A 128,921-nucleotide genomic window follows, 5' to 3' on the forward strand; every position below is an offset into this window, starting at 1 on the left:
AGGAGCCAGCCTGTTGCACATCATCATCAGCTCGTTCACCTCACAGTCATTTCCCTCACCATTGTTGGTCTACGTGTGGGAACTCCTTATCCGGCAGCATTGTGTACTTTCACCCCAAAGTGTTCCATTCTTATCAGCTATGCCCACACCCTGCAAAATACATTGTGGTTACCTCATTGTAGAAAGTGTAAAGAGGCACTGGAAAGGGTTTTGTAGAGATTTCCAAAGGTGATACCACAACCGAGTAGTTAAAAATACAATGATTACATCGCAAGTCAAGAAAAGGGAAGTTAGAATTGTAGTTTCATTTAGTTTAGTTTCATTTAGTATAGTAGTTTTGTCACATGTACCAAGCTACAGTGAAAAGCTTTTTGTTGCGTGCTATCCAGTCAGCGTAAAGACTATATATGATTACAATCAACCCATCCACAGTGTACAGATGTAGGATAAAGGGAATAACGTTTAGCGCAAGATAAAGTCCGATTAAAGATAGTTCGAAGGTGTCCAATGAGGTAGATGGGAGATCAGGACTGTACTCTATGGAGAAATAAAGAACTGATGATGCTGGTTAATACACAAAAGGATACAAAGTGCTGGAGTAACTCTGCAGGTCTGGCAGCATCTCTGGAGAACATGGATAGGTTAATTTTCAGGTCAAGACCCTTCCTCAACGTGATCTCTACAAAACGTGAGAGGGGTGAAAGTATTATAGCATGAGTTGTTCTCATGTTCTTTATTAATGTCCTGTCAATTCTAAGTGGAAGTGTTAGATAATTCTAACAGGATGTATTAGCCTACCCAGCTCATAATCCAACATTTCTTAAGGATGACATATTTTTCCTCGTACTTCCTTAAAGTTTTGATACATTGTAAAAAAATATTTCCTCCTGTGGGGAGTCCGAAACTACAGGCTACTAATATGAAAGACTAATTTAATAACCTACCAGGAAATTCAGCAAGGGCTTTTTTAGCACGGGAGTTATGAGTACATGATATGCACAGGCACAGGAGTGGTTTAGGCCAAATGCATAAGGGTACAGTGTGTGTAAATAGGTGTGGCAGCAGCTCTTAATGTATTTGATCCAATCACACCTAAACCAATCCCACAGTGCTGTCTTGTTCAGAAACTGAATGCTTTTCACAAGGGTAAGCGGAAAACTGTATCCGTTGTTCAAATTGTGGACTCTTATACATCGGCGAGACCAAACGCAGACTGGGCGATCGTTTCGCTGAACACCTTCCCTCAATCTGCCTGGACATACCTGATCTCCTGGTTGCTAAACACTTTAATCCTCCTTCCCATTCCCACACTGACCTTTCTGCCCTCTGTCTCCTCCATTGTCAGAGTGAAGCTAAACACAAATTGGAGGAACAGCATCTCATATTTCGCTTGGGCAGTTTACAATCCCATGGTATGAATATTGATTTCTCTCACTTCAGGTAGCCCCGGCATTCCCTCTCTCTCTATCCCTCCCCCACCCAAGTCGCACCCAACAAACAGCCTATTTACTTTATCATTGTTACATTTTTTGCATATCTTTCACTCATTGCTCTTTATCTCTCTACACCATTGTCTATATCCCTCATTTCCCTTTCCTGTGGCTTTCCGTCTGAAGAAGGGTCTCGACTTGAAACGTTACCCGTTCCTTCTCTCCAAAGGTGCTACCTGTCCTGCCGAGTTACTCCAGAATTTTGTGTCGATGAACTTGAATGAAAAGCAGTTTGGAAGTTTCCCAATTAATAGATGACTTCGGAATTGAATTGAAGATACGCGAATGAACTCAAGAGTGAGAGAAATGCAACATAATCGCAAGAAGAATGCAGTCTCTCCCTTTCAACCCGTTGGATTTAGCTTCAAACTTAGGCACAGGAATGGAGTGAAAGTTTCACATTTTTGGGAGAGTACAATTTGATGACTCCATCCATCTGAAGGAAACTGGCTCAATAAAAAGTTACAAGTGAACAGCGCAAGAATTTCCATGTTCATTACGAACATCCTGCCAATTCTAGCTGGACGTTTTAGTTTGCCAGGGTCATGACCTGACACATCCTGCAGATTACACATTTCTCCCAATATTTCCTTAATGATTTTCCTGTAGGTTATTCTGCCAACACACAAAGCTGAAAACTGAGCTGAAACGTGCTAAAAGGTGGCGATATTTTCTCGTTGATTGTTAAATAGAAAAGTAGTATAATTATCACACACAATTGTGATTGATCGATGTGACTCATTAACCCTATAATGCCGCCTGTTCTGTAGGATGTCTATTAATCTAGCGATGTTCTTCAATGAAATTTGTTCATACTTGGGAACATATTTGAAACTATTATTAAAGATGTTGCAGCAGGGTATTTAGAACAAGTCAAGGTATGCCAGCAAAGTCAACATACCTTTGTGGAGGGAAGGTGTAGGAAGGAACTGCAGGTGCTGGTTTAAACCGAAGATAGGCACAAAATGCTGGAGCAACTCAGCGGGACAGGCAGCATGTCTGGATAGAAGGAGTGGGTGACCTTTTGGGCTGAGACCCTTCTTCAGACTGAGGTGCTGCCTGGTCCGCTGAGTTACTCCAGCATTTTGTGGAGTGAAGTCTTGTCTGACCAACTCCAGGAATTCTTTGAAGAAGTAACATGCGTTGTGCATAAAGATTGAGCCAGAGAATGCATTCTGCTTAAAGTATAATTCGTGTCAAGAAAACACCATGGAACAGACATTCAGAAGTGCACCTTGTTTAACAGCAAGAGAGTTTGAAGGTTAGGAGTCCAAAAGGATTGGAGTATAGGAGCAGGGAGGTTCTACTGCAGTTGTACAGGGTCTTGGTGAGACCACACCTGGAGTATTGCATACAGTTTTGGTCTCCTAATCTGAGGAAAGACATTCTTGTACTCCCATAGAGGGAGTACAGAGAAGGTTCACCAGACTGATTCCTGGGATGTCAGGACTTTCATATGAAGAAAGACTGGATAGACTCGGCTTGTACTCGCTAGAATTTAGAAGATTGAGGGGGTATCTTATAGAAACTTACAAAATTCTTAAGGGGTTGGACAGGCTAGATGCAGGAAGATTGTACCCGATGTTGGGGAAGTCCAGAACAAGGGGTCACAGTTTAAGGATAAAGGGGAAATCTTTTAGGACCGAGATGAAGAAAACATTTTTCACACAGAGAGTGGTGAATCTCTGGAATTCTCTGCCACAGAAGGTAGTTGAGGCCAGTTGATTGGCTATATTTAAGAGGGAGTTAGATGTGGCCCTTGTGGCTAAAGGGATCAGGGGGTATGGAGAGAAGGCAGGTACAGGATACTGAGTTGGATGATCAGCCATGATCATATTGAATGGCGGTGCAGGCTCGAAGGGCCGAATGGCCTACTCCTGCACCTATTTTCTATGTTTCTACGTTACAACGAAAGACATCATACTGAGCAAAGACCTTACCAGTAATCCTATGGACACAATTCTGGAGACTGGACCTTCTGTGCTACATGAACCATGCATGAACTGTACATGAACCCTGACAAGGAAGATGAAGCTACCTTTCTCACTGAGGGGAAACCACATCTAGTCCTAGATGTAACCCCAACACAATTGGCAAACAATAGAACATAGAACAGTACAGCACAGGAACAGTCCCATCGGCCCACTATGTCCATGCTGAACATGATGTTGTTGAAATAATCTTCTCTGCCTGTACGTGGTCCATATCCCGCTATTCCTGCATATACTTCTGCCTACCTAAAAGCTCTTTAAACTCCCATATCATATCTGACTCCACCACCATTCCTAGCAGTATGTTCCAAATGCCCACTCTCAGTGTTAACTTTGCTTGATTACCTTACTCGCTACATTAAAAAAAACATGCCCTGCACCTCATCTTTAAAATTTGCCCCTCTCACCTTAAAGCTACGCCCTCTAGTCCTTGACATTTTCATCCTGTGGAAAAAAAAGGAGTGCATGGTCCAAGACTGCGTGGTCTAATATTTCCCAGTGTCTGCAGTCAATGCTTATGTGGCCATTCCAAACAATGGCTCCAAAATCTAGACATCGATGTACAGGATGTTCTCACTGCTAAACAATTAGAGTGACAATAGACAATAGACAATGGACAATAGGTGCAGGAGTAGGACATTCGGCCCTTAGAGCCAGCACCGCCATTCAATGTGATCATAGCTGATCATCCCCAATCAGTACCCCGTTCCTGCCGTCTCCCCATTTCCCCGGACTCCGCTATTTTTAAGAGCCCTATCTAGCTTGAAAGCATCCAGAGAACCTGCCTCCACCGCCCTCTGAGGCAGAGAATTCCACAGACTCACCACTCTCTGTGAGAAAAAGTGTTTCCTCATCTCCGTTCTAAATGGCTTACTCCTTATTCTTAAACTGTGGCCCCTGGTTCTGGACTCCCCCAACATCGGGAACATGTTTCCTGCCTCTAGCGTGTCCAAACCCTTAACAATCTTATATGTTTCAATGAGATACCCTCTCATCCTTCTAAACTCGAGTGTACAGACCCAGCTGCTCCATTCTCTCAGCATATGACAGTCCCGCCATCCCAGGAATTAACCTTGTAAACCTACGCTGCACTCCCTCAATAGCAAGAATGTCCTTCCTCAAATTAGGGGACCAAAACTGCACACAATACTCTAGGTGTGGTCTCACTAGGGCTCTGCACAACTGCAGAAGGACCTCTTTGCTCCTATATTCGATTCCTCTTGTTATGAAGGCCAACATGCCATTCGCTTTCTTCACTGCCTGCTGTACCTGCATGCTTACTTTCATAGACTGATGAACAAGGACCCCCAGATCCTGTGTTACTTCCCCTTTTCCCAACTTGACATCATTTAGATAATAATCTGCCTTCCTGTTTTTGCTACCAAAGTGGTTGGATTGTGCTCTGTGGCAGGCAGTGATTCCACTAGGAAACATCTGCTGGCCAGCATGGACCATCAGAGACACACTGCCAATGACATCCTTAATCACCATCTCTGAGTCTTGAGGCATCTTTGAATCATTCTCAGCTGAGTGACCACATCAGTCACGACCTGCTGATTGGAATGGGAGTAGCCAAGCATTATAAAAGTGTGGTTAAACAAGTCTTTCGACTCATTGCACCTCAAGGTTAATTTCTATTTTTAATGAATATTATTGCAATTCGTTTTAAGTAAATTTTTCTTCAATTTTGAATTTAAAAAAAAATCTTTCTTTATTTGTTTTTTTTTTAATGAAGAGATCATCGTAGGTACCAATAAGAAATGCCCGCAAGATATAATGTATTGGCAACAAATGCACTTCACCAGAGATTACAGACAATTTATACTGGATGACAGGAATTTATATTGTCCACATTTTAGAATTTTAAGGCTTCTTGGTTAAGACATTCAGAAATTTTACATTCTCTTCTGATCACACATTGATATACATATTGGTCTTGAAAAAAAAAAAATTCACTCCATGTTGACAGTTCAGTTTCCCCTGACTTGCTTTCTGGCATTCGTACCACCATGATATCTTTAGTCACAGACTTTAAGCTGTCAAGATAAATCAATCAGTTGAAGGCAGACAGGTTGAGTTAATTAATTGAAGACATACGGGCTGAGTTAATCAATTGAAGACAATTGGTTCCATCTGGTCTGGGCTCCAAATAAACCGATTATTTGCAACTAAAGACATTCACTTAAGCTGGATATCACAACGGGTTAGAACATTATCCTTCAACATCCTGAACAGTGTTAGGACACAGCCCAGACAAACAGTTGGGAAGTCTCCTTTGTCTTTTGCAAGAGTCCACTGTGAAATTTCAGAATGGGCATAGGTCCACACCACACAGCTAGTAACAGCCCCTCACAATAACTCTAGTTTCCCTCTCTCCTGACTCGCAGTCCGAAGAAGGGTCTCGATCTGCAACGTCACCTATTCCTTCTCTCCAGAAAAGCTGCCTGGCCCACTGAGCTACCCAGCGTCCTGTGTCTATCCGTGGTATGATCCAGCATCTGCAGTGCCTATGTGTTCAAAAGGGAACTGCAGATGCTGGAATATCGAAGGTACACAAAATTGCTGGGGAAACTCAGCGGGTGCAGCAGCATCTATGGAGCGACATCAGCTTTAGATGTCAGCTGATTTACATCGGTGAGACCAAGCGTAGGTTGGGCGATCGTTTCGCCGAACACCTCCGCTCAGTCCGCAATAACCTACCTGACCTCCCGGTGGCTCAGCACTTCAACTCCCCCTCCCATTCCCAATCCGACCTCTCTGTCCTGGGTCTCCTCCATTGCCAGAGTGAGCAACAGCGGAAATTGGAGGAACAGCACCTCATATTCCGTCTGGGGTCCTTGCGTCCTTAAGGCATTAACATTGAATTCTCCCAATTTGGCTAGCCCGTGCTGTCTCCTCCCCTTCCTTAACCCTCTAGCTGTCTCCTCCCACCCTCCCATCCGCCCGCCCTCGGGCTCCTCCTCCTCCTCCCCTTTTCCTTCTTTCTTTCCCCACCCCCCATCAGTCTGAAGAAGGGTTTCGGCCCGAAACGTCGCCTATTTCCTTCGCTCCATAGATGCTGCTGCACCCGCTGAGTTTCCCCAGCAATTTTGTGTACCTTCTGCAGTGCCTATGTTGCTCAACCCAAAAAGTCACCTATTCCTTTGTTCTTGAGATGTTGCCTGACCTGCTGAGTTACTCCAGCATCCTGTGTCTATCCATGGCGTAAACCAGCATCTGCAGTTCCTTCCTGCACAACACACTAACTTTGTTTGGTTACTAGAATGGTTGTACAATAAAAACTAAATATCACATCGAAGAGTTACAGTTCCTAAAGCTGCAATAAGGTACATTAGTTCGGTAGTGGAGCAATCACTTTTCACAAAAGCTTTTCACTGTGCCTCAGTGCAGGTGACAATAAATTAAATGGAACTGAATTGATTTTCCACCATATATCTCTGTTCAGATTTTTTTTTCATATTGGCTGAATTGGTAAAGAAGTCAATGGAAGATCGTGAATCTCTAGAGCAGTAATCCTTGCCAATGAAATTGAACGACAATGAACAAAAAAATACACAGTCATGCCAGAGAAGAAAATAAAGGTGATTTAGAATCAGATTAGAAATTGAGGGAAGAGTGGTTTAGAGGAAAACTTATAAAACATTTTAAATTTAATAAATCTCTGGGGAACAAATTACTCACTATGGGAATGAGCAACTTAACTTGAAGCGCCAAGTCTGAATCCTAAAGGGCCTTACTTCTGCAGGTCGCCGAAAATTTTCAGCATGTTGAAAATCCAGTGGCGACCAGAAAAAGGTACCTCTCTTTGGGCGACTATTCACGACCATACAGGCGTCACCCCACGACATTGCTGGATTTGCAACATGTTGAAAATTTTCAGTGACCTGCTGTGACTATGACGGGTGCCAACAGTCGCCAAAAAAATCGCGTAAGGGGGACAGGCCCTTTTAATCACATTTTTACTAGGATCCTTCCACGACACATTATACTGGCACAAGTATCTACAATGAGATTCATTTATGTTCACATTGTAAATCTGGCCATTGAGAGAGTTAGATATAGCTCAGGGCTAACGGAATCAAGGGATATGGGGAACAAGCAGGAACGGGGGTACACAAAAATGCTGGAGAAACTCAGCGGGTGCAGCAGCATCTATGGAGCGAAGGAAATAGGTAACGTTTCGGGCCAAAACCCTTCTTCAGACTGATAGGGGGTGGCAGGGAGAAGGAACATGGTACTGATTTTGGATGATCGGCCTTGATCATATTGAATGGCGGTGCAGGCTGAAAGGCCTACTCCTGCACCTATTGTCTATATTTTCTATGTTTCTATGAGAGCGGTCTGTGACCTGGTCATGCGTTGCGTTTAGTTAAGACTAACAACAGGGCAATACAAACTGTCCAGCAATATACGGCAGACTAAACTGCATTGCTGCAATTATTTTCCTATAAACATGCACTAATGCATGAGCTACAAATCGACCGTTGTTTTTCCACAATTTTCTAGACCATTACCAAGAAGTGCAGTAAAACATTCTGCTAACCACAAGGACCTCCAGGTGCTGGAAACTTGAGCAAAGCACAAAGTGCTGAATGAGCTCAGTGGCCCAGGCAGCATCTATAATGGCAGTAAGATATTTAATATCTGTATATGATCATAATGGAAGCTGTGCGCTCAGAAAATGGTGTCTACAAACCAAAGTGTGCACTTAGCAATTAATGCTTTTGGACTTCTTTTCTAAAACTTAAATGCTTATTCGTTTTTGCACTAAAAATATAATAATTCTAATCCCATTCTAACCAAATCTTTGCTAGTCCAGGACCTAAGATCTGGGATAACCGCTCTGATTCTCTGATGTGACTCTAATATCTGATAACTTGATGTTATCAATAGATGTTCCATATGGCTGAAAAATCCCACATTGCCAGCCGTCTACCTCCAAATTATTTCACATCTGTGGTCAGAGGATTTAAAATTCAAAATGATTTGCAGGTTTACAATAAATAAAAAGAGGATTTTTCCCTCCAAATCTAATTTGCTTGTTTTCTACATCTGTTTTTCTCAGGACGTTGTTGCATATCTTGTAACATGCTTTACCCAGGCAATAATTCTCTCCTGCTTCTCTGTAGAATATAACTCTGGTAGTTTATCATTCCGGACTTGGCATTAGTCTAGTGTCAATGGGTGGGTGTCTGTGCTTATGGTCTAAAAACTGATCATAGTCATGTACTCGCATAAATATATATAAAGCCCATGACTGCTCAGCCCATCAATCTCAGTCACCCAGTCCAAGATAGGCAATTATAACCATATGCTCTATCTCTATGATAATTAAGACAGTTTAATTGGGACAGATGGGATGCTTTAGAAACATTAAGATATGTTTTCACAAGCCTTAGTTATTTTTTGCACAAATAGTGAAATGAAGCCATCAGTAAAGAACAACTTTGAGCGTTTAGCTCTTTTCCAACTCAGAGATACCTACGTAATTTTGAGAATACGTTTTAAAAATATAGAAATGTATTTGACGTTTTTGCAATTTTGTTCATGATTGCCTGGGTGGAGTTGAGGGGGTCAAGGAGCAGTATTCTCTCAAAATATGTTGAACTTTTTAAGCATCGGGGAAATAATTTCAATTCCGTTCCAAATCTGAAATGTAGAGTTGAATTCCTTTGGGAGTTGGGATTTGGGTATGGTTGGGGAAGTTGAGGGGGTGGTGGTTTTCTCAGAACCTTAGATGGGAAATGGCAATCCTTCAACATTGTATCTTCAGTCAACCAAGCGATTTGGCAATTGTACGTCTACTGAGTACCTTTCAATTCTTGTGGGAGTTCCTGATTATAACTCTGAACATCTCAACATATATATTTTGCTGCTTTATTATACAATACAATACAATACAATACAATACAATACAATACAATTTATTTGTCATTTGAACCTCATTGAGGTTCAAACGAAATGTTGTTTCTGCAGTCATACACACAAGAAAAAGAACCAAGACACAACACGATTCACACAAACATCCATCACAGCGCATCACCTCCTCGCTGTGATGGAAGGCAAAGTCCTTATCTCTCCCCTGCACTCCTCATTCTCCTCCCGATGTCAGAGTTAAAGCCCCCGGCGGGCGATGGTAAGTGTCCCGCGGGCGATGATGTAAGGCCCCGCTCCAGGTACTCTTCAACCCCGCAACTCGGGCGGGAGAAGTCGCCGTTGCGGAAGCCCCGAAAAGCGGTCTCCCAGCAGGGACCCGCGGGCTCCCGGTGTTACCGTCCACCAGAACTGCGGTAAGCCTCCGAATCTCCGGGGTCGGGTCGCAGCAGCGCGCCACCACAGCTCCACCCGCTCCGAACTCGGCCAGCTCCGCGATGGTGGGTAAGTCCTCAGCTCCGCGACTGGAGCCCCAGGTCGTTCCAGTTGGAGGCCGCTCCACGGTGCTCGGCCCCAACGACAACGGAGACCCGACAGAGGAAAGGTCGGGTTCTCCGTGCAGGGGAAAGATTTTAAAAGTTTCCCCCACCCCCGCCCCCCCCCCCCACACACACATACCCACACACATACACAAAAAAAAAAATAATAATAATAAAAACTACATTCAAACGAGACAAAAAATAAATAAAAAGACAGACGGACTGCAGAGGCCGCTGCGACGTGAGTCGCTCCACCCACAAAACCAATTATAGGAACCTGGTATTTATCAGACCAGTGCAGCCACAGTGTAGTCGATGCAAAACCAGGTTTAATGGCGGCCCGTACTTTGTTGAATTGCCTTCAGTTGTCATTGTAAATGCAGTTAAGTTTCAGTGTTCAAGCTGGATCTTACTGAGATTCCTCGGCATATCAGCTGTCGAGTCTTCCCTTGGCTCCAGTATAGGATCCATAAGCCCATTGATTTCAAGGGGATTAATGACCTTCGAGGAAAGGACTAGGGGGAGTGTGGGGGAACTGCATGGAAAAAAACATAGGAAAGTGGAAATATAGAAAATTAGAAGCAGCCCAGTCAGACCTTCGAGGTCACTCCACTGTTCAATGTGATCATGGCTGATCATTTGTCTAAACACCATATTCCCACTCTCTCCGCATTTTATGTCTCAGAATCGTTCTATCTCTCTAAATGTGTTCAGAGGTTTGGCCAGGGTATTAAAGAATTCCACAGGCTCAGCACACCCCGAGTGAAGTAATTTCCTGACATCTCAGTCCTAACTGTCTGAGAATGTGACACCTGGATCGAGATGTCCCAGTGAGGAGAAGAATCTTCTGCCTATTGAACCTTGTCTAAATTTTATAAGCATTAGTGAAACGTGTAAACTCCAGTGAATACAGGCCTAGTCAACGTAATCTATCCTCAGTCCCACCATTCCAGCAATCAGTGGTCAGCCTTTTGTATCTTGCTCCGTTTTCACAATAATTTGTTAATTTCCTTCAAAAATTCTCTGCAGTGTAGCCACCTGTCAAATTCTTGGCCAAAAGTAAACTATTTTCCTTAATTATAAATGGCTTGTTCGTTGCTTTTAGTTATTTGAATCACTGATAATCCCTTTATTCATTTGAAAAACGTTAAATTATTTCATTTTTAAGAGTTTTTTTTTTCGTGTGCCTGAATGACAAACCAGTGGACTAGATTCCTAAGGCTTTCAGGTAAAGGTCCTCCCTATTGATTTGCTCTGGGTCCTTGCCCTGCCATGCGATTCTCAAGTGTTTTAGGTCAGTAGGACAGCTCCTGTTCATCAGCACAAGCAGGGTCAAGAGGGCAGTACTGAGCAGCCATGGCTCCATGCCAGAAAGAATACCCAAGGAACCCACTGATTGACTTTAGACTTTGGACTTTAGAGATACAGCGCAGAAACAGACCCTTCGGCCCACTGAGAACACGCACTATGCCACACACTAGGGACAATTTACAGAAGCCAATTAACCTACAAACCCATACGTCTTTGGAGTGTGGGAGAAACCCTAGCACCCGGAGACAACCCACGCGATCACCAGGGAGAACGTACAAACTCTCTACAGACAGCACCCGTAGTCAGGATCCCGGGTCTCTGGTGCTGTAAGGCAGCAGCTCTACCGCTGCGCGACTATGCCGCCCAAATTAAATCACCACCCAATAACATGCCAGTTTATCTGATTTAGTCTACACTTTGCATCAATTGAAAGGAAAATGCCAGAGTGTATTATCAAGTCTGGGAGGCTGGTGACTAAAATTAGAGCACATGGTATTGGGCGTAGGGTGTTGACATGGATAGAAAATTGGTTGGCAGACAGGAAGCAAAGAGTAGGAGTGAACGGGGCCTTTTCAGAATGGCAGGCAGTGGCGAGTGGAGTGCCGCAAGGCTCGGTGTTATGGCCGCAACTGTTTACCATATATATTAATGATTTGGAAGAGGGAATTAGGAGCAACTGATTGGGGATGATCAGCCATGATCACATTGAATGGCGGTGCTGGCTCGAAGGGCCGAATGGCCTACTCCTGCACCTATTGTCTATTGTCAACCAATTTTCCAATTAAACAGATTATTGGAAGACTAGGCAAGGCCAGCAGCATAATTAAGGACGAGTCGCACCCTGGCCACTCCGTCTTCTGCCCTCTCCCATCAGGCAAAAGGCATAGAAGTGTGAAAATAAACACCACCAGAATCAGGGACAGTTTCTTCCCAGCTGTTATCAGGCAACTGAATCATCCTACCACACCCAGAGAGCAGTGCTGAACTACTATCGGCCTCTGGTGACCCTCGGACTATCCTTGATCGGACTTTGCTGGCTTTACCTTGCACTAAACGTTATTCCTTTATCATGTAATCATGTATTGTCTTTCTGCTGACTGGTTAGCACGCAAAAAAAGCTTTTCACTGTACCTCGGTACGCGTGACAATAATCTAAACTGAACTGAGATCTTTTATGGGTCGCAGCTTTTATGGGTTAGAAAAGGCAAAGTGGAGCAGCGCCAGAGACCCGGGATCAATCCAGGTTATGGGTGCTGTCTGTACGGAGATTGTATGTTCTCCCTATGACCACGTGGGTTTTCTCTGGGTGTTCCAGTTCCCTCTTACACTCCAAAGACATACAGGTTTGTAGGTTAATTGGCTTCGATATTTAAAAAATGTCCCTAGCGTGTAGGATAGTGCTAGTGTACAGGGTGATCACTGGTCAGCGTGGATACAGTGGGCAAAAAGGGACTGTTTCTGCACTGTATCTCTAAAGTAAAGTCTAAAGCTCTCATCTTGGTGAAAGGTTGTATGTGGTCATCATTCAAACTTAGATTGATTTGTTACATATATATGCTGTAATGATACCAAAACAATCACAGTGGGTCCATGAAGAAAGGCTTAATAATGATGAATGATAATAATGGATGGGATTTATATAGCGCCTTTCTAATACTCAAGGCGCTTTACATCGCATTATTCATTCACTCCTCAGTCACACTCGGTGGTGGTAAGCTACTTCTGTAGCCACAGCTGCCCTGGGGCAGACTGACGGAAGCGTGGCTGCCAATCTGCGCCTACGGCCCCTCCGACCACCACCAATCACTCACACACATTCACACACATTCACACACAGGCAAAGGTGGGTGAAGTGTCTTGCCCAAGGACACAACGACAGTATGCACTCCAAGCGGGATTCGAACCGGCTACCTTCCGATCGCCAGCCGAACACTTAGCCCATTGTGCCATCTGTCGTCCCTGTCGTCGACTTGCACTTGTATAGAGGCCTCCACTAGTTTTATGAAAATTGAACCAGAATTTGTGTAAGTAGTTTGTTTTGCTTCATTTTGATTGCGGTCACGTTATTTATAATAATCACTGTAACGTCGCCAAATTGGGTTGAATGTGAAAATGTATTTCTCTTCCTTTGCGAATGATTGCAGAAAATTGCAACAAATCTATAAATGGGTTTGTAGTTTGGATGAAACCATCTGCCACCTGTGGCTACTGCCTCTCCTCCCTCTTAAGTATGATTGATGCAGCTATTGTATCTGAATACGATTTAATTATATCAGCCAGATCCTCCATCAAGAATACTGACAGAAAACTCCACCAAAACCATTAATCCCATTGTTTTTAAGGAATATGAAATATCCTGACAGTCTAATCAGGATTTCCTGCAAGGCAAAACAAACTGTGAGCAAACATTACTGACCTGGTTTTGGGGATTTAAGAAGGAGAAAGATTAACACATTCGCCACCAATAGTAATATGTCCTTGTAATAAACATAAGCGAGCACAGTTGTCGCTGGAGTCTTAAAAGGTGAACTGGATATTGTTGTGAGACAAAGGTTTACGAGTGCTTGAAATGTTGGTATAAGCAAATGCAGCAACTTACAGAGACACTGCATCCAACATCCCAGCCATGGTTAGAGATTTTAAAAGATGCACAAAATGCTCCAGTAACAAAATGAGTTGGAGAGCTTCTCCAGAGAACATGGATATCCACGTTCTCCAGATATGCTGCCCGACTTGCTAAGTTTAGTTTAGTTTAGTTTACTTTAGAGATACAATGTGGAAACAGGCCCTACGGCACACCGAGACCGCACCGACCAGCTATCCCCGAACATTAACGCTATTCTACACACACTAGGGACAATTTACATTTATACCAAGCCAATTAACCTACAAACCTGTACGCCTTTGGAGTGTGGGAGGAAACCGGAGATCTCGCAGAACACACGGTCACGGGGAGAACGTACAAACTCCGTACAGACAGCACCCGTGGTCGGGATCGAACCCAGGTCTCTGGCACTGTAAGTTGCTACAGCAACTCCACCGCTGCACCACCGTGCTGCCCAGTTTTTTTGTGTAAACTAGCGTCTGCTGTTCCTTGGGTCAGAGATCTTAATGTGGAATTTGTCACATTTTGTACAATACCATGTTTATTATCAAATAACGTGAAGAATATATACTGCTATCACATTCCACCCATTGTACAAAACACAATAGCGCACCATGCAACTATTCACAGTACAGTAGATAGTGGGCAGTTTGTACAAAGTAAACCCGTCACTTTATTGGCCACTTATAAATGGATGGTAGACACAAACAGCTGGGGTAACTCAGCAGGTCAGGCAGCATCTCTGGGTTTTTCACCCACATTCCAAAGACGTGCAGGTTTGTAGTTTAATTGGCTTCAAGTGAAATTGTAAATTGTCCCCAGTGTGTGTAGGATAGTGTTAGTGTTCGGGGGTCGCTGGTCGCTTTTCTATACAAAAAAAAGATGCTCCTTCAAAAAACGGACTCAATCTTACAGTATGTTTAGAACCATCCATTTTGCCTTCTAATTCTTCAGAATTTTGTACAAGTTTGAGGATCCCGACTACGGGTGCTGTCTGTACAGAGTTTGTACGTTCTCCCCATGTGTGTTTTCCCCGAGATCTTCGGTTTCCTCCCCCGCTCCAAAGCCGTACCGGTTTGTAGGTTAATTGGCTTAGTAAATGTAAAAATAATTTTCTCTGGCGGGTGCAGGATAGTGTTAATGTGCGGGGATCGCTGGTCGGCATGGACCCGGTGGGCCAAAGGGCCTGTTTCCGTGCTGTATCTCTAAACTAAACTAAACTAAACTAAAACGTGTCATCAAGTTAATAATCCACCACAAGACACACACCACAAAATCAACAAACAGTTTCTACACCAAGGCCATCACCACTCTGAACTCTGCATTGAATACACAACCCCCATTGCCAATATTTTGTAATCCAATAACAATATATTGCGAATATATTGTCTAACTTGACGAAGTTTTTCTTGCCGTTTTTGCTGTTTACATTGTCGTTATTATTTATCTGATACGTTGGAGCTCCGCTTGGGAATTGCCCCTGAAATTTTGTTGTATGCATTTACGATGACAATAAAATGTATTATTATTATTAATATTGCAGAATTTCAATTAATGAAAATTCCACGATGCCATGAGGGTATTTCTTCAGATCTGAAGCATACACAGTGAAGGGAGAGAATGTCCTGAAGTGGAATAGGTTTCCTTTAGGTGCCATGCATGATATTACGTTACACAGTACATGTAATATTACGTCACGTAGTACATTAGTTGTGTGATATGGAGAAGGAGTGCAGAAATGTAATAACTCTCCTTTGCACAAGGAAATCATTTTGTCCAGAAGCAGATATTTGCAAGCATGGGCCATTATGATTCTTTATTGTTAAAGCAAAAGTTCGCAGGTCAAAAGTAAGTGCTGTAAAATGAATGATAAAATTGGCGTAATTAAATGAGACAGAATGTAATCATCAACAATCATCAATCATCTGATGCATTAACTGGTAGAATCGAAAGTTGCCTCTGATGTTTGACATTGATCAATACATTCAATAAGAAAAAGAGAATGTCTATAATTGCTGTTGGCATATGACCGCAAGGGGTAAGAATCAGGAGCCAAAGATCAAAGTTTATTGCAGGACTAAAACATCTACTTCCATCCTATTGAAGTACTTTCTCCTCTCTTGCTTAATTTGTTTATTAAACTATACAAGTTAATAATACTTCACATAGGGGTTCATAATCATTTTTCACAGTATTATTCATTTGCCAAATGAAGTTATGGTAGATTCAACAACGATAACACCTCGTCTTTCACACTGCAGTGAATTTCAATTATCGTTCAAAGTCACATATGTAGAAATACGAATATATATTCTACCTCAATTCCATAAATGCCCAATAGTTTATTTTTATTTTTAATTTTTTTAAATTTCAAAATAGACTTTATTCAAGTAATAAATATATATTCAATACAGGAACCAAACAAAAAATTCATTCTGAAATTCTCGGAGGCTATACAAACATTTAATACTGTTTACACAAATTACACTAATTTATCTCCCCACCCTTGCCACTCACATGGCCAACCGGCGTGGCATACCTTCCCTTATTTTTGAAGGGCGTCTCCACCATCCCGCGCCCTCCATGTCCAGCAGCGGAAGGATCCTAGACTGTGGTCCTCCCCCACCGAGCTTTGGCGTTGGCTGCACCGAGCTTCAGTGCGTCCTTCAGCACATACTCCTGCAGTCTGCAGCGGGCCAGTTGGCAACATTCCTGGAGAGACATCCCTCTCCGTTGGGAGGTCAACAACGCTCGGGCAGACCAAAGAGCCTCTTTCACCGAGTTGATGACCTTCCGGCAGCACTCCATGTCAGTCTCTGAATGCGACCCTGGGAACAGTCCGTAAATCGCAGAATCCTCTGTGACAGAGTTGTTCGGAATAAATCGTGACAGGGACCCTTGCAAACCTCTCCAGACTAGCTTCGCAAATCCACACTCTGCAAAGACGTGGGCAGCCGTCTCCTCTCCATAACAGCCGTCCAGAGGGCAGCGTGCGCTGGTAGTGTGCTTCCGACGGTGCAGGAAGGATCTGACTGGGAGGGCCCCCCTCACCGCCAGCCAAGCCAGGTCTTGGGGCTTGTTGGCAAGTTCTGGCAATGAGGCATTTCGTCAGACAAGCTGGGCAGTCTGCTCTGGGAACAATGGAGCTACAGGATCTGTGGAATCATTTCCCTGCAGGACGTTCCATGCTGACCACTGCCCAATGGACTTGTGGTCAAAGGTGGTGGTCTAGAAGAACCTTTCCACAAGTGACAGATGGCGCGGCAATGTCCAGCTGACTGGCACATTTCGTGGTCCAACAGTTTATTGAGCTCAGTAGTGTTTTGAGTACGTGTTTTTATTGTCCAAGTGATCCAGTGCAGAGTGGAGAGCCAGTGAGATCGCATCCCTCCTTGATCTGTAGTGGCAGTAGGCAAATTGTAGTGAGTCCAGGTTCATGCTGAGGTAGGAGATGATATGCGCCATAATCAACCTTTTAAAGCACTTCATCGTCACGGACATGAGTGCCATCTGTCAGTAGTCATTGAGGCATGTCACCATCATCTTCTTGGGCATTGACACTATTTGTGTCCTTTTAAAGTAGGTGGGAATCTCAGACCTTAATGAGAGGTTGAGCTTATGTGTAAAAACTCCAGCATGTTAGTCTGTGCATGTTTTGTGAGTATAGCCAGGTACCACCATTAAGTCCACACGCTGACTGAAGGATCAGGCCTCATGAAGGATCCTCTGATGTCGGCCTTGTGACTGAGATTGCAATGAAATTGGGGGCTATGGGAACTCGAGAAGATGCATCAAAGTTCTTACTTTCAAAGCATGCATAGAATACATCGAGCTCATCGGGGAGTGCTGTGCTGAGCTGCCACTTGCTTTTGCCAAGTGTATATCAGAAATGCTGGTATGATATCAAAACTAATATTCAAATGAATTAGAAATTCATGGCCACCAGGAATGAAGGCGGAACCAGTGGAGAGACCATCTGCTGCCACATGCGGCACCAAGCAGAAGATAGGACTGTTTGGTGAACTTTTGTAACATTGTCAGCACCAGAAACGTTGCATATTTGTGTACTGCCTAGGTCATAGAGTAATACAGTGTGGAAACAGGCCCTTCGGCCCAACTTGCCCACACCGGCCAACATGTCCCAGCTACACTAGTCCCACCTGCCTGCGCTTGGTCCATATCCCTCCAAACCTGTCCTATCCATGTACCTGTTTAACTGTTTTTTAAACAATGGGATAGCCCCAGCCTCAACTACTTCCTCTGGCAGCTAGTTCCATACAACCACTACCCTTTGTGTGAAAGAGTTACCCCTCAGATTCCTATTAAATCTTTTCCCCTTCACCTTGAACCTCTGGTCCTCGATTCCCCTACTCTGGGCAAGAGACTCTGCATCTACCCAATCTATTCCTCTCATGATTTTATACATGTATATATATATGATTATATACTACTTGATATATATGATTTTAGGTGTGGTCTGCTGTATGATTTAATGGGTTGTATGCAAAACAAAGCATTTCACTGTACCTAGGTACATGTGACAATAAAGTATTGTTGAATCATTGAATTGAAACAGGTCATATACTGTTTAGAAATTAGTGGGTGAAATTAAACTTACTTACAGAGGTTTTTCAGGGCGATTTTAATAGTGCTCAAATAAATCAATCTTATCTAAGGCACAACCTGTTTATGAAAAATTAGTAAGTTTCAGGAGACTGCGACACTATACCTGCAGTTTGTAGGTGTTTGCTTAATCATCAGTTTAGATCCTGCTTAATCTAGTTTTGATCCAGTTGACTTTTTTAAATTACATTACTCACTCTGTTTGGATACTTTTTTTTTTAAAAGGCGGAGTAAGTTGTAAACATTCTTCTTTGCCAGGGAGGCAATGTGGCTTTGGAAGAAAGTTTTCAATTATTTTACAATCAACTGACTATAAATGATGAACAAAATATGTGGGGTGGACATGAAGAAAACATTGTTTTTAATGCAGAGAATAGTTAGGAGCATTGACCATCAGAGCAGCGGAAACAAAGTCAAACTAGCCTTTAGGGGGACAACTGCTTGTATTTTGCTTGGGTAGCTTCGTGGTGGCGCTTCGATGGCAGCATCGCCTACAGTCTGTCTGTCCTTTTCGTCTTTTTTTTGTTATTTTTAGTGTGTTTTAAAAGTTTGTGTTAATGTTTTCTGTTTTGTTTTATCCAGGGGGTGGGCTTGGGGGGTCGGGGGAAACTTTAAAAAAAAATCTCTTACCTTGCCGGAGATGCGATTGTTTTCCGGGTCGTATCTCCAGTCGCTCTGCGGTCTAACATCGTGGAGCTGGAGGCCTTGCTCAGGACTGACTTTGAGCCCCACCGCGGGGTGTGGACTCACCATTGGAGCCGATTCCTTGCCTGGGATTGCCAGTGGACTTTAACATCAAGGAGCTCACAGTCTCGGGAGAGACTGTCAGGAAGCTCCAAAACCGCATGATGTTTGACTAGCCCCGACCTGGGGTAGATCGCCTGGTGCGGGGGAGCTGAAATTCCCCTCTCCCGATGCAGGAGCTTATCGCCCCGATGAGGAAGCTTGCCTCCGGTTACAGGAATAAGAAGAGGAGGGGGGAGGGAATGGGACTCAGAGAGACAGTACTGTGGCACAGTGTAGAGTTGCTGCTTCACTGTACCAGAGACCTGGGTTTGATCCTGACTAGGGGTGCTTGTCTGTACGGAGTTTGTACGTTCTTCCTTTGACCCACTTGGGTTTCCTCCGGTTTCCTCCCACACTCCAAAGACATACAGGTTTGTAGGTTAATTGGCTTGGTATAATTATAAATTGTCCCAGTGTGTGTTAGGGTGCGGGGATCGCTAGTCGGCTTGGACGCGGTGGGCCGAAGGGCCTGTTTCTGCCCTGTATCTCCAAACTAAACTAAACTAAGAGAGCAGGACAAACCTCAATAAACTCAATGGGCTGAATGTTATCCTGCGCCAAAGCAATTTTATGTCCTTCAGCATTAAAGGAGAGCTGTTGGAGTAACTCAGCAGGTCAGACAGCACCAGACAGTGGAGGGAAATCAATCTTATCGTTGTCAGTGTTTTGGGTCGAGTTCTTTCGTCCAGCCAGTTCGTTCTTCCAGCGGCAAATTTTGTGCTACAGATTCCATCATCTGCAATGTTTCGTTGCTCAATTCTATTTTTTGGATTCTCATTACAGCTGGCGAACAGCATTGCTGGTGAACTTGACAGGAACTTACTTGAAAGCTCTCTGGAGTACTGAACCGATATAACATTTGGAAAGCAAAAAAACATGCAGAGTAGAAGGATAAAATATACATCAAAGTCTATTAGAATACATAAATGTGAACTAAATTAGATTCTTGGAATTGATGCCAAGGAAGAATCTTTTTAGAATTTAATGGGAGTATTTGTCAGACTTCGTTCCATTTATTTGAATGTTCCTGGAGTTTTATTATGTATGGCCTTTTCTGGTGCCTCCCCCAAAAATATATATTAATTCAACTTCCAATATTCTTGTAGTTAATAGATAGATAGATAGATAGATAGATAGATAGATAGATAGATAGATAGATAGATAGATAGATAGATACTAGACCAAGTGCAGACCTGTTGGGTCTGTTCCCCCAACGTGTGGTTGCGGGGGAGAGGGGGGGCTGGAGGGGTGGCATGCGGCATCACACACACTAACTACTCCCCCCCCCCCGCCCCGCACACATGCCAACTACCCCCCTTGATATTATATTAATATTATTAATTTGCTCCTTTTACCCCATAACCGCCCTATCCACTGACGCATAGCCCCCAACTCGCAGGCGCGTCTAGAGAAGGGGGGGGGGGTAGAGAGTGAGGGCAGAGAGAGAAAGGGGAGACACAGAGAGAAAGGGGCAGAGACAGAAGGGCAAGAGACAGAGGGAGAGGGGGTTGGAGAGGAGGAGAGGGAGGGTGGGTGAGGAAGGAGAGAGAGAGGGGAGGAGGGAGGGGGGAAGGGAAGGAAAGGGGGGAGAGGGTGGGGATGGGATGGGATGGAGGGGAGGGGAGAAGGAAGGCGGGGTGGGGGAGAGAATGGGGGAGAGAGAGGGGCGAGAGAGGGGGAAGAGAAGAGGTTCGATCACGAGGTTTGCTAGCAAGAGGGGGGAGAAAGGGTTGCGCGTCCCAGCTTGGGTTCATCTCTGTGTAGCGCCGCGTTGGTTTTCGCGACCGCGGTTTTTGTCTCGGTCGGCTGGCTTTCGGTGTTGTTGCTCGTCGGTTCTTTGCGGTCGTTTTTTCTCTCTTGGTTCCCAGCTGGGCAGCGGTTGCGTGAGATGGCACTGTGACTCATGCAGCAGTTTGATTTTAGTGGGATTACGTGAAGGTTCCAATCTCCCACCCCTGTCCTATTGTGATGTCATATCATATGTAAACGAGATCCATGGTGATTGGACATCTGTGAGGTGGCACTGTGACTCATGCAGCAGTTTAATTTTAAAGACTTAAAGGTTGGGTAAGGGGGAGGTACAGCGAGACCTGGGTGTCCTTGTACACCGGTCACTAAAAGTTGGCGTGCAGGTACAGCAGGCAGTGAAGAAAGCTAATGGAATGTTGGCCTTCATAACAAGAGGATTTCAGTATAGGTTCTACTGCAGTTGTATAGGGCTCTGGTTAGACCACATCTGGAGTATTGTGTACAGTTTTGGTCTCCTAATTTGAGGAAGGACATCCTTGTGAGGTAGTGTAGCGTAGGTTCACGAGATTGATCCCTGGGATGGCGGGATTGTCATATGAGGAAAGATTGAAAAGACTAGGCTTGTATTCACTGGAGTTTAGAAGGATGAGGGGGATCTTATAGAAACATATAAAATTATAAAAGGACTGGACAAGCTAGATGCAGGAAAAATGTTCCCAATGTTGGGCAAGTCCAGAACCAGGGGCCACACTTAGAATAAAGGGGCCACACTTAGAATTTAAGACTGAGGTGAGAAAAAACGTTTTCACCCAGAGAGTTGTGAATTTATGGAATCCTCTGCCACAGAGGGCAGTGGAGGCCAAATCACTGGATAGATTTAAGAGTTAGATAGAGCTCTAGGGGCTAGTGGAATCAAGGGATATGGGGAGAAGGCATGCACAGGTTATTGATTGGGGACGATCAGCCATTATCACAATGAATGGCGGTGCTGGCTCGAAGGGCTGAATGGCCTCCTCCTACACCTATTTTCTATGTTTCTACGTCCTTCCTCAAATTAGGGGACCAAAACTGCACATAATACTCCAGGTGTGGTCTCACTAGGGCCCTGTACTCTTGACACATTTAATGTTTCAGTAAGAGTGCGTAGTTCAGTAATACTATGTTTAGTTGCACATTCAGCACCTTGATGTGTTTTTATTATCTATACAGGAACACAATAATCCACTGTAGAAATAAAACCAAGGGTTAAGCACCATGATAGTCCTAGATCCTGCAGGCCATGCAGTTTCCATCATGTGTTTCTGCAGAAATCTTCATTGGGTTGTCATCTTCATCCTGATCTTTGACCAATGCCTTTTGAAGTCGAGGGAATAATCCAGTTGTACTCCTACTTACTTTGTGGAATCCACGTGTTTCTCCTACTCCAGGCAGAACGTGGTGTTCAACTTGAGCGCCAGATTTGCAGTCAGGGTGGAATCCTCTTGCTAAAGTTCACCACCAGTTAAATGCCGAATTTCACTGACTGCTACTGATGTAATTATCATTCAATTCCTTGCCGTCTTGGGAAAGGCTGAGGTCATTGTGTGCAAGTAACGAGAAGTCAGCTGCATATATCAATTTAGTTAGTTTAGTTCAGAGACACAGCACGGAAACAGGGCTTTCGTCCAACCTCATCTGCACCGACCAGCGATTACCAAGCCAATTAACCTACAAACCAGTACGTCTTTGGAGTTTGAGTGGAAACAGAAAATCTCGGAGAAAACCCACGTGCTCATGAGGAGAACATACAAACTCCGTACAGACAGAACCCATAGTCGGGATCTAATCCAGGTCTCTGGCGCCGCAACAATACTAATGCTGCACCATCGTGCCGCCCATTTAAGTGAAGTTGTGTCAGGGTAATTGACGTGGATGCTAAATGGTGATGGCGCCAGGACCACTCCTGCTGAGAGTCTACTGTTACGCTCACGGAGCAGACCTGCATGTGAAAGAAAGAACTGCAGATGTTGGTTTAAATCAAAGATAGACACAAAATGCTGGAGTAACTCAGCGAGTGAGGCAGCATCTCTGGAGAGAAGGAATGGGCGACGTTTCGGGTCGAGACCCTTCTTCAGACTGATGTCAGGGGAGGGGGTGGGACAAAGATAGAATGTATTCTGAGACAGTAAGACTAATGGGAGGACTGGGAAGGGGATGGAGAGAGAAAGCAAGGGCTATCTGAAGTTAGAGAAGTCAATGTTCAAACCGCTGGGGTGTAAACTTCCCAAGCAAAATATGTGGTGCTGTTCCTCCAATTTGCGCTGGGCCCTGACCTCCCAATTTCTGATATGGAATGGACTGTCCTCAGCAGAGGCCTCACCTTTGTTCCCCTCAGCCCCCACCTCAACGAGTTCCAGGTTCGCCATGACGTAGAGCTCTTCTTCCGTCGCCTCCGGGCCTTTTTCTATGGGAAGGAGTCCTCACCACCCAATGATGATCCCTTCTCCCGTTTCCAACGGACTCCCACCTCCTGGACTCCCCCGGATGGTCATCTACCCTCTTTAGACCTTTTCATTTCCAACTGCCGGTGGGACATCAACTGCCTCAAATTTTCCACTCCCTTCCCCCACCCCCCCCCCCCGCCCGAAGTACAGCCCTCTGGTCAGTCTGCAGCAACACCGACTGGTTAAATAAACCCGCTGACAACGGAGGTGCCAATATAGTCTGGCACTCTGACCTCTACCGGACTGAGGCCAGGCGACAACTCCTAGACACCTCTGCCTACTTATCCTGGGACCATGACCCCACAAAAGAGCACCAGGCCATAATCTCAAGCACCATTGCTGATTTCATCACTTACGCTCTCTGCCCCCTAAAGCCCCCAACCTTATCGTTCCCCAGCCCCGCATGACCCGATTTTAATCTTCTCCCCAAAATCCAGACAGAACTGTACTGGCAGACCGATTGTTTCTGTTTGTTCATGTCCCAAAGAATTAATTTCCGTATCTCGACTGCAACCAACCCTCCCCCCCCCCCCCCCCCCCCCCCCCCCCCCCCGTCCAATCCCTCCCTACCTATGTCCAAGACACCTCACACGCTCTTCGTCTCAATGACTTCCGTATTCCAGGCCCCCACTCCCTGATGTTAACTATGGATATCCAGTCACTCTCCACCTCCATCCCCCACAAGTAGGGTCTTAAAGCCCTCCGTTTCTTCCGCGACCACAGAACCAGCCAATTACCATCTACCAATACTCTCCTCTGCCCAGCAAAGCTGGTCCTTACGCTCAACAACTTCTCCTTCGACTCCTCCCACTTCCTCCAAATCCAAGGCGTAATTATGGGCACACGCATGGGTCCTAGCTATGTCTGTCTCGTTGTAGAGTACGTCGAAAAATCCCTGTTCCAGGCGTACATTGGCCCTATCCCCGAACTCTACCTCCGCTACATTGACGACTGCATTGGTGCTACCTCCTGCACCCATGCAGAACTCACTGATTTCATCAACTTCACCACTAATTTCCACCCTGCACTCAAATTCACTTGGACCATCTCCGACATCTCCCTACCGTTTCTAGATCTCACCATCTCCATCACAGAAAACAGACTATTGACCAACATCGACTACAAACCTACTGACTGCAGCTATCTTGACTACACTTCTTCCCACCCTGCTTCCTGTAAAGACTCTATCCCCTACTACTAATTCCTCTGTCTACGCCACACCTGTGCCAAGGATGAGGTGTTCCAAGCGGGGCATCGGAGATGTCCTCATTCTTTAGGAAACGGGGGTTCCCCTCTTCCATTATAAATGAGGCTCTCCTCGATATCCTGCAACTCCACTCTTACTCCCCCTCCCCTCATTCATAACAAGGACAGAATCCCCCTTGTCCTCACCTTCAACCCCATCAGTCGTCGCATCCAGCATTTAATCGTCCAACATTTTCGCCACCTCCAACGAGATCCCACTACTAGCCACATCTTCCCATCTACACCCCTTTCTGCTTTCTGCATAGGCCGTTCCCTCCAAAACCCCCTGGTCAACTCGTCGCTCCCCAGGTACTTTCCCCTGCAACTGCAGATGCAACACCTGTCCCTTTACCTCCCCCCTCGACTCCATCCAAGGACCCAAAGTCTTTCCAGGTGAGGCAGAGGTTCACTTGCACCTCCTCCAACCTCATCTACTGTATCGCTGTTCCAGGTGTCAACTTCTCTACATCAGCGAGACCAAGTGCAGGCTCGGCGATCGTTTCACTGAACACCTCCACTCAGTCCGTCTTCACCTACCTGATCTCCCGGTGGCTCAACACTTCAACAGATCAAGTGAGTATTCTCTCCCCAAGATTCTTCAAATACTCTGGCTACATTTCTTCTAATCGAGTGTATTTTTGTTTGTTGTGCCCAAAACAATGTCCATTTTATTCAGAGAATAGAGGGAAGAGATATGATTCCAAATGTCTTTCTGCAGACAGTGGTATATCCTAGTTAACTCTGTTTATTGCTTCCTGTTCTTCATCAGTTTTGATGTGAATTGGAAATGGGAAGCAACTGAGTTTGCAGTGGCTCAGGAAAGATCATTTTACACTGGTTGAGCCTCCCTAGAATACCAGACACAGCATCCAAACTTTACAGCTTAAATGGGGAAGTTGTGTTGCTCAAGGCCTTCTTCTGTGCTCAAGGTAGACTTATAGAATTCTCTTTGGGGGGTTTTGGACTCGGATATCCAACAGGGACGTTTTCATTGCAACTAGGGGAGTTTGCTCTATATTACAATTTAATTAATTTCATCAAATTTGAAATTGTGTATTCAAGTTGCGAAATTCGACTTGAGACTTGACCAATTTGTGAACAGGTAATTCCAGAGATGAATTGTGATGGGGCAACTGATCAGCAACATAGTACCTAGAAATAAAGCGTAAGGAAATAATTTTGAGACTCATGACAGTAGTATATGGAACTGGCTGCCAGAGGAGGAGGTTGAGGCAAGTACAATAACAACATTCAAAAGACATTTGGACAGGTAATAGGATAGGAAAGGTTTACAGGGCAAATGTGGCAGGTGGGATTATCGTAAATGGGGATCGTGGCCTGCTTGTGTAAATTGGGTCGAAGGACCTGTTTCCGTGCTGTATGATTCTATTCTTGAACTAGGATTAAGGCCAAAGATTTGCAAGAATAAACAATTGGGCCAAGAAAGATATTTTCTTAAATGATTTAACCACCTATTATTGTTTCGCATAACTTTCTACTGACCAGTTTCCAAAATCTAATTTTGTTTTTAAGTTTCCAAAATCTCATTGCAATGCACATGTACAGAAACACTAACACTGTGGTTAATTTACTGAGCCTGGAATATTGACCTGGAAGGAAGAGTCTGAATTCAACCTCAGAAGCTGACCTATTTAAATTCAAGTAGATAATTACATTTGTACAAGGAGTTGTTATGAATAATAACGACTGAGAAACCACCAAAAGAAACCAGGGGGTACATTTATGTTCTTTGATTAAGGAAATGTGTTATCCTTACCCAATCTATCATGTGATCCTGCTGGTTGACTCTTGATTACTTGCTGAAATGGTGCAGGGAGTGTCACTCATTTCAAAACCAATGAGATCGGGGAATAATCGCGAGCCAGCACTTGACAACTTCCATCAACAAACAATTTGAAAATCTGACATTCAGAAAACAGTAGCTGTCTGCAAAGGCTATCAGCTAAACTCTGCCGCAACTACATTTATAGCTGTGGTCTAGCAATGCATTCTACTCAGAACCACGCATCCATCAATAAGCACTGATGATTGTTGAAGAAGGAACTGCAGATGCTGGAAAATCAAAGTTAGACAAAAATGCTGGAGAAACTCAGCGGGTGAGGCAGCATCTATGGAGCGAAGGAAATAGGCAACGTTTCGGGTCGAAACCCGTCTTCAGACTGCAGTCTGAAGAAGAGCTTCTTTTTTGGTTCCAGGGCCATTCAGACATCCAGGAATCTATTTTGCCCTGATAGTGATATTCAATAAGGACACTGGATGAATCCTTCATATTAAACTTGTCAAGCAGCTGACAGCAGTGTACCATCCATTTTATGTCTTGGGAGTTAATAGTGCCCACATCCAGCTCATCACATTAAATTATCATACAGAATCACAGCAAGTTTATACACGTTCAGCCAATTAAGTCCTTATCAGCTCCATGTGTAAAAAAAAAATCAGCTTAGCAACCCTAAAACGTCTTTCATATCAGGTACATATCCAAGGTACACAAAATTGCTGGAGGAACTCAGCGGGTGCAGCAGCATCTATGGAGCGAAGGAAATAGGCGACGTTTCGGGCCAGCTCCTTTTTGGCACAATTGCATTTGCCCCACATTTACTCCTGGCAGTGCAATCAGACTCATTATTTTCACAAAAATATTTCCACCCTTTCAAAGCTGGAGTCAAAAAGGGATACAACATGGAAGCAGATCTTTAATCCACCAAGTCTGCATGTTCCAACTAACAGTTATCTACACTAATCCTACATTTATCCCATTTAGTTTATTCTTTCCACATTGTCATCAACTTCCCCCAGATTCTATTACACACCTACATACTCGAGGTAATTCACAGTGGCCATCTAACCTACCAACCTGCATGTCTTTGGAATGTGGGAAGAATCTGGAACACTCAGAGGAAACCAACATGGTCACAGGTAGAACATGCAAACTCCACACAGACAGCGGAGGTCAGGATTGACTAGGGGTCTCTGGCACTGTGAGGCACTGGCTCTACTTGCTGCACCAAGTACCTTCATTCTATGTCCACTGTGAAAACCATTCCACAGAGAGAACATTTTGTCTCTAGCGACAGCATTTTCCATGTACCCTCCATGGTGTTAATTACCTCAATCAAACACTGTGGGAACCTCCTATTCCAAGGAGAACAATTTCAGATTCTTCAGTTTATCCATTAAACTGAAGTCTCTCATCCCAGTTGTCATTTAAATAAATCTCTCTCCACCCTCTTCAAGTTTTCATAACTTTCCTAAACTTTGGCACTCAGAACTGGTCACATTTCTCCAGTGATGGTTGAACCAACTCCCCTCTTTTCCTTCAGCTGACAAAATGGAATTTCGCCCAAAATGAAGCATTGGTCTCAAACACTGCTCATTACAAAATGTGGCTGGATTTGCACTTGAAGAGCTGAAAATCTACACGGTTAGTCACTGAGATGTGAGAAATGGGAGTAACCCAAGTCACTCCATTTATTTGGCCAGTGTGGACTCAATGGGCCAAGTGGCTCCAGTCTCTGCCTTGGAGACAAAAAAGTTTATTAATAGTTGAATATTATGTTATGACTAACTTCTGAAGTCTTAAACAGTTTTGCATGAATGTTCAATATTTTGTCCGGTCACTCGTTTGAATTTCAAAAATAAGAAGAAATGGTTTAATTCACTCATTTTAATCATAAACAGTATAAATATTCAGAAAAAAATCAAGGATATCCATACCATCAAGCATTGTTCTCAGAATATAAAATTACCTGTACCTGTCTTTTATAAATAAATAACATTCAGTTCACAACCAAACATGATGAAATTTTGCAATATTAAAATCATCCTGGTATGTAGTTACTAATGGCTTGGTAAGAACATTTACCAAGATACTAACAGGGGCAATACACGGTACAGTGCATTTTGTGAGCAAAGTCTTTTTTCCTCGGTTTATTTTGTACATTCTCCAAAATTACCTCCTTAACAAGCGAGGAGCTGTAAATACTGGAGTTTTGTAGGTGGTATCATGGTAGGTTTTGCAGCAAATCACCAAATCCTTTACTCGCCGCTAATAAAATCGACAACATCATGCTGTATAGCACAACTGTATTAATGCTCTGGAATGAGCAAAGATGATGCACATAAACTCCGATATTAGAAAAGGGAACTAGAATGGGATTAGATGAGTTTCTATAAACATCAATGCCTTCAGTTATTAAATTGCTCCCAAGATACAGGGTGGGAAACCCTGGCAGGGTGTGACCACTTGCCACTGCTCAGCACTGCAATAATTAAGTTTTATTAAAGCAAGTTCCATTTACAGCAGAACTGGGGCTGTGTTGAAAATCAAAACAAACTTGTCTCAATCTGTTTCTAAGCAGCCAAGTGATATTGGGACCAGTCTTGGCCAGCTGACAACCTTACATTCCTGTCATCCAACAGTGTCTGCAATGAATGTGATGGATTTAAACAGAAGACTCCTACACCCCATGGAATAATCCAACAACTGACAAAAGGCATGAACTATTAAGTAAAAACAGTGAATAACAGGACACGACATGCCCATGAAGTGAAAAGGTATATTAATGATTTAAACTTGGGTCTTTATCAGAATTTTTTTTAAATGAACTGATTAATATTTAAATTTGCAAAATATCCATTCAGACACTTTATATATTTGTTCAACCTATTAAAAACTGCAGCACATTTCCAATACTTTCATTTCTATTTCTACTCTTGGATTTCTCTTCCTAACGTATAATAATGGGATCCTCACATAGGTATTTTTCACTTGAACGGTGGTGCTGAAGCCCCAAAATAAAATTATAGTCGCAAATCACAACTCGACCTGTTTCTGTGCACTTTCAAAATGAACTGTATAGCTGACAGCACAGAAAGATACTCTCTTTAACATCAAAGGCTAGAAGAAAACAACATTCACCATTTTTATCAAATCTGACATTTAAAGCCCGACTGTGCTATTATCTAATGTGTGGGAATTTCATCTGGAAACAATGAATTCTATCTTAGCAGTACGTGTATTTGCTCGGTAACTGAAAAATTGTGCTATGTAATTGATGCTTTTAAATTGCCAGATAGAAATAAAAGTTAAGTATACTCTTCACTGTGATTACTCCTCTTTTAATGGATAAATAGCTACCGCTATTTTTTTCGCTACTGCTGTTGATAAATTCATAATGTATCAACGTTATGACAGACCTGAAAAGGCAACGCTTATCTACAACTTAACTCCTGCAAGCCTCTCACCACGTCACACCATCCTTTCCAATGAAGTCACTCAGAACATCATTCAGGTTTCCTGCAAAATCTTTTATGAACCCTGTCCTACAAAAATACTCAGCTCCCCATATTAGAAACTCATCTCCGTTCAACGCGTCAAGGTGCCTGAATATTTGTTTCTCTCCGCCTCCGTTGTCTTCTATCCCAATTTTATCCCTTTGGTCTTAATTCTCTCCCTCTGATAGTTTCCTTCACAATCACCTCATGGACAAAGCTAAAAATTAAGACCCCAAAACATCTCAAATAGTAGAATAGCATCTATAAACCAATGATATACCCACTAGTCTCCTAGTCTAAAGTATTTTAAATTTTGTGAAAACGCTCAACTGTTAATATAACCTCTTGTTGTATGTAACTGTTGTTAAATCCTGTGTAATTTTATCAAAAGGTAAATTAGTGTAAAAAAGTTTAACAATGTTAATAACCTGGTTATTAATTGTTAAACTTTTGGCTGCTTTCCTGATGCACGTGGATTATCTAATAATAGTTTTGTATTGAAAACAAATACACAATTTTTGGGGGAGAAAGTCGGTGGATAAACTCCGCTGGTTGAAATGAGCAGGGTAGACCCGTACAAGTGAGAATTCTACTCAGTGTTTGCATTGAATACATAGTTTCCCTTCTTAACACAACATTTTCTATCTTGATTAAAGAAACCCCAGGTCAGTGCGTATTTCACATAAAAATTTGTGCTACTTTGCTTAACTATTCCTCTGCCTCAGTTCCAGGAAGACAAAGACCTCACAGCTTTGCAATGTTCACTTCTGAGATCTGTGTCCAAAACGTATATCCAATTGTACATACAGTCTAAGTTCAGGAGTCAACCTGATGCCAAAACAAAAAAAAAGTGTTCAGATTCCCTAAGTGAGGAAACAGAACTCCTCACTTTCTCTTTCGAATCCATTTTGGCATTGATCTATACTTTATACTCCAAAACCACTTTGTACCACTGCTGCGCCTCATCTGGGATGCACTGTTAAAGAACACCCCTCTCATTCGATTACACTTGACACCAGGGTGCAGAACAGAATTATTTCCAAACTCACAGAAATAGTTGTTGTAAGGCACCAATTCTAGGTTTGGGATAAGAGATGAGAGAAGTGAATTTGAAATTCAGGCTAATGATTATCATACTTTCACAATTACACAGGTTGACTAGAATTCTTCATCGGAATATGTCATATGGACTTGTAGACTGCTGGTGTTTTCACTTGGGATGGCGGAACCCTCACAAATGGAGGAGTCCCAACCAGATTTCTCTAAAGGTCACTGGTTATTGAAAATAATCCAAAAGGTTTACTGTGAAGCAAGCTGTATAGAGGGGGAAAAAAATCTTGGAAGGAATATATGTTTCCTCACATTGTAAAGTGCAATTTTCATTTTTTTTAAAAGCATTAACTCTATTTGTAAAGCAACTCACAAATATGGCCAGTTTAATACCAGAGAGATTCCAATTGTGAACTGATAAGGAACAGTGTCCAAATCCCAGCGAGCAACAATCCAGCAACAGAATAATGATGACACAAAATGCTGGAGTAACTTAACGGGACAGGCAGCATCTCTGACAAATAATGAATTCTTCCAGCAACAGCAAGGAGCTACAGAAATCAATTACCCATATAACCAACCAGGAGGGAGACAGAGCGAGCTGATGTTGATGCTGGGGGCAGTGGTGCAAGGGTCAGGAGAAGTGCAAGGGGGCTGGGTAGCCAGTGTCTGAGAGTGCAAGAAGCAGTTCATAAATCAGCACCAGTGCTGGGGCAGCAGTGGGGCAGGAGGAGCACAAGGAGGCAAAGGACAAGGAAAGTGTGAGACGGCAGGAGCGTGTGACAGTGGGAGCTGAAAGTGGAGCACGGTAGTAAGAGGGAGTGCAGACAAACGCAAGGATGAGAGCGAAACAGAGATTGAGAGAGATTGAGGGCGAGTGTCAGACAGAAATCAAGATCGCACGAGTGAAGATATGTGTCGGGCAGGGAACAAGGGAAATCGCAAGAAAGCGAAGAAATGGGAATGTGAGGTCCACAGAGAGATCATAAAATGTACACAGAGGAAAAAAAGATGCAAGGGAAAAGAGAGATACACTCTTGATAACGTTTCACTGAAAGTAATATTATTTGCATCGTTTGGGTGAGAATTTTGGAAAATGTAAATTTCTTCTTTGTTGACTTACTATGTTCAGCAAGTGAATCTTTGACTTTTGTAACTCCGAGATCATCTGTTAATGTCTAAGGCAATTGTGAACGAGTTTAAAACTGCCTTTATTTATTTGTTACAAATAAATTGTATTCAAACTAATTCTCACATTTGTTCCTCAATTGTGCATTTTACAGTCATGTGTACAGCCTTGACTATTGCAGCTACATGCCTACATGTCTGATTTATACTAAACTTGGCCCAGTGTGATGGAGGAATGTGAAGGACAGCGAGTCAACATTTTATTTTGTGAGTGTGAGAAAGAGGACATTCTTTCTCACACTCACACAATAGTTGTACTTCCCTTTCCCTGGTATATTGTATGACGTCAGAGTAGAAGACAGAAAAATGTTGATAAGCGACAAGGAACATTATTTTGAAAACACCTTCTGTTCTATCTGGCTGGTTATGTGTACAGCATCTGGTCTCAAACTGAAATATTAAATGTAAAGATACTCTGCCTTCTTTTCACTTTGCAATGTCCCAGTAATTAAAAAAACTGGACCCATGCAGTCTAGTTGGTCTTCAGTTGTGCAGAAAACCTGCTTTTAAACATTTGCTTATACCTCACAATAATTGACCGATTTCCCACTCATATTTGTCTGTGATGTACGACAACTTGATAAAACATGCATTTCAACAACATAACACAATTACATATTTCTAAAGAGGTCTTCATAACAATGTTCCTAACGCAATCTCTTTGAGAATATGATATATTAATGAGAAATTTGATGATAAAGGGAAAGGAAGCTTGCTTATCTTCTGTCTTGAGATAAACAAAAACATTTTAGTTAATGTGCAGTATTCTATTTACAAAAATCTGCTGAAGAAATGTACCACTCCAGCATCTCAACCTCTTGATTATTAATCAACTCATTGCTCTTCCACTTCATTACCAGACTCATTTGACATTTTTCTTCTGAGATTTCCATCTGGAAACTTGAATAAATTCTTACAACAAAACAATTGATCACGGCCCTGTGTTTGGCTGACATCCACCTTGATTTGGATAACAAAACACAACTCAGAAAATGTGCAGGACTTGGAAGTTTGTGAGGTTGGTTGTAAAGTTCAGTCGTAAAGATAAAAGGCCAACAGTTCGTTGAAAGGCGGCGCCCAAGCTAGGCGATTCTCTGCGTGCTGGTCTCAGACATGGATCTGCAAGCACGCATTACATTTGCTCCACTAAACTAAACTAAGGTTCCGTCAATGGGATAATTTGGGAGGCAGGGCACAGAATCTGGAGTTACTTGTGGTTTTCTTCACAGTCGAGTGCTTGCTTCTGTTGGATAAACTTGCAAGGCTATTAGAATTGTTAGTAACTTGAGACAGAAAGTCTAGGTCTGAGCCCTTTTTCAGCCATAGGGAGAAAATGGCAGTGGACAGAGACTGCTGTTTGCTACAATGACCAGAGTGTTCTTTTTTATTTCCATCAAATTTCCAGTCTGATGACAGATTCTTCAAGCTTCTCCCATATTAAGCCATTGGTGAATCAAATAAACAAAGGAGCATTCTGTGAAAGTTTTGTTTCTATGTTGGAACTGAGCACTTGTCCGCCAGTTGCTTGCCGGGCTGTTTGGAAAACAGCATACTGATTTCTCAGCATCTTTCAAACATTCTTGTCAAATGTCTGAAGGGTCAGGTCAGAATAGTACAGAGGCAATTGTAGCACAATCTATGTCCATATGGCAGAGAGGGGAAAACCATCGGGATGTTTGATCTATAACCAGACAGATCCTGGGTCCTGTGCTATCTGCCACCAGATGGGTCATCGTGTGCCAAAAAGCTTTAGAATTACAGCATTCCAAACCCTTCACTGCCTTCATTAATGGCCAGTTTTAACATCTTATGCAGCTCTTCATATGAATCATAGGTTGGAAGGCACAACTGGTTAAAGCTGGAGATACACATTAAAAGAGAAATTGATCAGTCCAAAAACGATTTGCAGTAGATTATTTTTTTTCTCTCCACCATTGTCATTATATATTTACTCAGTGCTGACAATATAATGCTGCTGGTCCCTAAACAAATATATGTCCTCCGCAGACTCGTTGGCATGCAACAAAAACTTTTCACTGTAACTCAGCACGCGTGACACCAATCTAAACTCAAACATTGGGATGGGGATAACCAACTCTCAATTAGGTGGTTGTACAGAATTTATATTATTCCAACAACACCCTTTTTCCCTCTCAGCCCATACATTATCTCCTGTTTCTGTCCATTCCATTCTCCTTCTCGTTGCCACCCACATTAGTCATTCCATCCTCTCCTCTCTCTTTCCTCATAGTCTCCTCTATTTAAATGCTCCAGTTCATGGAGAGGAACAAATCTCTTCATTTTGTTCATCTAGTGCTTCACCCTAAGGAAACTAATCCCATGCCACCACCCTGGGTGGCGCTGAAAGTGGCAGCCTTGACAACAGCCTGTCTCGTCCCTTCCTTGTTTTTAGTCTGTTTTTACTTGTATGTTTTAGTGCATCGTTAGTTTTTGTATTATGTGGGGCTTTTGGGGGGGGGCGGGGGGGATGGGGTTGTGGGAAACATTTTGATCTCTTCTTTTGACAGAGATGCAACTTTTTCCGTATCGTATCTCCGTCCACACTGCGACTTTAACATCGTGAAGCTGCGGTCCCTTAGTTAGAGATCGATTTCCGGAGCTCCAACTGCAGGAGCTTCAACTGCCCCGATCGCCGACAGCGGGAGCTTCAATCGCCCCGACTGCGGAAGTTTTGTTTGCCCCGACAGCGGGAAAAAAGGTTGAAAGAGGTATAAGTTATTTGCCTTCCATCACAGTGGGGAATGCGAGGTCACTGAAAAAACAAGATGGACGTGCTGCCTGCACTGGTGAGGACTCAGAGGGAATGCTGGGAGTGCAGTGATCTCGGTATTTTGCAGGGACATGGCTCCATGAGGACATCCCGGAGTCTGGTGCGAGTGTGGACGGCTTTCTGACTGTTCGGGCGGGCAGGGACTGCAGAGAGAGTGACAGCAGTCGGTGCAACTCTAGTCGCATCACGGTGAAGGAGTGTGTGTGTGGCCCGGACATTGAACTGATGGCTATGGGTCTCTGCTTATGCTGTGTGCCCTGGGGATTCTCACACAACGTTGTGGTGACTGTTTAAGTCTATGTTCAATTTTTACGTGGTTATGTATCTTGTTGCTTTTTTGTATGACTGTTGGCAAATCAAATTCCTTGTTTACAGACTTGGCTAATAAATTAATTACAATTACAATTTCACTTCAAACTCTTTCCTGTTGCATGTGTTCTAACTACCTGTGGATGTGGTTAGGGATGAGAGTCCCAATAGGGGGAAAAAAATGTTGCTATTTTCAGCAGACAATATATCAAGTACCCACCCACAGACACGCGCGCATCCCTCGTGCTGACCCACTCACCAGGTATGAGCTGTGGGCAAGGAACTCTGCGTAGGTGCTGCAATGATCTGGAAAGATGGGCACATTGCCACAAATCCTCCTGGCGGCAGCTGGGAAGAGCCCGTTGTGAACTGCAACAACCGAGCAAGTTCCTCTTGAGTGAAACTAGACACCACTGTCCAGAACCACTTCATTACCTGTGGTGGAGGTGGGGTGGGGGTGGGAGTGGGAGTGGGCGAAGAGGAAGGGACAGGGAGAGAAACACGCAGACATATAATTTAAGATTTGTCAATCTTATTCGCTGTAATTTATCAATATCACATTTCTTGTGGGTTAAATATCAAACTGGGAAGATCTTTCCACTCAATTGTGGTGATCCAACATCAAATCATTAACCTATATAATCTTCCCACTCGATCTTAACTTACCGGGATAAGGTCTGCTAACAACAATCAGCTCCTTGAAGCAACTATGTCCTGATAGGTTGTGTGCCTGATGCCAAGCATCAAACCTATTCACGAACATGCTTGGTCAGAGAGGAAGTTGCATCATAAAAGGAAGATCAGGAACCTTGTACATTGGTGTCAGATTGACAACTTAGCCCTTAGCAAGGCGAGTTGGTTGTTGACCCAAGGAACCAGGAAGGCGAACACAACCCCGTGTTCATCAACAGAGCTGTTACAGAGCTGGTCAACAGCTTCAAGTTCCTAGGCATCGATATCACCAGCACCCTAGCCTCGTCACTGAACACAGTGGTGGTTGTCAAGAAAGCACCGCAGTAGATTAACTTTCTTAGGTATGTGAGAAGATTCGGCAATTCCATGAGGATTGTCTTGATCTTCTACAAAGACACTATAGAATGTATTCTGACGCATCTCAGCCTGGTTGGCAGCTGTTCTGTGCTTAATCACGGTGAACACAGCCAAGTCCATCACAGGCTTGTTACTCCCTTCCACCCAGTCCATCTTCATGGTGCATTGAATAAGGCTGAAAGTATCAGCAGGGATGCATGCCACCCTGGCGATTCCCTCTTCTGGGAGAAGATACAGAAGCTTGAAAGCCCTGTCATCCAGACACAAGAACAGCTACTTCCCCACTGCTCTGAGAAGTATAAAGGAGCAACTGGGTAGGTTGTGGCTTTTGTTTCCTGGAGGCTGAGGGGTGACCTCAGAGATATATAGAATTTTAAGGGGATTGTTTAACGTGAATGTTCAGTCTTTTTCCCAGGGTATGGGGAATCTAAAACTAGAAGGGCACAGATCTAAGATGAGAGGGAAAAGATTTAAGAGACCTGAGGGGCAACTTCTACTACACAAAGGATGGTGAGTATATGGAATGAGCTGTCAGCAAAAGTAATAGAAGTATATTCAATAACAATGTTTAAAAGGTATTTGGATAGAAAAGGATCAGAGGTATCTAGGCCAATAGCAGGCAAATGGGACTAGCTCAAGTAGGCATCTTGGTAAGCATGGGCCAAAGGCCCCGTTTCCGTGCCGTATAATTGCACGACTCCGACAACATAACAGCTTGTGTGTCTGTACAGCCTAGTCTGGCTTCTTGTGAACATAAAAATAGAACTTGATCATATAATGATCACTATTAGACAAAACAAGCATCATTGTGAGTTAAATCCAGCTTTATTTAATATTAAATCTAATGTATATTGCTGTTTGTATACTAACACTTCGCAACGCAAGCACGTTGTTATAAACATCTTCAACATGAATCTAAGGTAGACATAAATGCTGGAGAAACTCAGCTTCTGATAGATGCTGCCTCACCCGCTGAGTTTCTCCAGCATTTTTGTCTACCTTAAATTTTTCCAGCATCTGCAGTTCTTTCTTAAACAACATGAATCTAAAATTATTTTTGATTGCTTAATTCAACACATGAAGTTTTCACTACCTGCTAATAGCTTATTGTGGCATAATTGAAAATATCTCAATAACATTTTCATTTTCTTATAACACCTGAAGGTCTTAGCGGCGCCAACCATGCCACTGCAAATTCCCATTGCGTTATTATCTAGACTTACCTTCTCTCGGAAATGCCAGGACCCTCCAACAATGACAGCATGAGTCTTGAAATCGGGAACATTGATGTTTCCAGTCCCACACATCAACAGCTGGAAGTCAGAAATCAATAATAGAAATTACAATAGCATTATCACTTGATTAAAAAAGTGAACAGTATAGTTTATTATTGTCGCGTGTACTGAGGTACAGTGAAAAGCTTTTGCTGCGTGCTAACTAGTTAGCGGAAATACAATACATGATTACAATTGAGCCATCCACAGTGTACAGATACATGATAAAGGGAATAATGTGAATAACGTTTAGTGCACGATAATGTCCAGTAAAGTCAGATCAATGATAGTCTGAGGGTCTCCAATGAGGTAGATAGTAACTCAGGGCTTCTCTAATTAAAGAGATATACCAGAGGATCTCGCACAATGTTGTTCACAGTTCAGATATTAACGTGTGTAATAATGGGAGCAGTATCAGTTAGGATTAATGGCTGGTAATAGCCAGGGCATTATCAATTGGGATTAATAGTCAAAGTAATAACATGGATATTATTTGGATTAATAGTCAACATAATGACAGGAACATTATCAATAAGGATTAATAGTGAAAGTAATAACTGGGACATTATCAATTAGGATTAACATCAAAGCATATTGAGAGGTGGGTTATTACAGAATGACAGGTTCACATACCCAGCATAAATAAAATTAAGTAATTTATCATTTAAAATTTGAAGACAATTTGTGAAGAGTAATGTTTTTAATACATTCTTCAGCTGCAAGATGTACTTTAAAATGGGAGCTTCAAAAGCCAGTTTGCAAAAAAACAAAACAAAACTGGTGAAGGATGTGCAAGAGTTCAATGAAAACAAAAAACAACTTTTTTTTAATGCTCGCAACATGCAAAAAGTTAGACTAATGGGCCTGTCCCACTTACGCGACTTTTTCGGCGACTGCCAGTACCCGTCATACCCGACGTGTAGCGGGGTGAAGCTTGTATGGTCATGAGTGGTCGCCAAAGAGTCGTACCTTGTTCTGCACGCCGCTGGATTTTCAACATGTTGAAAATTTTCGGCGACCTATGACGGGTGCCGGCAGTCGCCAAGAAAGTTGCATAAGTGGGACAGGCCCATAATGCCTCAAATGCCAAAAATGTCTGTGTCTTTCAGGGGTCGTACGTCTCTCTTTCCAGATTTCCAGCTGAGAAGATCACAGTGGGAAAGCTCTGATTTTAAAATAGACATGTGAGAAATGGAGATGCTGCAAGTTGCAAAGATAGGACAACACATAAACAGGGAAAATCTAAAAGGTGTGAAGACAGACCTAATTGGACTAAAGAAATGCAGAAAGTAGTTGGTGGGGCGGGGAAAAAAGCAGTTTAAGCTACAATGGAGAGTGGTAGACCATTAACAAAATGTTATAGATATATATACTTCACTTTTAGAACACAGAACAGTACAGCATAGGAACAGGCCCTTTGGCTCACAATGTTTGTGCTGAATGTGATGCTCAGACTGAACTGTTCAAATGCTTCAAAAGGAGGAAGTGGAAGAATGTGTTCTGGGTTACTTTTGTGAATATTTGAAGAGCTCTCACTGTTTCAAAAGGTAACGTAAAACATTGGGTCCGGTGTCAAAACAAATTGCGATTTGTGGAACTTCACATGGAAGCTGATGCTCTACTTCCTTAGGAAAAGAAAAGTCTGCAGTCTAGACATATCTTGCACGTATAGTTCTTAAATCCTCAATCGACTGGAGAAGCCTGATAGCAGACAGCTGCCTTTGCCTCACACTGGTAACTTGTATTGATGGCACATGATTGCCATCTAGTGGTATAAAGTGATTCAGTGTAGGGAATTTAAAGCTTGTTTCATAACTTTAGACTTGAGATACAGCGTGGAAACGGCCCTTCGGCCCATTGAGTCCCTGCCGACTAGCGATCACCACCGTACACCAGCACTATCCTATAAACTAGGGACAATTTACAATTTTTACCAAAGCCAATTGACGTCTTTGGAGTGTGTGAGGAAACCGGAGCACCGGGATGAAACCAACGTGGTCACAGGGAGAACGTACAAATGACGTACAGACAGCACCCGTAGTCAGGAATGAACCTGGGTCTCTGGCGCTGTGAGGCAGCAACTCAACCGCTGCGCCACTGTGCCGCACCTTATATCCTTCACAAAAGCAATTACTTTCAAAATGCAACACTTCCCGGTTGCCTAAACTACCCGGCCCAGCGGCAAGCCATTCGGAATAGAAAGCTTTTAAATTCAACTCCGATCTGAGCTAATCCTGTTGGCATTGAGGAAAAACAAAAGATGAGGCCAGCTTGCTGAGGTGGTATTAGTTTCTGGCTTGATTGTGATATCCTTCAGCATAAAACTAAGTTTGCATATGGAAAATACCTTGCAGGAGAATGATAAGAGAACCCCAGTATCATTAGGGATAGGAGTAGAATTAGGGCATTCGGCGTATCGTCTACTCCGCCTTTCAATCATGGCTGATCTATCTCTCTCTTCTAACCCCATTCTCCTGCCTTCTCCCCATAACCTTTGACACCTGTATCAGTGGAGCTACACACAGGAAAAATAACAGCCACTTGGTCAGTCAAAATTGCCCGCTGCCAAGGAATTATTATCCAGCACCAAACACCCCTTCAACTGAGAAAGGAGCACCAAGGGCGAAAAGTGAAAGTGGGAAATGCAGAAAGTTCATAAATAAAATAACACAGTGGTTACTTTTCAGGATTGGTATATAATTGGCTGGATAACTGATCTGGAGATAGCAGTTTAAATCTCAATAACATAACTCGGAATTTTAAATGTAAGTAATTAAATATATCTAAAATATATCCATATGTAAATGAAACCAGTATCAGTATTGGTGGGATGAAACACTGGGAATGTCGTTTAAAACTCATCTGCTATATGCTCTGAAATAAGCATAGCAATCAATCAGCTCATAGGTAATTATGTTTGAGCAATATATGTGTATCAGAGCCCTAAGCATAAACACTGAAGCTAGACACAAAATGCTGGAGTAACTCAGCGGGACAGGCAGCATCTCTGGCGAGAAAAAATGGGTGACGTTTCGGGTTGAGACCCTTCTTCAGATTGAGAGTCAGGAGAGAGGGAGACATAGAAGGGTAAGGTGTGAAAACACAGATCAAAGGGGACGATGATCAAGGAAAATGTAGAATGGTTTATTGTTAGCTGAAGGGAAGGTGACAACAAGGCATACAATCAGTTAAATTTAATCAGGAGGACAGTGAAACTAGTCGGAGATCTAGGATGGAGGAGGGACGATGAGCGGGAAAGCAACGGTTACTTGGACAGTCCTGATTGGACTGATCCAGGATGGTGAGGAATCTGCCTACAGATAGGAAATGACACAGCTGGCGTCCTGGTGCCATTTGCAACAACTTGGAGCTCAATGCTCTTAAGGCAGTGGGATTGATTGTGGACTTTAGGAGAGCTCCCCCTCCCCTTCCCCCACTCATCAACAACACCACAGTCACATCTGTGAAGTCATTTAAGTTCCTTGGAACTATCATCTCCAGGGACCTTAAATGGGTGGCCACTATTGACTCCACAGTTCAAAAGGCCCAACAAAAGATGTACTTCCTGCAGCCGCTGAGAAAACACAATCTGCCACAGGCATTTCTAATTTCCACCTAAGGACTACCTAATTAATCCTTACTGTCGACCACTAGAAATTGGAGGAGCAGCACCTCATATTTTGCTTGGGCAGTTTGTACCCCACCGGTATGAACATTGACTTCTCTAATTTCAGGTAGTCCTTACTGTCTCCTCTCCTTCTCAGCTCTCCATCTAGCCCTCTGGCTCCTCCTCTTCCTTCCTTCTTCCTGCCCCTCCACCCTCACATCAGTCTGAAGATGGGTTTCGGCCCGAAATGTTGCCTATTTCCTTCGCTTCATAGATGCTGCCTCACCCGCTGAGTTTCTCCAACATTTTTGTCTACCTGCCACAGGCATTGATGGTCCAGTTTTATACTGTCATCATAGAGTCTGTCCTCACCTTCTCCATCCTGGTCTGGTTTGGCTCAGCCATCAAGCATGACATCCGGAGGCTGCAGCGAAACGTCCGATCAGCTGAGAAGGTTGTTGGGTGCAACCTTCCCCCCCCCCCCCCCCCCCCATTGACTAACTGTACACTGCAAGGGCCAGGAAGCGAGCAGGTAAGATAATCTCTGACCCCTCTCACCCTGGCCACAAACTCTTTGAAGTACTTCCCTCTGGGAGGTGACTCCAAACTCTCAAAGCCGCCACAGCCAGACATAAAAAGTAGCTCTACTCAAAAAACAAAAGTCTGCAGCCTCATTTTGCTCTGGTATTTTGTTTCACATATGTTTAAACTATAATGTTTTATTCTTAATGTTTTATTCTTAATGGTTTACTGTATGCCGTGTTGTTACTTGCGAGCAGAGCACCAAGGCAAATTCTTTGTATGCGTACATACTTGGCCAATAAACTTATTCGTTATTCATTATTATTATTCATTATTATGCATACTTGACTAATAAAATGTATTCAATTCAATTCAACTTGAAGTTGGAGAAATCAATATTTATACCGCTGGGTTGTAAGCTACCCAAGTGAAACATAGAAACACAGAAATATAGAAAATAGGTGCAGGAGTAGGCCATTCGGCCCTTCGAGCCTGCACCGCCATTCAATATGATCATGGCTGATCATCCAACTCAGTATCCTGTACCTGCCTTCTCTCCATACCCCCTGATCCCTTTAGCCACAAGGGCCACATCTAATTCCCTCTTAAATATAGCCAATGAACTGGCCTCAACTACCTTCTGTGGCAAAGAATTCCAGAGATTCACCACTCTCCATTCATAGCAAAAGGATTTGAATATAGGAGCAGGGAGGTTCTGCTGCAGTTGTACAGGGTCTTGGTGAGACCACACCTGGAGTATTGCATACAGTTTTGGTCTCCAAATCTGAGAAAGGACATTATTGCCATAGAGGGAGTGCAGAGAAGGTTCACCAGACTGATTCCTGGGATGTCAGGACTTTCTTATGAAGAAAGACTGGATGGATTGTACTCGCTAGAATTTAGGAGATTGAGGGGGGATCTTATAGAAACTTACAAAATTCTTAAGGGATTGGACAGGCTAGATGCAGGAAGAATGTTCCCGATGTTGGGGAAGTCCAGGACAATTGGTCACAGCTTAAGGATAGAGGGGAAATCCTTTAGAACCGAGATGAGAAAAACATTTTTGACGCAGAGAATGGTGAATCTCTGGAACTCTCTGCCACAGAAGGTAGTTGAGGCCAGTTCATTGGCTATATTTAAGAGGGAGTTAGATGTGGCCCTTGTGGCTAGAGGGATCAGGGGGTATGGAGAGAAGGCAGGTACGGGATACTGAGTTGGATGATCTGCCATGATCATATTGAATGGCGGTGTAAGCTCGAAGGGCCGAATAACCTACTCCTGCACCTATTTTCTATGTTTCTACGTTTCTCTGTGTGAAAAATGATTTACTCATCTCGGTCCTAAAAGATTCCCCCCTTATCCTTAAACTGTGACCCCTTGTTCTGGACTTCCCCAACATCGGGAACAATCTTCCTGCATCTAGCCTGTCCAACCCCTTAAGAATTTTGTAAGTTTCTATAAGATCCCCCCTCAATCTGAAATATGAGGTGCTATCCCAATTTGCATTGGGCCTCACTATAACAGTGGAGGCGGCCAGGAACGAAATGTCAGTATTGGAATGGGAGGGGGAATTAAAGGCGGACTGAGCGGAGGTGTTAAATAAAACATAAACACTGTTGTGCATGGACATAGGGAATTATGTGTAAGTGTCAAGACAACTGAGCCCATTCTAAGCACATCGTAAACAAGGCCAACAAACATTAGGCCAACCTGAATGTCAAGAATTATTAAGTAAGTAATAATGCTCAGAGTAACACCCAGTAACCCTTACCTGAAGCTTCGGAATGAACAATAATATGTCATGAAAGGGGGGTGAGAAAGGGGGTAGGCGAGTTGTGATTTTTTTTTCTTTCTGAACAATCCTTCAATAATCAGTGTCTATATTTGTATGTGAAGAATGTCCAGACAGAAACAATTGCTGCCTGTTGTTCTATATTGCAGCAAGAATCCAGGGGGATGTCAGCAGCAAGTATTCTCAGGTTGATTAAAGCATGCACATATTATAGCACTTGGCCCCAGGAGTGCCTTCCAACTGCACAAGATTATTGCATCCATTTCCTGCCAAGTCATTCTTGTCAGACAAAGAGTGCCACATTATATGCATCTTGTGTATGTGTGCGTGTTCTTTGAAAGCTGGATTAAGACCATCCCAATACATGTGTTAGAAAGAACTGCAGATGTAGGAAACATGTGTAGGAAAGAACTGGTTTAAATTGAAGGTAGACACAAAATGCTGGAGCAACTCAACAGGACAGTCAGCATCTCTGGGGAGAAGGAATAGGTGACGTTTCGAGTCGTCTGAAGAAGGGTCTCGACCCGAAACATCACCCATTCCTTCTCTCCAGAGATGCTGCCTGTCCCGCTGAGTTACTCCAGCATTTGTGTCTACCATCCCAATGCATGTTCACCTGGAAATTTCAGAATAATTCTGGACTTGAACCTTCATGAGAGTGACTAATTGCACTCAAATGACACAATCATAATGCCACAGCTACACATAAAACAAATTGCCTCGCTTCCACTTTAATATGACAATCCAATTCTTCATTTTCTACTGTAGGAAAGAAAAGCATGAAAGGTATCTCGACACTTGAGCATGGATACCAAAATCACCTCGTTTGTAACATGTACGGGAAAATTGTGCTGCGGTTATTTATAGTGAATCAGAGTGTAGCTTTCCGACGAAAAATGTACCACTTCTTGTAATTTGAATGTTCAGAGCAAGCGTAAACATATTTTTCAATATTTGGAGAAATTTCCTTAAATGTCTCAGACAAGCTCACATCAAAGTGAATCAACTGCTTCTTGCGCATTACATACCTCCAACTCATTTTCATCAAAAATTGCTAAAAGATTTTCAGGAATTAACTCATTTAAACCTAGGGGGAAAAAAAGTGAAAATATAAAATTAGAAAAGGTTAATATAAGTTTATGACTTTCAGTAAATTAATTGGGATTGTTTCACTCCACTACTGGAAAAAATATCTCAATTTATATTTTCCCCAAAACCCATCAAAATTACAAGGGACAGAACATAAGAAATTGAAACATGAAGCCTGCTGCACCATTCAGTAACATCATGGCCGATTCTATATCTCATCAAAGTCACCTATTTCCCATATCTCTTGACGTCCTTCATTGTTTTAAAACCATGGCCTCAACCTTGAGTATACTCAAAGACTGAGCAATTGCAGGCCACTTGGGTAGCGAGTGCTAAAGTTCTGCAATCTTCTGAATAAAATTACATAAAACCCTTCTGCCATTCGACCTCGACTTTTTGATCCACAGACCACAATTAGCAAGAGGAGGTAAAAACAACACCTCTTCCATAATAAATCGCAACAACGCCACTCTGCAAGAATCATTTCTCAGTCACTTATTATACTCTGTACACTCACAACTGTTCGGCCAAATTCAGTTCTAACTACAACTTCAAGTTGATAGATGACACCACTGTGGTGGGACGAGTTACAAACAATGACGAGAATGAAGTGCAGAAAGGAGATACTGAACTTAGTGACACTGTGTTTGGACAATAACCCCTACCTCAATGTCACCAAGATGAAGAAGCTAGTTATTGACTCCAGGAAGCATGGTGGTGTAAGGCCCCAATCAGCACCAATGGTGCAGAAGTGGAAATGGTTGAGAACTTAAAGTTCCTTGACATTAATATTACCCATGATCTGTCGTGGACCAACCACATTGATGCGAAAAAGGCACACCAATACCTCCACTTTCTGAGGAGACTAAGGAAATTCCAACACCTCTACCAATGCCTCTACCTATTGAGGGGACTAAAGGGGCTGTCCCACTGCGGCGACCTAATCCATTAGTTCAGAAGAGTTTGCCTTCGACTCATACTCGCAGCATGGTCGACACGAGGTCCTAGGAGGTCTTTGTAACTCTCCTTCACGCTCGAGAGTAGTCCCCGCGTACTCGAGGCCTCAGCTAGGTCGCGGCGTATTTTTCAACATGTTGAAAAATGCCCATGAGTAAAAAAAGGTCCCCATGGAAAAAAATCAATTTTTTTTTTACTCGTAGGTTTAGCCGAGGTAGGTCGTAGCAGATCGGCATGTTATTCGTAGGTAATCGAGGGTAGTCAAAGGTAGTCGTAGATAGTCTTCAACATAGTCAAAGGGAGGTCGAAGGAGATCGAAGGAGGTCGTCTTCACTCTCCACTATTCAGTGTCCAATTTTCCCGAAGCTAGTCGAAGTTAGTCTTCAACATAGTCGAAGAAAGTTGAAGGAGGTCTTCCACATTGTCGAAGGAGGTCTTCAACATGATACTTTTTCAAACTCTCCTAAACTCTTCTAAACTCGCCAATCAGGTCGCTGCAGTGGGACAGACCCTTAAAGGGAGCATAGTGGCGCAGGTGGCAAGGTTGCTACCTCACAGCTCCAGAGGCAAAAGTTTGAAGCTACTTAACCGGGATGAGTCCGCCACAATAACTATTAAGTACATACATTAAGCACATGCAAGCCTAAGCTTGTTTAAAGTATCGCTCCAAAAGTAGCCTAAAATTCCTCCACAGACCACTGGAATGGGAGTAGTTTGTAACTAACTGTTTTAGCCAGAAGGTCATAAACAGGCAGTAAAGATGCTGGAAGACAAGCGGAAAACATTAACCAACACATTGTACTTAAAATAAGGCCTGTGGATCGCCCAAGGTGACTCTTTCAACAAATACATGCAGTGACCAAGATTTGTAGTTCTCTGCTGGGAATGGTATTTGAATGCTCAGAATTTGACATAAAAGCACTGCACATAGTTACTCATATTAACAAATTTCTTGCACCATGAACAGATGTGTAAACGCTATTCTGTACATTCATCACAATGATTTGATCGGTTAATTATGCTCAACTTCACCAATAAGAACAATGGCTCTGCTCATTTTACACTCATGTTTCATTGTAATAAAGTCATACCTTTAAGGAAATACTCCACTTCCTGGCGCACCTGATTGGCTAGCCTGTATTGTGCAAGCATGTTCAAGTAGAATATCTTGTTGTCATTGGTTACTGGTATCTGCGCACCACCAGCTATCAGCTCTATAACCTGAAAGTTAAAATAAGTATATTCAAAGTGAAGTTCCAAAAGAGGAAATGCAGAAGCTTTCTTGGCCACATTGCCAATGGAATCAGTGATGCTAAATGGTGCATTGCCTCTAAGGTATCAGGACAAGGAAGCAATGGGAAAGAAGTTTAAAGAAGAATTCTCATGGGGGTGGGAGGGGGACACAGCAGTGCAGCAACCTATGCAGCTGCCACACAACTCCAGTGGCCCAGTTTCAACCTTGACCTCGGCTGCTGTTTGCGTGGACCTTTCACATTCTCCCTGTGACTGAGCCAATCTCCTTCAGGTGTTTCAGCTCCCTCTAACATCCCAGAGATGTACTGGTAGGTTAACTGCCTCCTGTAAATTATCCCTAGTGTAGGTAGTGGCAGGAGGCTAGTTGACAGACATATGCGGGGTAAGAATAGGTGACAGATGAATTGTGGGGAGGAGGGGGTGGGGCCAATGAGACTGCGCCGAGCTGACATGATCGGCTGAATAGGCTCGCTCTGTATTGTACAAACATGAACAATGCAGAGATAGACACAAAGTGCTGGAGTAACTCAGAGTGCCAGGCAGCATCTCTGGAGAAAAAGAACGAATGACGCTTCGGGTTGGGACTCTTCTTCAGAGTCACCTTTGCTCAGTTTTAGCTTTCTGTCACTATAAAGCTACATTTCTATTTACTTTCGATTTAATCTGAGTGAAGTCTCCTTACTGCAATGGATATTTTTTCACAGCCAAAACTGAAACGTCGCCTATCCATTTTCTCCAGAGATGCTGCCTGACCCACTGAGTTACTCCAGCACTTTGTGTCTAACTATTGGTATAAACCAGCATCTGCATTTCTTTGTTTCCACATTTTGAACAATACAGAGATTTTGTATTGTTCACGTTTGTGCATGCAATCTAGAGGGAGCCTATTCAGGTTCATATCAGAATCAGAACCTGCACGAGATAGCCCAGATGTTGGTGGTTTTGCAGCAGCAAGTAGAAGCAGAATCCTCAATGTAAGGACATGTTTAATAAATAGTTTTTTGGGAGTTATGGGATTTATTAAAATACAACACCCCAAGTTTTAATCAGTACCATTGGCTAACAAGTACTTGAATTGACTACTGAGTGAGGCAATCCTCAGTCTACAAGAAAGAAAGGAAGTAATGTTTCACCTGACTCAGTGAAAAGCAGCAAATATGTATTCCTAAGTAGGGGGGTAGTAATATTTAGGTTAAGAGGCAAGAAGATAAAAGAAAAAAGATAATTGTATTAAAAAATATCCATGGCAGTAAGCAGACTTCACTCAGATGAAATCGAAGGTAAATAGAAATGTAGCTTTAGTGACAGAAAACATGAAAACAAATGCATTCTTAATGAGAATTAAAGTATTATGGATTGAACTCTGAGATAATTAGTTGACAAGTGAAAAACCCAGGACAAAAAAAGTTGATAAGTATAGGAAAAGAGCAAAACAGGAATTAACAAAAAAAAAAGCACAAAAGAACCACAACATTTTTTGTAAATGTTAGTGAGAAAGGAAAGGGGAAAAATGGACATTTTTCAGATTGGATAAACAGGCAAAGAAGCATTTAATGCCTTTGTAATGTAAACATTAAATGCATTTGTTGATGGACAAAAGAATTGAAGAAGTAATACCAAAATTTGTTGATAATATCATATTATTGGGGGGACTAGAGAGAAATCAGGTAGGAGAATGGCAAATGAGACAATGGCTGTGGAAGACGGAGAGGTACAAATCAATGCTGAGAAATACAAAGATATACAGTTTTTAAACTAAAGCAGGGAGAAAATTATGCATTTTAAATGTTAAGACTTTAAACAGAAGAAGTAGTATACTAGTAACCAAAAACATGTTATTGGATTGTACACTTTATAGATATTGCTGCAAAACTGATTTTCTTTTTGCACATTGAGGCCATATTTGGTGTATTATGTACTTTTAATAAGAATAACAATAAGCTAAAGCAAAGTAGAGGCCATTCGATCCCTTGCTCTTATGCTGGCTCTTTGGTAGAGCTATCCAGTCAATCTCATTGCACAACTTTTCTCCATAGTCTTGCAAATTCTTTTCAACTCCATTTTGAAAGTCTCAATGGAATCTTCTTCCATCAATATTTCAACGCAATTTTTCTCGAGCACAATTTATTGATATGTTAAAAAGTAAACTCAATTCACCTCACATCCATTACCCAATCAACTTAAATTGGCGTGTGCTGTAGAAACAATATGATAGAAAATTACACAAATTTAACTGGATGCTACGCAGCACAATGGGTTGCTTATGAAGTAGTGTAAGCAACCCAGAGGTGTACAAATCATGAGGATTAGATCGGGTAAACACACAGAGTCTCTTCCCAGAGAGGGGGAATTGAGAACTGGAGGGCATAGGTTCAAGTTGAGGGGAAAAAAAAAAAGATTTAATAGGAACCTGAAGGATAACTTATTTTTTACACAAAGAATAGAACGAGCTGCCGGAGGAGGCACTTGAGGCAGGTACTATTGTAAGAAACATTTAGACAAGTACATGAATAGGACAGGTTTAGAGGGATTTGGGCCAAACACAGGAAAGTTGGGCTGAAGGGTCAGTTTCCACGCTGTATGACTCTAAGAATTATGTCCGAATGATGTCGTAAAATCATGAACAGTTACAATAAAAACAAAACCAGATTATTTTCTTTGGACAGCAATCGGGCACTCTCAATTTTATTTCAGGAGCAGATAGCAAGTGAATTAATTGCAACTCTACCTTCTCTAACTGTCCCGACTTGTTATATTTTTCCTCAGCAAAAACAAGGTCCATTTCACTCACATCATTCTTCAGAATGTAACAAACTTTACTTTTGTAGAATTCTGGATCATCTGTTGCAAAATACTGAAAGGAGAAGTGATAAAATAGAGATGATCTCTAAATTGCATCACAAGAACCAGCGCTTTGCTTGGCAAAAACATAAAAGACAGGAACATTGGATTTAAAAAAAAAAGAGTTGATACTTATTTTACAAATACAGAACTTATTCACGATCCCCTCTTTAGTGTTACTAAAAGCAAAAGTCTGAATTTTCTAACCAGTGTAGAGACGTAATTTGCAAATTAACAAGCAATCTAAACCAAATGCAGAATGCACACCAACTAGTTTCCAAAACATTATCCACTACATATTTAAATTGTGGGGACTCTAAAGATAGAAGTGCATCGCTTCAGTCAGGAACTAACATGAAATGAATCCATCCATTGAGTGTTTCCCTTATTAAGGCTATTTCCATCTGAAACTATTAGACTTTAGAGATACAGCACGGAACCAGGCTCTTTGGCCCACCGAGTCCTCACCGATCACTCCATGCATTAACACTATCCTACATACCAGGGCCAATTTTACAACTTACCGAAGCCAACTTACCAAGATCTGTACGTCTTTGGAGTGGGAGGATACCAGATTACCCAGAGAAAACCCATGCACTCACAGGAAGTACATACAAATTCTGTACGGACAGCACCCTTAGACAGGATCAAATCTGGGTGTCTGGCGCTATAAGATAGCAACTCTACATCTGGGCCATTGTGCCACCCCTACTTCACGGCCTGAATAATCTATAACTGGCCATTAGCTCAATACTAGCTGAAAATAATAAAGGACTGGGACTGGGACTAGGGTGGTGGGTGCAAAGCGGTTGGATCAAGTACAAAATAATTCAGTCTTAAGAGAATTGAAAAGCTAGCCTTACAACTAACAGTCATATCTGGGCTTTCTTAGATTTGAGGGAGGGAATAGTAGAAAGAAAAGAAAAACAAATTAAGCCCCATATCATCTTGATATGTTTATGTATTGATTAGTTTATCTAAATTCCTTTGTCGGGTACTCTGAACTCCCACTGTTATACATTTGTAAAAAAAAAATTAATGGGGATGTTGTAAAGAAGAAACAAAAACAGAAAATGCCAAAAATGATTCAGCAGGTCAGGCAGTGTTTGGAAGGTAAAGAGTTCGTTTTTCAGTCCAATGACAGCACTGAGTCATAAGCATAGGGCGGCATAGTGGTTCAGCTGCTACCTCAGACCTCCAGTAACTCAGATTCAATCCTGACCTCTGGTGCTGTCTGTGTGGAGTTAGCACACTCTTTCGTGAGTTTCCTCTGGGTGCTCCAGTTTTCTCCTATGCCCTAAAAAAAACCCCACGTGGGTTGATATGCACTGGTGTATAAATAAATAGTAGAATCAAGGGGGCAGTTGATGGGTATGGGTGGAAAATAAAATTGGGGTTCGGCTAGGAATAATGTCGAAATGTGTGTCTGATGGTCAGTGTGGACTTGATGGACTGAAGGACCCATTTCCATGCTATTTATCTCTTACGACGATCATCTTTCATCAACATAATATAATTACCACTTCCTAAAAGCAATCATGACTTCGCCAACTTCAAGTAGCCCGTGGTTTCCCTCACTCTCCATCCCCTCCTCCTTCCCAGTTCTCTGGCCGGTCTTATTGTCTCAGACTACATCTTATCTCTGAACCACCCATTCCCCTGACATCAGTCTGAAGAAGGGTCTCGACCCGAAACGTCACCCATTCCTTCGCTCCAGAGATGCTGCCTGTCCCACTGAGTTACTCCAGCATTTTGTGTCTATCTTATGAAAGACAAGGTGTTTAACAAAGCCACAAGTAATATTTTATCAATAAATCCATTACCTTATAGTGCATCCGGAGTCCAATAATTTGCGCCAAGAACGAACGGGTAAAGCGAGCGCAAACCAGTTGTTTATAAGCCCCACCCAAGGAAGATTCATACAAACACTTTCCAACGACTTTCCCTGCAAACTCGTATAACTTTAGTCGGAGATGAGAAGATCGCTCTGGGTTTGGATGCACCTGAATAAGCAAGAAATCCTGGTCATGAAGACATTCAGTACAAAAACAGAAAAATCGGATCTGCGATATAAATTTAAAAAAATTTAATGCTGGAAACACTCATCAAGGATAACCTGCTGAGTGTTTCCAGCATTTTCTGTTGTTAAGTCATCCACCTGATAATTGGCAGTAGCCTCAATGTTCAGATTCATAGGCAAAGAAAATAATCCTACATTAATAAAATCCTAGCCTGCCCAACCTCTCCCGATAGCTTCCCAAAAATGTAGCCTCACCAACATCTTGTACAACTGACTGATGAAGACCAATGTACCAAAAGCCTTCTTTACCTCCCTGTCCACCTGTGATGCCACTTACAGGGAATTTGTCAGGTGTCCCCTCAACCTCTGGAGTTCTAGAGAAAACGGTCCAAATTTGTTCAAGGTCTCATTAGAGCCAAGACCCCCAGATCCCAGACTCCATTCTGTTAAACCTGCACCCTCTCCAAGGCCTCCCCCAGCCTTCCTGCAATCAGACAACCAGAACCGCACTCAATAGTACTCTAATAAATGTGGCCAAAACCAAAGACTTATATAGCAGCATGCACTCATACTCAAATCGCCAAGCAATGAAGGAGAGCAAACCATACCCCTTTTTTACTGCTCTATCTACACACATCTTACACAAGTAATAAATGCTGAAAGCAAAAAGTGCTGGAGTAACTCAGGAAGCATCTCTGGAAGACATGAATAGGTGATGTTTCAGGTTGGGACCCTTCTTCAGATTCGAACCATCCGGACCCGAAATGTCACCATGTCTTCCAGAGATGCTGCCCGATCCACTCAGTAACCAATAGCACTTTGCGATTTCCTTCCAATGGTGAAAAGGCAGGCTTCTCAATTGCATAATTCTTTATTTCTGATAATTAACATATTAGTTAGTTCTAGGCAAATATGATTTCTTGTTGATAATCAGTAATTCATTACCATCTGAAATCAAATAGTATATGGAAAATTCTTAACAGTTGAAATGTAAACTTACCAGTCCCTGGTTATTGTCACTGAAGTACATGAACAGGGCATTAATGGGGTCAAAGAGTGCTTTACAGGTTAACTCAAACCATTCCCTGCGTGGTCCACCCCAGTCCAGTGCTGAAACATTACATAAAAGCGTCATTAGATTTTTTTTTGTGTTACTTCAGTAAAGCATTAGCTCCTTTTGACATAACATTAGTATTTCTCCAGGCAGCACAGTCCAGGGATGTTTTACATGTTCTGAAAGAGGGGAGATGCCCAGTTTAAACAGGTGAGGGAGTGGAGCTGAGCAAAGAGCTGGCAAGTGAAATGTGTCGGAAGGAACTGCAGATGCTGGTTTACACTGAACATAGACACAAAATGCTGGAGTAACTCAGCAGGACAGGCAGCATCTGTGGAGAGGAGGAATGGGTGACCTTCCCCATAGCAACCAATGAACCATCCCAACCCCACCCTAGTTCTCCAACTAGTTTCACTGTCCTGCTGATTAATTTTACTGTTTGTATGCCTCGTTGTCACCTTCCCCTCAGCCAACAATGAATCATTTGCTTGATTAACATATGCTTTGATCTGTTCTTTTCACACCTTACATGCTCTTTGTAACCTTCCATATCTCTAGCTTCCTTCTCCTCTGACTCTCAGTCTGAAGAATGGTCTCGACTAAAAACGTCACCCATTCCTTCTCTCCAGATGCTGCCTGTTCCGCTGAGTTAATGCAGCATTTTGTGTCTATCTGCTGGCAAGTGAAAGGTGGGTTCAGGTGAGGAGGGGTTAATTGACAAATGGTCAGTGGGGGAGGGAAGGGTGAGATAGCAAAAGAGGGTAGGTGGTGATGTGAAGACACTAAAGGGTGGCAGATTTAGAAATCTGATAAGAAAGGGAAGACAGCAACCAAACAAGAGAGGGGTGAAAAGAGTAATCAAGATAATTAATGAGTGAAAATTATGAAATTATTTACAATTCTAAAATATGGATAATTAAGAAATGTTATTTGTGAAACTAAATTAAAGAGGGGTAAATGGTGTTGCTGATTTGCAATTTTGTGATCTTGTCTCAAAATAGTTTTTACAATCGATAAGTAATGGACATGGTAGCTAGTGCAGGGTGTGTGACATTAAGGGTTAATTTCAGGAAACATCAAATGCCGTGTTTAGAAGAACTTTGAATATCACAAAGACATCTGTAACTAAGGTGACATTGAAATTGGGGTCAGTGTTGAAGGGAAAAGATGTGGTTGTGAAAGCAAATTTTAGCAGATATACATAAGCGTAAGAAATAAAATAGATAGCAATTAATCTGTAATTCAGATCTTGCGCAGTGGGTCAGCGCTGGTGGTTTTCTTGAGAGCATTTCCTGCTCTGACATCTTAACAGTTAAAAATAATTATAGTACAAGATGTGGTGAGTCCAGCTGTACCACAAGTTCTTTGAATAGGCATGCTAGTTTGTGCAGTGAACATTGCTTTAGGTCATAAGGGATAGGAATAGAATTAGGCCATTCTGCCCATCAAGTATACTCTACCATTCAATCATAGTTGATCTATCTCTCCCTCCTCACCCCATTCTCCTGCTTTCGCCCCATAACCTCTGACACCTGTACTAATTAAAAATCTATCTATCTCTGCCTTAAAATATCTACTGACTTGGCCTCAACAGCCTTCTGTGGCAAAGAGATCTTTGCTATTCTGCATTGGCTGAACATGTTTAGGCAATTTGTCGACCAAGACACTTTTAACATTGATTCGCCTTGGACTTAGAATACCTCATCGTAAAATGTGGTCCCTTTTATCAACTGAGGGATTTAACCTCTACCATCTTGTTGACTAACTATATACCACTCCAATGCAATATAAAGATGGAACTGGATGAATTATACTCGACCGTCAACCCTTATGAGGCAGTAAACCTTGATGCCCTATTTAACATTGCTGGTGACTTCAATCAAGCAAACTTCAGGAAATACTTCACCAAATACTATCAACATTCCCCAGCACCATGCAGAGTGTTCACACTCCAGACTACTGCTGTGCCACCATCAAGTACACCTATAGCTCAATTCCTCACCCACATTATGGCCAGTCAGATCATCTGTTGGGTGTTACTTCTGCCAGGTTACAGACAGAGATTGAACTATGAGGCACCAATGACCAGAGTAATACAGCGGTGTGGTCTGTGGAGGCTACAGGTCTACCTCAGGAATGCCTGGACTAGAACATGTTCAGGACCACATTACCCAGCTTGAATGAGTACACTTCAGTCATCACCAGTTTCATCAAGAAATGCATTGACGACTATGTTCTGACCAAGACAAACAAGGTCCATCCCGACCAGAGATTTTGGACGCACTGGAACATGCACTCTCTGCTAAACGCCAGATCTGAGGTTTTCAAGAAGGATGACACTGTCCTGCACAAAAAGACTAAGGATGATCTCCATAAGGTTATCAGGATACCAACAGAGAATTCCACAACAACCTAGAGGCTCCGTTCAGTCAAGCAGATGGCAGACAACTGTGGTGCTGAACCTGCATACCAACATGGGCTATAATGGAAGATCGGGGCAATCTATGCCAAAAACACACCTCTACTAGATAAGCTCAATGTGTTTTATTCCCAGACAAAGTTCCACCATGGCACATTCCTCCCATCTCCCCCAGCTCTGTCCCATACAAATCAGTGGAAGATCTGCTTTCACAAGGGTAAACGCTTGGATCTCGGCTACCTATGGCGATTGCTCGACTTTGGCCACCCAAAATTGCAAGTGGTAAACACAGCCAGTCTATCCAAGGCTCATCACTTCCTTTTATCCAATCCATCCACTTGGCATTTTGCATTAGGAAGACTTGAACTTTCATCAAGAAAGCTTCCTTCCTGGCTATTCCCTTATCTCTCTTCTACCTTATGGGAGCCTGAAAGTCCAGATTTAAGAACATTTTACCTCATATGATTATTCTGTCATTACATTTTAGTGCTTTTCTGTACTATTTTCAGTCGTATCCATTGTATCTATCATAACAATGTGCACCGTTAACTCTTCATGCAAATAATTTCATTGCAATCTGGCGAGTATTTGACAATAAACTAGTCTAATCAAATCTCTTTAGTTACTTCAAAGTAATTCATTTTGTTACGCTATGCTCCCTTAATCTAATTAAACAGAGATGAAAAATGAAAACGTGAAGAAAGATGGTACAATGCTCTTACTGAATCAGACTGAATGACACGACAAATGTGGGTGCGATGTGGTGTTATTAGCAATAAATAAGGGCAGCACGTGGTGCAGCGGTAGAGTTGCTGCCTAACAGCGCCAGAGACCCGGGTTCGATCCCGACTGTGGGTGCTGTCTGTATGGAGTTTGTACGTTCTCCCCGTGACCACATGGGTTTTCTCCGAGATCTTTGGTTTCTTCCCACTACAAAGATGTACAGGTATGTAGGTAAATTGGCTTGGTAAATGTAAAAATTGCCCCTAGTGTGTGTAGGATAGTGTTCATATGCGGGGATCGTTGGTTGGCACAGACCCGTTGGGTCGAAGGGCCTGTTTCCGCGTTATATCTCTCTAAACTAAACTAAATAGAGAAGCCAGATTGCCTATTTACACATTTGATTCTTGCATTCTTATTCACTGGTATGTCCAAAAATATCAAATGAAGGCTATATTCTGACACGTGTAGGGAATAATAATAGATCTGTTGGTCCATGTGCGCTTCCTATGTAGCATTGATGAAGGTTAAAAAAGCTTATTATCTCAAGGGTCTCTCAGGAGAAGATCATGCATGGAGATCACAAAAGAGAGACAAGCACCATGCAATGAAGTTTACAACTTGTCATATGAAACTAATGAGATTTTCCCTCAACTGCTTCTACAATTCAGAGGTAATTAAGGTGTATAATAAATTCCTATTTTTGTATGATGTGGTGTTATTGGCCACGTGTTATACGGCACAAAAAAAAAGGCTGCTTCTCAGAACGAAACTGATAATTTGTGTTATTTACTGATAAGTTTGAATATTGTCACACATTTTGAGAGGTAAGTGTTTGAATAAAGGCAAGGCTTCCAAAGCAAATTCCACACCCACCCTAATAAAACCTTGTCAAACTCTGTCGCGGTAATGGTGGCGCAACGATAGACATGCTGCCTTACAGTGAATGCAGCGCCGGAGACCCGCGTTCAATCCCGACTACGGGGTGCTCTCTGCACAGTTTGTACGTTCTCCCCGGGATCTGCGTGGGTTTTCTCCGAGATCTTCAGTTTCCTCCCACACTCCAAAGACGTACAAGTTTGTATGTTAATTGGCTTGGTAAATGTAAAAATTGTCCCTAGTGGGTGTGGGATAGAGTTAATGTGCGGGGATCGCTGGGCGGCGCGGATCCGGTAGGCCAAAGGGCCTGTTTCCGCGCTGTATCTCTAAATCAATGGCCTCCACTGTCAATGACAAATTCTTGATTAGAACAGGTGTGAAGGGTTATGGGGAGAGGCAGGAACAAGGTGGTAGAGATCAGCCATGATTGAATGGTGGAGTAGACTCGATGGGCCGAAAGGCCTATTTCTACTCCTATAACTTGTGAATATTGACTTAATAAATTCTGCATTAAACTGCTAGCACTTTTGGAAGATTTCTATTTCTTAATACTAACCTTCCTCATCCTGGAAAATAACCTCAAAATTCTTGCTCCAATCAGAGGACGAGAAATTTCGCGTAGCTTTGATGGACTAGTGGCATGTAGAAATTTAAAGGTGAAATTAAAGACAGATTAAGTTAGTCATTAGAGTTGCTATCAAAATCTTATTTTCTTGGCATACTAAAATCTGATGTTGTCTCTTAATATAACTTCCAAAGTTACAATGCTTCAAAGTCAATTCAAAACTATAAAGTTAAACAGATATATATATATATATATATATACATACACACACAATATAAATTGTGGCAATCCAAAGTTTAAAAAAAGTCCTCAAGGACAGTTAAATATACTACTGTTTAAATAATAATCTACTATTCTATTAGAAAAACAGGCAGCCAGGAAACCAAGTACGCACTCAACCCACCGACTCAAGGAAATTGGGGCGGCAGACTTTTAGCACAATCTTTGTATGTGGTCGTTTCACATGCATCTGACGGAGTTCCCGCTGAAAGAAGTTGACTTTATCTTGGAACGTTTCAGAACCCCCTGAAAGAGGAGAAAAAAAAAAGAGAGCTTCTTTCTAATATCCATTCTGGCTAAGAAAGGGAAACTGTGATACCTGGGAGATTGCATTTATAATAGCATTAGCTGAGCTGATCCATCATCAAGCAACAAACTCAAATATAAAATGCCTTCAATCCCCTATTTGGGATACAAATCCTATGCCACAGCTCTTGAAGTGGTGAGGACAATCCCCAATTTATTTTCTCATCCCGAGTTCATTATTCCCAACTATACAGCATTCCCTTTGTGTTGCCTGAGCTGCCAGTGTTGATTATCTCTTCAATTCCTCCAGTTAGAATGAACAGATGGGTCCCTTGCACAATTAAAACGTCACATTACATGGCGAATAACAATTTCCGATGGCTGATTACAATATACGGCACAAGCACGTCATGGATCACAGTTATAGAGATTGCACAAAAAAATATTAAATTACAAAACTCTACAGGAGTTATTTAATACCAAGTATACTTATGCAGAAGGATGGGAATGAATTGTGACAGAGGACAGATGAAACAAAACGCAAGTAAAATGTAGTGTGAACTAAAATAAATTGTTTGTTTTTTTTAATACATTAAATTACAGCTTTCCCTAAAATAAGCCTATTATGCAGTAGTCCTCAGGCAACGAGACAGGTAGTAACTAGATTCAGTCACATGAAGACGTGACATACTGATCCAAAATAACTTGGCTGCCAACTTTTTCTTTTCTTTTGCACCATAGGAAGTGGCTAATGTCCACTTGGCAGTTCTTCTGAGCCCTCTCCTGCCTGAGCTGAAGACATGGGCACTTTGCCGCTCAAGAATCAGGGGACTGAATTTGCATCCAAGTCGTACTTGGCAGCGTTTTGACGCTCATGTTCCCTCTTTAGCTGTCAGGTTCAATTGCATTAAAAGTTAACAGCAATGCTCCCTTTCAGTCCCTTGACACCTATGCACCAATAAAACACATAAGCTTTCCATCCTTACCAATGTTGTTATGCAAGAAACGGATAAATGTTGCTGCCATGATATTTCTCTCTTTGCAACTAAGTTCCACAGGAGGTTGTATCCCATCATCCACCACTAGTGTTAGGAACTTTTGCACTGGGTCTAGACCATGGTAGTAAAACTGAGAAGACAAAGGCACTATTATACATATTTTCCACCAATGTGCTCTCCAACTATAGTCTTTTGAAACTTATTCTGCAATTCTATTACTGTTTTGTACTAAGCATCTACATTACATTGCTTGGTCAGTGACAGACATTTTGGCTTGAAATGTGGATTGAAAGAAAGATTCAGAATCGAATCTAACCCTGTCGTCATGGATGCTGACAGCAGCACACTGGAGTGCAAGGAGGATTGATAACACCAGCTAACTCGTCGTATACATCAATCAAAGAGACCAACTATGGAGTGTCCGTAGTACCCTAACAAACAAAAGTTAACCCGTAGCAATCTAACGCTGGATACATCTTGCAAAAGTAAATATGAAACATGCTACATGGTGCCATTCAGCCATTCCCCCATCACAATACCCAGAATGTGGATGTGCAGAATTCAGACCCACCTTTGTTCCTGGACATACTCTGAAAGTGAAAAGTCTCCATGGAATGATTTTCAGGTAAAATTCCTTCACCGAGAATTGCTAGAAAACAAATATTCAGTTCACTATTTGGTTTATACCATTCACCAAGTAAGTTGCTGTTAATTGATTAAGGTTTTACATTTTAAATATTATTTTGTGGTGAGTAAGAGACAAGAGAGATACCAATAACTCTCACATAGTGTCTTGTAGCATTGATGTATTTAGCCAAGCTTAAGAAAGGGAGATGAGAGCATGGATTATTTGCCTGCTGCCCTCTATATTAAAGGAAGTAGCTGAAAAAAAGCAATCAAATGAACAGTATTCATGCAATACCAACCACTCAATTGCAGATTGAGATAACCAGGTTCAATTGCAATGAGATGGCTTCCTGATAATAATTAGCCAGATAGACAAATTGTCCGAGAGTTGCATGTACCCTGACAAAAACATTACTCCAATAAAAATGAATCCTGCATTGTTAAGCAATAGAGATTAACATTAGTGAGCCACCTTATTATATAATTCCATATTCTGTTTTAAACTGAATTTAAATTCCACATGTCTTTGGGTTGTTAGTTCAAGCCTCTGGTTTACATTAATTTAGTCACTGCATCACACTGCCCCTTGCATCCTTTTGGAGATCAATCCTTCACCGTTTAGGGATCATGATTGAACAGAAACTCAGTGGACCAGTCACACAAACCCTGTGACTGGAAGAGGAGGTTAAAGGCTGGTTATCGTTCTGTGAGCAACTCATCTCCTGATACCCAAGCCCTTTCCACTACCTGCAAGGCATATCAGGAGTGTGATATTCAACTTTTGGCAGTCCTGGTTGCTACATTACAGAAAGGATGTGGAGCCATTGGCAAGGGTGTAGAAGAGGTTTACCAGAATGCTGTCGGGACTAGAAAGTATTAGCCAAAAGGAGGTAGACAAAAATGCTGGAGAAACTCAGCGGGTGACTGAGTTTCTGCAGCATTTTTGTCTACCTTCGATTTTCCAGCATCTGCAGTTCCTTTTTAAACATTTAGCCAAAAGGAGGATTTGGATTGTTTTCTTTAAAGTATCGGAGGCTGAGGGGGAACCTAATAAAAGTTTATAAACTCACAAGCCACCTGGCTTTGCAGATTATCCCCAGGGAATCTTCCAACAGAAGGCCTGTTCATAGCCGAGTGAATAGGCCCAGTGGCAAGCATTAGTGTAAGAAGGAACTGCATGGGTTTTCTCCGGGTGCTATGGTTTCCTCCCACATCTCAAAGATGTGCAGGTTTGCAGGTTAATTGGCTTCAGTAAAGTCGTAAAGTTGCCCCTGGTGTGACGGAAGGGGTGAGGTTTTGGGTCGAGACCCTTCTTAGTGTCCGGTTCTGCTACCTATATTATCTTGACAAATATAGAGGCCCTCCCAGCAATGTTTAAACTAAATGAGCGTTGAAGAACTAAAAAAGTTTTAAATAAATGTAACACACTCAAAACATTTGTTACAATGACAATTATTTTAAAAATTTGCTGAAACTAAATTCTCCTTAACAACCCCAGCACCACAATTGTTTCATTTCATTTATTTTGGTGAGCACATTGGTCTTGCAGATTATGCTGGCACAGGCTCAGCAGGCAGAATTACCAGCCTAAGTGCAGGGAAACCGGAGGAGGCCAGTCTGCCAATCGTGCCTCCATGAAAGTTCACGCTCGAGGCAGCTGTGCTGTGCATTGGGCTCTAAATTAAACTAAGAGCTGAATGCACAGCACAGCTCGGAGCAACAAAGCTCCGAGCCCCAACAATGGCTCATAGTTGGAATGGAAAATTGTAGTTCAGCCTGTGTTTGGGAATCCTGAGCGCCCGCCAGTTAAGTGGGTAAAGGTCGGAAGATCCAAGCAGATCTGCCATAATGAAAGCTGACGATCGGGGCTATTATTCCTCCTACGAAGAACACTGTAGTGTCACATTGAAATTACTGCAGATTTAGATGGGGAAGTCCCATGCTATTGAGTCACAGATCTAAGGTTTGAATTATTCTCGATTATAGTCATGTAAATCACATTTTGGAAAATAGTCAGGAATTCCATCCCATCGGAACACTGTTCATTTTACCTCCTAATGTAGTTTCAAAGTTCAAAGCCGGTAGTAGTGAAAATGCTTTCAGGCAGACATGAACAATTTAAATACTAATTCTTGAGAAGGGCTCATCACATTTTTAAATTCAATTTTACTAGTAAGCATTTCACAAGTCACAAAAAGGATATAGTAATGTTACATAGGTCAATAAACAATTGCAAATAATTTTCTTCCCAGCTGGCATTTTGAACCTTATGGCAATTATTACCTATTAATCACCTGAGATTGATGAGTTTCCCCAATGAGTATCCCCAGCTCAGATGTTTGGATGAAAAGCAGTCCATGGATAACTAACATCATGATATTCACTTGCTAATAGCTGCTCAGTGCCGATGATCCCCATTATTAAAAGTAGCCAAATTGAGAAATGTAGTGTCACTGCTATAATAGGGGAATGTCTAATAGTACATTTGAATGCATACTATGGACATTTGGATGCATCCTCTTCCTTGAGAACATTAGTATAGCCTTTCTTTATTTAACAGCACTACAATCCAGTTGGCCACACCTAGAAATAGGTCATTAAGCATATATTCAGGCCCTTTGTAAATTGAACCTCCACTAGTGGGAGAGTCTAGGACCAGAGCCCATAGCGTCAGAATAAAAGGACCTCCCTTTCGGAAGGAGAGGAGGAGGAATTTCTTTAGTCAGAGGGTGGTGAATCTGTGGAATTCATTGCCACAGAAGGGTGTGGAGGCCAAGTCAATGGATAGTTTTAAGGCAGAGATTTATAGATTCTTGATTAGTACAGGTGTGGGGATCATGACAGAAGCCTCCTCATGGCGATCCCCGGAAACAATGACACGATGCACTCAATGACACGTCGGGCGACCAATTCAATCAACATGTTGGACGACGACGGAAACCAACAGCGAGCTATACGTCGTCTGACACACGAGCGAACAAAAAGTACGGGTGTCAGGGGTTATGGGGAGAAGGCAGGAGAACAGGGTTGGGAGGGAAAGATAGACCAGCCATGATTGAATGTCGGAGTAGACGATGGGCTGAATGGCCTGATTCTGCTCCTATCACTTGTGAACTGTCATGACTGTGGCTCATAGTCAGATGGTTTCAGTCAGAGAACCAGAGACAGAGCTGTACTATATGCTCCTAAGGCACCTGCTATTACAAGGAAGAATATACCTGGAACAAGCATTAATAGCAAATGGCTGCTATGCTTTGACCATGGTATAGAAAACTTGGAAAATTACATTACGATCTCTGCAAAAAATCCTACAATTCTAAGAAAAAGAGTGATGCAACTGTAGGATAACAGATTCTAAAATCAAATCCATCTGCAGACAAATACCCAAGTTATATCCACATTACTGCTTTTCTCAGTCTTTAAGAATGACATCTGACTTGATCAAGAATTGAAGATTTGTGTTTCTCCATCACTGGGTCCATGTCAATCCTTGTTCAATGTTTCCTTATCTTCAAATTACATTAATGCACAATTTAACAACCTCAAGCTATGCTTCCCCAGGTCTGGACCTGATCAAAGGGCCTGTCCCACTAGGCGATTTTTGAGGCGACTGCCAGCAACTACGACAATGGTATTCACCGAAGTCAGCACCGGTGCCAACCTACGTCACCTGGCGACAACCTACATCATCCTGGTGACAACTACGACAGCACCTACGTCAGGAGAAGACAAGCTACGACAAGCCCACGGTCGCCGACTGTCGCCGAAAAGTTTTGTACATTTCAAAATCCAATGGTGACCGGAAAAACGCCACGACTCTCTGGACGACTGAAGAGACTACTCACGACCATACAGGCGACAACCCGGCAACTGTGTGGCAACAGCCTAGTCGCCGGCAGTCACCTAAAATAAAATTGCGTCAGTGGGACAGGCCCTATAACCTCAAAGATGGGTCTGCAAAGCTCACCAATATCCATCCAAGTATAAACCACTTCAACATTTTTCGATAACCTTCTTACTTGGTCTGGATAAGCTTTTCAGATTAGTTTACGTTTATGTTGCTGGGAGATTAAATTTGGTTCATATGTGGTGAACTCCAAGGAATACCCAAGTTATTCATGTTGTTGATCGTGACCCTTAGCTGGGGTACCAGATGGAATATTTAATAAATATTGGTTTCTCTCTCAATTTTGAAGGGAATTAAACAGCTTATAACCTATTAATATCTGGGATTCTGTAGAATTACAATTATTGCCATCCACGATAAAACACAATAAAATTGCAGTATTGAAATATAAATTAAACAAGATTTATTCAGACCAAGTTATAAAACTTTATCAACATACAAAACAATTAAATTTTGAATTTGGTGACAAACCACAAAAACTATTAGCGCGTCAACTTCGCAAATTGGACGGGGAAAAAACAATATACAAAATAAGAACAGATAAGGGAGAAACATTAACATTGCCTAAAGATATTAATGATAGATTTCTACAATACTATCAAAAATTGTATTCATCTAAAATAACAGAACAATCAACGGGAATGGAAACATTTTTACAGAATTGTAAGTTTGCGGGTCTAGATCAGAAAGAGAGAGAATTGCTAGGGGCTGAAATTACGATAAAAGACATTGAAGAATCAATAAAGTCCTTAAAAAATGGAAAGTCGGCAGGACCCGATGGACTAAATTCGGAATTTTATAAAAAAATTTATGACTTGCTTTCCCCACGCCTACAGACAATGTACAAATATGCTTATACTCAACAGAAACTCCCAGAAACTCTAAATGAATCAACAATCATACTTATACCAAAAACGGACAAGGATCTTGAAGACCCAGGTTCATACAGAGCTATAGCCCTCTTAAATACTGATCAGAAAATATTAACTAAGATTCTATCTAATAGATTGAGCTTAGTGATCAGTAAATTAATACATCCTGACCAAACAGGGTTTATTCCCAAACGGTATTCATTTTTTAATCTGAGAAGATTATTTAATATTATATACTCCAATAGAATCCCCAACGCAGAGCTAGCAATTATCTCGTTAGATGCTGAAAAAGCATTTGACCAGGTAGAATGGCCATATTTATTTTCGGTGATGGAGAAGTACTGTACATGGGTTAAATTGTTATATTCTAACCCAACAGCTAGAATATTAACAAACAAAATGTTATCAACTAAATTTAATCTCTCTAGAGGCTGTAGACAAGGATGTTCACTATCCCCACTATTATTTGCTCTTGCAATTGAACCCCTAGCAGAAAGCGTTAGAAACCATCCAGGAATATTTGGATACAATACTAGAGACACAAGGAATAAAATCTCCTTATATGCAGATGATATACTAATATATATTACAAAATTAGAAACTAGTATTCCAAACCTATTAAATCTAATAACTCAATTTGGTCAGTTTTCGGGATATAGAATCAATTGGAATAAAAGCGAAATCATGCCAATAACAAAATTTAATTTACATACAATACAACAATCCCCTTTTAAAATAGTTAAAGATAAATTTAAATACTTAGGAATCTGGGTAACTAAGACATATACCTCTTTATTTAAACTAAATTTCCCACCCTTACTGAATAAACTACATAAGAATATTCAATACTGGAAAACACTCCCCATTTCAATGCTTGGGAGAATTAATGCTATAAAAATGATTTTTTTACCGCAACTACTGTACCTACTTCAATTAATTCCGATATATATCCCAAAAACTTTTTTCAAAAAAGTCGACTCCATTGTTACAAGTTTTGTCTGGGATTATAAGAATCATAGAATAAGTAAAAAACACTTATGTAAATCAAAGATAAATGGAGGTCTGGCTTTGCCAAATTTCTTATTTTATTTTTGGGCAGTCCATATTAAAAACATGAATTTTTGGCTGGAAGAAATGGACCAACAACCAGATTGGCTAAAGATGGAAAAGGAAGACTGTCTACCTTTTGAAATTGGACCGATCATATTTGCCCCCACAAAACAGCACAAAAAAACCTATAAAGAAAACCCCATAATACATAGTGGAATACGAATTTGGAAACAAATAAAAAAAGACTTAAAATTGAATAATATACCACTCTGCCTTCCCATTGTAAATAATCCTTTGTTCAAATCATCCTTTATGGACAAAGGTTTCACACAATGGAAAAATCATGGAATCAAAAATATAGGACATCTTTATGGGAAAGGTACTTTTCTTTCATTTCAAGAGTTACAACTGAATTATGGACTGCACTCAAATAATTTTTTCAGATATCTACAAATTAGAGATTATGTTAAATCTAATACACAAGTTTACAAGAATAGGGAATCAGAAATTCTTGATGAGTGTCTGAACAAGCATCCTAATACTGAAAAACTAATAGCTTATATTTATAACACCCTACTAAATAACGAGGTACCACCGACCGAACTACATAGATACAAATGGGAAATTGAAATAGGTCATCCTATCACGAAAGATATGTGGGACGAAAGTTTACAACAAATACATCAATGTTCATTAAATGCCAGACATATTTTAATACAATTCAAGGTCTTACATAGACTACACTTCTCTAAAATAAAACTAAATAGAATTTTCCCACAAATCTCTCCTATTTGTGATAAATGTCTACACTTAGAGGCTAATTTAACACATACTTTTGCAAACTGTATAAAACTTAAACATTTCTGGACAGATATTTTTGAAATAACTTCAAAAGTTATTAATACAAAACTGGACCCAGACACAAAATTAATAATACTTGGAATATCAGAACAAAGCTTAACACTCACAACAAACCAAAGAAACTTCCTCAATTACAGTATAATAACTGGAAAAAAATTAATATTAAAATTTTGGAAAGGCCCTACAACCCCCACAATCAAAATGTGGATTACGGAAATGTCGGAGACCCTATACTTAGAAAGAATTAGACTTGTCTTAATGGACAAACAAGATATTTTCCATAAAATTTGGGCTCCATTCATTAACTATCTGAAGGGATAGACTGGCACAGCACGAGGACCCAGCTGAAACTTGAACTCAGGAACAGATGAAAAACTATACTCTATACTTTATAACCTACGAACCTATCTCCATTGATGTATCACAGGTAACCCATTCCACCTCCCTTGTTTTTCTGTTGTGTTTTTTTTTTTTTTTTTTTTTTTTTCTTTCTTTTTTATTTGTAACTTTCTACCCTCTCTTTTTCTCGCTTTCTATAAAAAATAAAAATACTAGAAGCAGAAGTAATTGATAATGGAAAATTTTAATAATGTATGACTGATGTATATGAAAAAAAAAAAATTTCTACTATAATATGTAATTACATTGTATAATATGTCTACTTCTAATAAATAAATAAATAAAATAAAAAAAGAATTACAATTATTGCACACAGCACGAGTCCCAAGGTATACACCAAACCAACACCACTATCCCCTAGCGTAGGGTTTTCAAATTTGCCATATGTTTGCTTATTGGTTGGTCATACGAGAATTCTCACTTTTTATGTCAGCAAGAATCAGTAGACAAGTAGCAAAGTAACTCAATTATGGAACGAGCTGCCAGAGGAAATGGTAATGGAACAAGCTTCCAGAGGAAATAGTGATGGAACGAGCTGCCAAAGGAATTGGTGGAGGCAGATGCAATTACAACATTTAAAAGGCATTTGGACAGGTACTTGGATAGGAAAAGAGTAGAGGGATTTCAGATCAATGCAGGCATACGAGATTAGTGAAGACAGGCATCACGATTTTTGAGTTGGGCCGAAGGGCTCATGTCTGAAGGGTCTCAGCCCGAAACATCACTTGTTCCTTCTTTCTAGTGATGCTGCCTGACCCGCTGAGTTACTCCAGCTTTGTGTTTATCTTCGGATTATTTCCAAGCTGTACAACTCTAAAACTTTATATGAGCCCATTCTCATATAGCTTGTGAAATTACTTTTGATGTGACAAAGAACAGAAAGCAGACAAAATTTGGTTTCAAACTTTTCTGTTCATTCATGTATCGCATGTGCAAGAATCTATTAAATTGTTTTGTAAATTTAATTCCCACTGGAATTTTTCCAGAAGAAATTTTTCAGTTTTCAGAAGACAGGAAAAATGCAGCATGACACGAGAGCGGTCGTATTATTCATACATGCATTTCAAGTGCTGGAGAGGGGCCTAAATTTGTGACCTGCTGACTCAAAAATGAGAATACTTAGTTGAGCCAAGGTAACACAACTGTTGTATAAACATCTTGAATTTCTCTCTCAATATCGACAATGATTCAGTGCCCAGATGTTTAACATTTTTCAGGTCCAAGAATACTTAAATTAGTACACACGGTTCTTTCCGTCACGCTAATGTTCGGATCAAAATGCTACTAGGACGGCTCAATCTGATCACATTGTTAAATTGACAGTATATCAATACTTTTCAACCTGACGATGTTCTTCCCTCCAACGCATAGACCAGAGGAAAAATATAGCAAGTAAATACTGGTGCAAACCCTAGTTTAATAGAATGTTTATTGATAGAATGAGTCAGAGAAATGAATACCATTTACCATTAACTATGTGGTGAGAGGAAGCTTGTAACATTACAATCTGATAAATGAACATGGACATGATTTTTTTAATGAAATAAAAATGATGTTCGACAGCACAATTGTACAAATTTGCAAAGGTCTTATTTGTGTATGAGATAAGGGTGAAACTAATAAACGTGACATGTTCTAATTATCAGGAGATATTCTACAGTCTGGCACATAGTCTGTTATTAGACAATGGTCTGAGTTAAAATTCTTGTATGGCTGAAAATTTATAAATAGACAATAAACAGAGATTAGGGTGAAACAATTAATTTTCAACATGGTGGAATGCTGCTACATATACTGCCTCTCAGTTGCATACAATCCAAGTCAATTGCTTTGACAGCAAAAAAAGTATTATATATAAGCAAGTGCGGCAGTAGTACAACAGCAATTTGTGAAGTAATCTGTGGAGGTAATGCAAGGCAGAGTTATTAAGGGAAACCAGGTGGCACAATGTGGGAAGTATAAAATTTGCCATGTCGGGAGGAAGAATGGATGAGCAGAATATTTTTCCATGAGAGATGGTTAGTATTCAAAGGAATAGTAAAGTGTGCTGACAATGTAAAATTAGGTAGGTAAGTAATTCATAGAGAGAATATGTGGAAATATAAAATGATCATGCAAAGTAGCAGATAGAATATAATATTTATATCAGAGCATGATAAAGTATAAATGTGTCATATATTTCATTTATTTTCATTTCATTTCTCTATTTTCTCTTTTGCACTGCAGAATTTGTGTAATCCACTGGGATAGTACACAAAACAAAGTTTTTCACTATCTCAGTACACATGACAGTAAAAAAACCCCAAGAGACACACTTTTGGATAGGCACATGGATATGCAGGGAATGGAGGGATATGGGTTATGTCTAGATAGATAGGAGTTGGTCTTGGCATGTGCTCGGCAGATACTATGGATCGAGGGAACTGTTCCTGTGTTGTACTGTTCTATGTTAATTCCAATAATTAAAGAACACTATCACGTATATAGTTCATGGAAGGTTATTGCTGAGTTAATGTGGCTGAGGATAACACCAACATACTGATAAAGTGCTTTTATCAGCCCATTTCATTGTAGTCATGGTACATAACAACGTGGTAAAGGAATCCTGTAAAACCATGTGCAGTGATACACGAGAACTATGAATTAAAGCTTTGGTGTCAGCAGTTAGGAGATTAGCTCTAACAATGTACCCAAATAAAAATGCTGCTCCGAGTTGACAGGAGTATTTCAAAGTATGCTTTTGTACTGCAGAGCTTCAGTCTAACCTGCTCTGGGAAAAAGCATATTTCTCATCAGTCCCAAGAAAGTTTTATTTAGGACTCTTATTGTGCTTAAGTGGACAAGTATTTTTAGAACATAAAAGGTGTCAGAATTTTGCATAATATTCAGATATTTCAGATGTTAGCTCAAACGTGGGGTAATGTTGGATGGAAGGGGAACGGGTAGAAATTCAACTGAATTTTATTGCAGGCAATGCGTTGTATGTGTCAGTACGAGTTAGTTATGCATTGTATGCTTCAGGGCAAAATAAATTAGATGCAAAGGAGAATGTTCTGTATAGAATATAAAAGATGTCCTTGACGGTAAAGTATTTGTAAAATAGCAGCGCATTTTTTGTTTTCGCATGTATGTGCATGAGGGTTTCTTGAAATTTATTAACCATTGTTAAAATGTGTTAATCTTTTAATACTTTATTACATTATTAAAATGTGTAATCCTATTAAACTCCAGGAAGGACAACGAAAATAAGCATGAATCTCCCATCCTGGTGAATTAACCAAGGTGTTAGGCTGCAGAGAAACGGAATATTTTTTCTGAACCTATTGTGAAAAAAAAACTGATAGGAGAATAAAAGTATTTATTAGCTGGGGATATGCAAACAGTGGCGATGATGAAGATTCCCATATTCAGTAGGAACAGGAGACCAAGCAGGATATTGCCTATCTGCGACATTACATTGTGACTTTCACATTGTCAGCCTGCCCGTGGCTTCCCTTGAACCCTTCTCAGCTTTCCTATCCTAGTTTTTTTGCCGGAATGATTGTTTACCTTTCTTCCACTAAATACGTTGGGAAGCACTGAGGAAATAGAGCGCACCATATAAATGTAGATCATTCAGATTTTTCTCCACCACAGCTCAAACTGAAAGTCGAGGTAAGAAAAATATGCTACAACCACTTTAAATGCAAATATGTAACAATAGAATAACAATAGAAAATACGACAAACACTCAGCAGATCAAATGTGTCACCTGACTCTCAGTCTGAAGAAGGGTCTCGACCCAAAATATCTCCCGTTCCTTCTCTCCAGAGATGCTGCTTGTCCCGCTGAATTACTCCAGCATTTTGTGTCTACTCAACAGATCAAGCAGCTTCTATAGAATGAAGAAAGTTACCATTTCAGGTCAAAGACCCTTAATCAGAACTTCATTTAAAAAGTGAAATGAATTGAATTGTAATTTTCCTATTTGTTTCAATTAATATTATTATTTTAATGCATTTACATAATTATGTTTAAAGTGAATGAAGTTCGGATGAAGTATCTTTAACTTGAAATGTTAGCTCTGTTTCTCTTTCTACAGATGCTGCCTGAACTACTGAATGTTTCCGGCATTTCTGTTTCTATATCAGGTTTCCAGCATCTGCAGTTTTTTTTGTTTTTTTTCATTTACTATGTGCTCTTACATCAAGCTTTAAATATTCAACTACTTGAATATTTTAGTTCAGGAACTATAAAACTGACATCTATGTTAAAAACCCAAGCTTAATTATAATAGTAATAATTCAGGACAGATTTCATAGTCTTTTCCTACCTTTGGAGATATGTAACAATAAACTTTTTTGGGTTTCTTCACTTTCTCAGTTGTCTGATCCCCATCTTTATCATCTTCTTCCTCATCAGTGGTGATCGATTGGTGTCGACTCGCAGTGGAATATGTGATTGGTGATGATTGCCAATGTGAATGAGCATAATTTGTTGTGCTATACAAGTAGGCCTCAAAATAAACACTGCTTCCGGGAGACGATACGTTCTTTTCTACTATATTATTTTCATTTTCTATTATGAAAAAAGGAAATAGTTAATAGTTGATTAGAATTTATCTGATTAACAATTTTTCTGAATGAAGAGAACATTCTTCATGCAGAAACACTTCTAATCGGAAAAAGCAGTATATATCGTATTTCAGCATGCCAAGTATTACTATTCACAACATAAAAATAGAAAATACTGAAAACATGCAGTAAGTTAGTCAGCATCTGTGGAAAGAGAAACAGAGTTAACATTACAGGTTGAAGGACTAGAAAAGATAGAAAACAAGTTAGTTTTAAATTGCAAAGAGGGTAGGAGAATAGATAGGACAAACAGAATGTACTTGCCCTGCATACCTTCTTTAAACTTTGCCTCTCTCACCTAACGATAAACACTTTAACCCCCCCCCCCCCCCCTCTCTCCCATTCCCACACTGACCTTTCTGTCCTGGGCCTCCTCCACTGTCAGAGTGAGGCCCAGAGCAAATTGGAGGAACAGCACCTCATATTTCGCTTGAGCTGCTTACACCCCAGCGATTGACTTCTCTAGCTTCAAGTAACACTTGCTTTCCCTCTCTCTCCATTCCTCCCCTTTGCCAGTTCTCCGACCAGTCTTACTCTCCAACTACATTTTATCTCTGTTTGCTTTGAACAGATTTAAAAAAAGCAGCTAACTCAAAGCTAACAATGATCTATTCCACATTTTCCTTGATCTCCATTCCGTTTGTCCTAGTTTCCCACCTTACACTTCTTTGTCTATGTATCTCCCTCTACCCTGACATCAGTCTGAAGAAGGGTCTCGACCCGAAACGTCACCCATTCCTTCAGTCCAGAGATGCTACCTGTTACTCCAGCATTTTGTGTATCTTAATGCTATGCCCTCCAGTTCTTTGATATTTTCACCCTAGAAAAAAGGTTCTGACTGTCTACCCTATCCATGCCTCTCATAATTTTATATACTTAGAAACATAGAAAATAGGTGCATGAGTAGGCCATTCGGCCCTTCGAGCCTGCACCGCCATTCAATATGATCATGGCTGATCAAGTTTCCAGGGGTGACTTCTATCAGGTTTCCAGGGGTGACCTGACAAAAGTGGAACAAATTGAGGGAATTTCCGCCTAGTTGGACGACAGTGGGAATGCAGTAGTGGATACCATGTTTAAGAAAGAACTGCAGATGTTGGAAAAAGCAAAGGTAGGCAAAAATGCTGGAGAAACTCAGCGGGTGAGGCAGCCTCACCCGCTGAGTTTCTCCAGCATTTTTGTCTACAGTGGATACCATGTGGTAACTGTGGCAAGCTATGCAGATAAAGAATGATGAAGGGAAATAATTTACCATGGTTACAATCATAGGTTGTCATTTGCAATTTTGAAAAAAATCTCCGCTTGTGAAATGGACGAAACTTGATTTGGAGGGTTTCTTGATGCAGGAAAGGTGAACAGAAAATTGGGAGATAGCAAAATCTTGAAGGATTGGAAACGGAACAATAGTTTGCAGAGAAATCTAAAATGGCAATGTACTTCATAGTTAATAATTTGGGCTTCAAACCCTACTTACCACCAAGAATTATGATGTCAAACTCCCCGTTACCAATCAATTGATCCCAGTACTTGATGGATACCCGAAAACAACCTCTTCTCCACAAGGTCAGATTCAGAAGCACCAGGCACATGGTCTTATTTGAAGAAATGGTTTTGTTAAACAAAACATCTGATATTTCATTTTCATGGGTGCCAAGCTGAAATACAAGTGGGAGATGAATCAGGTGCAGATTACTTAGTTTAGTTTAATGATACAGCGCGGTAACAGGCCCTTCGGCCCAACGAGTCTGCACCGACCAGCGATCCCCGCACATTAAAGCTATCCTATACTATGGACATTTTTTATATTTATACCAAGCCAATTAACCAACAAACCAGTACATCTTTGCAGAAAAGCGAAGTTCTCGGAGAAAACCTTTGCAGGTCACGGAGGGAGAACGTACAAACTCCGTACAGACAAGCACCCGTAGCCGGGATCGAACCCGGGTCTCTGGAGCTGTAAGCGTTGTCAGGCAGCAACTCCATCGCTGCACCACCATGCCGCACATTACTTGCGGAATGCACTACTTACTTGGTGTTTTCACAATTTTAGCAAAATGTTTTAAAATCTGTGACACTACAGGCTATGCAAAGCACAGAGAATAAATTATTCAATATCAGTTTACATCCATAATATTCCATTTGACAAGAAAACTGATTTCAGCTGTTTTGCAATAGGGCTATGTAGAGTAGATGTCAGGCATTTCCTAAAGGGATTGGAGGAAAATACAGAGAGAAGCTACTTCTGACTGAAGCTATTAATTTTGCACTATTCATCAGTGGCAGTGAAATTTTGAGTCCACATCGACCCAATCCTGTTCCCTTCACAGCTGGAAAATAACTGGGTCAGGAGAAAAAACAGCTCAAATATATCTTACAAAAGTAAAAACCCACCCATGAACATAAGTACTTGCATTTCAAGATATTTCTGGTTAAAACTGCAACCACCTCATTTCCATTCCCTCCCTTTCACCATAAACCTTGTGCCACCTGCTCTCAAGTCAAATTGCTCTCAGGCACATTATTGGGCTATCTTAAATCACCCATTAGGAAGAATGCAAGGACAGGGAAATGTTCAAACTTGCTTTAATTTGTCCTACGAAGGGCTGGTCTCCAAATACGTCCAACATTTAATAAAGTCATGGAGTCATACATCATGGAAACAGACCTTCTGCCCAACTCTTCTATGCCAACCCGATTTTATAGCTGGGCTAGTCCCATTTGCCCATATTTGGCCTATAGTCTTCTAAAACTTTTTCTATCCATACACTTGTCTAGGTGTATTTTAAACATTGTCATTGCAGCTGCCTCGATAATCTCCTCTGGAAGCTTCATCTATATAGGCACCACCCTTTGCTTGAAGAAATTGTCTTTCAAGTCTCTTTTAAATCTTTTATTTCTCACCTTAAATCTATGCCCTCTATTTCTGGATGGCTCTATCCTGGCAAAAAAGACTGAGCATTCACCTATGCTTCTCATGATTTTGTATACCCGACAAATGTTTCTTTGTGTGTTTTATGTGGGGGGTGGTGTGGGGGGGTGAGGGGGAAACCGCTTTGGTCGCCTCCTCCACGGAGAGGCGAGTTTTTCCAGGTCGCCTCCCCCGTGGCCTAACATCAAGGATCGACGCGGCCTTTCCCGGAGACGCGCCCGGGGCTTCAGCGGCGGGCGCAGCGTGGACTCTCGGCGTGGAGCGGGTGAGCCCTCGCTGGAGGGGAGCGCTCCGTTTCGCTGACCCGGGGCAGCCGGCAGCCTGAAGTGGCAGCCTGAAGCCGCGGTCTGCAGAGCTCCAGCTGGTGCGGCGTCTACAGCCCGGGATCTCACGTTGGGGACCCGGGGGAAGAAGAAGCCATCACTGCCGGCCCGCGGCCGACTTCTACCGCGGGTCCGGCATGGACTTACCATCACCCCTGGAGGGGAGCTTCGACCACCGGCCCTGCAATCTACGGTGCTTCTGGCTGCGGCGGGGACTTTAAATCTTGACCGCCGGCCTGCAGCCTACAACAACTTAAAGCCGCGGTCTCCGGTGAGGAAGAGCCATTCCTGGACTGACTCTGGACTCTGGTCCTGACCACGGGGGGGAAATGGAGGAGGACTGGCCAAATTTTGTGCCTTCCACCACAGTGATGAATGCTGCGGTGGATGTTTGTGTTACAGTTTTATTGTGGCTGTGTGTTCTTTATTATTGTATCGCTGCAGACAACCCAAATTTCCACCAGCCTGGCTGTGTGGCAATAAATTATATCTAATCTAATTCTGTGCTCCAGGGAAAAAAGCCCCAGCCTATCCTTATAACTTGAGCCCCCCCCACCCCCCAGTCCTGGTAACATGCTGATGATTCTTTTCTGCACCCTTTCCAGCTTAATGACATCTTTCCTAGGCCAGGGTTACCAGAACTGCACATCATACTCCAAATGTACTGATTGTGGATGATCAACCACGATCACAGTGAATGGCAGTGCTGGCTCGAAGGGTCGGATGGCCTACTCCTGCAACTATTGTCTATTGTCTATCTACCCGTGCCATCACTTTCAAGAAAGTGTATATCTTCACACAACACTCTCCAGGGCCCCACCATTTACTGTGCAAATGCTGTCCTGGTTTGACTTACTAAAACACAGCGCCTCACACTCGTCAGGGCTAAATTCTATCTGCCATTCCTTGGCCCACTTCCCTAGTTGATCCAGATCCTTTCATAAATGTAGTCTTCCTCACCACCCAGTACACCACTAATTTTGGTGTCATTAGCTACATCCTAACAACCTGGTGTAACACAATGGTTGTCTAACTGTCTAACCTGCTATCTACCACATGATAGAACTGATAAAATAGACATTAACGGAGACTTGGATCAATATTAGCTTAAAAGAATAACAAGGGGGCATAGATTTAAATTAATTTGAGGAAAGGTTAAAGGGAATTTGAGGAAATGGGTTTTCACTCAATGAGCATTGAAAATCTGAAACTCACTGGCTAAAAGGGTGGTGGAGGCAGAAACCTGTATTCAAAAGGTATTAAGATGACCACTGGAAGTACCAAAGGTTGGGAACTGGAACTAACTTATAGCCCCTTTTTAACTTGCATGATTTTGATGAACTGAATAAGCAGCTCTGTGTTTTGAATTCTTATGAATGCAAGGATCTGTAAATCATCGGCTTCAAATCACAAATCACTATAAAACATCACTTGGTGTGCTACCCATTCAGATGATACTAGTTACATCAATTCATCTGGAATTTTGGCTGAGTTTCTGAAATGTTCTGTTTATTACAGGAAGCAACTTTCCAGGAATAATTTAAACAGTTACACCAAGGCATAATTTGTTATTTTATTCCAACGATTTCTTATTTTCCTATGTTGTAGTCACTCACCTCTTTTATCTGTACCCTGTAATTATCTTGATCAACAATGGCCAGGGCATTACTTGTTGGATTATCATATTCGTCGCGAGGGGCGATCTGCAATGTGTGTTCCTGCCCACTTGTCAATACCAGAGTGGAGAAGTGGTAAAGGATTTTTGTTTTTGCTGGAAACACTATTCCTATAAATGGAGGAGAAAATAGCTTTCATTTTGACTATTGAGATAAGATAATTAAATGTTTTGGCACTTGCAAATTGAATTGCATGTCAAATACAGGCAACCTCCACTGGGATGGCAAGAGGACATAGATAGATAGATCAGTAGGAAAAGTGAGGGGATTGGGCGGGGTGTTAACTGAAATTGGTCATGCCTTTGGATTGTAGGCTACCTGTGGAATATCAAGTGCTGTTCTTCCATTTTGCGTGTGGCCTCACACTGGCAAAGGAAGAGGCTGAGGACAGACAAGTGATATGGCAATGGAAAGGAGAATTGCAATGGCTGGCAACCTTGAGCCAAGAACAGAAGAGAGCAGGAGGGTTGTGGAGGGCTCGTGGAGGGGATACCATAGTGGGTAACACCCAAGTCCTTAATTTATGGATTAAGGACTGAATTGTTCAGATTCGTTTCAATTTGAAATCAGATAGCAGAAAAGAATGGCCTTAAAAATCAAAGCTTTATTGGAACTTTATGACAGTCATTTTCTCTTGCTTTCTTACTGATTGTCAAACTAGAAAAAAAGACATGGTAACAACTTGTGAGTTTTAGGTATTTCAGGATATATGTCCTCACGCTGGTTTATTAATCATTAATTTCTTACAAGGAGATCTCATTATAGAGCTATTGTTGTTAATTATATAAATTAAACTGCAATATTTGAGAATTGTCCCAGTGCAGACAAGGTGAAATTATACTATAAACATTAACTCTCAAATAAATGACTCAAAGTATCAGGACAAAACATTGACAGAAATATAAACATGACTAAACTGCTCCTCTGTTTGAACATTTGTTGTTTACAATGGACCTGGGCAGGGAATTCTAGTAATCTGCAAAGAAAGAAATTGCTAATTCATCACTACCTCCACTGATTCTGCAATTCAATATGCCATGGAGGAGGACTAAATAAAGGTCAAGCTTTCCCCATATTGCCCATCCCCCTGTCAGACACAGAGAAAAATAGAGGATAAGGCGTTTAGATTTATTTTTAGCTACCACTTTTGGTTAACTTCACACTTACAAATGGTGTAAAACCAGAAAATATTCAGGTAATAATTGTGGAGAGAGATAAAATTCATGATTGGGTGAGCGACCTTCAATCAGAACTGAGCATCGACCTGAAAGATAAACCGTATGCAACTTCTTCCACAATTAGCCATCAGAATATTTCCACCAAGTTCAGCAACTGTGACATTTTGCTTTTTATTACTAATTTATGGAGCCCAGAAGCAAGATTCTTGTTCCTGTTGCAATAATTGTTGCCTACTGTTGTCAGATTAACTGAGAGACAAAGCAAATAGGTAAATCTAAGCCTTAGTAAAAACACACACATTCACACCTACCAGGTTGAAATGTTTTGTAGTATGGGCTGTAAGCCACATTCAGTCCTCCGAGTTTGACTATGACTTCATACCTTCCTGCCTTCCTCACTGTGAAGCTCACCTTCACCATATTATTATTTTGTGCCTGAAGCACTTCCTGTGTAATAGGAACATCTATCCCCAGTTCCATGTGCGAGATGTGAATTCGTAAGCCCACTGGGCGATGTGCAGGGAATGGTTGCCCATTCTTATAGAACAACTATACAGGGCAATAAGAAAAAATATTGACACTGGTGAATAATGTGTTAATACACCTCCTGATTATACAGGTTCGTGATGGTGAAACGATAAAGCAGTGCAGGAGATAAATAATATTAGCTTCTTTCAATTGAACATAAACAGGTACCACAAAGATTGCAACAAGTTGATCACAGAAATCTTTCAATAAAAAACATCCTTTTCATTAATGAAGATGTATTTCACATGTGTGTCAAAGTTTAATGGAATGTATCGTCCAATTTAGTCTCGCTGTTGATTTTAATTTCAATAAAAATAATAATTCCCCTTTTAAAATGCAACGGTCTGCTTCTGAGCACATTTAATTATAAGTTTGCCTTGACTAAGGCAGCATTGAACATTTAGCTCAATGGCCTCATGTTGAGGATAGGAGACAGAGACAATCTGCTCCTTCCACTATTGGGAAAAACACCTATTGCTAAGAACCTGACCTGACCACGATGCACTCAGAGTGAAGAAATTATCAGTATTTTAACCAAAATTCCCAACCTGGGCTTAATCTAGCGGCTACTTTCATAATTAAGTAGAACAGTTTTCCAGATTTAAAAGAAGAATGGGAATGCTCCCTACTTCTAAATCTCACTTACAGAACCTCATTTATGTTGCAAAGGGCACTACTGGATTCGCCTTGAAAACCAATGTAATAAAATACCTGTATTTTTACTTTTATTTCTCTCACACTGAACAGGTGAGCCTTTGATCAGCATGCAATTATATGCAAAGAAATGCAGCTTTCAACTACACCTTATTTCCAGCTCAATTACCTTTTATCTGACTGATAAATTATTTGCTGAGAAATTTAACTTGTAAATATAACAGTCACACTGCATTGTAATCTGTGCCTGAAACTCATTTCCATGGATATAGCATTATCCTTTTCACAAATTACAATGCATATTACCAGGGAATACATTTCTAGACGGTGAACTGCTGCTCTCCCCGCAAGTGCTGTTCCACAGTTCCAGTTTGTTTCTGCTTTTATGGCCTCCCATGCTTTGTCCTGCCTACAACTCTTCTAGCTTTCTTTCCCCCACCCCTGCAATCAGTCTGAGGAAGGGTCCCAACCCAAAACGTTGCCTATCCATGTTCTCCAGGGATGCTGCCTGACCGGCTGAGTTACTCCAGCATTTTGTGTCTTTACAAATACATATTCAAATCAGACTCAAGAATGTTGTGTCACTTTCAAAAGATCATTCTTTATGTAAATCCTTATTTTGAGGCCAAATCTGCCCCTTCTTGTGGTTCGATTGGACATGAAGAGGTGAATGGCACACAACATTGTTCTTCTAACATACCGACAATAGCATTCTTTAAAGTATTAACCCAGGTTAAATAATCCTCCATGACTATGGAGGATTCTCCTGTACAACATTATCCAGTTAACTCTGAAATCCTTTGAAAGGTTTTGAGAAGACGTAGCTATGTGCTGCACAGTTACAAGTCCAACTAGCTTTACACCACTCACAGATATTCCAAATTAACAAAAAACTGTTACCATTGCTACAGATCTCTATTTCGGCATCTACTTTTAGATATGTGCATGCTTTTGTTCACAAGGCCTTTGATTTTGTTTGCAATAATTGCTTTTCATTATAAATCCCAACATTCACATTTGTAATTAAAACTGTGTACTCTTATCATTGCCGACTATAATTAAACCTCTCAAGTATAAAACAAATAAACTACAAAAAAAAAAGCTCAGTCGTTTTAAAAGCAAAGAATACTATTTTGTTTTACGCACATGTACTCTAAAGGTCAAGATGCGCCCTACTTCCTGAGGGTCCTTCCAATCCCAGGTGACCAGGCATGACCTTGGATCCAGGTAGTTTCCACGGACATAGTCATAAATAGTTCGGTTCGCCTGCCGCCCTCTGTGGTCATTCTGAAGAAAATTAATTACCCGGGCCACGAGTTCGTACAGAAACTTCACGGTAAAGAAGAAAGCTACGATGGAAACTGCAATTCCACCTGCACAAGAATAAAGAAATCATACATTGAGTCGATGCTAGGCCTCTGAGCATTTCCCATCAGTTGCATCACTTCACTTAGTTTTCCTGTAACCTATTCCCTCTCATGTCTGTCGGCTCCTTGAGATTCTCCTGCCAACCACTTTTATTAGGTAAAATTTATGTGCTTCTTTGATATGCGAGAGAAAACCAGAGCACCTGGAGGTCTCAGGATGAACATGAAAACTCCTCCCAAACATCAGTGCAATGAGCAAAATTCATCTGCAGAGAGACTTCCAATCTCACCCATCTGACATCTTCAGCTCTTACTTGCAAAATTATACGGTTTTACAGATCCCCTTTCCCTTAAAATTGTGATGTCGTCCAACTTGTGCTCACAGAATTGTGGTCTCCTCAAATATATCCTCATTCATTTGCCTTTGCTACCATGAAAACAAAAAATCTGGAAGTTAAAGCACACAGTATTGGGGGTTCAGTATTGATGTGGATAGAGAACTGGCTGGCAAACAGGAAGCAAAGAGTAGGAGTAAACGGGTCCTTTTCACAATGGCAGGCAGTGACTAGTGGGGTACTGCAAGGCTCAGTGCTGGGACCCCAGCTATTTACAATTTATATTAATGATCTGGATGAGGGAATTGAAGGCAACATCTCCAAGTTTGCGGATGACACTAAGCTGGGGGGCAGTGTTAGCTGTGAGGAGGATGCTAGGAGACTGCAAGGTGACTTGGATAGGCTGGGTGAGTGGGCAAATGTTTGGCAGATGCAGTATAATGTGGATAAATGTGAGGTTATCCACTTTGGTGGCAAAAACAGGAAAGCAGACTATTATCTAAATGGTGGCCGATTAGGAAAAGGGGAGATGCAGCGAGACCTGGGTGTCATGGTACACCAGCCATTGAAGTTAGGCATGCAGGTGCAGCAGGTAGTGAAGAAAGCGAATGGTATGTTAGCTTTCATAGCAAAAGGATTTGAGTATAGGAGCAGGGAGGTTCTACAGCAGTTGTACAGGGTCTTGGTGAGACCACACCTGGAGTTTTGCGTACAGTTTTGGTCTCCAAATCTGAGGAAGGACATTATAGCCATAGAGGGAGTGCAGAGAAGGTTCACCAGACTGATTCCTGGGATGTCAGGACATTCATATGAAGAAAGACTGGATAGACTTGGCTTATACTCGCTAGAATTTAGGAGATTGAGAGGGGATCTTATAGAAACGTACAAAATTCTTATGAGGTTGGACAGGCTAGATGCATGAAGATTGTTCCCGATGTTGCGGAAGTCCAGGACAAGGGGTCACAGCTTAAGGATAAGGGGGAAATCCTTTAGGACCGAGATGAGAAGAAACTTTTTCACACAGAGAGTGGTGAATCTCTGGAACTCTCTGCCACAGAGGGTAGTTGAGGCCAGTTCATTGGCTATATTTAAGAGGGAGTTAGATGTGGCCCTTGTGGCTAAAGGGATCAGGGGGTATGGAGAGAAGGCAGGTACGGGATACTGAGTTGGATGGTCAGCCATGATCATATTGAATGGTGGTGCAGGCTCGAAGGGCCGAATGGCCTACTCCTGCACCTATTTTCTATGTATCTATGTTACCCAGCAGGTCAAGCAGCATCTGTGAAGAAAAGCAGAGTTCACTTCTCTCTGCAGATGCCATCTGTTTGTCGAGTTTCTTCAGCATTTTCTGTTTATATTTCAGGTTTGTTGCTGTTTTTTGGCTTTTATGTTGTCTTGCAAGTCTTGACTGCAGAGGTCAATCATTTACAACCCGAGCCCTAAGATTACCATGTTGCAATGTTTACTGCCCATAAGGAAAGACAACCATAGTCAAAGACCTCATCTGTTTTACATTCTGAGGAACAGGCACAGTGGTCACACATTGTCAAAAACCTATTCCCAAAATTCAGAGACTGCACTGAAGCACCATTACTCCTTTGAGAGATCACTCTGATAATCACCTGCAATAAAGTTCTACGCAACCTGTCCCCACTTGATTCCCTGGGAGCACTGTTGTATTCCCCTCCCATCACTATAGCATACTGCCCGGTAGCTGTAAGTGCTGTAGGCACTGCAGTGTGTCCCCTCAAATGCTCGATTCAGAGACATTTGCTGGGTTAATTGCCAACGGCGACGATAATCACAGATAATAACAGCACGTTAACTAACGGCAACACTACCAGTTTCAGTGTAGCGATACACAGGAAAGCTTTGCAAACAAAGCCTTGTTCTGTGAATCTTGTAAATGAGGGTCTCAATTTTTATAAGAAAGAACTGCTGATGCTGTGTTTAAATCGAAGATAGAAACAAGACGATGGAGTAACTCAGCGGGACCGGCAGCATCGGAAGAAGGGTCTCGACCCGAAACTTCACCCATTTATTCTCTCTGGAGATGCTGCCGGCCCCGCTGAGTTACACTCAATTCTCAATTTGTGTCTATTCTCAATTTCTATAGGTCCTCTATTAGCAATATTAGAGCAACTCACAAATCTCCTTTACTACCATTAATAGGTTGCAATGAAATTTCTAGCTCAGGGTATCCATTGACAGTGCTATACCACGGAGTAAAGTGCTTGGACTTTTAACAAGTAAAGTCAAACAGAAATGACAGCAACTTCCTCCAGAAATACAGGGAACGTCTTAAAATGCAGTGAATGGACAATATTTTCATTCAAGAAATGTACATAAAATCAGTTTCTTCATCATGCTTGATTGACAATCCCTTTAATAATACCATGAAACCGCTTAAGTCCTCAAATTTATGGAAGGAATTCAAATTGTACTCACCAATGACGACAATCATCAGGTCTTTTCTTGCAGTGCAAAATGTGATGCTAGAGGCAAAAAACACTGCTCCCACTGTGGAAAAGAGTCAGAATTAAGGACACAAACTTCCCTAAACTGGGGATAAATGGAAAAGTATGAATAGGTTTTTTTTCTAAATAAATGACTACATTTTCACATACCCATGGACCACTTTTCAATTCTCTGCCTTTGGGTCAAGTTATGAACAAACCTAACTTTGTGCTCCCACTCAACGTGTCCCCTCGAGGACCTTCCTTCCAAATGTAGAAGTAGCCTCAGTCAGAGTTTCCTGTGACTCGTCACCAAACTGGAGCAGATCAGTTATGTTGCCGATGATTCCTAGTGATTTCAAACTGTATGGGGACAAGGAATTGGAAAGCTGATATGTGACTGGTGTCAATTAAAAATGCAACCTATCTCTAAAACTAATGTATTTATTAGAAAGCTGAGGGTACAACAGGTTTAGCAGAGAGCAGGGAATTGGCATACACTTTAAGGTATTGTTAACTCCAACTTTAAACAAGGAAAAAAATTAATAATAAACTTTACAAGAACTATTATGTAGAGTTTGGCAGGTGAATTGCAAAGCAAAATAAGGTGAATAAATCCATGATCTAAGCTTATGTTAGGTATAGTTTTATTAATTCTTAAGACATTGATCAGCTGCCTAGTAGAGTAATTGGAACTATGTTACACGATTCAAGTAGCAATTGGATTATGTTTTAGTGAGTAAATATGATAGCCAAACAAGAAAAAGTGGTAAAGATAAGAAACAAAACACAGAACTATAGAAAACCTTATCTTGCCAGTTGCTACCATGGCAGAAGAAGAAAAGTTAACTATACTGCAGGCTCATTGTAGCTACATTGTCAACATAGTAAAAAAAAATATTAAATAAATTTTTATTAGAGGCATCTGCATATCATAGTCCAAACCAATACAGACTTTGTTTAACAGTTACATATTAAATATCCAAGTTTCCAGGGACCCAGTTACCAAAGTCCTTTATCGGTTACATATTAACATTGCCTCTAATTATTTATTTATATTTATAGATAGGAAAAATAAAGAAAGAAAGAAAGAAATTAGAAAAATAGGATAAACTATCAATAATACAACTTAGGAGATAGGTCCGTAGGTTTCTTGGTTTCTTGGTCCTCCAAAATATTCCAAATGGAATTTAAACTGGAGGTGGAGGAGGGAGGACTTAAGCCAGAAAGGGTTATTGGGAAGAAAGAGCTACTCTAAATTTAGTTGCATCTGGTTGGGTAACTATAGTTGAGTGGAGATTATTCCATGCTTTAATTGTGCGGGGGAAGAACGAATTGCTGTACACGTCTGTCTTTGTAGCTGGGATCACAAATTGGATCGAATGCACTTGTCTGCTCCTAATTGGTTTGGGTTTGGTGTAGGTCTTGTAATCTATGTTGAGCTGACCATTTAACTTTTTTTTTTCAAAGAACATAACTATTCATCTAGTCCTGGGTTCAGGCTTCAGTCCGGCCACCGCGTCGGTCCAATCTACCCCTTCAAATAATCTATAAATAGAGACCATATTCTAGTAAATAATTCTGGTTTGTCAATAAAGACAAATCTAATTTTTTTCCAAATGTAAGGTCTCCGACATCTCCATAATCCACATCTTGATGTGGGGATTGTTGGGGTTTTCCAAAATTTTAATATCAATTTTTTCCCAATTATTATACTGTAATCAAGGAAATTTCTTCGGTTTATTGTAAGTTTTAGGTATTGTTCTGATATGCCCAATATTATTAATTTAGGGTCGGGATCCAGTTGGATATTAACGACTACAGAGATTATTTTTAAAATATCCATCCAGTAATTTTTAATTTCTATACAATTTACAAAAGTATGGGTTAAATTAGCCACGTGGGATTGACATTTATCACAGATAGGAGAGATATTAGGAAAAATTCTGTTTAATTTTGTTTTAGAATAATGCAGTCTATGTGGTACATTAAATTGTATTAAAGAATGTCTGGCATTTAACGAACATTGGTGTATATGTTGTAGGCTTTTGTCCCAAATATCTTTCGTTATGGGTTGAGCTAATTCCTTTTCCTATGCTAGTCTATATAATTCCATCGACGGAATCTCACTGTCTAAAAAAGTATTATAAATGTAAGATATTAATTTGACTGTGTTAGGGTGTTTATTCAAACATTCATCTAGAATCTCTGGTTCTCTAGTTCTGTATTCTCATGTATGTGTTTTAACATAATCTTTAAGTTGTAAATATCTAAAAAAATTATTTGAATGTAATCCGTAATTCTGTTGTAACTCCTGAAACTAGAGAAAAATACAATTTCTATAAAGATTTTTAATTCCATGATTTTTCCATTGTGCAAAACCTTTATCCAACACTGAGGGTTTAAATGAGGGATTATTTGCAATGAGGAGAGAAAGTGATAAATAATCCAATTTTAATGTCTTTTTTAGTTGTTTCCTAATTCAAATACCACTATATATTATAGGGTTTTCACTATAGATATTTTAATTCAATTTTGTGGGAGCTAACAGAATCGGACCAATTTCAAAAGGCAAACAGTCTTCTTTTTCCATCTTTAACCAGCCTGGTCGTTGATCCATATCTTCCAACCAAAAAATCATATTTTTGACATTGACTGCCCAAAAGTAAAATTAAAAAATTGGTAAAACTAATCCTCCATTGGTCTTGGATTTGCATAAGTGTTTTTTGCTTATTCTATGGTTCTTATAATTCCAAATAAAACTTGTCACTATGGAGTCAACTTTTTTAAAAGACATTTTTTGGGAGATATATAGGAATTGATTGAAAAAGGTATAGCAATTGCGGAAGGAAAATCATTTTTATAGCGTTAATTCTACCGAGCATTGAAATGAGAAGTATTTTCCAATATTGAATATTCTTGTGCAATTTATTAAGTAAAGGCATGAAATTTGATTTAAATAAAGAAGTATATTTCTTGGTCACATAAATTCCTAGGTATTTAAATTTTTCATTGACTATTCTGAAAGGTGATTGCTGTTTAACTTAGGTTCCGTTATTGGCATAATCTCACTTTTATTCCAATTAATTCTATATCCCAAAAATAAACCAAATTGAGTTATAAGATTTAGCAAGTTTGGAATGTTGATTTCCGGGTTTGTAATATATAGTAATGCATCGTCTGCATATAGAGAGATTTTATTAACTGTATCTTTAGTATTATACCCATATATTTCTGGATGTGCTCGAACACTTTCTGCTAGTGGTTCAATAGCAAGGGCGAATAATAACGGAGATAACGGGCATCCTTGTCTGCAACCTTTAGATAAATCAAATTTTGATTATAACATTTGATTTGTCATTATTCTAGCTGTTGGGTTGGTATATAAAAGCTTAGCCCATGTGCAAAACATCTCACCCAGTTGCAATTTTTCCATCACTGAAAATAAATAGGGCCATTCCACTTGATCGAATGCTTTCTCAGCGTCTAACGAGATGACTGCTAGTTCTACATTAGTTATTCTGTTTGAGTATATAATTTTAAATAATCGTCTCAGATTATAATATGAGTAGCGTTTTGGAATAATGCCTGTTTGGTCTGGGTGTATTAATTTATGAATCACTAAACTCAATCTGGTCGGTGTTTAAGAGCGCGATTGCTCTATATGACCCTGGGTCTTCAGGGTCCTTATCCGTTTTGGGTTTGAGTATTATTGTTGATTCATTTAAAGTTTCTGGTAGTTTCTGTTGCGTGAAGGCATGAGTATATAGTGTCTGTAGGCGTGGAGAGATAAGATCATGGAATTTTTTGTAAAATTCGCTATTTAAACCATCAGGGCCAGCGGCCTTTCCATTTTTTAAAGAACTAATAGATTCTTCAATAACTATTACTGATATTTCGGCTCTTAATAATTCCCTCGCTTTCAGATCTAAACCTGTAAGATTACATTTCTGTAAAAATGATTCCATTCCTGCAGACCCCCCTATCGTTTTGGTTGAGTAAAGTGTGATAGTATTGAGAAAATCTATCATTAATATCCTTGGGTAATGTTAGTATTTCTCCCGTATCTGATTTAATTTTATAAATTGTTTTTTCCCCTTCCCGTTTCCGAAGTTGGCGTGCTAGTAATTTTTGTGGTTTATCACCAAACTCAAAGTGTAGCTGTTTAGTATTTTGATAAAGTTTTATGATTTGATCTGAATATTTGATTTAACATATTTGAGTGCGGCAATTTTATTATGTATTATCATGGAGGGCGCGATTGCATTTTCCATATCTAATTGCCTTATCTCCCTTTCCAATACCTGTTGTTTGGCGCGATTCTCTTTATTACGAAAAGCTTGCGCGGAGATTAATGCACCTCGTATAAATGCTTTAAATGTTTCCCAAAGAAGAGAGGCAGGTATTTCAGGGCAGTCATTAGTCTCGAAAAACATATTTATCTGTGTAGTAAGGTATTCATAACATGCTTTATCATTTAAAATTTGAGGATTAAGTCTCCATTGTGTCTGCTTCTCAGTCATTCCACTTAGTTTGATCATAAATGTTAAAGGAGCATGGGCCAAAATTATAATATTATGATATTTCGAGTTATAAGTAAATGGGATAAGCTTAGAGTCTACTAAAAAGTAATCTATCCTTGAATAGCCTTGGAGAGTAGAATGGGTATTCCCTTCCGGATGAGTTTTCAATTCTCCAAACATCTTTGATATTAGTAGTATTGATGTATGAGTTTAATAATTCGCTCGTCTTGGATTTTGCTTTTCTTTTTCTTGATGATCTATCTAGATAAGAGTCTAGTGTACAATTTAAATCTCCACCAATTATCAAGTTATGTTGTGTGAGTTCTGGGATAGTATTAAGTATGTTCTTAAAAAACAAAGGGTTATCAAAATTTGGTCTATAGACATTGAGAAGAATCACTTGTTTTAAGATATAATTCACCCACTACAATAATATATCTACCATTATTGTCCGCAATAGTTGATATGTGTTTAAAAGATATACCTTTACAGATTAAAATTGCGACCCCTCTGGCCTTATGGGAGAATGAAGAATGATATGTTTCAGCAATCCATTTTGCTTTCAATTTATGTTGTGCTTCGTTTTATGTTGCGCTATATTTAAGAGGGAGTTAGATGTGGCCCTTGTGGCTAAGGGGATCAGGGGGTTATGGAGAGAAGGCAGGTACAGGATACTGAGTTGGATGATCAGCCATGATCATATTGAATGGCGGTGCAGGCTCGAAGGGCCGAATGGCCTACTCCTGCACCTATTTTCTATGTTTCTATGTTTTTAAGATGCGTTTATTGAAGGAATGTTATATCTGCATTGAGTGACTAATACTTTACCTCTCTTGATTGGTTCATTAATTCCCTTAACTTTCCAGCTACAGAAAGTAATTCCTTGACCCCCAATTTTTCTATTGACGTCTTGCATCTTATGGTTAGGGTGGTCTATAAAAGAGCAGATAGCTCAGCACAGTAAGCCAGACATTCCACCCGAACACAGGACAGATGAATTCTAAATTTAATAAATCTTCCTCCCGGACCTCTCTCCACAAATAATACGTATAATTCAAATCAAGTTTAAGATAGTAAATAAATAAGAAATAAAGAAAGGAAAAAAAATAAAGACTTAATAAAGTGCAAGAAAAAAGAAGAAACTACATCTACAAATAGTGTAGTTAGTGTTAGCCACACTAACGTGGCTGGCCATCTGAAGACTTCCGTAGCCTTAGAAAAACCTAGTAAAATTAGTTCCCTTGGGTACTAAAGCAATGGGATGGTTCTGTCGTCATTTTGGGACAGAATAGGGATTGAGGGAAAGTTGACATTTGGAATAAAATTCTATCAAAATATTAGCCTACGGAATGGCAAATGAGTTTGGCCTTTTTGTCCTCTGCCTTTCTCCAAAGTATTGCCAGCAATTATTTGTTATAATTTTATGACAATGCATTTTTTACCAGAATTCCCATTTCCCATTTCTTCTAAGAATGTGACATATTCCCAGATCAGTTATTTTTAATTTTACCCAGGAACCATTTATTAAAACCAGGCTAGACAAAAATGCTGGAGAAACTCAGCGGGTGAGGCAGCATCTATGGAGCGAAGGAATAAGTGAAGTTTCGGGTCGAGACCCTTCTTCAGTCTGAAGAAGGTTCTCGACCCAAAACGTCACCTATTCCTTCGCTCCATAGATGCTGCCTCACCCGCTGAGTTTCTCCAGCATTTTTGACTACCTTCACTTTTACAGCATCTGCAGTTCCTTCTTAAATATTTATTAAAACCAGAATCAGTGTAAACATCAACACAACTATAATGTTTTATTCTTAATATTTTAAGTTTTAGTCTTAATTGTTTATTGTATGTCGTGTTGTTACTTGCGAGCAGAGCACCAAGGCAAATTTCTTGTATGTGTACATACTTGGCCTATAAACCTATTCATTCATTCAACTTTGACAAAAATAAACTATTACCCTATGAAAACTCTGTTTCGGTGACGAAGTAGTCAGAGTAATACAGCATGGAAACAGGCCCTTCAGCCGATTGAGTCCACACCAATCATCAATCAGATTTTGAAGAAATCTTGTTTATTCTCCATTAGCTCCCCCAGATTCTATTACTCACCTACACACTAGGGGCAATTTACAGTGAGCAATTAACATACCAACCAGTACATCTTAGCAATGTGGGTGGAATATTGTTTACAATATTATCTATTGAAACAGGAGCACCCAGAGGAAACCCACGCAGTCATAGGGTAAATGTGCAAACTTCTGCACAGGCAGCACCCAAGGCCAGGTGTGAGTCAGTGGCTCTACTAATGGCCAATGTTTAGATTCATTGATTATTTGCAGTGACAATCCATCTAAATTCAATGCCTTGGCCTGGATCCACAGAGCTTCCTTTGTTAAGAATTAACAATTTGTTTTACCGTTAAAAGGACTAAAAAAATAATTGCAAGGTTATTACTGCATCAAACACATATCAGATGTCACACAGGCCGAATGCATTCCCTCTGTACTGTACATATCGCAGCTGAATATTTCCCTCAGGCATCAATATAGAAAAATTACAAATCAGGAGTGAGTAAGCCTTCAGATCCTCAAAGCTGCTCTGCCATTTAGGAAGACCACCACCACTGCTCAGATGGCGACTCCATTTCTACATTCCCACATGCCTGTGAAGCATTTTACCTTTTTGTCAAGATTCTATCGATCTTTGCCTTAAATATATAGAAAAACCCTGGTTCCACTTCTCAATGGGGAAGAGTTCCAAGCACTGGAGAGAATAAAAACTGCTTTATCTCTGCCTTTAATACGTAAGCCCTTATTTTCTAAAACAGTTACCCTTAATTCTAGAATCTCCTGAAATAGAAAACATCTTTGCTACATCCACCCAACCCAATCCTTCAGCATATCATATCGTTCAAATGTTTCCCTATTAAAGTCCAGTGCATATGCACCCAGCCTGTCTAACCTTACAAGACAACTTGCCCGTTTCAGATATTAGACCAGTAAACCTTCTCTGACACCTATTTTATTACATAAATCTTTTTGAAGATAGATTCTGACAATTATTGCGATCAAATTCATTCATTTTCCCAAATGTAAATGAAGAAACAGCTCAGCTAGAAAATGTGGCATTAGTAAAATTGTAATTATAGTCAATTATATCTGGTTAAAATAAATCAGAAGTTGCATGCTGAAATATAAATTAGGGTTTGAAGTAAAATAGGTAGATCTATTCTAGATCATGCCCAATACTCGCCCTCAACATCTATCCACCTTGATAGTGAGCTTTTACTAGATTGTGCAAATGGCTCACAAACCCAACACTTTGTCAATCCGGCAGAGGGAGAAAATAATCATAAAACTTTATTTGGAGACACAAAAGACTGCATATCCTGGAAACTTGAGCAAAAAAAACACAAACTGCTGGAGAATCTCAGCAGGTCAGGCAACATATATGGGCTGGACAGATAATGTTTTGGATTGGGGCACTACTTAGACTAAAATAGAGGGGAGAAAGCTAGTAGAGAGAGGTGAGGGGAAGGGATGGAGGAAGAGTTGGCAAGTGATAGGTAAATCCAGATAAGGAAGAGTAGATTGGCAGATGAGTCAGTTGGGGAGAGAAAGCTAGATAATTTTGTTTATGCTTCTTGTATGTTGCTATTGGGATACAAGTTATAGATGAGCCCTCATTCCTAATTAGACTTGCTTTATCCAGCCACACCAGCATCATATATCCAAGAAAGAAGGAAATTCAGCATTATAATTTTCTTTTAAAACATACACGTGATGATAATGTTCCAAACCCTGTGCACACAGCCACTTCTGCAGTGTTAACTTCTTTAACAGCTGGCATTGGACAGCTTTTGTCTCTTGAATCACACAGTCGTCCACGGAATTTCCAAATATTTGCACTCCTCTAAACTATGCACATCTGCAAATAAAAAAAGCAATGGGCTGAGTCTGTCCCTCTTGGAAAAGAACCAGATCCTCAATAGCAATACCAGTGAAATAAAGGTCCATATAATATATAATTCACAAAATCCCTGAAGGAAAAAGCAAAACAAACATTACAAATGCTAGATATCGTAATAAAAATAGAAAATGATGGAAACACTCAGCAGGTAAGCAGCAATATAAACAGGGAAGAAGTGTTAATGATTCATGAAAATCAGAAAATATAATTTAGCACACATTGGAAATCTGAAATAAACACTGAACATGTGGTGGACACTCAGCTGGTAAGGAAGCATCTGTGGAAAGAAACAGTTAACATGTTTGACTGAAGATCTTTGTCGGAACTGGAATAGACAGAAAACAAGTTAAGGTAAGGGCATGTACCACTTACGCGACCTTTTCGGCGACTGCCGACACTCGTCATAGGTCGCCGAAAATTTTCAACATGTTGAATATTCAGCGGCATCCAGAAAGACGTTACGACTTTTTGGGTGACTAGGAGACCTCTCACGACCATACAGGCAACCCCTGGCGACAGGTGTCACCAGGGGACATGTCACCAGGGGGTCGCCTGTATGGTCGTGAGAGGTTGCCAAGGGTCGCCTGTATGGTCGTGAGAGGTCTCCTAGTCACCCAAAGAGTCATAGCGTCTTTCTGGTCGCCGCTGAATTTTCAACATGTTGAACATTTTCAGAGACCTATGACGGGTGCCGGCAGTTGACGAAAAGGTCGCATAAGTGGGACAGGCCCTTTAACGTTCAGTTAAACCGAAGATAGGGGATCGAAGGGTAGAACAAAAAGGGGAAAACAGCAAAAGAGTGCCAGCAAACGGGTATGTGACAGTTGAAGTATAATAAATGTTATGTTTTGCCAACAGCAGGGCTGTGGGACATGCCTCTGTGGTTGAAAGAAAAACTGAGTCACGATCACAGATGTATGACAACAGAAAAGACAAATTATTTTTCAGACAGAAAGTATAAGCAAGTTATCTAAATTTGGAGAATTTGACATTGAAGGCTAGAAAATGTGTCATTGCTTTTCAAGCTTGCATTGGGCTCTGTTGCGATAGTGCAGGAGGGCGTAGACAGATAGATCAGTGTGGCACTTAGATGGAGAATCCAAATGGCTCACAACCAGAAGCTCTAGGTCACTTCTACAGACCCAATACAGGTGCATTTCAAAGGTAACGTCCAATCTGCATTTGGTTCCTCCAAGGTGAATACTAAATTAAATGCACGTCTTCCAATTTAGTGCAAGTGATTTATGTATTTTGTGTATTAACCAGCATCTGCAATTCCTCGTTTCCACAGAGGTACTAATGAATTGCTACTTCATCTGGAAACACTGAATCCTGAATGATGGAAAAATGGTAATGTTGCAGGTTGATATTTCATCAGAATTGAATGTATCGGAAAAATTACAAACCAAAAAATGGATTATATGTTCTGGATCTTCATGGGAACACGCAATTTCATTGCACCCTGGTGTATATGACAATAACATAATCTAATCTATACCACTTCAACACAGGGGTGTTTGGGACGTAGCAGTCAATTTTTTTTAGGAGAGTCATACAGCATGGAATCATGCCACTTGACCCACCGAGTCCTCGCTGACCATCGATCATCATTCACACTAGCTCTATTATCTCACCGTCTCATCCAAATCAGAGGCCAATTAAACTACAAACCTTTGGGATACGAGACGAAACTGGAGTGCCTAAAGGAAATCCATGCCATCACAGGGAGAACATGCAAACTCCACATGTACAGCACCCCAGGTCAGAATTGAACCAAGGTTTCTGGTACTGTAAAGCAGCAGCTCTACCAACTGCACCACATATAGAGAGAGGGTTTAGCTGATCTTACTTCTGACCCATTACTACATTTTCAAGATCCAGCGCAGCAGGCATAATGTTCTTATTGAAAAAGATATGAAGTGTTATCAAAAGTAGGTCAACGCCGACTTAATTTGTTAAATCCACCTTGGGCATTAAATTGAAATAATAATTGTAATTAACATTATTAAACATTAATTACTGCTGTGAAAACTATCTCTGAACTATCGAAGTTAATGAACATGTACAAAGTTGTTATCGTCAAGTCGAGTTTATTGATATATGCACTAGTGCAGTGAGTTACAGTAAGCGCAGGCACATAGACTTAGACAACATTCAAAAACATAAAGTATTACACAAATCCTACGTGGGAAAAGACTGCAAAGAACAAGGCATTAGTACAAAACATCGATAAAATTGCTGATAATGTTGATAAAAAAAAGATTACATTCAAATTGACATGGAAGATCAACCCCGTCCTGCACATCCAGTTAAGGGTGTTTGATTCTATCATTGTGGCATTTACATCCTCTTTACAACAAAAAGGAAGACTGACTGAATTTTATTGCCTTCCATCACAGTGATCACTGTGGTGGATGTTTATGTTAAATTCTATTGTGTGTTGTGTTCTTTTAATTGTATGGCTGCATGGTAACTCAAATATCACTACCTTAATTGGTGCATGTGACACTAAATGTGGACTTGAACTTGAACTCCCTATGACCCTGTAAATATCCTCCAGTGCTGTGCTTAACCTCCACAACCCGATCAGACAGAGTGTTATTATTTTATTACCCAAATTCTACAAGACAGTAAAAAGGAAGAATGCAAAAAACAAGACATTATCACACAAAAACATTTATACATTGGACACAAAGTGCTGGAGTAGCTCAGCAGGTCAGGCGACATCTCTGGTCGAGATCCATCTTCAGACTGATAGTAGGAAGGAGAAGAAAGCTAGGAGAAAGGAATAGCAGGACAAAGTGTGGCAGGTAATAGCTTGTGTAGGAGAGGGGGGGGGGGGGGGGGGTTGATATGCATTGGTTCCAAACTTCAAAACCCCCCTCACTTGCACCCACCTATTGCCACGCTTTCTCTTGCCTCTCCCCTATTCCAGCTTTCTTCTACCCCCTCCATAGTCAGTCTCAATCCAAAACATCACCAATCCATGTTCTCTGGAGATGCTGCCTGACCCACTGAGTTACTCCAGCCCTTTGTATCCTTTTGGGTAATATCCACCATCTGCAGTACCTTGATTCTACAGTGTTATTTTACTGCTCATCCCATATCTTTGTCCAAGAAGTAATAGCCAAGCATCTCATATCTGCATTATATTTTTACATTCGGAACAGCTCATGGTGGACATTCAGTCAATGTTGGATTATTTCATGTAAATATAAATTGGATTGCTTGGCATTATCAAACAATAGTGGAACAGATCTTTAATGTAGGGCAGTATTGTAATGGGGTCACTGTACTTTTTTTCAGAACTTTTGTTACATTTTATGTTATTTAAAATGCTTCTAAAAACAAGGCCAAGATGAGTTCTGAATGAGAAGGACATTGAACTCCCAAGAGTCAATTGCAAAATAAATGAGAAGAGCATTTGAAAAGCTGATCCTTTGTCTTCTCATGCAATTGCCTTGACAGCAAAATAAAGTTACGATATAAAAGACACACCAACTGTTCACATGAATGGTCACAGAATGATTATAACAATTAAACATTAAATAAAAACATTTCCTTTGTAACAACAAATACACTTAGTTGTCAAGGTACATTCCCACGAATGAGAATAATATTGGACTCAGTACTCAGCAGTGTCTTTTTAGCATTACAGATTCATTACTAACAGCACCACTGTGCAAGGAAGCTGGTGTGAAACCATGCCTCCTGCAAGCGCTCATACAGTTATGAAACAGTGATCTCATTACAACACACCACGGAACTGTGGCAACCTGCAGAAATATCAATGAGGGATGGAGATGGTCAGATTGGAGCCGCTGGTGGGCTGCTCATTGCTGGCATGTGGGGCTGACAGTATTCTGGCAGGCAGAGTGAATATAGGCCTTTCCTCAGTACTGGTATTTAACAGACTGCCCCGCTCCCACAGCATCCCTCATCACCACCAAGGGAGCTGTGGGTTTCAGGTCTCTTTATTTGGCTGCACAGTTCTTACACTCCAGAGATTTTGCTATGACAACAAGCCTGACAGCCAGCAGTGGAGAGGGCAGAGGTTTGTGCCAGCTTTCCAGTACAGCTGTGCAGGGCCCAAGTGAATATCTTCAAATGGTTATGTGCCTATGAGTGTTCAGAATCCAGGACTAAGCACAATATAATGAATCAGCTTTTTGCAGACGAGTGCGAACTAGAGTAACAGTGTACACTTAAATGTATTTCATTAGTTATAAAGAATTTTTTGAGCGTGCTATGAAAGGAACTGTATAAATGCAAGCCATTTTTCTTTATTAAAGGACATTTCAAATATAGCAACTTCAGCTAAAAAGCACCACATTTGTCTCACAGCTATCATTATTGTCGTTGTGATCAGCACATAGCTGTAATTTTCCAACTGCCTGCGGTTTGACCCTGTTTCACAGATTATCCATAGGCAATTATGACAACATATTCTATTCTGTAACTATCTACTGGGAAGTCAGTGACTTGCAATCAAGCAAAACATAAATATGGATACAACAATAATTAAAATTTTTATGAGATAAACATGCACCGTGCTAAAAATGGAGTGTATCGCAATGAGCTACTTGCAAATTTTCTCTTGCAATCAAAGAGTTTTCAAATTTAGCAAGCAGAAGTCAGGTGCGTCTCTGCATGAGGGAAACAGAAAATATTGAGGTGTATCCACACAATTTCCATAATGGATTCCTGCCAGATAGATAAAATAGACACAGCCGGTTGCACATGGAAATTTGGCTGCTTGCCCTGTTCTCTTTGTTGCATCAACGGTGACCTTGGAAAAATGCCACTGTGGCAATGCATACACGCCAAATAAAAAAAAGGTACACTGCTCACTTTCCATCGACTGACCGAAAGTACGACGTCAAAATGTTTTTAAAATGTGACTTTGATCTTAGTTTTCAAATCCGAAGTTTAAAGATTAGCGTTCAAAACACCTGATAAACACCTCACGGGATTGACACAGCATTTCACTCCTCAGCACATTCTAGTCATGGTGATTTTCCACTGCAACACACATGCCTTTAGAAATTGGATGTCCAATAGCTTAAATTTGTCTGGGGTGCAATCAGCCACAGTAATAACATTTAAATGACATAAAAATCACTGAACTACATAAAGTATTGGAAAACTGGAGAAATTTAGTTAATAACTTTCATTTTATTTAGTATTTTAGTAAAGTAGAAAGATCCTAAGGAGCTGCACAAAAGTATTTAGACAAAATAAACTCAAAACCCTGTTAGAAATGCTAATATCAGTAGTGTACAGCATTTTTTCAAGAGGTAGTTAAAAGACCAATAAAGATAAACCAGAAATGTAAACTGGTCAGATTATAAAGCTCATATCTGGGCAGCAAAACATATTGGCCCAAAGAAAGACACAAAGTTCTGGAGTGACTTAACGGGTCAGGAAGCATCTGTCGAGAAAATCGATTGGTGATGTTTCAGGTCAGGACACTTTTTTAGACCTCACAGGTTGTGCTGAAGGAATTTTGGATCCACAAATATGGCATACGTCTCAAAAGATATTCTTCACCATCACATTCCATCTCAGTATTAGAACCTAATCTCAACTTTCTCCTTCCCCACCACCACCCAATTTTGATTTGACTACTTTGAGTAAACACATTCAATGCACATAAAAACATTCTGGAGTATTAATCTTTGTCTTAGTCCACACATTTAGTTTCATATTCTGTCCTCTTTCTATCATTATCATTATCTGCTACCTACTATTACCTCTTGCCCCTATCTACTATTATTACCCCAATATAAGAATTAGATACAATTCTAGAAAGAGTATATTTGGAACAAACCTCTCACTTCTGGGTAAGACACAAAATGCTGGAGTAACTCAGCAGGACAGGCAACATCTCTGGAGAGAAGAAATGGGTGACATTTCTGGTCGAGACCCTTCTTCAGATTGATGTCAAGGGGGGGGAGATGGATGGATGGATAGATGGATAGAGAAGTGTGAAGGTATGAAAACAGGGCAAAGGGAATGGAGATCAAGGAAAATGCAGAATAGATTATTGTTAGCTGGGAGAAGTTACAACAAAGTAAACAGAGATAAAATGGAGTCAGAGACAGTAAGACTGGTCAGAGAACTGAGAAGGGATGGAGAGAGAGGGAAAGCAAGAGTTTCTTGAAGTGACTCTCTCACTTCTAAGTATTGCAACACAAGAAGACGACAGTCTGGGGAGAGGACTAATGGAAATTCATCATAATGATAAACGGATAAATTGCAAGGACACACTGCATGATTGTGGCTTATGTTCCCTGACTATCAAAGGTGAGAGTGAGTGTGATCAAACTGAGATGACACAAAGGACCTGAAAGTTAGAGGTGATTGTTTAAGGGCGATATTCAGAAACATTTCTTTATCCGAATGGTAGTGGAAATGTGGAATTCTCCCTCCAAAGCTGCTGAGACCAGGTTAGTTAAAAAATCAAAACTAAGATGTGTACGAACCTATTTAGTAAGGGGATTCAAGAGGCATGAAAAAAAAGGCAAACAGAGTCAAGGAACAAATCAGCCCTGACTAGAAGAAACATCTGCAGCTGCATGCCCTACCTCTGGTCCTCCGTTTCGAACACTGTCCCTGATGCCCAACAATGTTGAGAATTGGTTTAAAACTGATGTACAGCACCAAAGCAGTTGTATATTTTTTTCAAACAGTGGGCAATAGGAAACCCCACAACGCGCTAGTTGGAATCAATGGCCATATTTATTTAAACAGCAAACATACTAAGGAAAAAAAATTTAATGAGTAAATCAGTGTGCAGATTTTAATCCAATGCTCACAAGGCCAGCTATTCTCAATGCGTAGTCCAGCAGGAGGGATTTAGGCCCCCTTACACGTGTGAGGGACTTGTACCTAACTTGGAACATTTTCACAGACATAGCTCCATGTTAAATAAATACTGTGAATAAATGCACATCAACAATATTACGAGCTACAATGCTCCGTTTTCAGAGTTTAAAATTTTTTTTTTTAATAAAGGTCTTCATCTACCCAAGAAAGCTATCCAAAATGTTATAACTGGACTAATGATCTCAATTAAAAAGTCAGTTCGGGGTATATCAACCACACAAGGATGCTGTTATGTGTACGATGAAGCTCAGTATAAAGAATTCTCTCCTTATGTCAAACCTCTCTGAACACTGAAAGGCTCAAAGTTAACATTTCAGGATAAATGAAAGGTCATTAACCTGACAATTAACTAAGCCTTTCTCTCCACAGATGCCACCCTGATCTGGTGATAGTTTCCAGGTTTTCTGTATTATTTTAGATTGCTAGCTTATGTAGATTTTTCTTATTCATGTATCACTGAAAACTGCCATTGTGTCTTACCTTCAAATAAGACCTTGTATTCAAGAAGGTTGTTAGCACTGAGCCATTCTTTAATCGGTTTCTTCCATCTCAGTTCCCAGGCCAGCACCCAAAAACAAAAGGAGAGCAGGAATGTCAAGATACATGTCCATCTGACCACTGCAAATCAGCATGTATAATGAATCATAAGTTTCAGAATTCAGTTAAAACATTGAGAATATCACAACTCTGCCGTGTTTGCTGTAAATTTATTTTGGCAGCACAATAATATCTGCAATGTTCCCTGCTGAACTAGACTGGTAACAACATTCACTCCCAAAGCCACACGTAAGCAAATCATGGTTTTAATTTCATTGTCCAAGTTATTTCTAAGAGGAACTCCATTCTTTGGGAAGGAAAAAATACAAAAAAAATACATGAAAATTAGTGTTGTACAGCATTATAAAAGAATTACAAGGTTGGATTTATCTGGTATTATATTAGTTAGTGAGCCAAAATAAATGTTTTCTGTTACAACTCTCGGCCACCAAGGTACTTAGGTAATGCAGAGAAATATCTGCCCTGATTACGTCTTCTGAAAAACCTACAGTACCAAGATCTAGATTTTATTTATAATGAAATAATGATGATGGATGGGATTTATATAGCGCCTTTCTAATACTCAAGGCGCTTTACATCGCATTATTCATTCACTCCTCAGTCACACTCGGTGGTGGTAAGCTACTTCTGTAGCCACAGCTGCCCTGGGGCAGACTGACGGAAGCGTGGCTGCCAATCTGCGCCTACGGCCCCTCCGACCACCACCAATCACTCACACACATTCACACACAGGCAAAGGTGGGTGAAGTGTCTTGCCCAAGGACACAACGACAGTATGCACTCCAAGCGGGATTCGAAACGGCTACCTTCCGGTTGCCAGCCGAACACTTAGCCCATTGTGCCATCTGTCGTCCCAATACTCTTCTGTGTGCAAAAAAACAGAAATCAATGACCCGATAGAGAATTGTATGGTCCAATTAATGTACCTAGGCCCAGAGTCCACAGACAGGATGAGTTCTTGATGTTAATTCTAAATTTAAATTGTTTTACACTCTTAATCAAGGTTATTGCGTACCTATGATCAAAACCCAAGACGGTCCCTTTCTTGCCGCAAATGAAGGCTGGCATAGACATCGAAAATAGGTGCAGGAGGAGGCCATTTGGCCCTTCGAGCCAGCACTGCCATTCATTGTGATCATGGCTGATCGTCCCCAATCAATAACCCATGCCAGCCTTCTCCCCATATCTCTGGATTACACTAGCCCACAGAGCTCTATCTAACTCTCTTTTAAGTTCATCCAGTGAATTGGCCTCCACTGCTCACTGTCCTCCAGTACATCTGGGAGATTGTTTGTGTCTTCCTTAGTGAAGACGGATCCGAAGTACCTGTTCAACTCTTCTGCCATTTCCTTGTTACCCATAATACTTTCACCCGTGTCTGCCTTCAAGGGACCCACATTTGACTTTGCTACTCTTTTTCCATTAACATATCTAAGAAGCTTTTACTGTCCTTCTTTATAGTCCTGGCCAGCTTCCCCTCGTACTTCATCTTTTCAACCCGTATTGCCTGCTTTGTTTCCTTCTGTGAAACTTCCTATGAAAGTTTCCCAATCCTCTGGCTTCCGGCTACTCTTTGCTGTGTTATACATCTTTTCTTTTAGTTTTATTCTATCCCTGACTTCTCTTGTCAGCCACGGTTACCTCCTACTACCCTTAGAATCTTTCTTCCTTTTTGGAATGAAATGATCCTGCGTCTTCTGGATTATGCCCAGAAATTCCTGCCATTGCTGTTCCACCGTAATTCCTGCTGGGATTCCTTTCCAGTCTACCTTGGCAGTTCCTCTATCATGCCTTCATAGTCCCCTTTGTTCAACTGCATCACTGACACTTCCGATTTAACCTTCTCCTTCTCAAATTGCAGATTAAAACTAATCATATTATGATCACTACCTCCAAGCGGTTCCTTTACCTCGAGTTCTCTTTATCAAATCTGGTTCATTGGACAACACTAAATCCAGAATTGCCTTTTCTCTGGTCGGCCCCATTCCAAGCTGCTCTAAGAATCCATCTCGGAGGCACTCTACAAACTCTCTTTCTTGGGGTCCTGAACCAACCTAATTTTCCCAGTCTACCTGCATATTGAAATCCTCCATCACCATATTGGCGTTACCTTTGTTACATGCCAGTTTTAACTCCTACTGCAACTTACACCCTACATCCGGGCTACTATTTGGGGGTCTGTAGATAACACCAATTGCCTTTACAATTCCTCAACTCAATCCACAGTGACTCTACCTCGTCAGTCCCTATGTCTTCCCGCGCAAGGGACTGAATTCCATCCCTCACCAGCAGAGCTACCCCCCCTCCTCTGCCCACCTGCCTGTCCTTTCCATAGGATGTATAACCCTGAATATTACGTTCCCAGGCCCGATCCTCCTGCAGCCACGTCTCAGTAATCTCCACAATGTCATATCTACCAACCTCTAACCGAGTCTCAAGCTCATTTACCTTACCTCTTATACTTCGCACATTCATATACAATACTTTTAATTCCTTACGCATCTCACCTTTCACATTAATCCCTATTACACTTGGCCATAGTCTTTGTGAGCTTTATTTATCATTAATTCTGGGGTCATTAACCATCCCTTTGCTCGCTTTCCTTTTAACTCCGTCCTTGACTATCCCATTTGACACCCCACCCCCTTATTCAGTTTAAAACCACCCGTGTAGCAGTGGCAAACCTGCCTGCCAGAATACTGGTCCCCCACTTGTTAATATGCAATTCGTCCCTTTTGTAAAGTTCCTCCTTACTCCAAACAGATCCCAGTGGTCTAAGAATCCAAATCCCTGCCCCCTGCACCAGTTCCTCAGCCACACATTCAAATCTTGTATTTCCCTGTTCCTGCTCTCGCCAGCACAAGGAACAGGAAGCAAACTGGAGATAACCACCCTGGTCCTGCTTTTCAGCATTTTTCCGAGCTCTCTAAAGTCACGCTGCAGAATATTCATACCCTGCTTTCCCACATAGTTTGTGCCGACATGCACTACCACTTCCAGCTGTTCACCTTCGCCCTTGAGGATTTTCTGCACTCTGTCCGTGACATCCTAGATCCTGGCACCAGGGAGGCAGCACACCATCCTCGAATCCCGTCTGTTGCCACAGAAACCCCTGTCCGTACCTCTCACAATGGAGTCTCCAACTACCGTGGCGTTGCTTGACGTCGGCCTCTTTGGTTTTGGCTTAACAGCACTTTTTGCTTCGCAAGCCAGTCCGCCGCTCAGTGTCTTCTGTCCCTACAGCTTCTAAGTGGGTGAACCTGCTCTCAAGAGGTACAACACCCGGGGACCTTTGCCTTCCATGTTTCCCTCCCTTTCTCACCGTCACCCACCTTCTCTCTTCCAGTACCAGGAGTTCTCTCCTACAGCCATGGATAATAAATATGAATTTGCCAGCATAAAGCTCCTAAAACATTTTTAAAATGTACATTTACAAAAAAAGGCAAAGTGTTCGAGTAACTCACACTTTGTGTGATTTTTTATAAACCAGCACCTGCAACTCATTGTTGTTTCCACATCAAAATCGTTTGTCTATTGGTTCATTGTTCGAGAGGACGTGGTGTAAATATTCTTTTAAGAGCTTGTATTTTTGAAACGTCTTTTCCGATTGACTCTGCCATCAATAACTAAGCGAGATCCTCAAAATGAAACGAATTACCCATCGACTCAACGAGGAAATCATTAATAATTTACAACAATGACGAGGAATTTCTTGCCCCTTGTACCCTGGTCAACTGTTCTTCTCAGCCAAGCCTGTTTGTTCTTCCAAACGTCTTTGCATTTTAAACATGTGCAACCCAAATTGACACATCTATGCATTTTTCTTTTGCAACGACATTCTTCCTTCTCCAACTCACACACTGCGCTCACAAAGGTTTTGCATATCATACAGTCAGCCGATGGTGACGGCGGGGATTCATCTGACCCACTGTCCCTGCGCTGATTCTTTGCTGAAGCAGCTTGCTCCAGATCCTTACACGGCTTTGTGTTTTAGAAAATGCTGATTTAAAAACCATGAAAGAGGTTTAAACCGAAGACAGACACAAAAAGCGGTAGTATCTCAGCGGCTCAGGCAACATCTCTGGAGAGAAGGAATGGGTGATGTTTTGGGTCGAGACCCTTCTTCAGACCGGCTGACTCTCAATATATCACCCATTCCTTTTCTCCAGAGATGTTGCCTGAGCCGCTGAGTATAGTCCCTGGCGGACTCTTCGGGAGTGATGACCACAAGGTACAAGGTTACCCCGGCGTTTCGTGTCTATATTCTGATTTAAATAAAACATTTGGTTTAAAAGAAACAAGACAAAAGAGAACAAATGAACATCACCACCACCTCTAACGCTGGATTTAAGTCTTGCAAGATTTCCTACCTACCTCCCGCCTTCCATCTCAACTTCCCCTTTTTGTTGTGCCGCTATTTTACTCCTTGTAGCTGTAACTCTTCCCCCCTTCATGTTTAAAAGGCTGACAAGCGCCTAGAGACGCCCAGCTTCGCCGCTGACACTTCCTTCGCCAGCTCGTTCCTAGCAAGGGGGTCGAGAGCGGCCGGAAGCTGCTGCTGCAGGGAGGGACCGGACGCTCCGGGGAGGGGGCGGAAGTCGCAGGGAGGGGGCGGAAGTCGCAGGGAGGGGGCGGTCACATGACGAAGATTGGTCACTGGAGCTTTGCCGACGTCTGCTCTCGGCGCGAAACAGTGACGCGGACGACGAGCGATCATGGTAATGGCGGGCGCTTCGTGTCGGGACAGAGGGACAGAGAGAGAGAAAAAGAAACAAAGAGAAAGAGAGCGGCTGAGGGAGAGAGAGGGGCTGGGACTGAGAGGGGCTGGGATTGAGAGAGGGGCTGAGGGAGAGAGAGGGGCTGGGACTGAGAGAGGGGCTGGGACTGAGAGAGGGGCTGGGACTGAGAGGGGCTGGGACTGTGAGACTGAGAGGGGCTGGGACTGAGAGGGGCTGGGACTGTGAGGGGGGCTGGGACTGTGGGGGGGGCTGGGACTGTGAGGGGGGCTGGGACTGAGGGGGGCTGGGACTGTGAGGGGGGCTGGGACTGTGAGAGGGGCTGGGACTGTGAGGGGGGCTGGGACTGTGAGGGGGGCTGGGACTGTGAGGGGGGCTGGGACTGTGAGGGGGGCTGGGACTGTGAGAGGGGCTGGGACTGTGAGGGGGGCTGGGACTGTGAGGGGGGCTGGGACTGAGGGGGGCTGGGACTGTGAGAGGGGCTGGGACTGTGAGAGGGGCTGGGACTGTGAGGGGGGCTGGGACTGTGAGGGGGGCTGGGACTGTGAGGGGGGCTGGGACTGTGAGGGGGGCTGGGACTGAGAGAGGGGCTGGGACTGAGAGAGGGGCTGGGATTGAGAGAGGGGCTGTGACTGTGAGGGGCTGGGACTGTGAGATGGGCATGGGGAGAAAGAGGGGGGAGTAAAGGGGTGAGAGGGGAGACTGGGGTAGAGGGGAGAGGAATGGGGCTGAGGGAAGGGACAGACTGAAGGGGTTGAGGGACAGAGGGAGGGGAAGAAGGACTGAGACTCGGGCTCTGAGGGTCATAGTATTGGCATAAGGACTTGAAGGGCTGGAATAACTCAGCAGATCCGGCAGCATCTCTGGAGAACATGGATAGATGACGTTTTGGTTTGGAATCTTTCTTCAGATAGAAGAAGGGTCTCAACCTGAAACGTCCCCTATCCATGTGTCGGAAAGAACTGCAGATGTTGGTTTATATCAAAGTAAGACACAAAATACTGGAGTAACTCAGTGGGCCAGGCAGCATCTCCAGAGAAAATGAATATTCCTATTAGTTTTTTTCCAGAGATGTTGCCTGACCCGCTGAGTTACTCCATCATTTTGTGTCTAATGTTGTCTATCCATGTTGACCAGAGATGCTAACCTGAACAAATGTTGTCCAGAGATGCTACCTGACCAATGGTGATAATCTTGCAGCTGCCCTTCTCCGAATGCACATTGCCCTCCCGACGAGTATCTCGGGTGTTAAAATCAATTGGTCTGAAGAAGGGTCCTGACCTGAAACGTCACATCCATGTTCTCCATAGATCCTGTTTGACTAGTTGAGTTACTGTAGCACTTTTATTTTGTAAACCAACATCTGCAGATCCCTGTGCCTTTTAAAATCAATTTGTCTTAAGGGGGGGGGGGGGGGGCATAAGCTCGAAGAGAGGGGGATAGAACAAAGCGCAGCAAGGGATAACATGTTGAGTGGAGGGATTAGGATGGCGAATGGCCTCCAGTCATAATTTCCAAAACAAAAATATTGCAGATGTTGGAAATCAGATATTACAGTAAGTATTGGAACTTAGGATCAGTTCATTCCAAAGAGGAAGAACGATTCCAGGGGGAATAAGGGGCGACGGTGGCTGACAAAGGAAGTCAAGGACAGTATAAGGGTGTTGCACGTAAGGTCACTGGGTCATAGGGCTTGACGCACGGAGCCGCTCAATCCATCTGGAGGACATCGCAGCTTCTGGTATATGTTGTTAATACACAAAACGCGTACTTTCCTACCTGTTAAAAAACGCCAAAATGTTGAATTTTTGCACTAAAAAATTGTGGAAATCGGGGTAAGCGTTAGAGACATGTACCCAACTTCAGAATTCCTAAAATGAGGCAAAATGAAGGTAAAGAGAAGCAAGACCTGAAGGGACAACCACAGCTAAAGTGCTTGGCGAACATTGGCCGTGCAGATATCGAAATTGAAAATATTGGGAATTATCGTGTTTGCTCACTGCATTTCATCAACGGTAAGGCATTATTTGCGTTTTTTCTTGATTCCTTTGGAATCTAAAAAGTCTCAGAAGTGATAAATCTGGCTGTAAATTTTGCTTCAGAAGCGTTTTCTTTTTGTATGTAAAAACCCACTTGAGAACCATGGGCGATTTTAAAATTTTACAGCCAGATTTATCACTTCTGAAACTTTTTAGATGCCAAAGGCATCAAGAAAAAACACAAATAATGCCTTACTGTTGATGAAATGCAGTGAGCAAACGGCCAATGTTTGCCAAGAAATTTGGCTGTTCTCCCTTCAGCTCTTGCTTCTATCTACCGTCATTTCTCCTCACTTTTGGAATTCTGAAGTAGGCTAAATGTCTCTCACGCTTATCCCGATTTCCATAATTATTTACAGTGCAAAAATTGACAATTTTGGCGGGTTTTAACGGGTCCGCTGCGCTGGAAACCATGGTCAGTGCTTACCTGCAGTTCATCGCGTGTACTCCAGTTGGCGTAGCGTAGCGACAGTACGGGTCATGGGTCGTGACCCGACTGTCGTGCAACCTCCCTGTAAAAATAAAAGAGAAGAAGTATAATATAGCAAAGATGAGCGGGAAGCCAGAGGATTGGGAGACTTTTAAAGAGCAGCAAAAGATAACTAAAAAGGCAGTACGGGGAGAAAAGATGAGGTACGATGGTAAGCTAGCCAAGAATATAAAGCAGGACGGTAAAAGCTTCTTTAGGTATGTGAAGAGGAAAAAAATAGTTAAGACTAAAGTTGGACCCCTGAAGACTGAAACAGGTGAATTTATTATGGGGAACAAGGAAATGGCAGACAAGTTGAACAAGTACTTTGGATCCGTCTTCACAAGGGAAGACACAAACAATTTCCCTGATGTAGTGGCCAGAGGATCTAGGATGACGGAGGAACTGAAGGAAATTCACATTGGGCAGGAAATTATGTTGGGTAGACTGATGGGACTGAAGGCTGATAAATCCCCAGGGCCTGATAGTCTGCATCCCAGGGTACTTAAGGAAGAGGCTCTAGAAATCTTGGACGCATTGGTGATCATTTTCCAATGTTCTCTTGATTCAGGATCAGTTCGTGTGGATTGGAAGGTAGCTAATGTTATCCCACTTTTTAAGAAAAGCGGGAGAGGGAAAATGGAATAATAGACCAGTTAGCCTGACATCGGTGGTGGGGAAGATGCTGGAGGCAATTATAAAAGATGAAATAGAGGCACATTTGGATAGCAGTAACAGGATTGGTCCGAGTCAGCATGGAATTTTTTGAGGATGTAACAAGGAAAATGCACAAGTGAGTGCCAGTGGATGTAGTGTACCTCGACTTCCAGAAAGCATTTGATAAGGTCCTACATAGGAGATTAGTGGGACATATATTAGAGCACATGGCATTGGGGGTAGAGTACTGACATGGTTAGAAAACTGGATGGCAGACAGGAAACGAAGAGTAGGGATTAACGGGTCCCTTTCAGAATGGCAGGCAGTGACTAGTGGGGTACCACAAGGCTCAGTGCTGGGACCGCAGCTATTTACAATATACATCAATGATTAAGATTCGTTTAGTTGAGAGTAGTGTTAAACTTGTTCATGATATATGTATTTTTATTTCTATTTATTTATTTTTTACTGCACACTGAATGGACACTGGTTTGAGTAACGTTTTTTTGTTTCCTCTGGGTATGCGAGTACTCAGGAAAATAACAATAAAGATATACAATACAAAAAAAAAAAGATGAAGGGATTCAAAGTAACATTAACAAATTTGCAGATGACACAAAACTGGGTGGCAGTGTGAACTGTGAGGAGGATGCAGGGTGATTTGGACAGTTTGGGTGAGTGGGCGGACGCATGGTAGATGCAGTTTAATGTGGATAAATGTGAAGTTATCCATTTTGGTGGCAAAAACAGGATGGCAGATTATTATCTGAATGGTGTCAGGTTGGGGAAAAGGGGAAGTACAAAGAGATCTGGGGGTTCTTGTTCATCACTGAAAGTAAGCATGCAGGTACAGCAGGCAGTGAAGAAAGCTAATGGCATGTTGGCCTTCAGCAGTTGTACAGGGCCCTAGTGAGACCACACCTGGAGTATTGTGTGCAGTTTTGGTCTCCAAATTTGAGGAAGGACATTCTTGTTATTGAGGGAGTGCAGTGTAGGTTCACGAGGTTAATTCCCGGGATGGCGGGACTCATATGTTGATAGAATGGAGCGGCTGGGCTTGCATACTCTGGAATTTAGAAGGATGAGGGGATCATTGAACATATAAGATTATTAAGGGATGGGACACGCTTGAGGCAGGAAACATGTTCCCGATGTTGGGGGAGTCCAGAACCAGGGGCCACAGTTTATGAATAAGGGGTAGACCATTTAGAACGGAGATGAGGAAACACTTTTTCACCCAGAGAGTTGTGAATCTGTGGAATTCTCTGCCTTGGAAGGCAGTGGAGGCCAATTCTCTGGATGCTTTCAAGAGCGAGTTAGATAGGACTCTTAAAGATAGTCAGGGGATATGGTGAGAATGCAGGAACGGGGTACTGAATGTGGATGATCAGCCATGATCACAGTGAATGGCGGTGCTGGCTCGAAGGGCCGAATGGCCTACTCCTGCACCTATTGTTTATTGTCTACCTAGCAGGTTACGCAGCAACGTGGAGAGAAACTGAACTAATGTTCAGATTTATAACTTTTTGTCTCGTCTTTTGGTGCTATAGCGAATTGTGCTTTATATTTAATGTAGTTATTCTCACTTCTGGGATTCAATCTATTCATGCCTTCCCAATTGTTTGATTCTACTTGTCAGGGGAAAGCAAAGAAGACAAGAAAATATGCAACCATGAAGCGAATGATTAGTCTGCGTGATCCAAGAATGTAAGTTATTGAATTCAATTTGTAATGGAGTCAAAAGATGAGACAAAGCTACTGGCTTCAATTTCAATGTTATTCTGTTGCATTGCCATATGGAGACTTGCTACTTGGAAAATAATATATTTATCAGATAATTGTAATAATGGCTTATCATGATATTAATATTTGTTGCTTTTTGCACAATCTACTTGAGAAACTTCCATATGTTCCAAAACATAACAAACTGATGCTCTTTGTTAGATATTAAGGCATCGATTTGCAAGTTATAGATTTGGTCTCCAAAAAATGTCCTGATGTTCAATAACTTATTGAGCTGTGACAAGTTATTAAGATGATGGTTAAATGCTGTAACTGACAATAATAAATTTGTTTTCTTTCAGAAAAGAAAATGAGAGAGCAAAATCTAACAAGGTGAAAAAAGTGGACCCCAGTGCCCTGAAAGTAAAAGAAGTGTACGTCTTATCCTAGAATTATATATTTTGAAGTAATACTTAAAATAATATTTTTTTTAAAGTGTTTATAGTGAAATATTTCTCTGCTTTCTAAATGTTGTAATAGTACATTCAAATGTTGTAATAGTGCATTCAATTATATGACCAGTACAAATCGAAACATATTGGTATATCCCATGATTCTTTAATGTTCAGTCCGGTTTATCGTTTGTTGAAGCGTGGATCTGCCGTTGGATGAAGTATAGTTGGGGTCCGTTGAAGGTCTTGGTGAGCGAGGCCCGAAGTTTCGGGAGAGTCAAAGCGAGGTCCTGCTGGTGCCGGCGCATCGCAGCCAGAGTAGACCGAAGTCAGAAGAAGGGTCTCGACCCGAAACGTCACCCATTCCTTCGCTCCATAGATGCTGCCTCACCCACTGAGTTTCTCCAGCTTTTTGTCTACCTTCCATTCTTTAATGTATGGTCTTCACCCCTACCCCAACCGGAAGCAAGTCCCAATCATAGAAACATAGAAAATATGTGCAAGAGTAGGCCATTCGCCATTTGAGCTATAATCATGGCTGATCATCTAAAATCAGTACCCCATTCCTGCGTTCTCCCCTTTTCCCCTGATTCCATTAGCCCTAAGAGCTATATCTAACTCTCTTGAATACATCCAGTGAATTGGCCTTAACTGCCTCCTGTGGCAGATAATTCCACAGATTCGCAACTCTGGGTGAAAACGTTTTTCCTCATCTCAGTCCTAAATGGCCTACCCCTTATTCTTAAACTGTGGTCCCTGATTCTGGACTCCCCCAACATCGGGAATATTTTTCCTGCATCTACCCTGTCCAACCCCTCTAAGAATGTTATATGTTTCTATAAGATACCCTCTCATCCTTCTAAATTTCAGTGAATATAAGCCCAGTCGATCCATTCTTTCATCATATGTCAGTAGCGCCATCCTGGGAATGAACCTGGTGAACCTACGCTGCATTCCCTCAATAGCAAGAATGTCCATCGTCAAATTAGGAGACCAAAACTGCACACAATACTGTACAGTTTTGAAGAAGTGTGTCTGAAGAAGGGTCTCGACCCAAAACGTCACACATTCCTTCTCTCCAGAGATGCTGCCTGTCCCGCTGAGTTACTCCAGATTTTTGTGTCTAACTTCGGTTTAAGCCAGCATCTGCAGTCCCTTCTTACACAATACTCCAGGTGTGATCTCACCAGGGCCCTGTACAACTACAGTTGGGCATCCTTGCTCCGATACTCAAATCCTCTCATTATGAAGGCCAACATGCCATCTGCATTCTTCACTGCCTGCTGTACCTGCTGCTTACTTTTAGTGACTGATGTTCAAGGACACTCGGGTCTCATTGCACCTCCCCTTTTCCTAAACTGACGCCATTCAGATAATAATCTACCTTCTTATTCTTGCCATCAAAGTGGATAACCTCGCATGTATTCACATTATACTGCATCTGCCCACCAACCCAAACTAACCAAATATAATTCCTGTCTGTGAGTGACCATTCACGTACCTCCCACTTCCCTGAAGTCTCAAAACCCTCTGAGCGCCCATATGATGGATGCTTGCCTTCAGCATAGGCATCAGCATTACTTACTGCCCAGTGAGTGGCTGCAAGATGCAAGATGATCTTAATAGACTTCATCTACTTTCAATTGACAGGTGAATGCAGAAAATAACTTAAAAATTAAAGGTGGTTCTTATGCACACCTGCCAATACAAAATGGACTAAATAATTAAATGAGGTGGAATTTGTCAGTAGCTGCTATATGAGCGCATCTGATTAAAACCACAAAGGAATCATAATAATACTTTATTTGCCAAGTATGTTTTGCTACATACGAGAAATTTGATTTGCCACACAGTCATACCAATAAAGAGCAACAAGACGTCCAAATATTTTTCAACATGAACATCCACCTCAGCGACTCCCTCACATTCCTCACTGTGATGGAAGGCAAAAAAAAAAGTTCAACCTTCTTCCATTCTCTGTTCTCCCGCGGTCGGTGGCACACGAACCTTCCGTTGTCGGGGTAACCTTGGCTCCCGCAGACGGCGGTCGAACCCTCTGCATCAGAGCGATCATGCTCCCGCATCGGGGGGGGGGGGGGGGGGGAAATCGCAGCCTCCCGTGCCGAGCAATCGGATCCCGGGTTGGGGTTGTCGAACTTTGGAGTTTCCTCACATCAGCCTCTACCCGAGACTACAAGCTCCTCGATGTCGATCCCAGGCAAGAGATCGCAGACTCCGATGGTAAGCCCACAGCCCCACGGTGGGGCTCAAAGTCTCGAGCAAGGCCGCCAGCTCCATGATGTTAGGCCGCAGAGTAACCGGAGATACGATCTGGAAAACGATCGCATCTTCAGCCAGGTCTGAGATTAGGGAAAAAGAATTTCCCCCGACCTTCCCCCCCCCCCCCCCCCCCCCCCCCCCCCCCCCCCCCCCCCACATAAAACAAATCAGAGAACATTAACACATACTTTTAAAACACTAAAAATAACACTAAAAAAAGATAGACAGACTGTTGGCAAGGCTGCCATCGCTGATGGTGCCACCCAGTGTAACTGTTTTTAGCTTCCGTTTTTTTTTTTTCAATTATGCAATACGACCTGCCTGCACATGGCTGAAAGTTTAAGAACGAATACGATGAGATTCATTTGGTGGGACAAATCACTCCGAGAAGCTGAAGTTTTTTGCATTTAGTTTCTAATTATATTTCAAAACCTTAATGAAAATTGAAGATTTTTTTTTTTAAGTATCTAATGACATACTGGAGGTAAAGTTTAGATATTATAGAAATTAATATCTTTTTTCTTGTTTTTCCCAGGGTGAAATATCCATCTTGTCTGTTCTTCCAATATAACACACAGCTGGGTCCTCCCTACTACATCTTGGTTGATACCAATTTCATCAATTTCTCTATCAAGACCAAGCTAGACATTGTGCAATCTATGATGGACTGCTTGTATGCAAAGTGTAAGTTCCTAACAACTTTTCAGTTCACAAATTTTTAAGAATGCATAATTGTTTCTTTGGTGCGAAGTTTAACCATTCTTTCCATTATTTTTGCTTTTGCTATTTCCTTGCCTTCTCCCTAGTCAATAAAGTTGGTAAAGAAAGCTTTTGGTGTGCTGGCCTTTATAAATCAGAGCATTGAGTATAGAAGTTGGGATGTAATGTTAAAATTGTACAAGGCATTGGTGAGGCCAATTCTGGAGTATGGTGTACAATTTTGGTCGCCTAATTATAGGAAGGATGTCAACAAAATAGAGAGAGTACAGAGGAGATTTACTAGAATGTTGCCTGGGTTTCAGCAACTAAGTTACAGAGAAAGGTTGAACAAGTTAGGGCTTTATTCTTTGGAGCGCAGAAGGTTAAGGGGGGACTTGATAGAGGTTTTTAAAATGATGAGAGGGATAGACAGAGTTGACGTGGAAAAGCTTTTCCCACTGAGAGTAGGGAAGATTCAAACAAGGGGACATGACTTGAGAATTAAGGGACTGAAGTTTAGGGGTAACATGAGGGGGAACTTCTTTACTCAGAGAGTGGTAGCTGTGTGGAATGAGCTTCCAGTGAAGGGGGTGGAGGCAGGTTCGTTTTTATCATTTAAAAATAAATTGGATAGTTATATGGATGGGAAAGGAATGGAGGGTTATGGTCTGAGCGCAGGTATATGGGACTAGGGGAGATTATGTGTTCGGCACGGACTAGAAGGGTCGAGATGGCCTGTTTCCGTGCTGTAAATTGTTATATGGTTAATATGTCCCCTTTGGTCTGTGGTTCCTTCTTTAACCTGCCATTATAAATACAGCTGCTCCTCGACCTACGATGGGGTTACGTTCCGATAAATCCATCGTAAACCAAAAATATCGCAAGTCGAAAATGCATTTAATACATCGCAATCACGTGACTGGAAATGACGTGCGGTTTGCTGCCGTTGCCGAGCTTTTGTCGATCGTAAAGTCGAAGTATCATAAATCGGGGAACACCTGCACAGCATTCCTCTGTGGTCACCTGTTTTAATTATCCCCATTTTATGCAGCTCAAATCACTCAATCCTCCAAACCAAATTCGTGTCACCAATTATGGTCAGCTTTGCTTTTGTCATCTAAATTTGTGCATAAAGAAAGCAATTTGACATTTCAGTTTTTTATTTTAATTGATTCCTACTTATCTTTGATACTGGGGACAAATCTGAGACTTCTGCCATTAACTAACATCTTGAAAAATGTGGAGAGTGGCATGGGTGAGCAAATGTGCAACAGCCAGTGACCTGTGAATCAAGTCACCTGTAGGGGAATCGCAAGCCAGAGGACATAGGTTTAAGGTGAGGTGTAAAGATTTAATAGGAGCCTGAAGGGTAACCTCTTACACAAGGGGTTTTTAAGAAACATTTAAACGGGTACATGGGTAGGATAGGTTCAGAGGGATATGAACCATATGCAGGCAGGTTGTATTGCATAACTGAAAGAAAACTGGAAGCTAAAGGCGCAAGCAAAAAACATTAGTGACACAAAGATGAATGTGCAAAGATGGAGAATCAATGTATTTGTTTATTGTAAACAGCTGCAGCATATCTGAGTTAGACAACAACTTGTGTAGCATTAGGAAATTACTTGCTGTAAGATGTTTGTTGGCAAACCACACAGAGAGTTGTGAGTCTGTGGAATTCTCTGCCTCAGAGGACGGTGGAGGCCGGCTCTCTGGATACTTTCAAGAGAGAGCTAGATAGGGCTCTTCAAGATAGCGGAGTCAGGGGATATGGGGAGAAGGCAGGAACGGGGTACTGATTGGGGATGATCAGCCATGATCACGTTGAATGGCGGTGCTGGCTCGAAGGGCCAAATGGCCTACTCCTGCACCTATTGTCTGTTGTCTATTGTCAAATGAAATGAAAATAAAGCAGAATTTCTTAATTTTTCAGGTATACCCTGTATCACTGACTGTGTGATGGCCGAAATTGAGAAACTGGGACAGAAGTACAGGGTTGCACTCAGGTAAAACAAATTCTGCATCATGTTTGCCTTTCTAGGAATCTGTTGCTTGTGTTCTCCCTTCTTTCCTATGTCACCACTCGAGTAGGCTGCCTAGGCCGGGTGAGGCATCTGATCTCAACCTCATCAGGACCTCTACAGCCGCACTTGGTACAATTTGCCAACGGCGCTGCCAACTCGGGAGGTGTAGCATTCGGAAGTCCCCAGAAAAATGTGGCTCAAAGGCTGTTGACCTCGAGCTGGGCTTGCAAGTTTACCCTCCGGAGGCTGCAAGCCTACCGGAAAAGCAACACCTCATCGACAGCTCGTTAACCGACGCCCGTGCAAGAAATGCAGGTTTCGCTGCAAATTCAATTTACATTTGATATTTGTATTATATAACTTTCTAGTAGTCCATGGCGCTTCAGAGGCACGGGAGGGGTATAATTAATGTGTCAGGAATGCATTGTTGAATTATTACATGACCTCTGTTGGTCCAGCAAAACGGATAATCCGGCAAGGCTCTGGAACCACGGGTGCCGGAAAATCAGTGGTTTACCTGTATGTCATTCATTATTTTACATGCAAAGATTCAAAGGCTCTAAACTACCATGATCATTTTTGTATATTAATTTTAGAATGCTTGACAAATGTAAAAATAATTCTGCCTCATGTTTTCGTGATGTGAATTGGATATAACACAGTTGATGGATTAGATATTACAAGGATTCATTTTCGGTATTAAACGGGCCAAATTGGTTAAAGCATGATTTCTAATGGGAACTAGAGACCCACTGAAAAGTCACTCTGGAATTAATAAGCAGTAAGGAACGCTGTCTTGGAAAGATAATAGTCGAGGAAAAATAAACTGTTTCCTTCTAACCCTCCTCTAGTATTCAGACACCATTGTCTCACAAGAATAGTCTTCTCCTGCAGGCAGCTGTTGAAATTGATAAGAATTGACACATGTGCAACGGTACTCGATTAAACAATGTAATATACGGTCCTTCATATTTTTGAGTCGCAAAAAATAAACTTTTTGCTATTTAAAAATGTCCTTATTTTTGAAAATCCTGTGGGAGAAGTACTTTGTTGCTGCAAGTCTGAAACACTCTAGTCCCGGAACATCTTTCCCCCATTAACTCATTTTTTTCTAATAATGCATTTTCTATATTGTCAAGGGTTATGGGGAGAAGGCAAGAGAATGGGGCTGAGAGGGAAAGATAGATCAGCCATGATGGAATGGCGCAGTAGATTGACGGGCTGAATGGCTTAATTCTATTCCTATACCTGATTAACTTATGATAGACACAAAAAGCTGGAGTGACTCAGCGGGACAGGCAGCATCTCTGGAGAGAAGAAATGGGTGTTGTTTCGGGTCGAGACCCTTCCTCAGACTGGACTATGAACTTATAATATGAGGATTTTTTGGAAGGCGATGATTTTGTTACCGCACTACTATCTGTATTCAATTATCCAAGGTGAAAGCTCCATTATGGGATCACAGATTCTCCAATAGGACTGAACTGAAACAAAAACAACAAAAAAACTCGAGCAAATGCACTCAATATTATTGGAAATGTCCCAACGTTGTTTGTGACACTTTTTCAACTTGTCTAGGATAGCAAAGGATCCACGTTTTGAACGATTACCCTGCACACACAAAGGAACATACGCTGATGATTGTCTAGCGCAAAGAGTCATACAGGTATGAAAGAAATGCATTGCCAGTATAAAGTCAAAATATTTTTTTTTATATCCTTAGACGGTGCTAAATGTTTTATTTTGGATCATTTGCTTGTCCTCAAACTGTTTAATTATTCAATAAAATCATTGAAAAAAATCAAGGCTACATTTGATGTAGTTCTTTGGAAGAACAGTTCAAATAGACTAGCACTCTCACCACCTTCCCACACCTTGCACTATCACTGAAGCATATTCTCCTTAAAATATCTAATTTCTATACTTTTGAAGGAGAATTACCATTGTTCTCTGACTAGGCTTTCCAAATCACTTATTGCATACAAATGCTGATCTTCTGATTCTTTACTGTGACCTTAAATCAGTGCCCCTAATTCACATCCTTTTTGCTCTTGGAAACAGTTTCTCTTGCTCTTTCTGATCCCTTAATGATTTTTGAATGTGCCTTCAGTGCTCTAAGGAGGCCAACCCCGGCTCCTCCAATCTATCCATGTAACTGGTTCCTCCTCCCCAGTACAATTCTAGTAGGAACAAAGAGATGAAGATGCTGGTTGATACTCAAAAAGATACAGTGTTGGAGTAACTCAGCAGTTCAGACAGCATCCCTGGAGAACATGGATAGGTGATGTTTTGGGTCAAGATTCAGAATTCTAGTAGACATCTTTTGTACCATTTCCAAAGTTTTCACAAACATCTGAAAGAAAGGTGTCACACAACAGAGAACAGGGTCTGAACCAACCCATTTACACCAAAGCTGCACCAAACCCATTTTATTCTCCCCACATTCCCCTCAGTTTCCCCAGATTTGACCATTCACTTGCATGTTATGGGTTATTTTAAATGGCCAAATAACCTACCCAGCTTTGTGTCTGAGATTTGGGTGGAAACCAGAGGAATCCCATGCAGTCAATGAAGGAACAAGCAAAGTTCACACATATTGCACCGGAGATCAGGTTGAACCCAGGTCGATGGAGCTGTGAAGCAGCAATTTTACTACCCGAGCCATTTTGCCACCCAAACCAGACAGTTTAATAGTCTACAATGTCTATAACTGATGCAGGTTTGTTTTTTTAAATTGCAGCCATTAATTAAATTAGTTCTTAATTTAAATCCTTCAGCTGCCATTTCTGCTCAAGTCAGGATCAGTGGTCTATGGTGTTGGATACAAATTTCACCAATCTTATCATTGCACCACCATGCACCATACTATCATAATTCACTTTTTTTACTTTAAATGACAACGTAATTATCCTCGTCTTTCTCTTACAGCATAAATGTTACATTGTAGCAACTGTGGACAGAGATCTTAAGAGGAGGATCCGTAAAATTCCTGGGGTTCCTATTATGTACATCTCTAATCATAGGTAAGAACATTAAAATAACTGAAAGATGATCTTTGATTTTCTAGTTAGATTGAAATCATTCTTTTGAAATTTGTTTTCAGCTAACTTGGGGGGGTGAAATATATGGAGGGAGAACAGTTACAGAACAAGTGTAAGAAATTGGCCCTCAAAATCGTACTCCTGAATTATGGGGTTGGAGCAATGTGATACAGATGGTGTCACTTGGCCATTGACCATGCTCATAGAATAACTATTATAACGCTGATTCTTTGGATGCCTTGACAATATTTGATTTTTCGCCCTGTCTCCTCCATTCAGTGTTGTTCCATATCTCTGTTTAATATTCACTGCTTGGGTTTAGCTAAACATTCAGACTGCCCTTTTAAGGATGTTTCCAGCTTTTCACGTAAACTCCTGCCAGCCGTGGCTCAGTGACAACGCTCTCGCCTCTTAGTCGGCCTGGGTCCAAAGCTCGCACGAGCAACCTATAACGCCAATTCAGTCTTGAATTTATCACAGCACCTCTGATAATGCAGATGTCATCCATTGATAGCTTTGTTGTAAGTTAATACTGCAACGCCAAATTGTACACTCTTGCATGAATTGTTTCATGGTGGATCATGTTTGTTATTTCAGAACAAAAAGGATCCCCGGCATCATTATTGCACACTTTGCTCCTCGGTCATTTGCAAGTTATCCATTTTGTGTTCTTTCTGGAAATTGGCTTCCATGTTGCCCAGCATTAAATCAAGTCGTCAAGTTTATTCGTCACATACGCATACGAGATGTGCAGTGAAATGAAAAGTGGCAATGCTTGCGGATTGTGCAAAAAAACTACAAAACAGAATGGAACAGAATCACATATTCACATATTACATATTTGTGGGAGGGGAAAAAAGGAAAAAAACTTCAATTTTAAAAAGATATCACACAACAGTAAATTGGTGCAGTAAGTTAGTCCTTGGTGAGATAGGAGTTTACAGTCCTAATGGCCTCTGGGAAGAAACTCCTTCTCATCCTCTCCGTTTTCACAGCATGGCAACGGAGGCGTTTGCCTGACCATAGCAGCTGGAATAGTCTGTTGCTGGGGTGGAAGGGGTCCCCCATGATCTTGTTGGCTCTGGATTTGCACCTTCTGATGTATAGTTCCTGCAGGGGGGCAAGTGTAGTTCCCATAGTGCGTTCGGCCGAACGCTCTACTCTCTGCAGAGCCTTCTTGTCCTAATAATAATAATATATTTTATTGTCATTGCACATAAGTGCAACGAGATTTGGTTTGCAGCTTCCATCCGATGTCATAACTTAAATAACTAATAAAATTTAGATTTAGATACCCCGAGAAACATGGTTTGTACAAAGAACATTACAACGGTAAAACAGACTAAAGTGCAGATGTGTCTGTGCGACGTGACCATCCGAGGGAGACAGTCCATGGGTGGGGGGCACTCAGCAGGGCCGGTTCAGAACAGCTATAGCTGTGGGAATGAAGCTGTTCCTGAGTCTGGAGGTGCGGACGTAGAAGGCCTTGTAACGTCTGTCGGAGGGAAGTAGTTCGAACAGTCCATTACAAGGGTGTGAGGAGTCTTTATGGATGCTGACGGCCTTCCTGAGGCACCGTGTGTGGTAGATGCCCTCCAAGGCTGGTAGCGGTGTCCCAATAATCTTCTGCGCTCTGTGGATGGCGTGCTGAAGAGCTCTCCCCTCCGCCTCCGTGCAGCTGAGATACCACACAGAGATGCCATACGTTGGTATGCTCTCTTGTACAGCGGTAGAAGGTTGTCAGCAGCTGTTGGGGCAGACCTGTCTTTAATGTTCTCAGGAAGAACAGTCGTTGCTGTGCCTTCTTGAGCAGCGCGGCTGTGTTGGTGGACCATGTGAGGTCCTCTGAGATGTGAGTGCCCAGAAACTTAAAGCTGGACACTCTCTCCCCACTGTCCCTGTAGATGGAGATTGGGGCGTATTCTCCATTATGTGACCTCCTGAAGTCAATAATCAGCTCCTTGGTCTTGGAGGTGTTTAGTGACAAGTTGTTACGTGAGCACCAGTCTGCCAGGTTCTGCACCCCCGCTCTGTATTTTGTTTCATCACCGTTGGTGATCAGCCCAATCACTGTTGTGTCGTCTGCAAACTTCACGATGGTGTTGGTGTCGAATGCAGGAACACAGTCGTGTATGAAGAGGGGGTAGAGCATGGGGCTCAGTACACAGCCCGGTGGTGTGCCGGTGCTCAGGGTGATAGTGGAGGACAGGTGCGGGCCCAGTCTCACTGCCTGCGGTCGCTCCGTCAGAAAATTCAGGATCCAATCGCATATCGGCGAGCCGAGGCCTAGCTGGTGGAGGTTAGTGGTGAGCTTGGTGGGGATGACCGTATTGAAGGCAGAGCTATAGTCCATGAAGAGCATCCTTACGTACGTGCCCTGTCTTTCCAGGTGAGTCAGGACAGCGTGAAGAGCCAGAGTAGGCAGTCTGTCCTGGGCAGAGCAGTTCCCAAAACAAATTGTGATGTTTCCGGACAAGATGCTTTCCACACCCGCCGAGTAGAAGCACTGGAGGATCCTCAGAGACGCTCTGAATTTCCTCAATTGCCTGAGGTGGTAAAGGCGCTGCCTTGCCTTACTCACCAGTGCGGCAGCGTGTGATGTCCATGTCAGATCCTCTAAGATGTGGACTCCCAGGTGTTTAAAGCAGCTCACCCTATCCACAGTATCCCCATTTATCTTCAATGGTGTGTATATCCTGGGATGTTGTGCCTCCTAAAGTCCACAATCAGCTCCTTAGTTTTTTTGACATTCAAGAGGAGGCTGTTGTCCTGACACCAGAGTGCCAGATCAGCTACCTCCTCCCGGTAGGCCTTCTCGTTATCGGAGATCAGGCCCACCACCACAGTGTCATCAGCAAACTTGATTATAGAGTTGGAGCTGAACCTAGCCACACAGTCGTGTGTACCGAGAGTACAGTAGGGGGCTGAGGACACAACCCTGGGGGGGATCCTGTGCTCAGAGTGAGGGACTTTGATGTATTTCCTCCCATGTTGACTACCTGGGGCCTGGCGGTGAGAAAGTCCAGGACCCAGGCACACAGGGGGGTGTTGAACCCCAGTTCCAGCAGCTTCTCAGCAAGTCTGGTGGGGACTATCGTGTTAAGGCTGAACTGAAGTCTATGAACAGCATCCTCACATAGCCCCCCTTCTGGCTGTCAAGGTGAGAGAGAGCGGTGTGCAGAACCTGGGAGACCGCATCGTCCATGGATCTGTCCCAAAATCATAAGCCTGAATTATGGTGATAATTCTGCTTCTGATTGTGAAACAATAGTGAACTTTCTGAGATAGTGAAAGACACTTTTATAAATGGAAATTATTTTTTTATTTTGCTGGGTGAATTATGTTGCTATATAGTTTAATTTTGATACTGCTGTGCAACTTATTTTTTTTTCTTTCAGGTATAACATTGAACGAATGCCAGATGACTATGGAGCTCCAAGAATGTGAAAAGGCAACATTATTCTCGTTGTACCAAAAGACTCTTGTTCTACATTTGTCATAGATATTTTTGTTACTATTTTAAAACAGCTGGTTGTTGTCTGCAAAAGGGGCAGGCTTTTTTTAATTTTTCTTCCCTTCCAACATCCACTCCTAATGGATATTACAAGGAATGATTCTGTAGCTAACGTAATGCATTGCTATACCCAACCTGTGTAGTGCTTCTTGAATCCTGATGATGAAATCAGTGCCCTAAAAACAGAAAATTATGGCTAACTCCATTTTGTCTTTCCTCTAATCCCAACTGGGTGGTCTTTCAGCATTAGAAACTACCCAAGCGAAATATGAGGTGCTGTTCCTCCAATTTGCGGTGGGACTCGCTCTGGCCATGGAGGAGGCTGAGGACAGAAAGGTCGGATTCAAAATGGGAGGGGGAGTTAAAGTGCTGAGCCACCGGGAGATCAGGTTGGTTATTGCAAACTGGACGAAGCGATCGCCAAGCCTTCGCTTGGTCTCACCGATGTAGAGCAGGTGACACTTGGAACAGCGGATGCAATAGATGAGGTTGGAGGAGGTGCAGGTAAACCATTGCTAGTATGTTTTATACTAAGTTAACTAGTACACCAAGCAGTTGCACATCAGGTAAAGTATGGATGGATAATAAATTATTGTGAGTTGAGGCCTTGTAATTATAGATGTTTTGATCTGCGTTCATACAATGCTTTGAAGGCAATCTTGAAACAGTATATTAATAAACTAATGCTGAATTTGTGGATCGCGATAACATGTTTTGGAGAAAATTATCGGTTTCATTTGTATTAAAGACCATTGTTGAGTAACTTTAACTTCCAATACATTGAAATAAGCACAGATTTATTTTAAGTAAGATTACAAACCGTTTTCTTCCATGTTTTTATGTAGCGGGGGATAGGGGCTAATGTCCAAACAGGAGCAATATTTGAAAAATCTTAATTTCTTCTTTAATCTGTTAATAACCTCTGATCTATGAATCCTATAAATAATTTGCCGTTGCACATCTACTGAATTTTCTTATCTGTGAGCATAGTTAAATGACGTGTATAAACGGCAGATTTCCTGTCCATTTCTGGCCCTGCTATGTCGACCTTTCTGCTTCATGTGTCCTTAGTTTCAGCTGTCCGCCCACATTTTGTGGCATGTCCACAACAAAACTGTTCGCAGGAACCTCAGCAAAGGAAGTGGCAATTGTTGGAAACAAAACAGAATCACCATTAGTTCAGCTGAAAATTCATATATTACCTGATGTGCAACTGTTTTTTATAACTAGTTCATCTAGTATACTACATACTAGCGTTAATTCCCATTCACTATGAAAACATATATTTCACACTTTTTTGCCCCTTGCAACTGACAAAGTATGTTCTATGTAAACTCCTCTCGTGAAGATTGTGTATGTGCATATGTATAATAAAAATGTTAATTCAAGAGTGTTTCATTGTCATATGATTGTTATAGGATGAGTGATTTCTGATCATTTGTAGTACTTTTTCATTTCAATATAATTGCCTGGAATATAACATTTTTTGAAGTGAGGTTTTATTTGTCATTGTTTTCCGAAAAGGAATACTTTTTCATTAGTCTAGAAGACCGTGTCCACCCTTGCTTGTGGGCTAAATAACCAGTAGCAGCAAAAGCACTGAATGGACTACATTGTGATGGCTCCACGAGCTAGGAAGAAAGAAAATTAGTCCAAATATTACTTAGTAATATTAATGAGATTAAGTAAATTATCTGTTACTATTGCAGAGTAATACCTTAACTACTTTTAAGTGAAGTGCATGAATGGAGATTGGCTCCTCATAAAACTTTCTTCTGCTTCAGCCATGTTTAAATAGTTCAAGTTTAAACTCACATAAAGCCAGCTGGTTGTCACAAGTGCTAGGTTCAGAAATTAATTTTTCTCTCATTTTTGAAATGAAAAGCAAAAATATTTTAAAGTAATTAAATTATTTCGAAGATCTCTGACTGAACAGATCTACCTTTAACGTCATGCAACTCAAACATAGTCATACTTGTATTGATTAACCAACACCTCAAAACGAAATGTTTTGAAACTAAACTGATTACATATCATCTATTTTTGATTGATCCTTGTGAACTATAATTGGAAAATTGTCTAATTATATCATATGAAAAATAGTTATCAATATAATTAAATGCTCAGTTGGAATATTAATCAATTTATTATCTTTACAAGGGTTTTTTTGTGAGGAGTAGCGATCCACAGCACATTCCCGTGGGTTTTCTCCGAGATCCTCCCACACGCCAAAGATGTACAGGTTTGTAGGTTGATTGGCTTGGTGTAAGTATAAATTGACCTCAGCGTATGTAGGATAGTGTTAATGTGCGGGGATCGCTGGTTAGTGCGGACTCGGTTGGCTGAAGGGCCAGTTTCTGCACTGTAAATAAACAAACTTTATAACAACCTTTATATTAAAGCTAAGTTTAAATGGTGGATAAATGCTATATGTTGCACATTGCCAACTTTCAATTGAGGGGACTGAATGCATGCTGCAATAGTTGTCACTGGAATGCTGATTTTGTATTTATATCTATATTAAAGTCCCATTTTTAACTGCTACTTCCTCATTGGAATAATTTAATGGTTTATTTTTGTAAACCAGCATTGCATTTCCTTCTCCCTTCTTGAGTGGTTAAATGAAAATTGCAGGACAAGTCATTTGATGAGGCATTCTGCAAGTCGACTAATTGTTCTAGCCAAGTTGCATGGTACGTGTTGGCAATAAGAACCTAAAGGAAAAATTAATGATGCATGATCAATGTGAAAATGTAAATGTGTGCAAGATGCTAATTTCCAAACTCAATTTTGCAGGAATAACTTTGTCTTCTCCAATCTCCAAGCTTTGAAATTCATATTACAATCAACAACTAATTACTTCATTTAGACAAAAAGTGCCAGGGTAACTCATTGGGCCAGGACTCTGCACTGAATTACCTAACCTGCTCCTGTTGTCTTGTGAACATATAAACTGCCTTGACTGTGCAGCTACTTGAATCATTTACTTTGTTAAATGCACTCTTGCCTAATGTTTTGACATATCTCTTTATTGCTCCTCTTACCCCATGATTTACATCGCTATGAATTTCATCTATTCTCTGTGAAATCTAATTCTTCATTCACAACATCTTTTCAATTGGAATACATATTATGTTAAATGAGAATTTTAATGAGATTTTGCATGATTCAACCATTGTGTCAATTCCAGCAATTAATGCAGCCAAGGGAATGAATTATGGTATTTGAATGTTGAAATGCATCAAAATACATCAAAACTTTGCAGCATGGGAACGAGTCCCTTGCCCCACTGTCGCGAATTGATCGCCAATACCTTATCCTAATAGCCACTTATTTTTACCACGAGTGGTCTCCACCCCACCAGATTGATGTAACAAAGTTATCGTTGCTTTGTCAGGGGTCTAGATTTATTTACAACACCCATAATAAATTGTGTGCCCTTAAATAAAAATAGAACTTGACTGCCCCAGACTAAAACAGTATGTAGAGGCCTTTATCCCTTCCAAGTGCAGCAAAAAAGGAGACTGTTTTAAGGTGGTTCCAGGAACTCTTGAGCGAACGATTTAGAAGGTAAAGTTGAAGAGAAGGGAGAGAAGAAGCAGATCTGTGTTTCCCAGCATCAGCAGTCAAATAGAAGAGAGGGGTTATGGTTTCATTTTTCCTAGCAGATTTGCATTGTAATTGAGAGGTGTAATTAAAGAGAAACAATGACGATGAAAGCAAAAAAAAAAAACGATAATGGATATGAAACATAAGATACATAGAGAGGAGTTTTTGGCAATAAATTAAAACATTTTCATTGGAAACGCAGTAACGTCTGCATCACCAGTTGTGATCCAAGGTCCTGGTCACTTTACTTCTCCCATTTTGACCCCTCTCACTCCTTAAATACTGTAGGTTCAATGGTGCTTTTCAATAACAGCACTCAGCTGAATGTACCTTCAAGGAACTGGGCCTTATTTTCTGGCCAGATCTTCTCTAGATGCAACATTGAGATCAACAATTTCAGATAATCATTCATGTCATTTTTATTTTAGCCTTCTACATTTACTGTATATTAGTTTTAGTTTAGAGAAACAGGCCCTTCGGCCCACCGAGTCCTCGCCGACCAGCGATCCCCGCACACTAACACTATCCTACCCACACTAGGGACAATCTTTTACATTTACCAAGCCAACTTACCTGCAAACCTGTACGTCTTTGGAGTGCGGGAGGAAACCGAAGATCTCGGAGAAAACGCACACAGGTCACAGGGAGAACGTACAAACTCCGTATAGACAGCACCCGTAGTCAGGATCGAAACTGGGTCTCCGGCGCCGCAAGTGCTGTAAGGCAGCAACTACCGCTGCGCCACTGTGCCGCCTTCTAATTTAAATAATTATTTTGTATTCATTTCTATTGTTCTCCGGCAAATGTGAGATGGATGCAGATAAGGATAGATAGATTGGCAATATTCTAGGTAAAATCCAAGAATACTGTCTCCCAAATCCACCTCTCCCCTTTTGCAGCCTAGCTCCAGCTGCCCATCATCCTCTTCCTCACCTGGTTCCACCAGTCACCTGCCAGCCCCTAAGTCGCTCCTTCCTCTCACCTCATTTATCTTCCCAATGGGGTCCAATCCGATCAGTGATTTTTTGTTTTTAAACGCACACTATGTTTAAGAACCCTTCTAAAGATATATTAAGAATTAAGGACAGAAGGAATACGAGTAGAATTAGGTCATTTGGCCCATCAAGTCTACTCCGCCATTCAATCTTGGCTGATCTATCTCTCCCTCCTAACCCCATTCTCCTGCCATCTCCCCATATCCTCGGACACATAGAAACATAGAAAATAGGTGCAGGAGGAGGCCATTCGGCCCTTTGAGCCAGCACCGCCATTGTGATAGTGGCTGATGGTGTCCCCAATCAATAACCCTTTCTTCTCCCCATATCTCTTGATTCCGCCAGCCCCTGGAGCTCTATCTAACTCTCAAATACATTCAGTGATTTGGCCTCCACTGTCCTCTGTGGTAGGGAATTCCACAAATTCACAACTCTGGGTGAAAACGTTTTTTCTCACCTCAGTCCAAAATGACCTCCCCTTTATTCTAAGACTGTGGCCCCTGTTTCTGGTCTCGCCTATAGAAACATAGAAAATAGGTGCAGGAGGAGGCCATTCGGCCCTTCGAGCTACCACCGTCAATCATTGTGATCATGGCTGATCGTCCCCTATCAATAACCCGTGCCTGCCTTCTCCCCATATCCCTTGACTCCACTAGCCCCTAGAGCTCTATCTAACTCTCTTAAATCCATCCATTGATTTGGCCTCCACTGCCCTCTGTGGCAGGGAATTCCATAAATTCACAACTCACTGGGTGAAAACGTTTTTTCTCACCTCACTCTTAAATGACCTCCCCTTTATTCTAAGACTGGCCCTGGGTTCTGGACGCGTCCAACATTGGGAATATTTTTCCTGCATCTAGCCTGGCCAGTCCTTTTATAACTTTACATGTTTCTATAAGATTGTCCCTCATCCTTCTAAACTCCAGTGAATACAAGCCTAGCCTTTTCAATCTTTCCTCATATTACAGTCCCGCCATCCCAGGGATCAATCTCGTGAACCTACGCTGCACTGCCTCAATCACAAGGATGTCCTTCCTCAAATTAGGAGACGTAAACTGTACACACTACTCCAGATGTGGTCTTACCAGAGCCCTATACAACTGCAGAAGAGCCTCTCTACTCCTATACTGAGATCCTCTTGTTAATAAGGCCAACATTCCATTAGCTTTCTTCTGCATCACCTACTTTCAGTGACTGGTGTACAAGAGCACACATGTCTCGCTGTACCTCCCCCTTACCTAACCTAACCCCATTGAGATAATAATCTGCCCCCTTGTTTTTGCCCCCAAAGTGGATAACCTCACATTTATCTATATTATACTGCATCTGCCACGCATCTGCCCACTCACTCAACCTGTCCAGGTCACCCTGCAACCTCCTAACATCCTCTTCACAGTTCACACTGCCACCCAGCTTTGTGTCATCCGCAAACTTGCTAGTGTTATTTCGTGTTCATATTCTAGGTCTGCACAAGTGCTTGAGAGTCTTCAAGGTACAACAGAAATCTTTACTACATTACTTCAATGCTGGCAGCAAGACAACTCAAAATGGCTGCACACACAGAATCAACTATATACAAGACATCTCCCTTTGTCCTGTGTAGTGCCACCTGCTGCACGGGAGGAGCAATGGGTCCTCCCACCCCACACAGTCCACCAAACATCACATGTTACTCCCAATTCCCTCTTCCAAATCATTAATATATATGGTAAACAGTTGCGGCCCCAACACCGAGTCTTGCGGCACTCCACTCGCCACTGCCTGCCATTCTGAAAAGCACCCGTTCACTCCTACTCTTTGCTTCCTGTCTGCCAACCAATTTTCTATCCATGTCAACACCCTACCCCGAATGACATGTGCTCTAATTTTAGTCACCAGTCTCCCATGCGGGACTTTATCAAAGGCTTTCTGAAAGTCTAGATATACTACATCCACTGGCTCCCCTGCATCCATTTTACTTGTCACATCCTCAGAAAATTCCAGAAGATTAGTCGAGCATGATTTTCCTTTCATAAATCCATGCTGACTTGGACTAATACTTTTACTGCTATCCAAATGCCCCATTATTACCTCTTTAATAATTGACTCCAGCATCTTTCCCACCACCAAAGTCAGGCTAACTGGTCTGTAATTCCCCATTTTTTCTCTTGCTCCTTTCTTGAAAAGTGGGATAACATTAGATATCCTCCAATCCACAGGAACTGATCCTGAATCTATTCAACATTGGAAAATTATCACCAATGTGTCCACTATTTCTAGAGCCACCTCCCTGAGGACCCTGGGATGCAGACCCAGGGGATTCATCATCCTTCAGTCCCATTAGCCTACCCAATACTATTTCTCGCCTAATGAAAATTTCTTTCACTTCCTCTACCCCCTTAGATCCTCTGTCCTCCAGTACTTCTGGGAGATTGTTTGTGTCTTCCTTAGTGAAGACAGATCCGAAGTACCTGTTCAATTCTTCTGCCATTTCCTTGCTCCCCATAATAATTTCACCCGTGTCTGCCTTCAAGGGACCCACATTTGACTTTGCTACTCTTTCTCCCTTAACATATCTAAAGTAGCTTTTACTGTCCTTCTTTGTATTCCTGGCCAGCATCCCCTCGTACTTCATCTTTTCAGCCCGTATTGCCCGTTTTGTTTCCTTCTGTTGTCCTATGAAAGTTTCCCAATCCTCTGGCTTCCGGCTACTCTTTGCTGTGTTATACATCTCTTCTTTTAGTTTTATTCTATCCCTAACTTCTCTTGTCAGCCACGGTTGCCTCCTACTACCCTTAGAATCTTTCTTCCTTTTGGAATGAAATGATCCTGCGTCTTCCAGATTATGACCAGAAATTCCTGCCATTGCTGTCCCACCGTCATTCCTGCTAGGATTCCTTTCCAGTCTACCTTGGCCAGCTCCCCTCTCATGCCTTCATAGTCCCCTTTGTTCAACTGCATCACTGACACTTCCGATTTAACCTTCTCCTTCTCAAATTGCAGATTAAAACTAATTATATTATGATCACTACCTCCAAGCGGTTCCTTTACCTCAAGTTCTCTTATCAAATCTGGTTCATTGGACAACACTAAATCCAGAATTGCCTTTTCTCTGGTCGGCTCTGATCGGCTCCATTACAAGCTGCTTTAAGAATCCATCTCAGAGGCACTCTACAAACTCTCTCCCTTGGGGTCCTGAACCAACCTGATTTTCCCAGTCTACCTGCATTACCTTTGTTACATGCTGGTTTTAACTCCTGCTGCAGCTTACACCCTACATCCGGGTTACTATTTGGGGGTCTGTCTTCTTGCCTTTGCAAATCCTCAACTCAATCCACAGTGACTCTACCTCGTCTTCCCTCGCAAAGTACTGAATACCATCCCTCACCAGCAGAGCTACCCCATCTCCTCTGCCCACATGTCTGTCCTTTCTTTCGGATGTATAACCCTGAATATTAAGTTCCCAGGCCCGATCCTCTTGCAGCCACGTCTCGGTAATCCCCACAATGTCATATCTACCAACCTCTAACTGAGCCTCAAGCTCATCTTCTTATACTTCGTGCATTGAAATACAATACTTTTAATTCCTTACACATCTCGCCTTTCACATCGATCCCTATTACACTTGGCCATACTCTCCTATCCCTTTGTGAGCTTTCTTTCCCGTTAATTCTGGGGTCATTAGCTATCCCTTTACTCTCTTTCCCTTTAACTCCGTCCTTGACTATCCCATTTGACACCCCACCCCCCTTATTCAGTTTAAAACCACCCGTGTAGCAGTGGCAAACCTGCCTGCCAGAATGCCGATCCCCCACCTGTTAAGATTCAGATTCAGATTCAACTTTAATTGTCATTGTCAGTGTACAGTACAGAGACAAAGCAATGCAGATTGCAACGAAGATGCAATCTGTCCCTTTTGTACAGTTCCCCCTTACTCCAAAACAGATCCCAGTGGTCACCTGTACTAATCAAGAATCTATCTATCTCTGCCTTAAAAATACCCAGTGACTTGGTCTCTACAGCCGTCTGTGGCAAAGAATTCCACGGATTCATCACGCTCTGACTAAAGAAATTGCTCCTCATCTCCTTCCTAAAAGAAC

General features: G+C 41.6%; 2 protein-coding genes across 4 annotated transcripts; one reads left to right on the forward strand and one right to left on the reverse strand.

Moving 5' to 3' along the window:
- Nucleotides 1-28,366: 28,366 nt before the first annotated feature.
- arel1 (apoptosis resistant E3 ubiquitin protein ligase 1) lies at nucleotides 28,367-98,635 on the reverse strand. 3 transcript variants are annotated; one of them, XR_004413148.1, is made up of 22 exons: nucleotides 98,528-98,634; nucleotides 90,968-91,117; nucleotides 82,842-83,033; nucleotides 82,663-82,734; nucleotides 79,659-79,885; nucleotides 77,642-77,879; nucleotides 76,093-76,262; nucleotides 72,699-72,879; nucleotides 70,924-71,168; nucleotides 59,467-59,544; nucleotides 58,884-59,025; nucleotides 57,776-57,897; nucleotides 57,364-57,439; nucleotides 52,736-52,845; nucleotides 51,539-51,718; nucleotides 49,603-49,728; nucleotides 46,712-46,841; nucleotides 44,603-44,661; nucleotides 37,603-37,692; nucleotides 35,589-35,764; nucleotides 30,701-34,087; nucleotides 28,367-30,232 (listed from the first exon to the last, which is right to left on the reverse strand). XR_004413148.1 is itself a non-coding variant. In XM_033027652.1 (21 exons), exons 3-21 carry the CDS (start codon nucleotides 82,843-82,845, stop codon nucleotides 33,985-33,987), a joined length of 2,529 nt encoding a protein of 842 aa, XP_032883543.1. In that variant the 5' UTR covers nucleotides 82,846-83,033; nucleotides 90,968-91,117; nucleotides 98,528-98,634; the 3' UTR covers nucleotides 28,367-33,984. The 3 variants fall into 3 exon arrangements, 2 of the variants coding, with proteins under 2 accessions (XP_032883543.1, XP_032883544.1); XM_033027652.1 differs by having other exon boundaries at nucleotides 28,367-34,087; XM_033027653.1 differs by lacking the exon at nucleotides 90,968-91,117 and having other exon boundaries at nucleotides 28,367-34,087; nucleotides 98,528-98,635.
- A 4,582-nt stretch (nucleotides 98,636-103,217) lies between these two features.
- On the forward strand, nucleotides 103,218-121,626 carry fcf1 (FCF1 rRNA-processing protein). The gene is made up of 8 exons (XM_033027655.1): nucleotides 103,218-103,323; nucleotides 108,146-108,213; nucleotides 108,591-108,662; nucleotides 111,496-111,644; nucleotides 113,593-113,665; nucleotides 115,262-115,349; nucleotides 116,612-116,706; nucleotides 120,123-121,626. Exons 1-8 carry the CDS (start codon nucleotides 103,321-103,323, stop codon nucleotides 120,169-120,171), a joined length of 597 nt encoding a protein of 198 aa, XP_032883546.1. The 5' UTR covers nucleotides 103,218-103,320; the 3' UTR covers nucleotides 120,172-121,626.
- Nucleotides 121,627-128,921: the final 7,295 nt, after the last annotated feature.

This window comes from Amblyraja radiata, chromosome 9, assembly GCF_010909765.2.
Source record: "Amblyraja radiata isolate CabotCenter1 chromosome 9, sAmbRad1.1.pri, whole genome shotgun sequence".
NCBI lineage: Eukaryota > Metazoa > Chordata > Chondrichthyes > Rajiformes > Rajidae > Amblyraja > Amblyraja radiata.

Excerpts from the sequence above, each read along its gene's own strand:
- arel1 (XM_033027653.1), bottom strand. Across the intron at positions 49,729-51,538 it reads GACTCCGGATGCACTATAAG|TATTTTGCAACAGATGATCC; the intron begins GTAATGGATTTA and ends TTCTCCTTTCAG. Across the intron at positions 44,662-46,711 it reads AGTGGAGTATTTCCTTAAAG|GTTTAAATGAGTTAATTCCT; the intron begins GTATGACTTTAT and ends TTTTCCCCCTAG.
- fcf1 (XM_033027655.1), top strand. Across the intron at positions 113,666-115,261 it reads AAGTACAGGGTTGCACTCAG|GATAGCAAAGGATCCACGTT; the intron begins GTAAAACAAATT and ends CAACTTGTCTAG. Across the intron at positions 116,707-120,122 it reads ATGTACATCTCTAATCATAG|GTATAACATTGAACGAATGC; the intron begins GTAAGAACATTA and ends TTTTTCTTTCAG.